At 34.1% G+C, this 141,831-nt stretch overlaps 13 protein-coding genes, 1 long non-coding RNA gene, 1 other non-coding gene and 3 pseudogenes across 27 annotated transcripts in view; 12 read left to right on the forward strand and 6 right to left on the reverse strand.

Annotated features, from left to right (window-relative positions):
• Positions 1-7,427: 7,427 nt before the first annotated feature.
• LOC145619289 (uncharacterized) lies at positions 7,428-8,513 on the reverse strand. Its single transcript, XR_014108114.1, has 2 exons — positions 8,089-8,513; positions 7,428-7,699 (listed from the first exon to the last, which is right to left on the reverse strand). It is a non-coding gene; the product is annotated as an uncharacterized LOC145619289 (long non-coding RNA).
• A 10,680-nt stretch (positions 8,514-19,193) lies between these two features.
• Positions 19,194-21,806, forward strand: LOC145619295 (peroxidase P7-like). Its single transcript, XM_081673965.1, has 4 exons — positions 19,194-19,559; positions 19,670-19,861; positions 20,360-20,525; positions 21,209-21,806. The coding sequence occupies exons 1-4, from the start codon at positions 19,353-19,355 to the stop codon at positions 21,592-21,594; spliced, it is 951 nt and encodes a 316-aa protein (XP_081530091.1). The 5' UTR covers positions 19,194-19,352; the 3' UTR covers positions 21,595-21,806.
• A 6,254-nt stretch (positions 21,807-28,060) lies between these two features.
• On the reverse strand, positions 28,061-39,116 carry LOC145624456 (protein HIRA-like). Of its 3 annotated transcripts, XM_081677486.1 has the most exons (10): positions 38,525-39,116; positions 37,657-37,932; positions 36,981-37,232; positions 36,457-36,854; positions 35,336-36,323; positions 34,634-34,844; positions 34,199-34,439; positions 33,357-33,479; positions 29,229-29,343; positions 28,061-28,912 (listed from the first exon to the last, which is right to left on the reverse strand). In XM_081677486.1, exons 1-10 carry the CDS (start codon positions 38,630-38,632, stop codon positions 28,388-28,390), a joined length of 3,237 nt encoding a protein of 1,078 aa, XP_081533612.1. In that variant the 5' UTR covers positions 38,633-39,116; the 3' UTR covers positions 28,061-28,387. The 3 variants fall into 3 exon arrangements, with proteins under 3 accessions (XP_081533612.1, XP_081533613.1, XP_081533614.1); XM_081677487.1 differs by lacking the exon at positions 38,525-39,116 and having other exon boundaries at positions 36,981-37,235; positions 37,657-37,762; XM_081677488.1 differs by lacking the exons at positions 37,657-37,932; positions 38,525-39,116 and having other exon boundaries at positions 36,457-36,897; positions 36,981-37,097.
• LOC145625584 (25S ribosomal RNA) lies at positions 29,705-31,036 on the forward strand (annotated as a pseudogene).
• Positions 39,117-40,609: 1,493 nt separating the features above from the next.
• LOC145619305 (pentatricopeptide repeat-containing protein At2g27610 pseudogene) lies at positions 40,610-43,708 on the forward strand (annotated as a pseudogene).
• Positions 43,709-45,364: 1,656 nt separating this feature from the next.
• On the reverse strand, positions 45,365-52,541 carry LOC145624457 (protein SUPPRESSOR OF K(+) TRANSPORT GROWTH DEFECT 1-like). The gene is made up of 8 exons (XM_081677490.1): positions 51,782-52,541; positions 50,153-50,258; positions 48,653-48,851; positions 47,264-47,332; positions 47,109-47,183; positions 46,876-46,974; positions 46,572-46,727; positions 45,365-45,835 (listed from the first exon to the last, which is right to left on the reverse strand). The coding sequence occupies exons 1-8, from the start codon at positions 52,257-52,259 to the stop codon at positions 45,710-45,712; spliced, it is 1,308 nt and encodes a 435-aa protein (XP_081533616.1). The 5' UTR covers positions 52,260-52,541; the 3' UTR covers positions 45,365-45,709.
• A 1,991-nt stretch (positions 52,542-54,532) lies between these two features.
• On the forward strand, positions 54,533-57,878 carry LOC145619313 (large ribosomal subunit protein bL21m-like). Its single transcript, XM_081673986.1, has 5 exons — positions 54,533-55,103; positions 55,196-55,276; positions 56,634-56,735; positions 57,253-57,327; positions 57,419-57,878. Exons 1-5 carry the CDS (start codon positions 54,648-54,650, stop codon positions 57,536-57,538), a joined length of 834 nt encoding a protein of 277 aa, XP_081530112.1. The 5' UTR covers positions 54,533-54,647; the 3' UTR covers positions 57,539-57,878.
• Positions 57,879-59,279: 1,401 nt separating this feature from the next.
• LOC145619322 (uncharacterized) lies at positions 59,280-63,540 on the forward strand. Of its 2 annotated transcripts, none has more exons than XM_081673998.1 (5): positions 59,280-59,553; positions 59,652-59,758; positions 60,992-61,493; positions 62,696-62,814; positions 62,907-63,540. In XM_081673998.1, the coding sequence occupies exons 1-5, from the start codon at positions 59,326-59,328 to the stop codon at positions 63,103-63,105; spliced, it is 1,155 nt and encodes a 384-aa protein (XP_081530124.1). In that variant the 5' UTR covers positions 59,280-59,325; the 3' UTR covers positions 63,106-63,540. The 2 variants fall into 2 exon arrangements, with proteins under 2 accessions (XP_081530124.1, XP_081530132.1); XM_081674006.1 differs by having other exon boundaries at positions 62,696-62,818; positions 62,907-63,034.
• Positions 63,541-67,151: 3,611 nt separating this feature from the next.
• Positions 67,152-69,063, forward strand: LOC145624458 (beta-1,6-galactosyltransferase GALT29A pseudogene; annotated as a pseudogene).
• A 1,142-nt stretch (positions 69,064-70,205) lies between these two features.
• On the reverse strand, positions 70,206-76,352 carry LOC145619338 (protein ADP-ribosyltransferase PARP3-like). The gene is made up of 17 exons (XM_081674017.1): positions 76,227-76,352; positions 75,088-75,365; positions 73,837-74,032; positions 73,568-73,684; positions 73,417-73,474; positions 73,252-73,321; positions 72,992-73,166; positions 72,757-72,890; positions 72,425-72,662; positions 72,213-72,340; positions 72,041-72,117; positions 71,790-71,950; positions 71,490-71,699; positions 71,303-71,405; positions 71,135-71,217; positions 70,718-71,050; positions 70,206-70,604 (listed from the first exon to the last, which is right to left on the reverse strand). The coding sequence occupies exons 1-17, from the start codon at positions 76,230-76,232 to the stop codon at positions 70,554-70,556; spliced, it is 2,418 nt and encodes an 805-aa protein (XP_081530143.1). The 5' UTR covers positions 76,233-76,352; the 3' UTR covers positions 70,206-70,553.
• A 268-nt stretch (positions 76,353-76,620) lies between these two features.
• Positions 76,621-76,692, forward strand: TRNAW-CCA (transfer RNA tryptophan (anticodon CCA)). Its single transcript has one exon. It is a non-coding gene; the product is annotated as a tRNA-Trp (tRNA).
• A 755-nt stretch (positions 76,693-77,447) lies between these two features.
• On the forward strand, positions 77,448-81,789 carry LOC145619347 (protein FAR1-RELATED SEQUENCE 4-like). 2 transcript variants are annotated; one of them, XM_081674026.1, is made up of 4 exons: positions 77,448-77,648; positions 78,841-81,014; positions 81,113-81,190; positions 81,351-81,789. In XM_081674026.1, exons 2-4 carry the CDS (start codon positions 78,972-78,974, stop codon positions 81,483-81,485), a joined length of 2,256 nt encoding a protein of 751 aa, XP_081530152.1. In that variant the 5' UTR covers positions 77,448-77,648; positions 78,841-78,971; the 3' UTR covers positions 81,486-81,789. The 2 variants fall into 2 exon arrangements, with proteins under 2 accessions (XP_081530152.1, XP_081530160.1); XM_081674034.1 differs by having other exon boundaries at positions 81,134-81,190.
• A 4,068-nt stretch (positions 81,790-85,857) lies between these two features.
• On the reverse strand, positions 85,858-89,132 carry LOC145619362 (zinc finger protein WIP3-like). Its single transcript, XM_081674044.1, has 2 exons — positions 88,440-89,132; positions 85,858-86,888 (listed from the first exon to the last, which is right to left on the reverse strand). Exons 1-2 carry the CDS (start codon positions 89,121-89,123, stop codon positions 86,442-86,444), a joined length of 1,131 nt encoding a protein of 376 aa, XP_081530170.1. The 5' UTR covers positions 89,124-89,132; the 3' UTR covers positions 85,858-86,441.
• An 8,963-nt stretch (positions 89,133-98,095) lies between these two features.
• Positions 98,096-111,173, forward strand: LOC145619373 (putative sodium/metabolite cotransporter BASS4, chloroplastic). Of its 2 annotated transcripts, XR_014108124.1 has the most exons (15): positions 98,096-98,359; positions 99,213-99,318; positions 100,102-100,209; positions 100,289-100,356; positions 101,443-101,521; positions 101,642-101,700; positions 101,792-101,860; positions 102,922-103,035; positions 103,333-103,354; positions 103,763-103,830; positions 104,168-104,253; positions 105,445-105,574; positions 105,847-105,948; positions 106,070-106,203; positions 111,028-111,173. XR_014108124.1 is itself a non-coding variant. In XM_081674055.1 (14 exons), the coding sequence occupies exons 1-14, from the start codon at positions 98,168-98,170 to the stop codon at positions 106,142-106,144; spliced, it is 1,278 nt and encodes a 425-aa protein (XP_081530181.1). In that variant the 5' UTR covers positions 98,097-98,167; the 3' UTR covers positions 106,145-106,298. The 2 variants fall into 2 exon arrangements, 1 of the variants encoding a protein (XP_081530181.1); XM_081674055.1 differs by lacking the exon at positions 111,028-111,173 and having other exon boundaries at positions 98,097-98,359; positions 106,070-106,298.
• Positions 111,174-118,627: 7,454 nt separating this feature from the next.
• LOC145624459 (uncharacterized) lies at positions 118,628-138,316 on the forward strand. 8 transcript variants are annotated; one of them, XM_081677492.1, is made up of 8 exons: positions 118,629-118,854; positions 120,773-121,024; positions 125,028-125,121; positions 133,115-133,423; positions 135,974-136,225; positions 136,610-136,821; positions 137,378-137,630; positions 137,850-138,316. In XM_081677492.1, exons 5-8 carry the CDS (start codon positions 135,974-135,976, stop codon positions 138,138-138,140), a joined length of 1,008 nt encoding a protein of 335 aa, XP_081533618.1. In that variant the 5' UTR covers positions 118,629-118,854; positions 120,773-121,024; positions 125,028-125,121; positions 133,115-133,423; the 3' UTR covers positions 138,141-138,316. The 8 variants fall into 8 exon arrangements, with proteins under 8 accessions (XP_081533617.1, XP_081533618.1, XP_081533622.1 ...); XM_081677496.1 differs by lacking the exon at positions 133,115-133,423; XM_081677495.1 differs by lacking the exon at positions 120,773-121,024.
• On the reverse strand, positions 120,471-122,282 carry LOC145624461 (CEN-like protein 2). The gene is made up of 4 exons (XM_081677499.1): positions 121,754-122,282; positions 121,306-121,367; positions 121,129-121,169; positions 120,471-121,002 (listed from the first exon to the last, which is right to left on the reverse strand). Exons 1-4 carry the CDS (start codon positions 121,937-121,939, stop codon positions 120,785-120,787), a joined length of 507 nt encoding a protein of 168 aa, XP_081533625.1. The 5' UTR covers positions 121,940-122,282; the 3' UTR covers positions 120,471-120,784.
• On the forward strand, positions 124,765-127,998 carry LOC145621482 (uncharacterized). The gene is made up of 5 exons (XM_081676218.1): positions 124,765-124,831; positions 125,391-125,394; positions 125,463-125,915; positions 126,130-127,543; positions 127,624-127,998. Exons 1-5 carry the CDS (start codon positions 124,765-124,767, stop codon positions 127,996-127,998), a joined length of 2,313 nt encoding a protein of 770 aa, XP_081532344.1.
• Positions 138,317-141,564: 3,248 nt separating the features above from the next.
• Positions 141,565-141,831, forward strand: part of LOC145619395 (uncharacterized) — a 2,249-nt gene continuing 1,982 nt past the window's right edge. Inside the window, exon 1 of the mRNA XM_081674082.1 lies at positions 141,565-141,831. This exon is cut by the window's right edge and continues 101 nt beyond it. Coding sequence (XP_081530208.1) covers positions 141,660-141,831 — 172 coding nt within the window. The 5' untranslated portion in view covers positions 141,565-141,659.

The following is a 141,831-nucleotide window of genomic DNA, read 5'->3' on the forward strand; positions in this document are numbered from 1 at the left end:
ACAGGAGAGGGTGAGGAATCCTCAAGTGTCATATAGCCTGTTCACATTTACTTAATTTCAGTTCAGTTCAGTTTAGCTCCAACCAGTTCGATCAGTTCAGTTCAATTCAGTTTAGCTCCTAATTTCCCTCTCTCATAAAATAGTATTCATTTCAGCTTAGTTCAGTTCAGTTCAGCTCATTTCAGTAAATCTCAAGACGGAACCCATTACGCGTGGTACCGTAAAAAAGAAAATAAAAAATTTATCGCGTGAATTTAATAGGAATAAAATACCACTTGGAAAAAATCTATTACTCATTTACTCTATACTAAAATTGGAATTATTTTTCAAGGGAATTTACCCTATCAAACTTTATTTTTTTATTTTTTTTTGAAGCATTAATATACTTTATTAATATAACTTTTTTGAATACTATATTATACTCCATCTATTCCTTTATTAAAAGCTTATTTTTTATATTTATTACTCATATAATAAGAAATAGAGTTTTAATAAAGGGACGAGAGAGTACTTCTATATTTTATTATCAATAATGATTTAAAAGGCGGTTTTTTCACCACATAATCCCGAGTTTTTTTTGTTTATTCACCATATACCCATGAAAATTTTCAAATTCACCATATACCCCTAAGTTGTTATTGAAATTCACTACATACCCCTAATAAGAATAAGATGAGTAGAATTTGATTAATTATACCTCGAAACCACCTTAGATCTCTCCCCCTCGTCACAAAACCACTCATATTCTTTTTCCACTCCTTAAAACCACTCCAAATCTCCATAATCATATCCGTATGATTGATTTTGAGGATGAGAAAATGAAATTTATGATGTTTTGGGGGTTGGAAAAGGAATGTAGGTGGTTGGGTAATATATTTAGAGCGGTTTCGGTTCAAAATTAACTAATGATTGACAAAATTAACAATCATTAGTCATGAAGATATATGGTGTATTTTTGTGAAAACTCGAATTTATATGATGAATTTTAAAAAGTTTAGGGTATATGATGAAACAAAAAAACTCAGGCCCATTTAAAAAATCGAGCAAAACTCAGGTACTAAAAAGTAAAATAAAAAATAAAACCCGTGTACCGCGAAACATTATAGAAAACGCGTGTACCGCGAAACATTCACCGCCATATAAACCATATAAAACCCGTGCTCAATTTTCTCTCTCCTCTCATTCCCCCTGAAAGAATTAGCATTTCCCGATCAAAACCCTAACCCTAGATTATAATTTCCAAATGAAATCGTCGATCAATTTTTTACGTTTTCGGGATTAATTTCAGATTAATTAGCAGGTTTTGGCAATGAATAACTGTTAATTTGATTTCGAGGTGTTATGTACCTGGTCGCCTCCTGCGAAACCCTCATTTTGGGGAGAAATTCTGTAATTGGCATGTTTTCATCTGGTTGAGGCGACGGAAATGTGTCAATTCGGTCTTTGTTACGAAAATGTTAGGGTTTCATTGGAGGCAAATTTGGTACAATTAGCCGATTTTGTGGAGTCGATGATGATGAAGAAGTATAAGTTCGAGGAGGTCACTAAAAGGTATTTGGAAGTTCTTTTTTATTTACATTTTAGGTTTTAATTTTTTTTTTTTTTTTTTTTTCGTTTCTATTGATTCATGATGAATGTGAATTCCAGAATTTTGTCTGAACTTGTGTGTTATTATGACTTTATTCTTAATTAGTTTCAATTTGTGTTGTCATTTTGGGTTTGGAATGATGACCAGAGTTTTGGGCTACAAAAATACTGTGAGGCATTATGTTGGGATGTTTTGGAATAGGAAGCTAGTTATGAAGTATCTGTTTTTATAGTCTACAATTAAATTAATCTTTGTTATGGGTAGTGATTTTGGGTAACTTCTGGGTGTAATTGGGGGAGTTGTTGATTTGAGGATGTAAAATTGCTACCTTTGCAGTTTTTGTTGGTTTGTAGCCTGCCATATATTTGTTATCTTTGGTGAATGAGTAATGTTGATGATTTTTTCCTGTTAAATATATAAGTTAAGGTTTGAGGGAGTAATTTTGTTTGAGAGCAAGGTATTTTAAGGCAAGTGATATTAAGTACAGCACCTCCCTATGAAAAAAAAACTCAATTTTGACCTGAATTTCGGGTCCAAGCAGAAGCCTTTGTTTACATTTTTTTGGATGTGTAGATTTTGTGGTTATTTATGTTATAAGAGTGGATGGGTCTTTTGAGGTTCTAGTGGCTATGTGTATAAGTGGTTTATAGAACACTTTTGAAAATACGCTTTGATCAATACTGTGAATAAGTTTGTATCTCGGGAAACTTTTTAGAATAACTTGTGAAGCCTAGTCCATAACGTCTTTATGGCTTTTATATTTTGTTGTTTGATAGTCTAAATAATAAGATGGGTTGACTAAATGTAGTTATGTTATGTTGTGATTGAATATGTCTTTTACTTCATGATTTTGATGTGGGAGTAATAACGGGTATTGAGTGCTACTTATAAAGTATAACATATTAATTATGCCAATTAACATGCTATTGTAAAGGTAGGAATGGATAGAGCTTGTAGATCAATTGTCTTTTGAAGGGAACACTTGTATTTGTTGAGGTTTGTGTTTTTTGGAGACCGTGCTTGTGTGCTGTTTTTTTGGTTTTAGTTGTTGAGGTGTTTTATTTCGAGAGAAATATGATGCTTGATAGTGTAATATTAATATTGTGAAGAATTATGTATATTGGGATACATCCAAGATAATCTTGGGAATCTAAGTTCATTATATTTTGATGGTTGCAATTTTGTGTAAATTGTGGGTCGAAATGATCAGATTTGTTAAGGGATTTTGTGATACTTTGATTGGGTGATGAGAATATTTGAATTGAACGTTTTGTCTGTGTGGATATCATTTGAAAATATAGATTTTCAAGTTGGAAGTTGCATAATAATGAATGATTATTTTTTCAAGTTGGAAGTTGTATAACAATTGACGAATGTTTCATATTGTGAATAAGTTTTATTTATTTATTAATGTGAATCTTACAGTAATGGCGAATGTTTATGGTATGTGTGCCAATAGTTTATATGATGATATTAGAGCTGTCAATTCGAGTAAACGGGTCGGGTTTGGGTCGGGTAAAAGTGGGTCTAGTCAACTCGAGTTGGGTCAATTTAGATTAATTCCATAATCTATGCGGGTCGGGTTTGGGTTGGGTTAGCTTGAGTCGGGTCATGTAAGGTCATACTTCTTTTCGGGTTTGGTTCGGGTTTAAGTTAGGTTAATAACAGGTCGGGTTACATTCGAGTCGGGTGAACAATAGGTTGGGTTTAATTCGGGTTTTCACGGTTAGGGTAATTCTCGGGTTCGAGTCGGGTTCGCAAGTCAATAATTTGCGGGTTAGAATGAGGTCGGGTCATTCTCGGGTTTGAGTTGGGTTCGGTTCAAGTCAATAATTTGTTGATTATAACCAGGTCGGGTCATTTTCAATTCGGGTCATTCTCGGGTTCAAGTCGGGTTCGGTTCAAGTCAATACTTTGCGGGTTATAATCAGGTTGGGTCATTTTCAAGTCGGGTCATTCTCGGATTCAAGTCGGTTTATGTTCAAGTCAATAATTTGCTAGTTATAATCACGTCGGGTCATTTTCAAGTCAGGTCATATTCGGGTTCAATTAACTATAAATAGATAATTATCATTTTTATCTTTCTTTTGACTATAATATATATGGCAATATGCAAGGGAACTGTAGTCTATAATTTAGGAAGATAATTATCTCCTTTGACAATACAACAAATATATACTATATTTAACTCTTAAATTTGAGGATGATGCTCTTTCTTTTGCTAGCATGGACCGACTTGGTCTCCCAAGACAAAATGCTTTGATTAACAATAATAATGTGGTCTAAATTTTATTTAAGGTGATTTGAAATCGAGTTAGGAACAATTTGGGTTGAATTTAGGCCGGGTCAATAACAAGTGTTAATTTCGAGTCGAGTTAGTAACATATCGGGTTGAATTTTTGGGTTGGGTAAGTAATAGGTAAGGTAAAATTCGGGCCACGTCAATAACAAGTCGGGTTGAATTTGGGTCCGGTCATAAACAAGTCGGGTTAATTTAAGGTCGGGTTTGTAACAGGTTGGGTTAAATTTGGGTTGGGTTAGGAACAGGTTGGGTTAAATTCACTCAGGTTAGTAACAAGTCGGGTTAAATTTGTGTTTTGATGGGTTAAAACGGGTTTGGGTCAATTTAGGATCAAGTCGGGTTCGGTGCAAGTTAATTAAACTGGCCGTTGTAAACCGGTAAATCGGTGCAAATTGTAAACCGTAAATTGGCTGTTTAAAAGCAAATTAAATGGTTCCTCACACCCAATTGGACTCCCGAAAGGTATTAAAGACCATGGTAAACATTTCGGCAATTTTTTATTTCCTGGAAAAAAAAAGTCATAAAATTCCAAAATTGAAGTCTAATAATATCCACGCTTTTTGAGAAATTTTTGAAGTTTCGAGACCCGATGTCGAAAAGTCTTGAAACTCTATCGGATACATCTCAGGATCATATAATGCCGTTTGGAACCATATATGATCATTATTTGTTGTTATAAATGTTCGTGGTAGGTTTGAATTTATGAAATCGGTGCAAGTTGTAAATCGGCAAATTGGTCGTTTAAAGGCAATTTCGATGGTTCCACCCACCCAATTAGACTCCCGGAGGGTATTAGAGACTATGGTAAACATTTCGACAATTTTTATTTTCAGGCGAAAAAAATAAAAAAATTTCAAAATTGAAGGTATCGCTTTTTGAGAAATTTTGGAGGTTTCGGGGCCCGGTGTAAAAAAGTATTATTATTTTAGGGGATATATCTCGGGGGTTATATAATTTCGTTTGGAACCATATATGATCATTATTTGTTATCATAAATGTTCGTGGTAGGCTTGAGTTAATGAAATCTATACAAGTTATAAACTGGTAAATAGGCCGTTTAAAGGCAATTTGGATGGTTCTACCATTGGATTCCCGAAGGGTATTAGGGACCATGTTTAACATATCGACAATTGTTACTTTCGGGCGAAAAAAAGTCTAAAAATTTGAAAATTAAAGGCATTCGCCGTTTGAGAAAATTTTGAGTTTTGGGACTCAGTATCGAAAAGCCTTGAGATATAGACAATACATCTTGGGGTCATATAATGTTGTTGGAACCATATATGATCACCATTTGTTGTCATAAATGTTTGTGGTAGGCTTGAGTTAATGTAATCGGTGCAAGTTGTAAACCGGTAAATTGGCCGTTTAAAGGCAAATTGGATGGTTCCACCCGCTCAATTGGACTATCGGAGGGTATTAGGGCTCATGGTAAACATTTTGGCAGTTTTTAATTTCTGGCGAAAAAATGTCAAAAATTTCCAAAATTGAAAAATAATATCCACGCTTTTTTAGAAATTTTGGAGGTTTTGGGGCATGTTGTCGCAAAGTCTTTGAGAATTTAGAGAATACATATGGGGTCATATAATGCCGTTTGGAACCATACATGATTATTATATGCTGTCATAGATGGTAGTGGCAGGCTCGAGTTAATGAAATCGGTGCAAGTTGTAAACCGGTAAATTAGCCGTTTAAAGGTAAGTTGGATAGTTTCACCCACCCAATTGTACTCCCGTAGGGTATTAGGGACCGTTAATTATCTCGGCATTTTTTTTATTTTTGAGCGAAAAAAAGTAAAAAAACTCCAAAATTGAAGGCTAAGATTCATGCTTTTTGAGAAATTATGGAGGTTTCGAGGCCTTGTGGCAAAAAGCCTTGAAATTTTAGGGGATACATCTCGGGGTCATTTAATGCTGTTTGGAACCATTTATAATCATTATATGTTGTCATAAATGTTCGTGGAAGGATTGATTTAATGAAATCGGTGCAAGTTGTAAACCGGTTAATTGGTCGTTTAAAGGTAAATTGGATAGGTACATTAAAAGAGTATAAAATATATTCTTGGGCCTCAACCATACCATGTTAAAGGATCAACTCAGCCGATGGTTGAGGCCCAGGAATATGTTTTATACTCTATCATACACCCACCCAATTGGACTCCCGGAGAGTATTAAGGACCATGGTAAAGATTAAAAAAAGTCTAAAAAAATCCAAAATTGAAGGCCTATTGTCCACGCTTTTTGAGAAAGATTAAAGGTTTCAGTGCCCGGTGTTGAAAAGATTTGTGATTTTAGGGGACACATCTCGGGGGTCATATAATTCTGTTTTAAACCGTAAAGGATCATTATATGTTGTCATAAATGTTCGTGGTAGGCTTAAGTTAATAAAATCGGTACAAGTCTTAATCTAGTAAATTCACCGGTTAAAGACATTGGATGGTTCCACTCACTTAATTGGACTCTCGAAGGGTATTAGGGAACATGGTAAACAGTTTGACAATTTTTATTCACAGGCGAAAAAAAGTAAAAAAATTCCAAAATTTAAGGCTAAAATCCACGCTGTTTGAGAAATTTTAGAGGTTCTGAGGCCCGATATCGAAAATCCTTGATATTTTAGAAGATATATCTCGGGGTCATAAAATGCCGTTTGGAACTATATATGATCATTATATGTTGTCATAAATGTTCGTGGTAGGCTTGAGTTAATGAAATCGGTGCAAGTTGTAAACCAGTAAATTGGTTGTTTAGAGGCAAATCGGTGGTTCCACCCACCCATTTGGACTACTGGAGGGTATTAGAGACCATCGTAAACATTTCGGCAATTTTTATTTTCGGGGGAAAAAAAGTTAAAAATTCCAAAATTGAAAGCTAATATTCACGTGTTTTGCGAAATTTTTTAGGTTTTGGGTGTTGAAATGATTTGAGATTTAAGGAGATACATCTCGGGGTCATATAATACTGTTTTAAACCATAAATGATCATTATATGTTGTCATAAATGTTCGTGGTAGGCTTGAGTTAATTAAATCGGTGCAAGTTGTAAACCGATAAATTCGCAATTTAATGGCAAGTTGGATGGATCCACCCACCTTATTGAACTTTCGGATTGTATTAGGGACTATAGTTAAAATTTCGGCAATTTTTTTTATAGGTGAAAAAAAGTCAAAAAAATTCCAAAATTTAAGGCTATATCCACGCTAGGGCTGGCAAACGGATCAGGTCGGGTCGGGTTCGTGTTCGGGTCACCTAATTTCGGGTCAGCTACCCCCCAACCCGAACCTGATCCGTTTAACTTTTCGGGTTGAAAACCTCAACCTGAACCTGATATTTTCAGGTTCGGGTCAACCCGAAATTGACCTTACTTGACCTGATTTTTTATTTGGATTAAAATCAGGTTTCTTTGACCTGAACTTGACCCGACCCAAACCTGATATATTCAGGTTCGGGTTAACCCAAAATTAACCTGAATTAACTTTTTTTTCATTTCAAACACAAGTTGTTCAGAGGTTGAGCGTTTTAATTCAAACCAAAATTAAATGGCATAGTCTAACAAAGTAACAATCCTAATTAACGATTATAAACCGATAAAAAGTGCAATTCACTAATTACAAACCAAGTTTCAAAAGATTTTTTAACACAAATTACAGTTCTCAAAAATAATAGAAGATGCAATAAGATTTTCATTTGAATTAAGATCGGGCGATGTTGAGACTGTCAATCTATCATGTTGTCATCCTTGTTCACCACCTCAAGCTTTAAAATTGATCCACAACATTTCCAATTGAACATGGGTGATTACTTCTTGCTGCCAAACCTATAAAGAAAAACAACACTAATATAATTAAAACATGATAATAATCTAAATCAGACTAGATTGTCTAGATCTAACTAGTAAGATCTAAATTAAAACATGCATGCTCATGAAAAACAAAAAATAACAAGAATCACCATTAAATAAACAACATTTAACAATAAAAATTAGCATTACATTCGAAAATTAGCAAAAACAACCGTATTATAACATAAACAACAACATTTAACATCATAAATTAGTAATAACACTCGAAAATTAGCATGTAAAAAAAACAAAATAAACGAAAGCAGGTAATTATAAAATTAACAACAAAAGAATACGAAAATAAACAAAAATAGCATGTAAAAACACGAAAAAAGAAACAGAAAATAAATTAAGAAGCAAGATACCTTGATTGATGAAGGAGAAGAATTAAGGAACGCGTCTTGTGAAGGAGTGAAGGAGATGACAAATTGACAATGGTAAACGACTGAAGGAAATTAAAGAGAAAATTCAACAATATAATGAGTTTTTGAGGAGAGAGAAAATTAAAGAGAGCGAAATGAGGGGAAAAACGGCTGAAGAGGTGAGGGGAAATGAGATTATTTTAGGGTTTTGAATTTATATAGGAAGCCTCTTTGTGCATTTGGGCTGGGCTAATAAAAGCTTTTTACGTTTTTTTTTTTTTAAACTTAAACTAATTCGGGTTATCAGGTCGGGTTCGGGTTGACCCGACCTGATTATGACCTGAAATTTATTTCGGGTTAAGTGGGTCGTCTTCGGGTTGAGATTTTCAACCTTAACCTAACCCATTTAATTTCGGGTTCGGGTTCGTGTCGACCCATTTAAGTTTTCGGGTCAAAATTCTCAACCCTAACCCGCTTTTTTCGGGTCGGGTTCGGGTCGGGTTTTCGGGTCGGGTCAGTTTTTGCCAGCCCTAATCCACGCTTTTTGGGAAATTTGGGATGTTTTGAGGCCCGGTGTCGAAAAGTTTTGAGAGTTAAGGGGATACGTCTCGGGGTCATTTAATGTCGTTTGGAACCATATGTGATTATTATATGTTGTTATAAATGTTTGTGGTAGGCTTGAGTTAGTGAAATCGGTGCAAGATGTAAACTGGTAAATTGGCCGTTTAAAGGCAAATTGGTTGGTTCCACCAAACCAATTGGACTTTTGGAGAGTATTAGGGACCATGGTAAACATATAGGCAATTTTTATTTCCGAGCGAAAAAATTTGTAAATTCTAAAATTGAAGACTAATATCCAAGCTTTTTGAGAAATTTTTGAGGTTTTGGGGCCTGTTGTCGAAAAGCCTTAAGATTTTAGGGTTTACATTTCAGGGTTACATAAATGTTCGTGGTAGGCTTGAATTAATGAAATCGGTGCAATTTGTAAGTCGGTAAATTGGTCGTTTGAAGGCAAATTGGGTAATTCCACCTACCCAATTGGACTCCGGGAGGGTATTATGGACCATGGTAAACATTTCGGCAATTTTTATTTTCATGCGAAAAAAAAGTCTAAAAATTTAAATATTGAAGGCGAATATCCACGTTTTTTTAGAAATTTGGAGTCTTCGGGGGCTTTGTGTCTAAAAGTTTTGAAATTCTAGGGAATATATCTCGGGGTCGTATAATGTCGTTTGGAACCATATATGATCGTTATTTTTTGTCTTAAATATTCGTGGTAGGCTTCAGTTAATGAAATCGGTGCAAGTTCTAAACCGGTAAATTGGTTGTTCAAAGGTAAATTGGATGGTTCCACCCACTCAATCGGACTCCTGGGCGTATTAGGGATCATGGTAAACATTTCGGCTATTTTTATTTCCGTGCAAAACAAAGTCAAAAAATTACAAAATTAAAGGCTAATATCCATGATTTTTTAGAAATTTTACAGGTTTCCGGGCTCGGTGTCGAAAGAAATGAGATTTTAGGGGATACATCTCGGGGTCTTATAATGCCGTTTAGAACCATAAATGATCATTATATGTTGTCATAAATGTTCGTGGTTGGCTTGATTTTATAAAATCTGTGCAAGTTGTAAACTAGTAAATTGTCGTTTGAAGGCAGATCGGTTGGTTCCACCCACTCAATTGGACTCCCAGATGGTATTAGGGATCATGGTAAACATTTCGGCATTTTTTATTTTCGGGCGAAAAAAAGTCAAAAAAATTCCAAAATTGAAGGCTAATATCCATGCTTTCTGAGAAATTTTAAAGGTTTCGGGACCCGGTGTCGAAAAGGCTTGAGATTTTAGGGGATACATCTCGGAGTCATATAATGTCGTTTGGAACAATAAATGATCATTATATGTTGTCATAAATGTTCGAGGTAAGCTTGAATTAATAAAATCGGTGCAAGTTGTAAACTAGTAAATTGCCGTTTAAAGGCAGATCGGTTGGTTCCACCCCACCCAATTGGACTCCCAGATGGTATTAGGGATCATGGTAAATATTTCGGCAATTTCCGGGCGAAAAAAAGTCAAAAAATTCCAAAATTGAAATCCACACTTTTTGAGAAATTTGGGATGTTTTGAGGCCCGGTGTTGAAAAGTTTTGAGACTTAAGGAGATACATATCGGGTTCAAATAATGTCATTTGGAATCATATAAGATCTTTATATGTTATCATAAATGTTTGTAGTAGGCTTGAATTAATTTAATCTGTGCAAGTTGTAATCCGGTAAATTGGCTGTTTTAAGGCTAATAGGATGGTTTCACCCATCCAATTGGACTCCCGGAGTGTATTAGGGACCATGGTAAACATTTCGCCAATTTTTATTTTCGGGCAAATAAAAGTAAAAAAAATTCAAAAAGTGAAGGCTAATATCCGCATTTTTAGAAATTTTTGAGGTTTCGGGGCACGGGGTCAAAAAGTCTTTAGATTTTAGGGGATAAATCTCGGGGTTATTTAATGCCGTTTGGAACCATATATGATCATTATATGTTGTCATTAATGTTTGTGTTAAACTTGAGTTAATGAAATCAGCGCAAGTTGTAAACCGATAAATTGGTCGGGGATGGTTTAACCCACCCAATTGGACTTCCGGAGGGTATTAGAGATTATGGTAAATATTTCGGCAATTTTTATTTCCGGGCGTAAAAAAGTCAAAAAATTCAAAAATTGAAGGTTTATATCTACGTTTTTTGAGAATTTTAGTTTTCAGGACCGGTGTCGAAAAGTCTTGAAATTTTAGGAAATACATCTCGGGGTTATATAATATCGTTTGGAACCATATATGATCATTATTTGTTGTCATAAATGTTCGTGATAGGCTTGAATTAATGAAATCGGTGTAAGTTGTAAACCGGTAAATTGGTCGTTTTAAGGCAAATTGGTCGTTTTAAGGCAAATTGGATGGTTTCACCCACCCAATTGGACTTCCGGAGAGTATTTGGTACCATGGTAAACATTTTGGCAATTTTTATATTCGGGCGAAAAAAAGTCAAAAAAATTCCAAAATTGAAGGCTAATATCTACGCTTTTTTAGAAATTTTGAATGTTCCGGAGCCCGGTATTGGGGATACATCTCGGGGTCAAATAATGCCGTTTGGATTTATTTATGATCATTATATGTTGTCATAAATGTTCGTGGTAAGCTTGAGTTAAAGAAATTGGTTCAAGTTGTAAACCGATAAAAGACAAGGGTATTAGGGACCATGGTAAACATTTCGGTAATTTTTATTTTTCCGGGTGAAAAACAGTAAAGAAATTCCTAAATTGAAGGCTAATATCCACGCTTTTTGAGAAATTTTTGAGGTTTCGGCTATGATATGCATGATCTATTACAGTAAGAGCAGATTGTTTTTGTCACAAAATGTGTTGGGTACTCTTGCATTTACAACTACTTGGCTTTGTCCGACATTTGCTGGTTTTGACTAGCTAGTATCGAGGAAAATTTGAGATGCTAAAGTCTTGTGTATGTTTGTTAGACAATTATAAATTATGTGTCTGTTTGTTACAGTTGTAAAATGTAGAGATGCAGAAGTCTTGTGTCGACTTAAATGTAAATGTTTGTCAAATATAGTTATAGTCATAGATGTTATGATATAGTCATATAGATTATAGTCGCTGAAATGTATTCCCATTTAGAATTATTTTTTAAAACTGATATTACGTTATGAAATATATCATACTATCCAACTACTATAGATAAAGGCATAAAGCTTATTGCAATGATTGAATATTCAAGTCTCCCATATATGAACTATGAAGTAGTTTTCTTGTTGATTTTTGGGTTTCTTTGATTCAGAGGTTTAAGTTTGAGAGGAATATGATGGTATGTTGCTTTTGAGTTTACTTATGATGTGATAGTGGATTGGTCCTTTAAGATTCTAGTGGCTATTTTTATGTGTGCAGTGAAAAATTTATTTTGAAAGCATACTTGGAGTAATTTTGTGAAGAAATTTGTATAGTAGGAAACATTTGAAAGGAAATGGGGTAGCCAAGTCCGTTATATTTTAATGGTTATTATTGTGTTTTATTTGAGGTTCTGAATGATCAATGATGGCATATTTTTACTTAAGGAGGTTGAGAACAATTTAAATTAGGGAGCTACTTATATGTAATTGGGTTTTCTGTTAGATCCTTTGAACAGAATGATTGAAATGAGTGACTATTAATTGTCAATATAGTTCATATGTTTGAATGATTAACTTTTTTCTGTCAAGTATTGTGCTATACAGTATACAAGGGATGAGTGTTGACAATTTGTTGTGGATCATTGGAGTTTTGAAGGGAATTTAGGCTGCAGAGTATGTGTGATTGTGTGATTAGAAAGTGGAGGTTTTGTGGGGATCTTTTGGTTTATTTGATGGAGGGGTTTCTTTTGACTCGAATTTGATGATATTTATGATATAGCAACTAATACTTGTAACAGTGGGAAAGCTGAATTTTTTTGTAACAAAATGTGTGGGGCTACTAGTTTAAAAGTGTAATTGAGATTATATTCTGGAAGGACTTACTGTTATTATGTTCTTCATATTGATTAACTTGTGTGCCAAGTCGTGTGCTTCTTTAGGTATGAGTGCAAAGCAGCTTGTTGTAGATTATCTGGCTTTGAAGGGAATCTTGTTTGTTAATTTTGTGTGGTCTAAGTGAAGGTTGCGTGTTGATCTTTTGGTTATTTTAACGAGGGGTTTCTTTTTGTATGATACGTGTTAAAATGCATGATATGTAACATTAAGCAGGCTGATTTAAAAAATATAAAATAAATAAATAAATAAATAAATAAATATGCGGCTTCACTTTTGCTAATAAAACTACATACTATATTTTGTCCATCATAACCTCTATTTAGACTTGGGTAATTATGCTAAGAATGTGAAATGCTGGAGAGTCTCATTTCGACTAAAGGAAAGTGTAAATTGTTGATGTTAAGTGTAGTTTTGTGGTTACCAGAAAAGGAAGCTTCTTTTTATTCTTATAGTTATAGTTGTAAACAAAGGATTGAGATCATAATTGTTAACTTGTATTTATATTTCTATTTTTTTTCGTTGTCTTTTGCTGATGTGTTTAGGAATATTTCCATGCTGTCTGATTATGATTGTTAAAGCTTATTACAATTTGGGGAATTCCTGATTGTCCTATATTTGAAATATTTTATCTGAATTGCCTATGGCTGTTTATATTATTGTTTGCTGGAAAGAATTTTGAACTTTGTATGGTTTAGAATTTCGAAAGTACATTTTGTTTTTTGTTAATAGTTCAAATCAAGTTTTTTAGGTCAAGTAGTGCTTATTGGAATGGAATGTTAGTAGTTATGTTTTGTGATAAGTTTTGTGTGCTCTTATCTTATGGTGATAATGGGTGTGTGATGATTATTGGGTTTCTGTTATTAGAGGTTGGGATCTGCTGTTTGTGGCTGTGTTTTTCATCTGGTATTTGGATTAAAACACATTAAGTCATCTTATGAAGAATTCTACATATAGGGAAACATCTGAGATGAAGTTTGGAAGCTAAATCTGTGATGTTTTGATGGTTGTTATCATGTATCTTTGTGAATAAGTGAAGATTGGAAGCACTTAAGAAGTCTGAATGGCGGCATGTGTAGACTTAAAGAGGTGATAATACATTGAGGACAAAATATTGATTAGGGAGTTTCTGATACCTTAATCCGTTATCTGTGAGATCATTTGAACAGAGCGGTTGAAATGTTTTGAGTTTTTGACAATTGTTTTAGTTTGTGACTTTTGGGTCATTATTACGAGAGGTGTTGATTTAAGGAGGGAATTATATGTTGAGAACCAAGTGTAATGTGCGAGTTTTTCTATGCTTTAATTGGTTATTTTTGAGATTATTTAAGCTGCATGATTGAGATTAGTGACTACCAATTGATGATATAGGTGCACAAGTTGGATATTGTATAGTTAATTGACAGTTTTATCCTGGAAAGATTAATTGGCATTAAGTGTTACATATAGTTAATTGACGGTTTTATCCTGGAAGGATTTATTGGCATTAAGTGTTACATATAGGCATATAGCATATAACATGTTATTTATACCAAGTAATGTACTACTTTTTTTTACTGCAAACAGCTGGTGTTGTAGATTATTAGATTATTTTTGTTGGGAATCTTGGTTGGTAAGTTTTAGGTTCTACAAAGGTGAAGATTGGTTGTCGGTCTGATCTGTTGTTTATTTGATGAAGGCTTATGTTTTTAGAGGAAAATGGTGAAATATTAAATAGAACTAGACAACTAGTAATACAGCCTTGGTATATATTCTTGAAACAAAATATGTATGGTGCATGTGTTGGAAGTTCTATAGTTAGCTGATGATTACATTTTGGAAGGATTTATTGGTATTATTCTTTATTGTTATATTGCGTAAAATAATATTCATGCCAAATGATGTGCTAGTTTTGAAGTTATGACTCTAATGAGTGGAAAAAGCTTGTAGATTTTGCTCACATTTGCTGGGAAACTTGTTCTGAAGGTGGTGGTTATGTTGGATTGTATGTTGAGGGGTCTTGTTTTTGGGGGAATAAGATGAGCAAAGTGATATGAATCAGGAAGCTGCATGTTGTAATTGCCAAATTTTTGGGGTATCGAGGGTTGTGGAATTACTTTCTAGGCTTATGTCCAAGTTAGAATAAAGTCTTGTCATTGTCTAAATAAGCTCTATGCAAACTTATGGTTTTGTGTACAAAGTACTATTTATATATCTTACAGTCGTCGTTACAGAGAATATTAAGTTGAAGCCAGAAAGTGTTGTTGATAATTGAAAAGAGTGGGGAAATATATTCAAATGTTTTGCTGCTAAGTGGATTGTTCCCTTCTTTCATATGCTTAATTTTATCAGATGTCACGTGAGAGATTGTTGCTTCTTTTTGGACTTTGTTATGGGAGCAAAATCTAAGGTTGCATGATAACAAATTAAAGATTTGAGTTCCTCCTTTTTTTTTTTCTTCTTCTTCTTCTTTTTTTTATTTATTTTTTATTTTTTTATTTTTATTTGGTAGCTTCCATTGCAGGCTGTATTGGTATATAGCTGCTAGTTTATTTCTCTTTAGTAAATGAGGAAAGGTCTAGTATGAATATACGCTTTCTAGTATTTGTAGTGCTAGGTACCAATTACCAAGTGTAGCCTTGCTATCTTTGAGTATTTCTTGCAAAACTGTGATTTTAAAATTGTAGAATGAGTGAAACTACGAGGCATTGCTTTAAAGTATCTAAGTTTTGAGAGAGTATGGGATGCTGTCTTTGTATTTTGATGGCTTTATGTATATTTGATTTGAGGGTTAATTTGACAAGAGCCGTTGATTTAAGGATGAGAGAGTGTAAATATTGTGGGAGTATGATGATCGTAACAGTACTGTATTAAAAATCCTAGCATCCAAAGTTACCCAAATAATGGTCAGAAGAATTTTGACTGACTGCATTAGGTATATACTACTGATACTTATCTTGAGCAGCTTATTGAAAAAGATGTTAGGAATTAGGATTAGATTTATGGAAGAATCTTATCCTGGGGCTAGGGTGGGTTCAAGGGGTATTTTTTTTCTTTTCTTTTTTTATTTTAATTTTTATGTTTAATTAATGTCTATAGATCACCAAGGGTAATGATGAAGATGAGATTTGACTTTACTTTCAAAGTCTATACCAACATTGTCAACTAGCTTGATGACATCTATATATTATTATTTATTCATGGAAATGATCAACCTCAAAGAGAAGTAAAGAAAACTCTCATATGCATATTAATAATTTAGCTTAATAGGTGAAGATTTTCAAGTTTCTTGAGGGTAAGATTTGGAATTTTTGCATTGCTTTATAGTTTATATATTGTACCATCCAAAGTGAGGATGTATTTTACAATTGTGCTATCCTCTGTGACTACTGTGTTCCTTGGATGTTTAGGACTAGTGAGATATTCCAACCAAAGGTATTATGATTCCTTTGTCAGTAGATATGTAAATTCTAAAGATTGAAGAGTGAAATCACATTGATAATTGGGAACTGAGTTATTGATATCTTTTCCTCTGATTGGTTTGTTGTGTGAATACTTAGGAAAATAGTTGACATAAAGGGGATGGCTAAGTTGCTCATAGTGTTGGCTAGCAGACATAAACTGGATAAAACTGTTGTTATGGGCTATCGTGGGTTTAGGTTCTTTCAGGATTTACAAGCATTTGAATTGGTTTGAGTCAAGTTGATTGATTCTAATGTGTGATTTTACTAGATTTAAGCCCATTCCATTCACTATTTTGTGCATGTGGGAGCATGATGTGTGTTAAGTTTGTAATTAATGATCTTTTTCTTATACTTACATGTTGCTTAATTGCATATTCTCTTATAATGAATTGTATGTGCTTTAATTTGCCTGTACTAAAAGCTTATCTCCTTGAACTTTCTTAACTAAAGTAACTCATCAATTTTCTCATTGGAGGGATGTCAATTTCATGCATTGAAAATGAAATTGATATTGAGACATCATATTGAAAATAAATAACTTTATATCTATTGTTTGTCCAAATTTTAAAGGCAAGGATGGCTTGTTTATTTAAGCATTTATTATGGTTAATTATTAGCCGTTTTGCCTAAGTTGGAGAGACTTATGAAGGTTCATACACATAACATCGGGTCGACCTTGTGTCAAAATCATAGGGAGTGATTTGAGATGATGATAATTTATTAAAAGAGGTCTTTGTAAAAGTTACTTCCTCCGTTATGTTAATATTGCAACAAGGAGGAAATTACGCATCCCAAAACACATTTTATATGCTAAATATCTATAATTGTGTAAGAGTAAAAATTACAAAAAGTTGATATTGTGAAAGTATTATATGAGACGAATCCAACAAGATCCCACTTGACTATATTTTGTTTAACGTATAACTCATATTATATGGTCAAACAAGATTGATGAATAGTGCAAAAAGTCCATTGTTGCAATATTAATAGAACGGATGAAGTATAACATTTCGGACCCTACAGTGTACTGCTTATGGGTGGGTGGAGACTTGTCTTAAAGATGGTGTCTTATCTTTTGTCTTTGTAATGTTGTCCCTTGCCTAATAATGTCTGTGTAGTTGGAATGTCTTGTTTTTTAGGAGGGCCTTAAATTTAATGCAGGGTAAATCAGTAGTTGCAAGTTATAATAAAACAGATGGATATTTTCCTCAAGATATTTCCTTTAGGATAGTATAGAATTTAGACCATCATGATGTCAATTTTGTTGTTTTTTATGACATTCTATTTCATTTGCATTGAAATTTTGAAATGGATATGCTTATATATAGATGTAATATTGATTTGAGCATGCAAGTGATTTCAAAAGCATGAGATGTAAACTTATTAAATAAAACTATACTCGTAGGAGCTAGTACGCATGAAATCTACGCTGCTGATAATCTAAGAATTGAATCTGATCTACACCTAACCGTATCAGGACCAACAACCCGTAATAGATTTAACCTGAATAGGACATTTCCTGCTATAAACCCTCTAGTTAACTATCTAAAATTCGTTGAACTTGACAAAACCAATAAGAAAAGTATGACATTAACTTGTGACCGTGGTCGCCACCATGGTGTTGTAGCATTTGATGATGAGCTGATTGCAATCCGTGTCATAGTTGCTGTAAAAGTTGATTAGTCTGTTAGGATTTAACAATGATTAAGGTATACTAATAGAATTCGTCAAAAAAAAAAAGAAAAAAAAAAAGTATACTATTAGAAGCTAATTGCTACACTTTAAAAAGTACTTGCATGATATGGTTACTTGATGCCAAAATTACCTAAAATCCAAATAATCAACTTTAATTCATTCACAACTTGGACTAGATTAACATAAACTCAATAGACCTGTTGACACAGCCCTATGCCCCTACCTGCCGAAGGTGTTCAAGCTAGGAAGGTCACTCTGCCTCTGTCTTGAACACGTTCACGAATGCACTGTCGGCCAAATTAGCACGGTGTCAATTTGATTCAATAAGTATTGTCTTGTCATAGGTTAACCCAAAACTGATTTGAGGACTCTTAACTCATGGTAAGGGTAACAAGGTGTTCCCTACAGTTTATAAAAGTAGAGCACTATAAAGTATCAAAGTCACAAAATTGCTAAAAGTAAAGCTTTATAAAGTAGCAAAGTAGTTATTGTAAACCGAGTTAGTTAATTGTAAACCGGTTTGTATGATCCACCCGACTTTATTCGGAATGTAATCTTGGAGGATAAACCTCCCTAACTCTCTTGTAACTTTTGATACTTCTCTAATCTAATTTCTGCAGTGAGGGATAGCTCAAGTGGTTAGAGCTCCCCTCCTGGTTCCAAGAGATCTTGGGATCGATTGTACTTGTATTAAGGAAAAAATAAACTGATTGTGTATTACAAAGTGTGTTTTAAAGTTTAACACCTAGTAAAAAAATAAGCTGATTTGTGTATTATGTTTTTTTTTTTTCAAGTATGAGAGACTTGATTTTAGAGAGAATCTCATTTGAACATAACCATAAGCTATTAGGGGCTTGATTATGAAAATGGCGTTGCCAGAGATAACATGATTTCTTAAATTGCCCAAATTAGATGCAATCAACTTTAACTGGTCTACAACTTGAATTGGACTAATCTAAATTCTAAACTCAACATGAGATTTCCGACTTGAACACAACCGGTCAAACTGGCCGGTGGCCAACTTAACTCATTTCAACTTGACTTGAAACCTATTTTTGGAATTCTGACTCGTCATAAGGGGTAGCTAATTACAAAGTAAGCCTTATAAAGTATCAAAGTCACAAATCTGCTAAAATTTAGATTTATTAAGTATCAAAGTCGCAAAGTTATTGTAAACTATTGAGTTATTTTACAGAGGAGATTCTAATAATTTGGTTTAAACTCTTCTTGCAATTCCTATAATAATTTTTTTTTAAGTAAATCTAGCAAACTATATATAATGAAGTGATGTATAAAAATTCAAATGAATAGATTATTTAACATTTTTATACCTCCAAATCATGTAACGTAGTTCCTTATCTAGTTATAGGAAAGTGACAATAGAACATGTATTCAAAACTAACTTGATTGTGACATGAATGGTTCTTGAACCCTGTATTGAACTTTATTAGCTTGTTCATGAGACACAAATAATGCACCATTAATTTGTTGACACAGTCAAGTTTAGATTGCTTATAAAGTAGCAAGCTCCTATATTATTTGTCGGTGTGATTTTGAAATAAACCAAAATGGCTTGTGGCAACTTTTACTTGTTACTTCTCATTGTTTTTGGTGTTGTTCATAGTGGACATGGCCAGCTTTCACCAAATTTCTATTCCTCTTCTTGCCCAAATGCTCTTAGTATTGTTAAGCAAGGAGTGGCAAAAGCTATAAAAAACGAGGCTCGAGTTGGAGCATCGTTGCTTAGGTTGCACTTTCATGATTGCTTTGTCAATGTAAGTGCTTAAGGCGGCCACACTATAAGGCAATATTTGCAATATTTTGATTCTAATATGTGTAGGTGATTGTTTAAGTGTTGATTATTCATGCCATGCTTGTTAATCAGGGTTGCGATGGATCAATTCTACTAGATGACACTTCAACATTCACAGGTGAGAAAACTGCTATACCTAATAATAACTCGGTTCGTGGATTTGAGGTTGTGGACCAGATTAAGGCCAATTTAGAGAAGGCATGCCCTGGAGTAGTCTCCTGTGCTGATATTCTTGCTCTTATAGCTCGTGATGCCGTTGTTTATGTAAGTTGTTTTTGAATGTTACTCTTTGCTCCCTGCATAATCCTTTTCCACTTAAAATGCCTAGTTGATTATCTTGTTTAATTTATTGTTCATGTACATTATGGAGGCAATTAATTATGGAATTAAAATGAAACTAAGGAGGAATATTTGATGGTTCAACGTAAATAGGGTTAAAGTAACTCAAATAGAACTATGATTTTTGATTTTAGCTCAGAGAGACCCGAAAGGACAATGATATAGACGGGATTTGATCCCTAGGTACCACCCTAACCCAAGACTTTAAGCTAGTTGATATCCACTAGGGTTAAACTAACTCAAATAGAACTATGATATTTGATTTTTTAGCGTAGAGAGACCCGCAAGGGCAATGATGTAGATGAGATTTGATCTCTAAGTACCACCCTACCCCAAGACTTTAAGCTAGTTGACATCCACAGAACATTAATGTGCACGTGTTTTATACAAACTATTTAGCTAACATGAAAATGGCAATTGCAGTATGGCGGTCCTACATGGAAAGTAGGATTGGGAAGAAGAGATTCTCTTACAGCAAACAGAAGTGCAGCCAATGCCTTTATACCTCAACCTTCTTTCAATCTCAGTAATCTCACTTCCAGTTTTGCCGCTGTGGGTTTATCATTCAAGGACATGGTGGTCCTCTCTGGTACGCCTAATGTCTATACTGTTTTCTTTGCCCTCGAGTAAACATCATTTCTCAAACATTATCAGCTCGTTTGATAGGCAGTAGTAAATGGTTGTTATAATAATGAGATATAATATAATGTATCTATATACAATTACTATCACCACCACTCATTTCCATTACAAAAATTTATTTGGCAAATGGGACTTGTAGGATTTTACCTCGATTATCTAATACTTACTCAGTTTTCTTTTAAATGCAAAACACCTTCTCGGCACGCACTTTGAGGAAGAGGTTTAGTAATGTAAACACATAAATTAATCTAAAAAATTTATACATGTAGTACCTAACCCTTCTATAATCTTGGTCCTGCAACTATTTTGATAAAGTAGCTCGTTTATCTAGTCTAATCATCTCCTAAAAAAGCGTGTTAGAAGGGCGTGTTGCATTTAAAAGAAAACAGAGAAAGTACTTCATATGTACAAGTACTTTATAATTTTATACTTCGTATGAATTATCAGGATGGTCAGAGAATTTATATTGAATGGACGTTAACATTTCATTATCTTTTTGAATATGAATTGAAAATGAAAGTTTTGACATGTATAATGCTGGTGACATGATGTTACATATGGATGGACGTGGTGTTTTATCCTTCAAATTGAACTCATTTGGTTGCTGCTTTGTTAATTTTGTGCATATAGGCGCGCACACAGTTGGATTTGCTAGGTGCACAAGTTTCCGGTCACATATCTACAATGACACCAATATTGATGCCGCTTTCGCTAAATCACTACAGAACAAGTGTCCTCGAAGTGGAAGCAACAACGTTTTGCAGCCCCTGGACTATCAAACAAAGTTTCAATTTGATGAAAAGTATTACCAGAATTTACTGGTAAAGAAGGGGTTGCTTCACTCAGACCAGCAACTTTACAATGGAAATAAGGCTGATTCCTATGTTAAAATGTATGCAATGAAGCAAGGCGAGTTCTTCAGCGATTTTGCTGCTGGCATGATTAGAATGGGGAACATCAAGCCACTTACTGGAAGTAATGGCGAAATCCGGCGTTCTTGCCATAAAACCAATTAAGAAAATACCATGGCATGGTTTTTTCAACTGTATATTGCCGTGAATCCAATTAAGAAAATACCAAGGCATGGTTAGTTTCAGTTATATACCTATGACGGCTATAAGTGTTGTTTATGATTGTGTAATTCAGTCGAGCAGACACTGTATTATAACCCACACTATACAGCAATATTATAATCTGTCAATATAAATAATGGTTATATATGTGTTTATTCTCTCTTTCAAAATAATTATTGTATATATATATATATATATTTTATTTTTATTTTTATTTTTTTTCGGTTTTTGAGTGATTTTCACCGGTGGTGGTTGGGATCACCTTATCTTTTTTCTGCCTTATGGTTGCGCATTTAGAACCAATAAATCTCTAGTTGGAAAAAATTAAAAATAACTCTGCTTTTGCTAATCTACTCAGCCATACTGATTTTCCAAGCATCGCGTCAAAACTGTAATTGTGTGCACACTTTAAAATCAAGTCATATCCATGAAAATGAAAGCTTACCAAGTGTTGGTCACTAAACGATACAAGAAGAGAAATAGTAAACAACATTCATGCATCTAGGACTGGGGAAACATTGTAACTATTAGCGACTAACAAGTTTCATAATTGAATCCAGAAAAAGTTTCAAAATATACCATTTAGTAGGTTAATAAGTTAAGTTTTACATTTTGTAATATCACCATACTCTGGAAAACATAATCAAGTGCGGAGATTCATGCTGTTGTGGAACTTGAAGCGCTGCTAATAGCTACCCCAAAAAAAAAAAAAAAAAAAAAAAAAAAAAACAGCTTGGCATCTGGAAGAAGTTTACTGCGGGATCTCTTGAAAACACATATGGTTCTATAGAAACACAAAACTAATCTGGTCTATTCAACACTTTATAAGATGGTAAAAACCCCTTGTTTTCTTTAAGCTAAATGTCATTTCTTAAAACTGTTCGACTATTATAGTTTTGACTAGAGTTGTCAAAAGTTGACCCGACTCGAAATATCGACTCAAACCCAATTATTAACCGACACATCTGAACCCGAAAAAATAGTGAACCAAACCCGACCTAAAACCAACCCTAGACCCGAGTTGACCCGAGTATGTGAGACCCAAACCTGAACATGAACTGACCTGGAGATGACATGACCTGAATGTAAACCGTAAATTATTGACCTGAATAGAAATTAACCCAAACCCATTTTAACCCGTCAAAATCCGAATTTAATCCGACTTGTTACTAACCTGACCTGAATTCACCCGACCCGTTCCTAACCCGAATCGAATTTAACCCAACCTGTTACAAACCCGACCCGTTCCTAACCCGAATCGAATTTAACCAAACCTGTTACAAACCCGACCCGAAATCAACCCGACTTGTTATTGACCTGACCCACATTCAACACGATTTGTTATTGACCTGACTCGAATTTCACCTGACCTATTACTAACCCGACCCAAAAACTCAACCCGATCTGTTACTCACTCGACTCGAAATAACACGTACGACTTGTTATTGACCTGACCTAAATTCAACCCAAATTGTTCCTGACCCGATTTCAAATCACCTTAAATGCAATTTAGACCACCTTATTATTGTTGATCAAAGCATTTTGTGAGGAAGACCAAGTCAGTTCCGGCCAGCAAAAGAAAGGAGCATCATCCTCAAATTTAAGAGTTAAATATAGTATATATTTGTCGTATGGTCAAAGGAGTTAATTATCTTCCTAAATTATAGACTATAAATCCCAAGTATATTGCCATATATATTACAGTAAAGGGAAATAATTAGCTTGATAAAAATGATAATTATCTATTTATAGTTAGTTCAACCCGAATATGACCTGACTTGGAAATGACCCGACCTGATTGTAACCTGCAAATTATTGACTTGAACATAACCCGACTTGAATCCGAGAATGACCCGACTTGGAAATGACCTAACCTGATTATAACCCGCAAATTATTGACTTGAATGACCAATTTATAGGTTTAAAACTTGCACCAATTTCATTAAGTCAAGCCTACCACGAACATTTATGACAACAAAATAATGATCATATATGGGTCAAAATGACATTATATGACCACGAGATGTATTCCCTAGAATTTAAAGACTTTTAGACACCGGGCCCCGAAGACTCCAAAATTTCTCTAAAAGCATGGATATTAGCCTTCAATTTTGAATTTTTTGACTTTTTTTCACCCGTAAATAAAAATTGGCGAAATGTTTACAATGATCCCTAATACCCTCTGGGAGCCCAATTGGGTGGATGGAATCATCCAACTTGCCATTAAACAGCCAATTTACCGGTTTACAACTTGCACCGATTTTATTAACTCAAGCTTACCACGAACGTTTATGACAACATATAATGATCATATATGGTTTCAAATGGCATTATATGACCCCGAGATGTATCACCAAAATTCTAAAGAATTTTCGACACCGGGCTCCAAAACCTCCAAAATTTCTCAAAAAAAGCGGATTTAGCCTTCAATTTTGGAATTTTCAACTTTTTTTCACCCATAAATAAAAATTGTCGAAATGTTACCATGGTCCCTTATATCCTCCGGGAGTCCAATTAGGTGGGTGGAACCATCCAATTTGCCTTTAAATGACCAATTTACCGGTTTACATCTTGCTGCGATTTCGTTAACTCAAGCTTATCACGAACATTTATGGCAACATATAATGATCATATATGGTTCCAAACGGCATTATATAACCCCTAAATTTATCCCCTAAAATCTCAAGCCTTTTCGACACCAGACCCCGAAACCTCCAAAATTTCTCAAAAAAGCGTGGATATTAGCCTTCAATTTTGGAATTTTTTGAGTTTTTTCGCCTGTAAATAAAAATTGTCGAAATGTTTACCATGATCCCTAATACCTTCCGGGTGTACTATTAGTTTGGTGGAATCATCCAATTTGCCTTTAAATGGCAAATTTACCGGTTTACAACTTGCACTGATTTCATTATCTCAAGCCTACCATGAACATTTATGACAAAGTATAATGATCATATATGATTCCAAACGGCATTATATGACCTCGAGATGTATTCCCTAAAATCTCAAGGATTTTCGACACCGGGACTTGAAACCTCCAAAATTTCTCAAAAAACGTGAATATTCGCCTTATATTTTAGAATTTTTTTGACTTTTTTTCGCCTGTAAATAAGAATTGCCAAAATGTTTACCATGTTCCCTAATATCCTTCCGGAGTCTAATTAGTTGAGTGGAACCATCCAATTTGCCTTTAAATGGCGAATTTACCAGTTTACAACTTGCACCGATTTCATAAAATCAAGCCTACCACGAACATTTATGATAACATATAATGCTCATTTATGGTTTAAAACAGTATAATATGACCTCGAGATGTATCCCCTAAAACCTCAAATCTTTTCAACATCGGGCCCCGAAAACTCAAAAATTTCTCAAACAGCGTGGATATTAGCCTTTAATTTCGGAATTTTTTGACTTTTTTTTCGCATGAAAATAAAAATTGCCGAAATGTTTACCATGGTCTCTAATACCCTCTAGTAGTCTAATTGGGTGGGTGGAACCATCCAATTTGCCGTTAAACGACCAAAATACCGGTTTACAATTTGCACCGATTTCATTAACTCAAGCCTATCACGAACATTTATGACAACAAATAATGATCACATATGGTTCCAAACGACATTATATGAACCACAGACGTATTCCCTAAAATCACAAGACTATTCTACACCGGGTCCCGAAACCTCCAAAATTTCTCAAAAATCGTGGATATTAGCCTTCAATTTTAAAAAAATTTTATTTTTTTCGCCTGAAAATAAAAATTGCCGAAATGTTTACCATGACCCCTAATACCCTCCGGGAGTCTAATTGGGTGGGTGGAACCATCCAATTTGCCTTTAAACGACCAATTTACCGGTTTACAACTTGCATTGATTTCATTAACTCAAGCCTACCACGAATATTTATGACAACATATAACGATCATTTATGGTTTCAAACGGCATTATATGACCCCGAGATGTATCCCATATAATTTCAAGACTTTTGGACACCGAGCCCTTAAACTTCAAAAATTTCTCAAAAATCGTGGATATTAGCCTTTAATTTTGGAATTTTTTGACTTTTTTTCGCCTGAAAATAAATAATGTCGAAATGTTTATCATGGTCATTAATACTCTCCGGGAGTCCAATTGGGTGGGCGGAACCATCCAATTTGCCTTTAAACGGCCAATTTACCGATTTCCAACTTGTACCGATTTCTTTAACTCAAGCCTACCACGAACATTTATGACAACATAAAATGATCATATACGGTTTCAAACGTCATTATAAGACTCCAAGATGTATTTCTTAAAATCTCAAGGCTTTTCGACACCTGTGCCCCGAAACCTCCAAAATTTCTCAAAAAGCGTGGATATTTCTATTTTGGAATTTTTTGACTTTTTTTCGCCCGAAAATAAAAATTGTCAAAATGATTACCATGACTCCTAATATTGTTCGGAAGTCCCATTTTGGGTGGGTGGAACCATCCAATTTGCCTTTAAATGACCAATTTACCGATTTACAATTTGCACCGATTTCATTAATTCAAGCCTACCACAAACATTTATGACAACAAATAATGATCCTATATGGTTCCAAACGGCATTATATGACCCCGAGTTGTATCCCCTAGAATTTCAAGATTTTTCGACACTGGGTCTCGAAACCTCCAAAATTTCTCAAAAAGCGTGGATATTAGTCTTCAATTTTGGAATTTTTTTACTTTCTTTCGCCCGGAAATAAAAATTGTCAAAATGTTTACCATGGCCTCTTATATCCTCTGAGCGTCTAATTGGATGGGAATAACCATCCAATTTGCCTTTAAACAACCAATTTACCGGTTTACAAGTTGCACCGATTTCATTTATTCAAGCCTACCACGAACATTTATGACAACAAATAATGATCATATATAGTTCCAAACGGCATTATATGTATCCCATAGAATTTCAACTTTTCGACACCGGGCCCTTAAACCTTCAAAATTTCTCAAAAAGTGTGGATATTAGCCTTCAATTTTGGAATTTTTTTTACTTTTTTTTGCTCGGAAATAAAAATTGCTGAAATGTTTACTATGGTCCCTATTCCCCTCCGGGAATCCAATTGGGTATGTGGAACCATCCAATTTGTTTTTAAACGGCCAATTTACCGGTTTACAACGACCAATTTAATTAACTTGCACCGAACCCGACTTGAACCGAAATTGACCCAAATCCGTTTTAATCTGTCAAAACCCGAATTTAAACCGACTTGTTACCAACTTGACCTGAATTCAACCCAACCCGTTCCTAACTCGACCCGAATTTAACCCAACCTGTCACAAACCCGACCCGAAATTAACCTGACTTGTTATTGACCTGACCCAAATTTAACCTGACTTGTTATTGGCCCGACCCGAATTTTACTAGACCTTTTACTTACCCGACCCATAATTCGACCCAATTTGTTACTAAACCGACTTGAAATTATCACGACTTGTTATTGACCTGACCTAAATTCAACCCAAATTGTTCCTGTTACGATTTCAAATTACCTATTGTTGATCAAAGCATTTTGTCTAAGAAGACCAAGTTGGTCCAGGCCAGCAAAAGAAAGGAGCATCATCCAAAAATTTAAGAATTAAATATAGTATATATTTGTTGTATGGTCAAAGGAGTTAATTATAGACTATAGTTCCCTAGTATATTATCATATATATTATAGTTAAAGGAAGTAATTAGCTAGATAAAAATGATAATTATCTATTTATAGTTAGTTGAACCCGAATATGACCTGACTTGGAAATGACTCGACCTGATTATAACCTGCAAATTATTCACTTGAACATAACCCGACTTGAATCCGAGAATGACACGATTTGGAAATGATCTATCCTGATTATATCCCGCAAATTATTAACTTGAACCGAACTCGACTTGAACCCGAGAATGACCTGACTTGAAAATGACCCGACCTGATTATAATCCGTAAAAATTATTGACTTTAACTGAAGCCCAACTCAAACCCGAGAATGACCCAACCTGATTCTAACCTGCAAATTATTGACTTGAACCGAACCCGACTCGAACCCGAGAATTACCCTAACCGGTTTTAATCCGTGAAAATCCGAATTAAACTCGACCTATTGTTCACCTGACCCGAATGTAACCCGACCTGTTATTAACCTGACCTAAACTCGACCCAAACCCAATAAGAAGTATGACCCGACATGACCCGACTCAAGCATGACCCAACCCAAACCCGACCCGCATAGGTTATGGAATAAATCCGAATTGACCCGACCCGAGTTAACCCGACCCACTCTTACCCGAATTAACAGCTCTACTTTGACAGTCTTTGTAACATACATATTACATACACAATGGAAAATGCTGCAAGATAATGTTGCACAAGCCGAGTGTATGAAAGATGGTAAGAGAATGGCTAGTAAAAATTCAAAACAACAATTTATAGCTGAACAATATTCCAGCTTCAGATGGTAAGATAATATATTTACACAGCTATTATCTAGATTCTAAAAAAAGCCTAAAAAGTGCAGGGACAATTGCCCATGTAAGGTAATCAACCTCGGCACCAACATTACACATAGTATAGACTGCTAGCAATCATTCAATTCCATCTCTATATACACTTTTGAGGCCAAGTCCCCTGCTTCCCTGCTAATATAACATGCCCAGAGACATTCTTATGAGTTATATCCAAATGTGTATAATCCTCGAAATTACATACCTCTTGAAGACCAAAACTACTGTGATTAAATCATGCCAAGAGTTGTACCTTTGGCAGGCAGAGCTACTACTACCTTCTCTGCCCTGGGCACGTCTGCATTCACTGGTTCCACAGAAGACGTTAACTGGTTTACCTGATCCTTCACCATCACTAAATTGACACCATCCTTTCCTGGGATTAAGGTCAGATCTTCCGCTTCTGTATTCTGATTTGTTTGATCTGTTGGATCAGTGGAGTGATCCATTTGGTGATCTCCAGTGGACGGTGTAATGTCCACTTGTTCTGGTTTTCGAGGGACCAAGTCTATTATTTGGTTTAATACAGGTGGATCAGCTTGTTGTATATCATTTAATGACGGAATCACATCTGCCCGGGCAGTAGCCTGGGTGGCTGTCATTGGAAAATTAGAGTTGTTTTGTTCCATGTGCGTTTCAGCACTTCCATATTCAGAAAGAAGATCCATGAATTCATTTAGAAGCCTCTGTACTTTCCTATTTGATGCCAGAGCTGGAAGGATGTCTTCTCTCAAGAGTTTGTGTTTCTTCAATCCCTGCAAGCAACCAGCCCATCAATGCACATAGAGTAAAGTACCACCTATAGAGTATAAAGTAGATATCCCCTCCATTTTGCAAATAAATATCACTTTTACCCAGGTTACTTGTACTGGACGCGGATAGGTGTCCGATATACAGTGTTTTTCAAGTGTCTAAACCATGTCAGACTCGACACATAGAACCCAAGTTAGGAGTAACAGAATTTACAATGTTTTGTTTAACCCTTTTTGGTGGTAAGATCTAGAGAAAATTTTAATACAAAATACACCTGACATTAAAATTATGTAGGCAATTAAAAAGTGAAAGCCTTACAAGAACACTAGGATCCCACGCGATGTTAGGGTCTGCTATTGCAGCGCCACCCATCCCAGTAGGAGGTCCAAGGAAACTCTCACATACTTCTCGTAGTCGAGACTCGTCAGCTTCTCTGTAAACCCACAAAAAAATGTCAATTGTGAATGATAGCAACAGCGCCAGGCAGTAACTAAAATGATGTAGATACATTTACAACAGAAAACAGATATGTGTGTAAAGACTAAATTTGCAACGGCCACTTCACCGTTAAAAATCATAATAAAAAGGTAAAATAAAAGTCAGCAAAGAGCCCAGTGGACAATTTACATTAAACAAGTCATCTCCCTAAAATAAATACAGCATAACCATTTTTTTTTTTTTTTTTTATAAGCTGATAAAAGAATGTCAACGTAAGAAAATCATGGAACTGTAAAAAAAATTGATATCCACTTTTACCTTTACTTAGCCGGCCAACCATTTTTTTTTAATAAGTTGATAAAAGAATGTCAACATAAGAAAATCATGGAGCTGTAAACAAATTGATATCCACTTTTACCTTTACTTAGCCGGCCGGCCGGGGGACGGACTGGGAACGGTCCCTTCAGAGGCCTTCCCCGGGCGTCGAACAGTCAACTCAGAATTGGTACGGACAAGGGGAATCCGACAGTTTAATTAAAACAAAGCATTGCAATACCTGCGGATGTTAACGCAATGTGATTTCTGCCAGAAATTTAACCAAGCGCAGGTTAACGGCAGGAGTCACTATGACTCTCTTAAGATAGCCGAATGCCTCGTCATCTAATTAGCGACGCGCATGAATGGATTAACGAGATTCCCATTGTCCTGCCTACTATCCAGCGAAACCACAACCAAGGGAAAGGGCTTGGCAGAATAGAAGAAGACCCTGTTGAGCTTAACTCTACTCCGACTTTGTGAAATGACTTGAGAGGTGTAGGATAAGTGGGAGCTTCGACGCAAGTGAAATACCACCACTTTTAACGTTATTTTACTTACTCCATGAGTCGAAACCGGGGCAATGCCCCTCCTTTTAGACCTAAGGTCCGCTTTGCGGGCCGATCCGGGCGGAAGACATTGTCTAGGGAGTTTGGCAGGGCGGCACATATGTAAAACCATAACGCAAGTGTCTTAAGATGAGCTCAACGAGAATGGAAATCTCGTATGGCACAAAAGGGTAAAAGCTCGTTTGATTTTGATTTTCAGTACTAATACGAACCGTGAAAGCATGGCTTAACGATCCTTTAGTCCTTTTGAATTTAAAGCTAGAGCTTGTGGCAGCCAAGCGTTCATAGCGACGTTGCTTTTTGATCTTTCGATGTCGGCTCTTCCTATCATTGTGAAGCAGAATTCAGCAAGTGTTGGATTGTTCACCCACCAATAGGGAACGTGAGCTAGGTTTAGATCGTCGTGAGACAGGTTAGTTTTACCCTATTGATGACAGTGTCGCAATGGTAATTCAACCTAGTACGAGAGGAACCGTTGATTCACACAATTAGTCATCGCGCTTGGTTGAAAAGCCAATGGCGCGAAGCTACCGTTTGCTGGATTATTATTGAACGCCTCTAAGTCAGAATCCGGGCCAGAAGCGACGCATGCGCACGCCGCTCGATTGTCGTCCTACAACAGGGGCTTCGGCCCCAAGGGCACGTGTCATTGGCTAAGCTCGCGCGGTGGATGTGTCGTGAGATTCGCCTTGATATACAATTCCTACCAAGCGGCGGGTTGAATCCTCTGCATACGACTTAAATATGCGACGGGGTATTGTAAGTGGCAGAGTGATCAGATTCAGTCTTATGTCACTTCGATTCGTCCCTCCCCCCACCCTATTCCCTAAAAACACTTACATTTTGGAAAATGAGGTTAGCGATTCTTCTTATATGCTAAAAAATGCTAAGTAGTGGATTTAGACAAGTGACAAAGCCAAAGTGATGGGGTTTGGGATGGTGCAAGGGGGCATGTGGCACGTGCACAAGACATGTGCACCCAAGGACAAGGCATACAAACAACTAGTTTTGTCGTTTGCGGGTATGCCATCGTTGCCTTAAGACATGGTGATTAAGAATGAAGGAGATGGTTTTGGGCATCAACCATGACTCCCAAAGCCCTTTGGGAACCCATGGAAGTATTGGGATGCATAATCTTGTCGGGTGAAAATAATGATGTATGGAAGCCAAATTTGAAGGCTATAATACACGAAATCGGAGCAATTTAGTAGGTGTCCGGACCCGGTGTCAGAAATTCACGGAATTTTACGGGATGCATCCCAGGGTCATATGATGTTGTTTGGACCTATATACAACCATAAGTCAACTACATAAAGCCCATTGAAAGCTTGTAACCAATACAAGTGGCGTGTACGAAAACTGGTAAATTGGATGCTTAAAGGCAAATTGGATGGTTTCACCCACCCAATTGGACTCCCGGAGGGTATTAGGGTCTATAGGTGGCTTCTCAGCAATTTATGTTTCCGGTTCAAAAAAGGTCAAAATTGGCAAAATCGATGGCTATATATAATACACGCTTTTTGGCCAATTTCAAAGGTTTCGGAACCCGATGTTGAAAAGTCTCAAGATACCAAGGGATACTCCCCAGGTTCATATAATGTCGTTTGGAACCATATTTGATCATTACATGTTGCCATAAATGTCCGTGGTAGCCTCGAGTTTTTGAAAACGGTGCAAATTGTAAACGGGTAAATTGACAGTTTGAAGGTATATTGGATGGTTTTACCCACCCAAATGGACTCCTAGGGTGTATTAGGGTCCATGGGAAGCATCTCGGCAAATTTTATTTTCGGGTCTAAAAAAGTGAAAAATTGTCCAAAATTAAAGGCTATAATGCACAATTTTAGGTCATTTTTTGACATTTTTTCGAAAACAAAACTGAATATGTGGGGTGACTCCCGGAGTCATATAAGGTGGTTTGAAACTATAACACACCTATAAAGATGTCTATAAAGTACCAAGAATGAGTTATGTTTCTACTTTGAAATATAATGATGTCACAACAGTATATTGAAGTGATATTACTTGACAATAATGATGTCATATGAATATAATTATGTCATATGAATATAAAAAAGTCATAAAAGTATATTGAAGTGATGTGACTTGACAATAATGATGTCATATAATAATGATGGAAGTAATACTACTTGACAATAATGATGTCATATGAATATAATGATATCATAAAAGTATATTGAAGTGATGTGACTTGACAATAATGATATCATATGAATCTAATGATGTCATATAAGTATAATGATGTCATATTATGTAAATATATTTATAATGATGTGATGTCATACTATATGATGGGACTACAATAATGATGTGACTTCACACTGTGATTTGGAATTGGAAAAGAACGCATGTTATATACGAAGTATGATGCAACTAAGGATAATCATACTACTTTTTGATTGATGTGTCGATTGATAGACTATGGATAGTAATAATATTTTTATGGAATCATCATACTAGTACTATTCATGTTTGTAATCCAAGTATCAAATCTCATCTCATATTCCATCATCAATTACACACAAACTGTCCCTCAATCACCATGTCCCAAGGTCAATTGGCACATTCCCGGTATAAAACAACCTCGAAAAACGAGCAGTAAGGGTAATGTGGGATGTACCAAAGTGTCAAAATTACATCCCCCGCCATTCTAAACCTTTTTCCCATGTTATGGGGCTGTTTCAGCAACTTTTCCGGTTTTTCCAATTACCGCCTTTTTTCCCGTATACCACAAAAAATATTTATTGGAAAAAAAAAAAGTGTCAAAATGAAGATTAATACCCATTCTTTGGATTTCATCAAAAAAAAAAAAAAAAAAAAAAAAAAAAAAAAAAAAAAGGTTGGGTGTTATTATCACATTTTCTCAAGGAGATGAAAGAACATATTGTGGATACGTAAGAAAATCATGTAACTGTAAAAAAAAAAATTGATATCCACTTTTACCTTTACTTAGCTCCACTTATGGGGTGAAGAAAGAGCATATCAATTAAAAATTTAAAAAAAAAATAATTAAAAAAAAAGAGAGCGAAATAATGTAAGAAACTTAAAACACTTACCTAGAACAAAATAATTTTTTTGTTTTAAAAAAAACAAGGCTACTAACCTGGCAAGGTATCGAACATATGACATAAGACATTGGCGATATTCATTTGGAGATTTCAATGCCAAAGCTGATGCTAATTGAGCCTCCAAGTGCGAACGGGTTTGCATACCATCATCAGCCACCCTATAAAGGCAGAAAATATACATATTTTTACTCTTGCGGGAAATATGAGAAATTTTGAATCAAATTACTTAAAGAAGCAATTTTAATTACAATTCCAAATTTGATCACACCCCTATAATTTCAACATCAATACATACATCCGTCGCAGGATGCTAATGCATGCATTGATATGTTAACCAACAGAAATTCTAGGTTTCCAAATCACAAAGAAAATCTACATAATAAGTTTAAGTGAAAAATCATACAATTGAAACAGAAAAGCATCTGCCAATGCACAAACTGTAAGACAGCCCAATGAGAATTTAAAGACCATGTTAATATGTTATGTTTAAAGACCATGTTAATATGTTATGTAATATGGTTACTCATGCTGTACCAAGAATAACCTCACTTCCATGTAATAAGTATTGTGTTACGTTATGGCAATTGGCCAATATACAGTTAAACAGGATTATGATATTTCATGTAATACAGTTATACAGAAAAGCATATGCCAATGCAACTAATTTTAAGACACCCCAATGAGATTTTAGGGACCATGTTATGTCACATGGTTACTCATGCAGTACCGAGAATAACCTCTCTTCCATGTAATAGCTATTGTGTTGCGTTATGGCCTATATACAGTTAAACAGGATATGATATTTCACGTGATAAAAAGCCTGAATTTTTTTTAATGAAAAGAGAACTTTTAAAATTAAATTTAATCAATGACTTACCGACTCCAACCTGGCTTTCTTGCCAAGAATTTTCTCACATCCACCTGTAATGTCGCAAGCTCGCCACTCTGAGAGGAGCCCAAATTCCAGGAACTTGCAAAGTTTGATGCAGGGAAGCAATCATCAGCTACTCGAAGCCAGCACTTCAGACTCATATCGAAGAGAAAAGCATGACGAGTGGCTAATACAACAAGAGGTGAACCAGACTTTGACAGCTTTGCGGAAATTATTTTTATAGCAGCTGAAAAGATCAAGCAAAAAGTCAGAATCTGCCATGCTATCTGCCAAGGTTAATTCAACCAAACTCAAAAAAACAAAAGGTTGTCACATAAATTTTCAAGAAGGATAGAACAAATTAGTACGGAGTATACTTCATAACTTCATTCATTTTCCCTTCATTATAGAAAACAACTGTGCAAACAATTTTGTACTTGCCTGCATCTTTAGAAGAAGCATTTGGATCAGCAGTAATCAAAGATGCCAATGAGTCTTGAAGAAGACAACTTCGGTTAAATAAGTCCCACAAATACAAAGACCCCTTCTTTGTGACAAGCAACAATTTCCAACATTCATCGCAATCAACAAACACTGCAGCAGAACCCATCATCATGGTTGGCATAGCACGCCTTCCACATTTTGTGTACACCTTTTGCAGCAAGAAAAGCAGAAAACCCCACAACCAAAGATTGCATTAGAATGTTGCTTTAACTTCAAAGAAAACGTTTAGCAAATATTCAGTTAGGATAAATGACAAAAGTTTTAGCTAGATACAGATCCCATCAATGTGAACAGATCTCATCAGGAGACACAGGCCAAAAGCAAAGACAAGAAAGTTCAGGGAAGGAACCAATGACAGCAAGGCCAACAACACCAATTAAGGATCAGATATTACAAAAACATCGATTTCCAGTTTACAATCAACCATGCTAAGGTGGATATCTAGAGTTTGCAGCAGCAGAAAGAAAGATAGATAAAACTTGCAGCAAGAAATGGTTAATTTTGAAGTTCGAAGCAGAAGAAGGTGGATATTTGGAGGCAAGTCAACTTTTGCAATTTAAATCAACATAGTTGACAACATAGTACATATTCATCAGAAGATAGGCAGAATAGACTGTATATCTTGAAAGGGTTGATTACCTGTAGACAACCGTCTTCGAACCCAACAGCCCAGAAGTTAGCATTTCCAGCCAAAACTGAGACCTTCCCTGTAATACGGTCAGACCACAAAGTTTGGGATCCTCTACTACAAACAATTTCTGTTTCCTTCACCAATGACATGTTACTCAAGCCAACGATGTCACTAACTGCATGCTCTCTAGGGCGAGCTTCCAATGTAAGTGGCATTGCATCTGTACCCTCCTTCTTATCTACAACCTTTATTGCAAGATTAGCATTACAAGCGGCTAAAGAACTTGAGGCCTTTGCAATGCTTGAAGATTCAACAAGAATACCATCATCTCTACTTGAAGCAACTGGAACTCTTTCAATGACCAAACTATCACTAAAGCAAGCCTTGGCCGTGACCCCACTACGTTCCTTAACATCAGAACCTGCTCCAAGGGTTCTCCTAACTTTAGCAACACTTGAGTCTATTCTTCCATCAGAAGAAGCTAGAGATAGATCAAGTGCTTGAGACTGGGGCGCAGCAGTTATGTTTTCTTGCTGCGGAGGCATACCCACAGGTTCAGGTATAATCCTTTTTCTACCATCAGGCCGCCTATATTCTTTCTGCTTCACAGGACTAGAAACACGAGCAGAAGAAGCCACTTTATTTAAACCCTCAGAGTTTATTCCTCCATTTTTCTTTCCATTGTCAAGATGTGATTCAGAGACCTTTGTCACAATCCCCAAATCAGACGAAGGCTTTGAAGCTACCTGCTCCTGCTGCACATCCATGGTAACTTTTTTACTTGGGGTTTGCTTCGCTGCAGCTGCTTCAAGTAACAGTTGTGCAGGGCTTTCAGCTAAGTTAGCTTGCCGGCCCCTAACATCGCCATAGCGGCTTTTCTTTAATTCATCTAATTCCTCGTCTGTTAGCCTCTGACCAATTTCTTTAACTTCAAAATGAAATGTTGCCACCGAGCCATCTAAGGAACAGGCAAAAAGTGAGTATCCGTCAGGGCTCCTGTTTCCAAAAGAAAATTGTATGTGAGATAGAGATGGGGTAATGACAATTAAACTAACAAAAGAAGATAGCAATAGACAATACGTGTCCAATGATTAAATTTGGGAGAGCTACAATAGACGCAAGATATTACCAAGATAAATCAACAACACTTTGAGTGAAAAAATGCTTTGCCACAAAGAGAGGACGTGGACTTGCAGTAGTCCAGACAGTTATAGTACGATCCTGACTACCAATGGCAATAACATTATATGGCTGTAAGTCTTTTCCTCCAGTTTTTGAAGTCCCATTAGCCCATCCAGCAGATGAAGATTTAACATCCTGAGGATTGGAGAAATTTCTTTTGAACATTGAATGATTGAATTTCACAACTATAATTGGGGCATTATGTCCCAAGAAGTCAAATGTAGCAGCCCATTCGCCTCTTTCTAACACAGGTGCTGAATGTCTGGGCTTTTGGAAACCATGAGTTGTTGTTATGAAATGGCCACAAGGAGACCACCCAAGCCGCCTAAAAAATGTTGACCCAAGCTGTAAAAAGATATGATTCCTCATAAATTACCGCACAAAGGAACTGCAAATTTATTTTGGACAATCAATGAAAACAGTTCTAGAAAAGACTTGAAAGAGAACTTCAAGAATGGTCAGATATCATACGGATTTAGCCCAATGGCCTTCGGTCTTGTGAGCAAGACTCCAATCAGTCGTTCTCCATACAATAACAGTCTTGTCGTCAGATTGGCTAGCTATAAAGGAGCCAATGGGATCCCAAGTGACACCTTTAACCAAACTAGCATGACCTCGGAGAACTGCCGTGCAAATTCCACTGCTCATATTCCAGATGTGGATTGTGTTATCGAGACTTCCACTAGCCAACATTGAGTCATCTGGAGACCAATTAAGATCCACCTACTTCATGCATGAAAAGATACTCAGGTCAAACAGTCTCATGTTAAAGCCAATTATGCTTCAGAAAACAAACATAGAACTATACCATTGGCAGTTCAGTAAGCTGAAATAGCATTTGTTAATATCAAGCATTATTTTAGTGTAGCAGAAAAGCACATGTCAGCCATGTGATTGATGTTTACTGATTTCACACCATATATGAAGTTTTGAAGGATATAGCTGTGCAAACGATAAGAACATAATTATGTGCCATGCAAACAAATCAAGGAGAAATCAAGAGTGAAAATAAAATCCAACTCAAACAAAAGTATACAATCTTGAACTGACTCTAAAGATGGGAATGTGAGTATGATTGAATTAGGTTCATGTCATGCACAAGTAATTACAATAAAAACCATGTTCTGGAGAGAGTATATATAATTACCACATCTGCAGTGTGTCCCCTTAGAGTCATGACAACTTTCCAATTTTCGATGTCTGGAGGCTCACCACTACCAAATTCAGTGGTTCCTGAACCAGGTCTCCTTTCATGAATCAAAATCACTTGATCATCAGACCCTGATGCAATGTGCCGACCATGTTTGGCCCATCTGACACAGTTAACTGAACCAAAGTGATCACGAAGAGTTGCAAGATTTCGGTGTGTCTGATCGTCCTTGTCAGAATCTCTAGCAACAGATTTCATATTCCATATTCTCACCTGGAAACAAATTTCGACATCGACTAAGATTATCCATCATATAATTCATATCAAACAACTAGACAATAACATCAAACATCAATTGCCAAATAATCTTTTTGAGACACTAAGACAAAGCCAGAAAGCCAAAGGAAAGAGCTGCTCCATATTACCACAACTGACTTCTTAAACAATACTCGGCAATAAGCTCCAAAATATTTAAATTGAAACGTTTAATGCAGTTCAAAGAAGCAATCATTCACATATCACAAAAAGACCATAGTGTGGCACAGTTAAACAAAAACTCGAAAGCAAACTATCCAACATTAAATCAAAACAGTAAGCCTAAAAGTTAAGAGCATTGAATTACAGGATAGAATTTAACAAGACAATAAAATAATTCACAAGTTTCCAAATTCTCAGTAGGCAACCTAGCAAAAGCCAGTAAATTTACTAAGTTTTTACATTTTTCCAGCTCAATAATACAGCATTTCAACCAATTTCTGACAACATTACTATACATTACCAAAAAGTAACAATGAGCATTAAGAAACCCTAAATTAATTAAAATTGTATAATTTACGAAATTAGAGGACAAAAATAGAGCTCTAACCTTGTGATCTCCACCACCAGTAGCAAACCTAAGACCACCAGGTTGAATATCAATGGAGAAAATCTGCATACCCTCATGCCTAATCCAACTGGGTTTTTCGGCAATCATCTTATTTTTCAAATAACTACTTGATTAATACCCAAAATCTACCAAATTTGCTACAAACCTCAAAAACCCATTAACTGGGTTTTAATGAAATGGGATATTACAAACTAAATTGACCCAAAAAAAACCCTAGACCTAGGAATGCAAAACCCTAGGTGGGTATGATAAAGGAAGAAGCTTGAGGCTGAAGTGTTCTTCCCCTTTCTTTCTCTTTTTTTTTTTTTTTTTTTTTTTTGTAACGGTCGAAGGTTGAGTTGAGGTTTTTTTTAGGGGGTGAAAAAGAAAGAACTTTGAAAGAAAAAGAAAGAAAGAAAAGAGTGACCTAAAAAACCTGAAATAATGAATCTGGGTTGATTGATTTGTAATTGCCAAAATTTGACAATGAAGAGAAAGATCGAAGGATGATGAAAGACAAGAGAAGAGTAAAAAGATCGAAAGAAGCAAACAAGGGTTACCAAAGAGTACAAACTTTTGCCGTCACAACTCACAATTCACAATGTCACATTAGTAAAATATGATTTGATGTTAGTTGAGGGTTTGTCTAATTGTCTTTTGCCTTTAATTATTAATGCAAAAAGACCTATGTGGAGTGATTTTTATGTGTTTTTGTAGAGATGTATTAGTATGATACTGGTATATTATTGTTAGCATTAGGAGTACGGAATCCCAAATTTAGTTTGGTCCTGAATTCGAATTTAAATGGAGCAAAAATGGATAGGATTGAGATATTCCAATTCGATCTTCCGTCTTTGGATATCTTTTACTTTATTTTGATACAAACGCGTTAATAGATAGTAGATACTCGTATACATATGCTGTAAGCCCAAAATTGGAATGCATAGTTTTATTACAAGTACTGTATAGTATTGAGATGTTGTTTGATTAACCTGCAAATTGAGTCCCTTAAAAAATACTGGCATGGTATAAGAATTTATTTCACTAATAAAATTCTTAAGAAGTTACTTAATATGTTTGATTAATAATATAAGAATTAGGGGTGCTTATGATGCGAGTCGAGTTCGAGTTTGGGGTATCTCAACTCGACTCGTTAACATATCGAGTCTAGTTTTGACCGAGTTGATCTCGACTAGCTTGTTAATTGATTTGGTCTTAGTAGAACCCGACTAGCTTGTTAATTGATTTGGTCTTAGTAGAACCCCATATAGTGTAACGTTTGTTCCTTATCTTTAATTTTGTATTATAAGAATTATACATGTGATGATATGAGTATGTAAATGTTATATATTTATTAATTACTATTGCAAAATAAAGTTTTTGAATCAAAATATCTTTAATTTTATTAAATATATTAATATACTCCCTCCGTCCCCTTTTAATAGTCCCTTATGGGCAAATTTTAGTCCCAAAATGTTTACCCCATTTGCTTTTTTCAACAACCATTAATATTAATTTTTTATCAAAATTCCCTCCAATCTGCAACAATACTTGTGCATATTTAAAATTCTCATGTTAATTTTGTTTTCCCATGTACTTTTATTACTTTCTCTCTCTACTTTTTTGCATACACAATGTCAATTTACTTTTTCAATGTACTTAAACTATTCTTATTTGTATTTATTAATTCCCGTGAAAAATGCCCATAAGGGACTATCAAAAGGGGACGGAGGGAGTATAAAAGAATTCGAGTTTCTCACGAGTTTTAGTTTTCTAGTCTCGACTCGATTCATTAACATTTCGAGTCAATCTTGAGCTTGAGTCGAGCTAACTCGAGTCGAGAGTTGTCTCGTCTCATAAACACCCCTAACGAGAATACTCGTATATAATTCTCATGTTTCGTGGGAAATTGAAATTTCCTTCAATTCTCACTTCATCATTTTGTGTGTCAAACTGTCATTCAACCCATCTAACTTTTCAATTCCCAACGAAAATCTACTTCCCACATTTTATGTTGTCAACCAATGAACCAATGCCCGAAAATATTTGCAACATATGTAGTGGAGTATTTGGTTAGAAACAGAGGAAGCTTGGAATATGCAAGTATGCTTCAATGAGCTCATTGGAGCTTGTTGCTTCTTGCTTGTAAGGTGTGTATTCTTTCTCCCTTTCGAATTCCAACTTTCCAAAGTCCATATCATTTCATGTACCAGAAAAATTATATCAAACAAAGTGCTAATCTGCTATAGAATTTGACATTATAACTGTAATCACCAATGCTTCTCTTTAGACCTCATTACAACAGACTTGCAGAAGTCAAATTTAGGCAAGCTTCAATTTTTTTAAGACACCCACAAATTCTGTTTGAAACCCAGAATTTATATCACTTCCATGGACTTGCTTATGATCCCCAAATTCCACCTAGTGATGCGAAATCTAAAGTGGGATACAATGCACACCAACTGTTCGATGAAAGGTCTGAGCGAAATGTTGATATGTACCATCAATTGCTCTTTGAATATTCTCGTAGTAACAAGAACGTGGAAGCTTTGAATTTATTCTTGGACATGCATAGGTTAGGTTTGGTCGAAAATGGATCGAGCCTTTCTTGTGCACTGAAGGTATCTGGTGTTTCGAACAATAAGATTGTTGGAAAACAATTGCATTGCCATTGTATTAAATCAGGCTTTGCAGTGGATGTTAGTGTGGGTACTTCTCTTGTTGATATGAATATGAAATTTGATAATGTGAAGGATGCAAAGCGTGCTTTTGATGAAATGGAGGTAAAGAATGTGGTTACATGGACTTCGTTGCTGTCCGGATATGTGCAACAGGGATTAGTAGAAGAAGCATTGGAGGTATTCACACGTATGGGAACGGAAGGGATTAAGCCTAATCCTTTTACTTATGCAGCTGTATTCGGGGCGTTGTCAGATTACGACATGATTGCCAAAGGAAGCCAAGTTCATGCAGAAGTAATAAAAAATGGTTCTAAATTTTATAATCCAGTGTCCAATTCCTTAATTAACATGTATGCGAAGTCTGGAATGGTACAAGAAGCTAGAGATATTTTTTCTGGCATGGAAAGCAAGGATGTTGTTTCTTGGAATGGTATGATTGCAGGTCTTGTGGCAAATGGGCTTGATAGGGAAGCTCTTGAACTGTTCCAGAATATGAGATTTGAAGGCATACTGCTTACACGGCTTATCTATGCTACCATCATTAAAGCGTGTGCTAGCATAAAGGAATTCTCTCTTGCGAGACAGCTCCAGTGTCAAGTATTAAAGAGTGGATTTGACTTTGATCTAAATATAAGGACTTCTCTTATGGTAGCTTACAGTAAGTGTGGTGACATGGATGGTTCTTTCAAGATGTTTGAGACAATGCGAAAAAGTCAAAATGTGATCTCCTGGACAGCCATGATTAGTGGGTACTTGCAGAATGGTAGAAAGGAAAAGGCAGCTTATATCTTTCTAGATATGAACAGGATGGGAATAAGACCAAACGATTTCACTTATTCTGCTATCCTTACTGCTCATCCTTGTGTATCTCCCCATCAGGTACATACGCATATAGTCAAAACAAATTATTTGGGCTCTCCAAATGTTGGGACTGCTCTCCTGGATGCTTATATCAAGGCTGGAAATGTAATTGAAGGCGCCAAGGTGTTTGAAAACATTAATCAGAAGGATATTGTGGCATGGTCTGCGATGTTAGCTGGGTATGCTCAAGAAGGGAACGCAGAGGGGGCTATTAATGTCTACCGCCAGTTATCAAAGGAAGGAATTTGTCCAAATGAGTACACTTTTAGTAGTGTCATCAATTCATGTGCAGCCCCTGAAGCAGCAGTAGAACAGGGCAAACAATTTCATGCATCCTCTATTAAATTTGCATACAACAACTTTTTGTGTGTTAGTAGTGCTCTTGTTACAATGTACTCAAAGAAGGGTAACATTGATAGTGCAAATAAGTTATTTAAAAGGCAAGAAGAAAGAGACTTAGTTTCATGGAACTCAATGATTTCTGGATATGCACAACATGGTTATGCACACAAAGCCCTTGAGGTATTTGAGGAAATGCGAAGAAAAAATATAGAAATGGATGGGATTACATTTATTGGTGTGATTTCTGCCTGTACTCATGCTGGACTGTTGGAAGAAGGTCAAAAGTACTTTGACCAAATGGTTAAGGAACATCATGTTTATCCGACCATGGAACACTATGCTTGTATGGTGGACCTTTATAGTCGAGCTGGTATGCTTGAAAAGGCCGTGAACTTCATAAATAAGATGCCATTTCCGGCTGGGGCAACAGTGTGGCGAAGTCTTTTGGGTGCTTGCCATGTTCGGAGAAATGCAGACGTGGGAAAGGTTGCTGCAGAAAACCTCATATCAATTGAACCAAAAGATTCTTCAGCCTATGTTCTGTTATCTAACATATATGCAGCTACTGGAAACTGGAAAGAGAGAGCTGAAGTCAGGAAGTTGATGGATCTGAGAAATGTGAAAAAGGAAGCAGGTTACAGCTGGATTGAAGTCAAGAACAAGACTTACTCTTTCTTAGCTGGTGATCTTTCTCATCCATTGTCAGACCATATATACGCAAAGCTTGAAGAGCTGTCTACTAGATTGAAGGATGCAGGACATAGTCCAGATACCACATATGTGCTTCATGATGTGGAAGATGAGCACAAGGAAACTATATTGTCTCAACACAGTGAAAGACTGGCCATAGCTTTTGGACTTATTGCAACTCCACCTGGCACTCCTATCCAAATTGTGAAGAATCTGCGAGTCTGTGGGGATTGCCATGCTGTTATTAAATTAATATCCAAAATTGAGGGACGGGAAATAACTGTTCGGGATTCAAATCGTTTTCATCACTTCAAAGGAGGATTGTGTTCATGTGGTGACTTTTGGTGACATTCAAGTTAGGCCAAAGCATGTAGGATGGAGGCTTTATGCGTTTTCCAGTTGAAGAACGAACTTCCAACAACTCAAGACTTGACTAGTATGAAATTGCATATCCATCACCTTCTCTTACAAATGTGAACTTTTTGCAGAAAAGTCATTTATTTAAGGGGTAAATATGCAAACACAACTCAATCTATATGATGTCTTCTAAATAGATGTTTGCAAAAACGCTTTGGCTTGCTTGTTATGCTTCTCTATTTCCATACTGAAAACGCAGTCAGATTTTACTATGCTTGTAATCCTGGATGATTGAGGTATTTGCAGGCTGCAGCTCAACCTATCAATCAAGGTTTGTCATATGTTTCTTCTGTATAAACTCTCTATTCCGTAAACCCTCAGATATATTTTTATTGATTATTGTCTATCCATAGGTGGGCAAGGAGAACTTTACACAGAGTGTAGAAGAGTTTCTTCTTTAGAAGTTCCAGCAAGGCAATTACTTGCAGAATGCCTGCTAAACTGTAAGAATCAATGTTTTGACTAATCGGGAATTCTTTTACTGACCGATTCCTGAAACAGAAAGTTTCCATGCAAGAATGACCTAGGGAAAGTTAAATGCCGCTTTCAGAGCATGACAGCATAGCTAACAAACCTGTTTTCAGAGTGCGTATGAGATTAGGAGCTGTTTTTAGCAACCTCAGGAGCTTGTCCAACAAAGACACTCATGGGTATGGATACAAGCAACTGAACATCAAAGCTCTATATCATCCTATGGAGGTATGAGAGTTCAAGGTTTGCGTACATTACAGTTTTACGAGTGATATGTATACATAAAACAATGAACTCTCTTTCAAGTAAATGGCTGATACTTCATGTTGTATCTAGTACTCCCTCTGTTCAACAGTTCAAATCAGTAGTCACAATTATATCTCCTACCATGCCGCTACATAAAATTTAATACGGGTATTATATTTAGCTATGTATAGCATATCGTGCCATATGGATCATGGGATGTATTCCAGGGGTGTAATTTATTCATAGCAACAGCTCAATGGAGGATTCAAGAATTGTATTAGAGACCAGAAATAACTTTAAGTCATATGTGCCATTCATTGAATGATTGGCCCGGTTGTCGCTCAAGTAATTGTAAGCAATTTGAATTTGTAGTTTTTTTTTTAACTTCACACAATTATCTACTATGTAATATCACACAATTAATATTAACTGATGATGTGCTAAACTTTCTTTAAGACAAATTTATTTGTTTTTTAGCTTTTACCTTTAGCTATTATTAAATAGGGATGTGATCAAATATTTACCAAAATGGTATATATCAACTAGCAAGTCATTCACATAATGCATGAGAGGTCGGAGGTGACAGAATTGTACCATCTAAGTCTTTTAAGTTTTAGAGAGAGCAGATGACAGTGAGATCTCTCAGCCCTTTTCTTGAAAGGGTTTGTCTTTCTCGAGACCGTCGGGAGGCAGGCAAGGGTCACAAAGATGATCAGGCATACGTATGTCCACCGAATGCGCTACTGATTGGACTCTTGAGTCCACTACAATGGTGATTGTAAGCAATAGATGCAAACAGGTTTAACCAAGTTCAATGAAACTACTCAACTATTGTATTCCTTCCATCTCGATTTATGGACCTAGTTAAACTAGGCAGGCTGCGTTTGATTGTTTTAACAAGGAAACATGTAAGTATGCTATAAAAAGTTTAAATTATAAACATATATTTAATACTAATTTAGCAACCATTAATATGAAAAAACAAAAAATGTGATTTGACAATACGGTTTAAGTTATTATATGAACAGTGCAAAGTCATGCAGAAGCAAATAAACTGCGAGGTATATTGATGAATAACAGACGCAGACTGATGCACTGTTTTGCAAATACGTATAAATGAAAGTGGAAAAAGGATCAAAACTTACAAAGTCTGTAATTAAAGATTGGATGTATCATGTACTGTATTACTTACAAAAGATTGTCAAACATCGAGTGCCAAGCAGGCTACTTCTTTTGATACACAAATTAATGAGCAACAACTTAATGCACAATTATAGGGCCTTGTTTCAACCGCAGACAAAACAATTTCTTCAGATATCAAATATCAGAGTAATCGAAATACAAGAGGAGAGTGAATTACACCATTGCTCTTTTACAAGGGGCAGGGAGAGTAATTCCTTTGAAAATAATACCAAGAATTAAATTACGAAGTTATGCAACCTCCTCGTGGTGACATGGCAACCTTCCTTCAGAAAAACTAACCTTCCTCTCCAAACTCTTTTGTAAATCTCTCATGAACCTCAAGGTCTGATTTGCTCACAGTTGGCCTCTGCCGGGCGAGAACTTTTTCAAAATCTGTTCTTGTAATCGGGGGCGGAACAATCTGTAACGAGGAATAAAATGCATTAAAATTCACACCATATATCAATAGACCGTTGTCTTGTGATTAGCAAAAGCAACCATAACAGCATAAAACCATGTCATGACTAGCAAATTGAGTGAAGATATCTTTTAAGTTCAGAAAAAGGAGGGAAAAAAACAGAAGAATAACCACAGAACTACAGCCTACAATTCAAAACTTTGAATAAAGTTCAAATCAGCTTGAGAAACTGTTTTTTATAAGCAATTGCACTCAAATTTGTTATTTCATGCTCTAGAGCATCACATGCTTTCCTTAAACATTCAGTACCCAATAGATTTGAGGAGGGACAAACTATCTGTTTAATCATTCAGTCGGAAAACCTTTATCAATAGCAAAATTGATACTATTAAATGCTACCTCCGTTTCTTTTTAGTTGACGCGTATTCCTTTTTAGGAAGTTTTTTTTAGTTGACACGTTTCCTTTTGGGATAAATTTTTTACCTTGCATTTACAAGCTACCTTGCTTGCTTTTTCATTCTCTCTCACTCTCTCTCCTTTCCTTAATATATGTGCCTAAATCAAACGCGTCAACTAAATAGAAACGGAGGAAGTATACAGGATTGAACACCAATTTGGAAGTCTAATTGCTTGAGTATATTTATAGCCAATATAGAGTAAGCCTCAATAATCAGCTTGTCCTACAGAGTATAAGCAATAAATGATGATAGCTTTCTCGATGTTTGAATTCAGCGCATACCTTAGCAGCAAGTCCTTCTGCTGCAAGATCCTGCATGGTAGTTTGGACAGCACCTGGCTGCCTAGGTCCACAGGGAACCCACACATCATCTTTTGTCTTAAAGAAGAACATTGCATCTTGGGTTTTACGAACAGGTTCAAAAAGTACATCCTTGACCTGTGAACAGGCATAAATATAATGGACAATAAGACAATCTTTTAAGAAAATAGGAAAGAATATGATACAAACAAATATAAATTAATAAATACATATAAATTTAAAAAGAGACACTAATTTTAGTATTTCCAGTCTTTGTAGCACTTACACAAACAGCTATATCTGAACCAGAGAAGCCCTCTGTTTTACGAGCTAAGAATTCAAAATCACTCTCATTCAGGTTGTGAGGGGTATCCCCAAGATGAACCTGAGTTCACAAAAGACACAAAATACATTTAATGAGCAGAATTTTATTTTAGCATGTAAAACAGAGCATGTCTCCAAATATAGAAATGGCTAAGAAACTACAAGGCAGCTAGAAGAATAAAAACATTTAAGAACCTTAAACATATGCTGCCGAGCCTTTTGATCTGGTAGGGGGATATAAATACGCTTGTCAAAACGTCGCCTAATAGCCTGCAGATATAATCCATTTAGATATATAGGTACAGAAATCCCTCGGTGCAAAGTAGAAAGGGATGTGGATGTAGAGGTACCTGATCTAGAGCATACGGTGTGTTTGTTGCAGCAAGAACAAGAACTTTTTCATCGTTGTGTCCAACACCCTAAGGAATATTGCATCAGAAACTTTAGGTATAACATCTCAAAGTTAAAGAGCAGAAATCAACAAGCAAAAACAATCAATGGTGTGTTACAAATTAACAGTACAAGTCAAAGCCAATACATCCAGCTCATCCAAATTTAAAGGCAGGGGAGGGTGAGAATCAAAAGAACTGAAGGATGATAGAAGGATTAATTATCAGATAGTTTTTCATCACAGTAATTTCACTACACCCTACCACGTGAAAGCCTAAATGCTTGTTTAATTAACAGCAAAATTATCTTTGATTATCCTATCTTCAACAAACAGAACTATATTTTCGAACTCAATGCTAGTAGAAATTGTAAAAATATGGGAGAAACACCTTCCTAATGCCTAGACATATTACTTCCCATGTTAAACCAAACAAACACTCAACATAATTTTCTAGTAAGGTTTCCCCTTATTCAATGATCTCTTATAATTCTCTCTCTATTCTTGATTAAGATCACGTTTGCAAAGCTTAATTCAATAAAAAAATATCTTTAATTATACTTTTTGTAAAAAAAAATACTAAAAATTGAATTTTAATTAAGAACACACTGAAACAAATCTAACAAGATCCTACACCAATGTGTTTTTTCATATCTACAAATCACAAATGGATGTCAAAGCAAAGTTTATGAATAGTGTCATAAGTAAAACGTGTCAATTAATTGGAAAGGAGGAAGTATGTCAGAAATTGACAGGCCGCAAGTTGGTACAGATAATCTAAAAAATTATATGTCCTCCGTTTTTTTTAGTTGCATCACTTTCCTAAAAAGGGGTTTTACATTAGTTGCATCTCTTTCAATTTTAACTAATAAATTCTCTCTATCTCTCTCCTACCACATGGGGCCCCATTTATATTTTCTCTACCTCTCTCTACTCCAAAAATTGCAAAGGAGTCTGTGAAAATAAAAGTGATGCAACTAAAAAAAAGGAGGAAGTAATAAAGGTATAAAAATTTGATAAATATGGCTCAGATCAAAATACATCATTTGCAAATTAATTTCTCATCACAAGAATTTTTCTAAGCACAAAATGACATTGCCCAAAATGACAAGTTAGCAGATGAAAATTAACCAACACAAAGACAAGTGAGTCATTTAATCTCAAAAGAGTCAGAACAGGATATTTGATTAGCTACTTCTCATGTCATGAGGGAAAAATGGTTGGGGAATGGGAAAAGGAGACCAGGCTAGCGTAGCAAAACAGAGTTATCACGAATATAGCAAATCAGCACAGCTTACAACATGAAAGAACTATCTAAATGTCAAACCAAGTGATCGTAAAGCAAAATAACCTGCATTTGCACAAGGAGTTCTGTCTTGATACGTCTGGAAGCTTCGCTTTCATTTCCTTCTCCTCGTTGACCACATAATGAGTCTATTTCATCAACAAAGATAATCGAAGGAGCACTCTCACGGGCCATTTGGAAAAGATTGGAAACTAATTTTTCACTTTCACCCATCCATTTGGATACAAGATCTGAAGATGATACACTATACAAAAGAAAAAGGAAAAAAAAGGGAGTTGAAACTTAATTCATAATTTTCATTTGAGTAGAACCAATGTGTCACTAGATTCTAGTTGATACCACATAACAAAATACAGAATGGGTGATGCAGCTGTAGCCAAAAAGCTAACAGACAGCAATTAAAATAAAATAGTGGCACAAAGAGACAAGCATTAAGCCAGAGGGAAACATTAACGATGAGAACAAGAAGATAGAAAATAGATAATATGCAATAAATGAGCAGATAAAACTGAGATCCTCCCCATCTTTTACTTTGTTATCTAGTGAACCAAAGCTACAAGATGGAAGGTGCTGCATCAGCTCTTAAATTGCACCTGGAGAGGCTATATACATGCCATTTTAATTATAGAGGGAGAACCATTACTTGTTGAAAAAACTATACTTGTTTTCAATAGGAGGAACTAGATCTTGAGAAGAAGTACAATGAACAACGATGATAAAAAGCACCCAGTATCAATCCCAAATAGCAAGGTTGAGGAAACAACTTATTCTAGTAGTTAAAGACTACTTAAGAGGGTTATTTCTTACGTGCCTATTTACCATAGAGGAGCTAGTACAGTAATCAAGTCAACGCTTTACAAACTATAACTAAATTCAGTATAAGGGTAAGTTTATCCCTAGTCTTAAGGTGAGTCTTTAGACAAGTCTTGAGTAAGATTCTAGCAATAATCTCTACCAAGACTACATATAGTCTTGAGATGAGTTTTGGATTCCAAAACCCATCTTGAGACTATACAAATGGACAAAAATAATTATGTTGTCCAATAGTGAGTTGCCAACTCACCATACTAAAATAATTAATAAATATATAAATAAATTAATGTTATAAATATTAATTGGATAAGTAAATCTGAAGTGGGTCTTGGAATAATGTGTGAAATTGGAGAAAGTCTTGTATGAGTCTGAATAATAAAAAAGTAATTAAAAATTAGTGGAAATCTAATGTGGCAGAGTCTGAAGTATAAATCTCAGTCTTGGGATAAACTTACCCTAACCTCTTCAGTTTGGCCACATTAACAACACAACCCCCATAGGCCGTCGTTTGTGATTTGAACATAAGGAAAATATCAACTTATTATAATTTTTACTTATTGATACAAAGATATTAATGGTCTAAAGTTGCACATTGACAAATGTGAAAGTCATACTAAGTAAACAAAAAGCTAAACATGCCTGACTCCACCAAAAAGTAGTCAAGTTCTCCAAAGGACATAAAACAACTTAAAAATACATCATAATGAGATAAAATCAGAGCACACTGTATACCTATAAAATGTTGAGTCAGCTTCAGTTGCAACAGCCTTGGCCAAGTATGATTTTCCTGTTCCAGGTGGTCCATATAGAAGAAAAGCTCTCCATGGCCGTCTTTTACCTAAAAAGGTTAATACCATGAGCTATCAAAAATTGATTTGTGAATAGTTTATGCCAACATGCAACACAGTGTGAATGATAATCTCATAACATCAGCTGGGAAACACCAAAAATTAACATAAAAAGTACACCTCGGCACTCTTTATGAGGAGCACCAGCTAAAAAGGCAAGCACTCTTTAAGTTATGGTCTCATATTCTAAAAAGAGCAAGCACCCTATATAAATGCTGATAAGACGAATATTCACACATAATAGTTAATTTAGCAAGTAAAAATCAATCAACAACCATTGACAAGGCATAAGCTAACACCGGAGAACCAACGCAAACTTATTGCACACATGGCACTTCTAACGGGCTTCCGATCTCCATGTAGAGGTATAAAACTTTGAATTTGTATAAACTGAAGAATCAAGTATAACTAAAGGGCTATTTGGCAAAAGTAATCCTTATTAGTTAAATTAAACAATGAGTGTTCAATGAATTAGCTGTTGGGTAAGTAAAAAAAATTCCATATATTCCCAACTATAGCTACTTCTACCTCCAAATCTGCATGTTTCAGCAGCTCCAAAAAAAACCTCAACAACTAACAGCTAACTTAAGACACTACTTCGATAAACACAAATTTTCACCTTAAGTAGGGTCAAAAGACACAAAACTAAAGAAGCTAGTTGAAAAGCTGTTCAACATGGCCAAAATCCCTAAACTTGAAAGGATGAAAATCTGTGTCCAGTGAACCGCCACCTCAAATGAAAAAAAAGTTTTCTTTGACCAATAAGCTACATCTTGTTAACAAATTCCTTGTCTCATTCTTCTCTAACGATGATATAATAAACCATACCCATCAAATAGTCAAACACAAGAAGTGAGCCTCATATAAGGGTTTCCAAGTTTGACTCAAAATTAAAATAAGTACAATTAAAGGCTAAAAGTTTAGTATGATTTATATAAGGTCTAATGAGTTCGAATGAGGAGTTTTAATGTAAAATAGGACAAAGACCTTATAATACCCAAACCAAAACAACAAAAGGAACTACCAATAGCCAAATATAAACCATAATTTGAATTTATTCTCAAGCAACTATCAATAGTTACAATTAAAATCAATCTTGCATTCCCCAAATCAAGGAGCAAAATGCCCCACAATGTGACCAGTGATCATTAGTAAAACCAATTAACACAAATACTACTAAAGCATAAAAAGATCAAACTCTCATTCATACCACTTAAAACTTCAAATCATACCCAAAACCAGCATATCTAAACTACCCAAACAACAAAATTATACAATAGCCTCAAATCTTATACAAAACTTACAAGACAAGAAAATCCCAGCCATCAAATTCTAACTTCTACAGTATCATACTTTGTCGAAATTCATCAATCATTAAAATAATAGAGAATCAACCCCAAATTATCATACTTTCCGAATCATCAAACACCAAAAATTCAATACCAAAACCAACAATTCTCAAACAAATTGCAAAATCAAATTATGAAGATAAAATAAAAAGTGCCAAACTAACCGGTGAAAAACTGAGGGAATTTAACAGGCAATATCACAGCCTCTTGCAAAGCTTGCTTAGCACTCTCCAATCCAGCAACATCACTCCACTTTACATTAGGCTTTTCTCTGATGATCGCCGAATTAAGCCCGGAGCGCAGCTTAGCCTGCTCAGCATCCTCCCCATCCTTATTCTCCCCGTCCTTGGATTTCGCCTTCGGCCGGGCCGCAACAGCCGCATCGACGCCATTAGAAGCAGGTCCAGCACCTCCTCCTTCGTCGAGAACCGTCCGAATCTCCTCAGCTCGACGGAGATACTCAGTGAATTTTTGAGTAATTGCTTCACGAATTTTAGGGTTTTTCTCGTACTTCAAGTGAGTCTTAAAATACTCCAATGCATTCATGTAAAGAGGGAAAGCTTTGGCGTAATTTCCAGCATTGTCTTCTTGTACTGCTTGTTTAACGTACTCGATCGCTTGTTCTTTGAAATTGCTGTACATAATTGACGAATTTGATTAAATTGGATTGGGTAAATTAGGGTTAGGGATGCATAAAGGCGATGGTCCGATTCGATTGAATTTGATTTGTGATTGATCGAATTGTGCAAAAGAAAACCTAGGAGAGAGAAATCGGAGGTTGATGATGAAATTGAAGAAGAAGATTCAAAAGAAGGTGACGCGTGAGAAAGACGAGGAATTTGGAAATTGATGGAAGGAAAAGGGTGCAACGCGCACCCTTGTGGTGGTGGATTAGATAGCCTATGAGTTGAATGACAGATTTAGGAAGGTTCTTTCCTTTGATGCTTTCATTGGGTTTTTATTTTTTTGGATTTTGTACACCTTGGAAAAAAAAATAGAAAAGTATCATGATTACGGATGTATTCTAATTGACTGGATTGACTGAATTAAATTTATTAGAGCTGAACTCAAATGAATTGAATATTTTATGAAAGAAAAAAAATTAAAAACTCTACTGAACTTGTTGGAGCTGAAGTGAACTGAACTGAAAATAATTTGAAGAGAACAGACTCTTAGAGTTTGTTCCGATTTATTGAACTGAACTAAATTGAACTGAATGGAGATGAACTGAACTGAATAGAGCTAATTGTTTATGAGAGAAGGAAATTGGAAACTAAATTGAATTGAACTAAACTGAAATTAAGATGAACATAACAAGCTTTAGCTTAAGTATCTCAATCATGATTGGCATTTAACTAATTTTTTTGGATTTCCTACCATGATATTTCATTCGGTTCAATTTAGGTTAAAACAAGTCTTGGGTCATACTGAGTCAATCTTGCCCCCCAAGTTGGGTTTGGTTTGAATCAGGTTAAGCTTATGTGTTATGTTGAGTGATCATTTTCTCAATTATGTCAAGTTTGTTCATGATAAATTCAAATTTGGTTTGGGGTTGTGTCATTTCAAGTTTATAGCAAGTTTACGATGGATGATTCAAGTTTGAGGCATATTGGGTCGAATAATTATAAGGTTATATAATATTCAAGTTGAGTCACTTTTTAGGTCAATTAAGTTTCGGCTTAATTAACATGTATATATTAAGTCTGATCAAGTCAAATCAATATAAATACACTTTCCATTTTAAGACCAAACTTTGATAACATGTTATTAACTATTAAGCTTATTTAATTGCAAACAGAAACTATATGATTGGAACAACATGTTTTAATAGGTTTTTAAACCAGAAAACCGAGCTTATATTAATAATATGGAGTAGTAAAGTATTTTTTAATATATAAGTTTACCATTGCAATTAAATTAAACTCGAGATTAAGTTAAACTTGTTTAATATGTTTTAGGTTGAGTACATAATACATATGGGTTGTGTGCTTGTGTCTACTTTGTGATTTCATATATGTTTTATGTTAAGTTGACAACGAGTGAGATAAAATGAGCAACAAGTTAAGTCACCACAAGTTAGTAACAAACTGTAGTAATAACTTGTGTTGGGAAAATTGGTTTATTTTATTTTATTCTAAATCAAGTGCCAATTTAGATGAATATCATTGTTGGGTGAGTCAAATCTATTGTCATTTAAAATCATATCAACTACAAGTATCTCTCACTGGTTAAATCAATCTAACAATGCAAGTCAACACCTAAGAGTAAAGGGAGAGGTTCGTGAATCCCAATTCTCAAGCAAATTTAGTAGGTATGCTTCAAACTTGTGGCCTCAAAGTCATAGCTCGAAAGGTAAAATCCCCACCAAGTCCACTAAACTTGCTCGGTATTGACTTTTGATAAAAGTGATGCATTTGTTCGTTGTCAATAAATCTAAGAAGATAACTAATATGTATTGTTAATTTTGTGATAATTGTGCCATGCAGGTGATCAAGTATGACTTAGACTCAAAAAAGGTGGTTTTGGGGCCTTTGGGCAAGCATATAACCATTCTGTTAGTTAAACACCCAATCCGATCCAAAAAATCCCTAAAAGTTAGTTTTAACCAGAGGTGTCAATTTGGATGTTCGGATCGGGTCTGATGAGGTCGAGTCGAGTTAATTTTCAAAGTTGAGTCATACTAAATTATAAGTCGAAATTTAAATCGGATATTTTTCGGATCGGGTGTAAATTTGACACCTCTAGGACTTTTAATTCGACAAGTCCACCACTTTTTGCAAATTTAGACATGAAATTTGATGTTAATGTCCGGACTCGCCCGAATTTATTATCACCCTAGCCATGGGGCTGATTACGAACCTTGAACCCTCCGTACTTGGTATTTGGCATGAGCTCCAATCCTTCAATTTGGCCCAATGGCTCAAACAGCCTAAACCCTAGAGTACCAATTTCCCTCTCTTCCTGTCGAGCAAAACCCCCCAACATTTCCAGCAACAACAAATACTGCAACTTAGCTTCAACCCATCAACAATGGCGTCTAGACGATGTTTCTCCACTCTCACCCGCCATTCTTTCAACCCTCTTTTCTTCTCCAAATCTCCTTCTCTTCACTCCCTCAAATCCCTAACTTCTCACCTTCCTTCTCTTCAACGCCTCCCTCACTCTCTCTCTCCTCAATTCAGCCCTCATTCATTCCTCCCTCGCAGCTTTTCTTCCCGCACCCAAAACCCTAAAATCATCGAAAATGACGATGATGAAGATGATGAAGACGATGAAGAAGATGATAATGATGATGAGGAAGAGGAGGATTATTCGAGCGAAGAAGAGGTAGAAAGATCAAATGAACCATCTAATCTTGCTGATAGATCGTATTTCGTTGAGGATAAACTCGAAGAAGCTGCTCATATTGGGTACAAGGTTGTCGGGCCGCTTCTACCCACTGATCGGGTTTTTAAGCCCTATGAACCCGCTTTCGCAGTTGTTCAGGTTTGATTTTTATTTTTATAAGTTTTGTTTGAAAATTTCTGTGGTTTGATTTTAGGGTTTAATTGGGGTTTTTGATTTGTTTTGGGGTGTAGGTGGGATCACATCAATTTAAGGTGAGTAATGGGGATTGCATCTATGTTGAGAAGCTCAAGTACTGTGAGGTCAATGATAAGGTAATTCGTTTTTCTACTTGATTTTATGTTCAGTGATTGATGATTCTATCAATAATAGATTATAAATTGGTGTTGCATTTTCGGGTTTCGGTTTCCGGGGAGTTGATGTGATATGCTATGATGATGTAGAGAAATTCCAGGCGTTGAAATTCACTGGTTTTATTGGCTAGACATGAACATTGCCTATCATAGTAGGTGTGCTGACTTGTTTGGATTTTGAAAGATTTATGCTGGTTTTTACTTTGATCTGTATGTTGATCTTCATCATTGGTATTTAGAATTGCTTACTAGCTACTCTATAATTCATAATGATCGTGTTGAACTTGAAACTTTGAAATTATGCTACTTCTTGGGAGTGGAACAACTGCGAAGCAATTAGAGACAACTATGATTATATAGTCTACTCTGCATTTTTAGGTTGGGGTGGGAACTCCCTTTTGGATAAGTATGGTGTCGTCATTTAGCTGTTAATTGAGCGGATATCAATATCCCTCCTATGGTGAAGCAATGAATGTTTAGTACATGGGAGCTGCTTTTCCAACTAGGAACTGTGAGAGTGAGTGAGCAAAAAGAAACTGAAAAAAATAATGGTTGATAGTTCAATATTATCAACAGAAACAGAAAACCAAAACTAGATTAGCTTAGATGGGTTGAATTAGTATTGGGTTAATGAGTTGATCTCGGTCCTTTTGCTCTGAAGAGAATTTTTGCTTGATTAAAGTATGAAGGCATAGGGACTTGACAAGGGTGCTACATCTTATTTACCCTGCATTTGTTGTTTTTGTGGAAGATCTTTAAGGTCCATCCTTTATCAATTATGATAAAGTCCTTATTTTGCTGCACATAAAAGAGCAATATATAATTGTGCTAGCTAAGCAGACCGCCTAATTATGGTTGGTTTGTTACATTGGTGGTGAACTTGACTTGTTAGTACCATAAGCAATCAGTGTCTTCCTGACTACCTATTCCTACTGTGTCTCGAAAATCCTAGTTTCATGCTTTCTGTTACGTCTTGATAGTGCTCTACAAATTGGTGATCCTTACTTTTCAAATCAGTTGAACATATACTGAAAGAGGAGACTGAGTAAGTGTATACTTGGCAGCAAGCTTCTTCTAACATTGAAGTGATGTTGAGTTTGACAAGTGTCACATATGTCCTCAGACTTTAAACTTTCACAACTTATGCTTGAAAATGATTGTTGTAGGTTTCTCTTTTCTTACCTGCATGCCCTGATTTTAGTGTCTGTGCAAAATAACTTTTATTTCCCTACTTTATCAAATTGTTCCTCACAGCTACTTTCCTCATATCATACCAAGAATTCAGATTGGTTGAGCTCATCATTTCGGTGTTTTGCAGTTGATCTTAAATAAGGTCTTGATGGCGGGTACACCAACCCAAACCATGATTGGGAGGCCTATATTACCAGAGATTGCAGTTCACGCTGTTGTAGAGGAACATGTAAGAAATCTTTGGAACTTAATTTTTTTATATGTTAATCAGTTATTTCTGGCCTTATATTGCCACTTAATGTTTGATCATCTCTATCTCATTTATCTGAACAAAAGGTGGTTTCTGGTTCTCATTGTAATCAGTTAATTTTGGCGTGGTTATTAGTGAATTTTAGCATGATAAACCACAATGCTGTCTGCATATGATCTCATGTTTCTGTAGTATAATAGTTGAAAGCGAGGTTTGAACACCTGTAGAAATAAGTGAACTTATGATCCCTGGACGTAGAGTCTAAGGTCTATTTAAGAGAACCTCTAATTCAAAAGAAACTGCATTATACAGTAAAATATATCATCAGGTTGTTGATTACTCGGATCTGTTGAGTTTACTATTTTACTGTTTGTAAAAGAAATGTATTTGCAAGGCAATTAATATTTGACATGAAAGTTGAATTTGGATGAGTTGCAGGAATATCTGATTTTATTGTGAATTTGGAGTTATTATAAGTTAACGTTCTCATTTTCAGGCTTTAGATGCCAAGGTTATCATCTTTAAAAAGAAGCGGAGAAAGAACTACAGGAGGACCAAAGGTCACCGACAGGTAATGCAAAACTGAGATTCATGAAATCATGACATTACTCAACCTCCCTCATGCAAAACTGACAGTTGCTAATGTTTAAATGGACTTGCAGGAGCTCACTAGGTTGAGAATAACTGACGTAGAAGGAATTGAGAAACCAGAAGCACCACCAGTAGGGAAAACACCAAAAACTTCTGCTAAGAAAGTAGAAAAAGTAGCAGTGGCTGCATAATTGGAGTCTCATGTAGTCAATGTGACAACTGGTCTGATAAGCTGATGGTTTGAGGCTCAACTCTTGCAAACTGATACAGGATTTCCATGCCATGTTTTATGAATTAATGTTACATGAGTCATATAAGCAGAAAGTTTTGGTTCTTGACCATATGTTAGCATTTGATTATATCAAATCTTGTAGGCTTGTAGGTGTATAATTTGTTCAATTCATAAAACCATCTTGTAACGCGTGCAATTCTTCTACCCTGAATGAAAGGAGCAGGAGTTTTGCTGAAAAGGCTCAAACGAGTTCAATATTGTAGTCTTTTTGATAAAGTTGCTGTTAGATTTATGGATCATTTGTTTGCCTGTGGCCAGTTGTTCATAGATTAATTTCAATAATGTGAGAAATTAAGGAAGTGATATTTCCGACCTTGTTGCATATCATTTTATTTACACAAGTATTAACTAGGCGACTGTTGTTCCAATCCTCTTCATCTTCTCTTTTTGTTCTTGCAAGATTGTGGCTATGAAATAAAACTCTAATTTTCTGCAAGATTGAGATTATTTTAGGTGTATATCTACTCTTGATATTCACAAAATGTCTTTAAACAAGCTAGGAAAAAGAGTAATAAGAAATAACATTATTTATTCCTCTAAATTTCAAACTCCTACACTGTTATCAAACTAGGATTCTAATTGAACGAGATGATTGCAAGCTGATAGTTGTTAGGATCTGCTCAAAATCTTCGCTTGACTTGGGCTCACAATAAAAATTATTGACTTATTCATAAGCTTAGCTTATCAAGTCGAGTGAAAGTTTGCTCAACTCATCCGTGTTAAATTGAATTTTGAGCAACAATCGCCTGAGTTGAGCTGCTTGTGGCTTATGAGCTACTTACGGTCTCATTCCTTTTGTCTTAGAGCATCAATAATGCACTAGTTCTTAAAATGTAGTTCTTATTCTCTCTCTTATTCCATATCATCAAGAATTCCAATTAAGATTCACCCTCTATGTAACCTAAGAAATGCAATAGTTCTTAATATATCTTAACCACTGCCAAAGCTAGCTTTTACTTTTTAAAAAAATTCAAGCCATGCAAAACGCACACATTTCGGTAGTAGCAAATGTCGTTTTGAGCCTAGTCAGCAATATTTCTTATTTTTAAAATCCATTGCTTATTTCAGAACCCAAAAACACAATCGCTAAATAAAAAACTCTCATTTCTTACATAAAAAGTAGCTGTTAGATTTTATCTCTCCTTAAGAACCATTCATTATTGATGCTCCTACCCGGACACAACTTTGTAAAGATTAAAAGTTTTTTACGCACGGTGACTGTCTAACTGAGAGAACAAAACCGCATTGGATGAGTAGAAAGGCATTTACGTTATTTTTTTGCCAAATCTGAGCTCAATTTGGATCTCTAAGGGCCAAAATAGCCCCCTAAACCTTTGACGGAGTATTTTTCAACGCGCAAATCGATAAAAAAAACTAATAATGGAGAGTGGGCCCCACTAACGAAATTTTTTAACAGCAGGATAACAGGAAGGTTACCGTATGGAAACAAAAAATATATTGGGGTTACAGTGTAGAAAGTGATATATATTAGGGCAGAAAAGTGTAAAAAACAGGGTTACTATATAGAAAACCCCAAAAAAAAATCCTTAATCAGTAGAATATTACTCCGTAGAAAAGATCGGTAAAAATTGAATTTAAATCCAACCATCCATTTGCATTTCACAATTCACAAAACCCCTTTAAACCCAGACAGAAAACCTCTGTAATTTCAACCTAGCGCCAAAAATGGGGAAGAACAGCAAGAAGCAAAAGCATCAACAGAAACCTTCATCTCGTCAAAGACACTCTCATTTTCCTCCAGAAGATGAACATTACCCTCCTCTTTCTCTTTCCAACAGCGATGAAGAGACCTCAGAAGAGGAAGAAGAAGAATCTGAACCAGAAATTCAGCAAAACCCTTTTTCTGATGAGTCAATTCCTTCAAAGTTCTCTCTTTATCAACAATCTGTTCAGGTATCATTCTTAATTTAAAGAAATTTGTGTTAATTGAATTGGGTATTTTGTTAGAATTTTAATTGGGTATTTATTTGTTTGTTTCTTTGTTAATGTAGTCACCAAAAGGGGATATAAGCTATTTGCAGAAGTTCTTCTTGATGTATGTTGGTGGGAGAGCTCCTCTTCATCTACAGGAGGATTTTTGTGGCACTGCTCTTCTTAGGTAAAATTTATTTTTGCTTTATTTAAGTATGATTTTCTTGAAGGGAAGAACTTAAAAGTTGTCTGAAATTCTGAATAACAAATGAAAACCACTTTGAAGAACTATGATGTATAGATTTTGGGAAGTTGTTTGATTACATTGAGATACACTAATATGGTTTTCAAAAAAAAAAAAAGATACACTAATATACACATGAACAAATATTGTCCGAACACTTCATAATTAAGCATTTGACACAAGTTGATTATAAACCCTTACAATAGTTTGGAATGTGAAATTTTAAAGGGCATCGTAAAAGCGTAAAAGAGTACTGGGAGTATATAGTGCGAAGTGTATCATTTTGGTATCTTGCTTTCCTTTTCCCTTTATGTCCGAGCATTTTAGGGCTATGTTGCTTAGAACAAGTTTAGAGTGTTAAAGATCATGTGGGAATTGAGAAGTGAGACATATGGTTAAGGTGTTTTCTTTTTTCGTTTTAAATTCGTGTTTCTTCCTTCCTTATAGGGTACCTATTTATTCAATTCTTTGAAGTAGCTCTCATGTTCTGCTTTCTTTTACTCTTCTGACTGGAATGATTTTAGCTTCTTTTAGGATTGTATCTAAATTAATTAGTTGACATGGAAAGCTATGAAGTTCTTAGTGCTCATCTAATCATTAACAAGAGTGTAAGAATATGGTCTTGATAACTCATGTAATTTGATTCTTGATTCTTCATCGATCTAGATTAGAGTGTATAGTATTGCACTACTTAGGTTGCATTCATTCTAGGACTGGGGAAACTATAATGTTGTATCTCCTCAATTATACTGATAATAGTTTTCTCACACAAGCAGCTGTGATAATGTAATATCATGTCACCGAATTGCTTATAATGTTAAATGTAATCAGGTATGAATGGATATGATCTATGATCATCGTGGCTGCTGTTATTCTTGTTATCTCTCGTTAATTGTGTTTATATGGTTTCCCTTTATATGGCGTGCTAAACAAAAAATGACTTTTGTGAATGAAAATCCATCCCCTTAGTTTTTTTACATCATACCAAACCAGTTACATCACTTGTTTTCTTGCTAAAAAATGTTTAATTGCATTGTATTGTGATGTGCTGATGTGGAAAAAAAAATCTCAGTAGTCTAAGTACAGTGATATGTGACCGAGTTTGCTCAAGTGCTATCAAATGTTTCATATTATCATCCAGTCTAACTGTCTAAGTGTTCTGCAATGTGTTGACAGTACAGAGTGGCTTCGAACTGATCCTCGGAGGACTGCTATAGGTGTAGATTTTGACCTTGATTCACTCATGTGGTGCATGGAGAACAATGTTGACAAAGTTGGCAGTGACATCCGTTCCGGAATCTCTCTTTTTCATGGAAATGTTTTGCAGCCTCTTGAGGCTAGAATTGTCAAATTGAATTCTGAGGATCTGATTCAGAAAGTAACTATCCAAGAGAGTCAAGATGCCACGCTTAAAAATCCATCAGAAAACTCTCTGGGATCGGCAGCTTCAGTTAGTGGTGGAAATTTGAAAAAGGATTTCTCATTGCCTGCAAGGGATATTGTGTGTGCTTTCAATTACAGTTGCTGCTGCCTGCATAAGCGGAAAGAGCTTGTTGCATATTTCAAGTATTCCCTTGATGCTTTGTCTAAGAAGGGTGGTATATTTGTCATGGATTTATATGGTGGTACTTCATCTGAGCACGAATTAAAGCTCCAGAGGAAATTTCCCAATTTTACGGTACGCGTATAACACTTGCTAGATCTAGATTTTGGTGGATCAATATAACTATGTGATTTGGTTTATAGCCTTGGGAGTTTGGGATGCAATTAAAATGAAAGGGAGAATTTGTGATTTACTTTGTAGTTGCTAAGTGTTATTATACTTCTATGACATGATCTTTTTTTTTTTGTTTTTTTTTGTTTTTTTTGTAAAGCTATATGATTAACATATTTCCATATAATTCTAGCTACTTTCAGGTATGCTGAATCTTCCTAGAGATTGAAATAGTGAGTTATGAGACATGACTGAAAAGTGATAAGACTGATAACTAGTAAATTGAGGATTATTTTGTGCTACTTGTTAAACATAGTAAACTTTTGTTTCACTTATCATTTTTGTTGGAATTTAGACCAGTACCTTACTACCTTCAATGTGGACTGTTGAGGTTGGTTATCTACATATCAGCTGTTCATGGACTAGTAGCATGCTATATATGTTATTAGGATAATAGGATCATACAGGGAAAAGATAATATTGAGCCTTTTGGTTTCTACAAATTAAAGCCTGTATGTCAATTCATGAAGATGTGTAATTGAATATGATGATAGTTACCATAGCAGATCATGTAATATAAAACTAGTCCATAATTATCTTTTGGCTGTGATTAGTATTAACATTGGTGGAGATTGCTTCTCAGTTATTCTTGCTGCTTGGCTCTGCTATTCAGGGGAGTGTAATCTCCGTGATGTGCTTGAATATGCAGAACAAAATCTACGACATTTTTTTTTTGCACGGGTGCTTATAAGAAGGGTGCAGAATCAATTTTTGATGGCTCTTATGGCTCATAAGACATGACATTGCCTGTCCACTCCCAAAACATCTGTTTTTCCCATCATTTGTGACCACTTTAGAGATGTTATTGAGTGACAATTAAAGTCTATATTGAAAAGCACATGTTTGCGGATAAAGTTGCATAATCATGAATATTAACATGAGACTTTTCTAACAAAATTACATTTTAATTCATGAACATAAATCCCAATTATTATTGGCTTTATTGCCTACCAAACGGGTTGTAAATGTGTTTCTGATGACTGAAAATCCTCTCTTATTTGTACTTATCTGTAATAGCCCATATATGTTCTTCTATAGCTAACCATCTGAGTATCTTTTGTATGCAAAGTGAGGTGTAGTAATATAATTTGGCTACTTTTCTGTAGTATACATGGGAGCAAGCAGAATTTGATGTTATCCAGCGGAAGACCAGAATTAGTCTTCACTATCAGCTCCACAAGCCACAGAAAAAAATTCGCAATGCCTTTTCTTATAGCTGGAGGCTGTAAGTAATTTCTTCCCTCCTGAATTTGCTCTTCATATAATGTGATAACAGTGAAAAAGTTGCTTATGGCTTACACTTCTAATTAAATCCAGGTGGTCATTGCCTGAGATAAGAGACTGTTTGGAAGAGGCTGGTTTTCGATCTATTCATTTTTGGATAAGAGAGATGCCTGACACTGAGAGAAACAGAAGCAGTCGGGGATTTGGTTCCTCAAGAGATGATAAATACGAAGAGGTCTCAAGTTTCCAGCAGCAAGATGCTTGGAATGCCTATGTCGTAGCAGTTGCTTAAGTATATCTTCAATTCCCTACAACACATTGGTAAAGGCTGCAATGAGGAAAGTTAATGTCATGAGAAATAGTGGTATGCTATCTTCCCTGCAAAACTTGTTGAAAAAGCATTATGTTTTTGTCTCTGATTCTAACCTAGATTTAGGATTCTTGGACTTTCAGTTTAGTGGATATTTGATGTGTTTCTTCTTGTGACCGAAAATAGATTTGTATGTCTAGAAGCTCATTGTCTCACTGAAAAAGTCGTAAACATGCTTTGGACACTTGGACCCTAGTATTCTTAATTTTTTTTTTAATAAATTTGAGTAGGCAGGTTATAAGCAAACCGGTGTAGGGGCTTGCATTGGACAATTTATATTTGTACTGTTGCTCACTTACTCTGTACCCTAATACTCATTTATTCATATGTAGATCAAATGAAAAAAAATTTGGTTTTCTTTAAGAGTTTAGCTAGGGTTGAACATTTATTTATATTTGAATTATCATCTCACGTTCCATGAGAACAAGCGATCTCCATTACAGTATTCAATGTGTATTGTGTTTAAACTTATTGCTAATTTGCTAAACATTCCAGTTTCAAGGTAACTAATCAATACTCTTATACTGAGTGTAAACTTATTACTCCATTTAGTGATTATTGTCCAAGGCGCAAGCCAATTTAGTTAGTAGAGCTGCAGAGGTAATGCTCCTTGAACCACACTTGGAATTTAGACAGCAGGGGAGTGCTGTGACTCCATGACATTTTAAGTAGATTGTTATTCTTAGTTCTTCCAAATAAGTTCAGTAGTAGTTTCTCAGAATTTTTATATTATCCCAAGTGTCTGTGCCAGGGCCAGTGCCAGATCCTTGATGCTTAGCGGCTTAGGTATGGGTATTGGCCTATCGGGTAGGACACTTCAACCTTTCATTTTGGGCCAAAATCATGGATAGATTTCACAAAATAGCCTTGGACATGTACCTGACTACCCGTATTGAACAAGAGTACCCAAGTTTTAGCAACATAGGCTGCTGCCCTTGCCACAATGCTACCTCCATTCTCCCTGCTGTTGCCACAAGACGTAGACTGGTCAAAAGATGGATAAATTTTTTTTATTTTTTTTTTCTAGAAGCATAAATATTGAGTAGTATAAATTGAAAAGTAAGTTGAAAGAGAGAAAAATAGAAAAAGGCAGCAAAATACAAACTTAACAAGCAAGTTGAGGGAGGTTAGTATTGAGATGATCACCTTTTAATCAGTCAATTACATTCCATGCAAGTTTCACCATGTGTTGATTGTGCTCCCCTTCCCCACATGACCACATGCCTATATTCCCTGTACTCTTGGGACACACAATCATGCTCTAAACCTCTTTCCTTTATAAGCCGCCTCCCTGTTTTGGGAAAGTTTTCCACAAATTTTGGACCTTTTTTCAGTCAAGCAAGCTACTAAGTGTTCATGTATACTTCTCCTCTATGCGCGATTTCAAAATAGCAGTCGTATTGTCCTAACTTTTCATAATTGATGTAAATGATCTATTTCAAACCTCTTCATAATTCCAATTAAGCTAATTATATCTTTTTCTATCCGTTGTTGATAAGTTATCAAAGCTCGTAGTATAGTGTTAGTAAACCAACTCGAACACATATCAGTTTCTTTTTTATTTCCAATTTTCCATATTATCCATGATCTTGGTCATCTTCCCACCTATGACAGGTGAGAATATAAGATGAAATGAGGGACCCTTAAAAAGAATGATAATGGGCTGAAAGTAATCCAAAAGACCAAACTTTAAAGGCCGGCTTGGAGTAAGCAAGGGCCCCTCATTATTTACAAGCAATGTCCGTTATAATAGAGTGGAAGGCAGCATGTTCCACGATTAGCTGATTGCCCTGAAAAATTGACTGGGAATATTAATTAATAATTACGCCACTTAACTAAATCTTCAATAATGATGCTCATCTTTCTCAACTTGATCATTTATTTATTGATTTAGGTCATGTTAATAATGAGTGGGACATTGGAGGAGCACGTATTTTATGTCTCACCTTCCTCACATATAGAGATATTTAATTATAAACTAAGGATTTGTTATCATCATAGTATTTTTAGTTTTCTAAAGCTCTAATAAGTTCAGTTCCGTTCAATTCAGCTTATAATTTCCTTCTCTCATAAAATATTCAATTCAATTCAGTGTAGCTTAGCTCATTTCAATCAATGAGAACAGACCCTCAGTCTTTTACTCCATATAATTAGAAATTAACAACTGGGGTACTAGCAAAATAGCAAATATGCCAACAAACTGTTTGTCTATTTCTGACTCTCTTTCTTTGTTATGTCATGTTAAGTATAATTGCATAATTTGACCTCTCTTTATTAATCTTAAAAGAAGAAAAAGTGGTCACTTTTTTAAATAAATGAAATTATATTATTAAGTATGATCCATGCCATGCCATGTTTGTTTGTTTGTTTTTTTTTTTTTTAATTTTTTTTTTTTAATTTATTTTTTTCTCGATATTTTTTTCTCATTGGGACGGTTTGGCTCACCAGTTCACTATTAGGTTTATGAAATCATGTATAATGAGAAGATGAAATTAGAGTAGTCACATTTTCCTTAAAAAGTAGATAAAACCAATGTATTCTTTGCTTCTCAACTTTGTTAATGTTGCACCATTTGAATTCTTAACCTATCTAGTTAGAGTTCAACTAAATATTGTAGACAATCTTTCATCTTCCAATATTTGTTTTATACGGAGTAATTTTTATTCCAAATTTTTTCAGGGACCACTAAATTAATTCAGAAATAATGAATGATGTTGATTTTTTGTAAAAAAAAAAAAAATAAAATAATAAGGGAAGACATAGTAAATGTTCACCATTTTCTTTTTCTTAAACAACAATAATTGTTGATATATGGTTAGTTGGTCATGGACAACGACTAGATCACAAATTTGTTGAAACTTACTAATCTTGGATCCTTTAGAAAAATTAAGTTTGCTCTTGCAGACTGTTATTGGCTGCACTTTATATCTGTTTAACCAAATGAAGCAAGGAGGAATTGCTATTTATGGGCTAACTTATTTCCTTCATTATCCTACAAAATCACTAAAATTAATTTATTCACCCATATATAGAATGAAACTATACTTTTGATATGAGCATTCTTTTCCTCTTTCACCTTTTTTGTGCCATGTTTTATGGGAATGAAAAACTTTTAATAAGTCTCATCAATCCTACGTGACATAAAGTTTGGTAAAACTCTTAATAATGCTAAAACTTTGTTAAAATTACAAAAACACACATTAAATTAAGGGGTCATAAGGATTATGGTTTCATAAATTATTAGTGAATTTCTAAGCAATTTTGAGTATATCAATTATTAATACGGAGTATAAGTACTTTGTAGAATTTTATAGGACGACTTTTTAGAAATTCAAATGAATAAGTCTTCTTAAGAATCCATTCTCAAGGAGTGAAATAAATGTTCTTATATGTGAAAGTACAAGTAATATTCCTTGACATAAATTTAGCTAATTAAATCAAGCAAATTGTCAAAGACTCAAATATTTATGGAGAAATCATGGAGTTATGATTTAATTTTTAAATTGAACCCTTCTTAGATGCCCATAATTATTCCTTCATTTTATCAAATAAAAAAATTATAAAAAAATGTCAACTCGTAATTCTTCTAAGTTTATTTTTAATCAAAAGGCGCTTGTACCTTATCAAGCAAGGATGCTTAGGTTCGTGTTTATGTAGTTATATTAACTAATTATTATTATTATTATTATTTTGAGGAAAATTGACTAATTATTTTTCGTTACCTTTTTTTTTTTTTATGGGAATTATTTTTCGTTACCTTGTCATTATGTCAAAAACAAAGAACCAATAAAAAATCTGGGTGATTTTTTCTTTGCTCTCTTAATCTCTTTTAGTTATCCTCTTTCTCTTAAGTCTTAAGCCAGTCTTCTTTTTTATACTTTTACTCGTGGAATCTTCCGTTATAATGCATTAATACTACCCCATATGAACTACCGTGTAATTAGGATTTAGGACTATATTATATAAATAAATTCCCTCAAAATCATATTCTTGCTTTCAAAACACAAACCCACCCATTAATTCCTCTCAAAATCCCATCTTCCACCCTTTCTCTCTCCTCTCAGCAGCCTCCAAAATCCATTCTTGCTCAACACTTTTGCTGTAAATCTGTATGTAGCAACCCCCTTTTTTTTCTGCAAGTTTCAATCTTTATTTCTATAGTTTCTTAATTTTGCTACATTTTTTTAGTTTTAGCAGTACAAAATTCCTGCTTTAATATTAGTGAATATAAAGTTTGAATCTTGCTGCTTGATTTCAATTTATCTATAATTTATAGTACATAATAAGTTAATTATTTTGAGGATTAGCTGAATGTTAGAAAGTGTAGAAGATGAAGATTATATTTCAAAGCCAAAATCCAAAATTTGGGAGATCTATTCTAATGATTCACCAAAAACTCTAGCACATAATCTTATTAGGTCCACCGCCTTTTCATCACAACCCATGAAAAGGTCGGTTAGACCCGTTTTTAGTTTGTTGTTGTTCATAGTTGTTGCTGCAACTTTTGGTTGCAGAATTGCAATTAGAAATGGGTTTGGATCCATTTATGGTGAAGGGGATTATTCAGTTGGTAATGTTAGTGTAGATTCACCATTGGATTTGCATGTTTTTAACTCTACATTGCTTAGATTGGCTCAAATTGAGGTTGGTGAGGGTAAATTGAGGAAGGAGGTTGATGACTTGATGGATGGTAATTTTGGAAATGTTGCTCGGCTTCGGACTTTCGCCTCGTGGCGGAGGTTCTTTAGGAGTGGGGATATTCGTGCTAGGACGTCGAGGGGGGTACCGGTTAATATCCGATCACCGGAGTTTTCTAAGGTTTGGACCACATTTAGGAGGTCTTTGGGTGATTGGTTTAGGAAGAAGAGGTTTAGTCCTGATATTATGGAGGAATTGATTGAGCTTGTGAAAGTTCCTATTGATAAGCATAATGGAGTGTTTGAGGGTGTAAAGAAGAAGTATTCATCTTGTGCTGTTGTGGGAAATAGTGGGATTTTGTTGAGTAAAGAGTATGGGAAGTTGATTGATAGTCATGAAGCCGTGATTCGGTTGAATAATGCTAGGATTGAAGCATATCGAAAGAATGTGGGTTCTAAGACGAGTTTATCATTCGTAAATAGTAACATTTTGCATCTTTGTGCAAGGAGGGATGATTGTTTTTGCCACCCATATGGGGTTAATACCCCCATTGTTATGTATATGTGCCAACCTGCTCAATTTCTAGACTATGTAGTGTGCAACTCGTCTCATAAGTCGCCCTTGATTGTCACCGATCCTAGGTTTGATATGTTGTGTGCTCGGATTGTGAAGTATTACTCACTAAAACGGTTTGCAGATCATCCGAACAAGACTCTAGAGCAATGGAACTCCGCCCATGATGGGTCTATGTTCCATTACTCTTCAGGTATGCAGGCTGTGATGCTGTCATTGGGAGTTTGTGATAGAGTTAGTCTTTTCGGGTTTGGGAAATCGACTGCTGCAAAGCATCATTACCATACCAATCAAAAGGCGGAGCTCACCTTACACGATTACTTGGCCGAGTATGATTTTTACAACGATTTAGTGGAGAAGTCTCGTGCTGTACCATTCATCTCCAACAAGTTCAAGTTCCCTCCTGTGGAAATTCATCGTTGACAAGTCTTTTGAAAGCTTCCGTCTTTTTTGTGGATTTTATTAATTGTAGTTTTAGTTTTTTTCTTCATATACCCAAATCAATTAGGAACAGAAACAAATTCAGAACCCCAAGAGAAGTTTCTTGTGGTGATACTTTGTGTAATTTTGATTTAGTTTTGAGTCCACACTTCCATGAGAGTGTCCAAGTGTATTTAGCTCATGATTTAAACAGTTGAAAAAAAAAATAACCAGTCTTTAAATCTCGAATGTGTGCCATCTTGTTTTTTGATTCACTATGTTATGTTTATTCAGCTTTACCAATTGTTGCACATAATATGAAATGAAAGAAGTTTGAATATTCGATCCTTAGGGCCTGTTCACATTTCTCGAAGTGAGCTGAACTGAACTGAAATAAATATTTTATGAGAGAAGGAAATTAGAAGCTTAACTGAACTGATTGGATATTATTAATGGTTAATCCTCCACTTACACAAGTATTGTATATGAGAGAAGGAAATTAGAAGCTTAACTGACTGAATTAAGCTGAAGTGAACAGCTCTTAACCAAGTATTGTATATGACATCTTTGGATATTATTAATGGTTAATCCTCCACTTACACAACTCATATCGAGATGAAGAGAATATAATACGTTCAATTGATTGCCACTTGAACAAATGACATGTGATCCTCACAGGAGGGGAAAAAATTGGATTCCAGGTAGATACACTCAGCAGCACGCCGTTGCGGACCCTAGGCAATGACCAATAAACCCTTAGTCGTCAATTTTTCAACTTTCCTTTATACGAGTAATGAAAGTCCCAACTTAGATCTACACCCACAAATTTCATATTTGACCATCTATATCTATAATTTACAGGTATTGATTATTTTACACATCATTTTCAGTCGTGTAAGCAAAGGTACATGCTTTTAAGTTTTGACTTGATGATATATTTCCTTATATATCTAAAAATTATTATGTTCCGAATTCAGGATCAGTTCTGGGCGGTTAATTTCCAATCCCCTCCCGATTGTTATTGCGGGAGATCGAACACGAATCCTCCTATCAAGTGTAGTCCCAATCAACACTACACCAACAACCAATTGGTTCTAAAAATTACTATGTACCAGTATATGTTTTTTGATAGTGTAATTCTTGGCAAAAAGATTTGTACATACAAGCACAGTTAATCATGTTCCTTCTAGCATATGGGTCGATACTGGCTCGAGAAATGGCTATTTTATCAAGAAAACTGACCAAATGTAAGGGTCGATAACTGGAATTCTATAACTACTTTTGCAACATACTAACATCTTAAAAGTTAGAACATATCAGGCAAAGATTTAATAAAACATCAAGCAAATTAATTAGTGGATGAAAAAAACCGAGCTGAATTTCCAGCAAAAGATCACCAAAATGGGTCTGTTTCCATTATATACCAGAACTACAAAAGAAACATTCATACAGTTCCATTCTACTGATTCTGTTACAACAAAAGATAGACTACTTTACTAGTGTAGTGTCTTTTGAACCCTTAGGAGAATTAAACATAGCATATAACTAGTTAACTATCTACAAAATAGCAAAATATTATCCATCCATATAAACCATCCTCGGTAGTGGAACAACCTGAGGGAACCGCAACAAGGGGGGATGCAGCATGTTCGTGCCCTTGTATCGTTGGCTCGTTGCTTCTGCACCCACTTGATCCCCCTCCAAAAAACTGGTTTTGAATTCAAGCCATCACTCCCTTCTCACTCTGCCTTTTCTATGTACTTCACAGCCACCAAAAAGCTTATCTTAACCTGTAACAACATATTCTCATTAGACGCCAAATACTTCACTTGTTACAAAACACTTGCACATATTACAACCGATAAATCAAAATGTAGGTTGAGTTAAGGCACTATCTGGTTACCTGGTTAGGATCATAAACAGCATACTCATTGAAATCCAAAATACTTTCTTTTGGTTCAGGTGATGCTGTGACTAATTTTCCACAGGGTACCTTGATATCATCCTTCCAAACAAAATGCTCCGACTCATCAGTTTTATTCCTCCCTAACCCTTTCACTCCTACCTTCCTCTCCTCCAAGGACTTTGTATCCTCTGGAGGGCTCTTAACTTCAATTACTTCGTCCCCTAGAGATGCTACTGCTAGTACTAGGAATCCTTCTGGCCTGTCGATTGCTGTGAATCCATACCTTGCAGCTTCAGCAGCGGCATCAGAACATACAATTGCCCTTCCAAACTGTTACAAGTTGACAGAAAAGAGAGAAATAAGATTTACTGCAAATGATAGATTATATTCTGTTCATTCATAATGTTTTTATACCATGTAGCCTGCAACAGGAAGAGAACAGATTGCAGGGAGAAACCCCTTCTGCAGATGTCTTAACAGATTCGAACTTCGAGTTCCTACACAAATTAATCGATTTTGTACCTTAAACAAAGTCATCAATGTAATTTCTGTGAATAAGAAGAAGGTGCAAAACTTCCATACCACACCATAGCAGAACTTTGTTTGGCAACTTCTTTATCTCATTATAAGATGGTCCAGCACTCAAATCAACAGCAAGAATGTTCTCAACAGAAACGTCATAACTCTGAATAAATTGGATTACAATCAGCTATGAGGACTTATAATATCAATCTAACAGTGCTAAACTAAAGAGGGTTTTGCTACTTACAACTTCACCAACTTTGATTGGTTCATAAGTTTTTTCCAAGTAGTTAAGGATCATCTTATAATCATCAGATTCTTTGTCTAGAGCAGTTATCTTGCATCCGAGCTTCTTGTAACGTTCATACATTGGGTCATCCAATGTCGAGCCACTCATGTCGCCAATTAGTCGTGAAGCTGCATTTATGTCCCTAACAGTTTCAAGAGGAGATGCAGCCTGCAGAGATTTGCCCCAACATATTAATCAAAGAAAAAGAAAACTTGGGAGTATTTGTAAAATAATTCATATAAGCATGAAGTTAGTTACATGATCCGCGAGTTCCTCAAAATCCTTGAAGATGAAAGGCCTAGTAGAATGCAGGAGCGTAAACCATTTTGAACTAAATTCAGACCAGAGTGCTTCAGCTTTTGGTCCTCCTTGCTCCTGTGACTTTACATCCTCTATAAATTGCAGGAGAGCATCCTCACCTGAGGAAATATAAGCTTGATGTAAATCTATAACAAGGCAACATATAAGTTAAATAAATCTATTAATTAAGACTAGAAGATTGTAATTACATCTTTTCAAGTGCAAATCAGTGACCATTCCTATTGGCATGTCAGGCGAATCCAAACCCAACTCCATCAAAGCGTATCTGTTAAAAAATATATATATAGGCTCAGAATATGGACATGAAAATGTTAAATCTTTGAAAGTTTAGTAGAAACAAGAAAACGGAAATAGAAGTACCTATAGATCTCTTGACTGCATAAAACCTTCATAAAATTTGCAGCCACAGGATCAAGTTTACAATGTGCAGCTGCTGTTCCTAGTTGCCGAAGAGCCAACCCACCATATCTCACCTCAACTCCATCGTCCTGCAGGAGTACAGTTATAAAGATATCAACAAAAACCTGAAATCCTCTATAAATATCCATAATGAATTGTAATATAACTTGTACCATATCTATAACATGGAACTTTTGTGGTTTCTTCTGGAACTTCTTTTCAGTTTCCCATGGAAAAAACTCATTTCCTGTCAATTCCTCGAAAAGCCGTGCAAATTCCTTTATTGCATCATCCACACTATCCCATTCTTCCATCTTCTCCTCTGCCTTAGGATCATCCCCTACCTTACCCTTCTTGTAATAGAGGTGTAGCTTTTTCTCAGGTACGGTGACCAGTTGGGTTATAGCGATCCTAACAGAACAGAACAGAAAAGAAAAGATTTACAAACAAGGGAATATTGATAAATCGAGTCTAACGTAATCAATGTATTTGGAAGGCCTGTTACTCATTTATGTTGCGGCCTTGGTCACAAAGAGAGAAACCACAATTGTAAAGTAAACCGTCTTTCTCCAAGATCTTCCCTCCTTGTTGCTGCAGCATGGTGTCCTTGTAGACCCCTCTCTTTCCATACATTTTAAGCTGGAAATGCAAATCAAAAGCAAATTATAAAAACTGACCTCAAAATTCGACTAACAGATTTACAGTTGTAAATCAGAAGACTGCAAACAGGAGGAAATTACCTCGGCAACAAGGGACTCAATGGCTTCCTCACTTGAATCCTGTTTGTCCCATGCAATACCCTTGCCATAAGCAGATCGATCTGAAACACATTCATACGCTTCTAAAGGCAGCAGCTCTTCTTTCTCGATGCAGTCCTTTAACCATGCTTCTCGTACCACCGGTATTCCCCTCTCTCTACCCAAAAGAAGATAGTGTATCAATTACAGAAATTTCACTTTCTAATAATTGCATCATATAGGGTGTTTTAGCTAATACTTACACTGCTTCAGACACTTTCGATGAGCCACCGCGTTCTCTTTCCATGGGAGGAACAACTAGACAAGTCACACCTGCAATACCATAATGTATACATCAGTACAATACTCAAGACAATGTTAGTATTGGCTACAAAACAACATGATGAAGTATTGCTGTGAAAATTTACCAATAGCTGTGTTGGCTACTTTGCCTCCATGTTTCTCAATTACTTGCTTCCAGTATTGCTGCAACATCACCAATAAACAGCAGAATTTTATCAATTTATTCACTAAGTTCCATCTATGAACCCACCTTGTGAAAAGAAATTATGTACATACATGAGTTCGAGAAAGCCGGCCAGACAAACATATGACCATGCCTGTAAATGGCTTGTCAGCATGGTGAGGTATTTCCTTCTGATGGCGCTGACTCGGGTCTTGATATTTCTTCAGCAACTATAATCCACCCAAAAACCCAAATATAAGAGATCATTGAAAAAGAATACTTTCAAGGGTTGCTTAATCCCTCCATTTCAAAAACTTATTTTATGTCCTACTAATAAGTACAATATAAATTGAAAATGAAGATTATGGAGTATATTTCTTACATCAGAAACCGGGGAATCAAGGACCGATTCCGGCAGCTTGATAGGGTCCTGTTTCCTGGGAGGATTTTTGGTCTTGTAGGTGCAAGTGGCCCATTCACTTAATTCCCCAGTGCAAGAGTAGCTATTACCAATGAACTCCAAATTGCCTCCACATACTTTACATTCCAACAATGCTCCATAATATAACAGGTCTTGGCTGAAGTAAATTTTAGCAATATTCATGTCAAATTTTCGAGTTTTGTACAAAACCTTATACCCAAACAACAAATGACAGATAATAAGATGATTAAGCTACTTCTCGATGAAATGGTGCAACCCAAGTCGGTTTCACCATGTTCATACTGGCCTAGTCTCGTAAGTTTAATTATAATGTGTAAGCTCAAATCATTTGGGTCAATGGATTTCGCTTCCTATATATGAACCAAAAATGAACTATCTATTGAGCTCGTTGTAGGGGCTTAATTATACTTCCTACAGTTCCTAGGTCTTAAATTAAGTGTTTCCAAAAGCATTTAGTGAAGTGTGCATAATTGATACTAGTATCTCCTATGTCCGAAATTGATTCACGTAAAAACATAGCACAATCGAGGATTCTTTATAATTTAACACTCACTTTTCAATAATTTTTTAAATCCAATGCCTTGTGAACACTACTTACTCCCTCCATCTTACTATCTAGTTAACTTTCGGTGTATGTTATCAAAGATGTCAAAAAAAGTTTCAACCAAAGTTTATGATCAAATTAATTTAGTGATATATATATTCTGTGATATTTAACAGCCAAATAAACACACTAGCTTATGACTTCCCACCAATATATGAGAGCTATAGATTATAGAACTACCTAGTTATAGTAAAACACAGGTCTAGCCGTATAGTACAATTTGTGGGAGGTTAATAGCCACGTACTACCGATATAGTATGTTTGTGTTACATTGAAAAGTTCGAATTTTGTGACTAAACCATTATCGCTACAAAGTTCATCTGAATTAGATTGTCACATTGCTACTTAAAATCACGCTAAATGTTTGATCTCTTTCAGATCAGCTTATTGAGTTCAATTCAATTCAGCTCCAATCAGTTCAGTTCCTAAGTTCCTTCACTAATAAACAATTTATTTCAGCTTTATTTAATTCAGTAAATCAAAACAGCCCTAAATATGCTTGAAAACCAAGAAAAGTACAACTAATTTGAAAGACAACATGATAAATAGAGTTCAAGTTAAAATAAAATTAAGGTAACAAAACATACCATCTAGAAACGACGGAGTCATCGAAACCAGTAGGGTCTTGGCCATTCAACTGAAGAATGGCCTTCATATGATCAGGAGATAGATTCTCCCTGGTGGCATTACAAAAGTCTTCATACTCCTTAGAACTCGCTGATGTTACTGCTTTTCCATTTGTCTTCCCATTAGTTTCATTCTCATCCTCTTGCTTCGTCTTCTTCGCGGTCCGATGATCCGTATGCTCATGCGTCTTATGTTTCCTTGTCCCGTGATCGTGCGCTACGTGAGATCTCGTTTCAACCTATTCATATTCAATTTCATTTTCCACAGTATTAGAGCATTAAATTAAAACTAATCCCAAATTTAGTATATGTATTATACATCTGAACTACTACCTCCGTTACACGTTACAGGTTATGTGCAACGATTAGACATTTTCCCACTCTGCTTTATGTCAAAAAATCGTTGCACATAACCTGTAACGGAGGTAGTAATATAAAATCTAAACAAATACTACTATGCGTGCAACTCTTGTTATTCTTTGTTTCGTTATGCATTGTCAAATAAGAAAAACACAGAGTCGGAGGGAGTATTTTAACAGGCTGCACGTATAAGTAGTACTTGTGCAGCCGTGCTAGTATTGCCTTGGTTACGAGTTAAAAGGTACAAACATAGGACAAGTTATTGGCCAATTTCATACGGATTACTAATTTCTCACCTCTTATATTCCTTCCAATTATTAATAATCATTTATAAGCAACACAATTTTTTTTTGTTTTTTAAAAAAAGTTCTAACTTAACTTTGTACCCTAAGAGGCATTAAGCCATAAGTGATGTAAAAATCCCCAACACATATCCCAAAGGGAAATTCCTTGTTTCTCAGGTGAGAAACGGCTGGTCATTATTGCGGGCTTTTCAATTGAATAAAGTTATTCGTTTATTTATAAAAATGCCATGTGAGAAACAGATTTTGTTTATCATGAGAAACTGGGGCATCCTCTAACGCAAAAAAGCTACTTCATTTACACCCTCACATGCAAAAAGAGGTAAATAAAATCAAAAGAGATACAAACTCAGCTCTTAATACATACATACACACATTATATTCATGCATGTATAACAAAAAAAAAAAAAGAAAAAAGTTTATTAACTAAAACAATACCTTCATCTTGCTTCCAAATCTTGTAGAAAAAAGCTGTAGAAACTAGAAATTTAAGATTTTCTGATTTTTAATACTAGTAGCTAAATAGTTAAGCATAATAAGAATGGTATGCATAAAGAGAAGCGGAAAAATGAAGGAGATAGTATTTGTAAACATGAAAAGGTACAAGAATAGAAGAGACACGTACGTAAGTACTTCCAATGTTGTTGCTCTTGTGTCGTATCAATTTGACAACATGTGTTTTAGAGTAGCTGTGACTTTGCCAAGTGTCATCCTCGCTGATATTTAGACCCTCCCTTTTTAGACATCTGGTTTTTATGTCTAGGATAAGATTTTTTACAATTAGCATGATAATAATGGTATTGTATAATTTTACAAGTGAATTATACAATGAGGATCCGTGGCGCAATGGTAGCGCGTCTGACTCCAGATCAGAAGGTTGCGTGTTCGATTCACGTCGGGTTCAATTTCCCGATCCTCGCACGGATAATTTTTTTTTTTTTTTTTTTTTTTTTTAAGGCCTCAAAGTTTCAAGTTTATGGGTTTAGAATTAAAGTGGTCACACTCACCTTATTGATTTGATCAATTTTAATGTGTTCCATGATCTAATTATAGATATTTGATAGAAGATTTAAATTTACACTAGTATAAGTTTTATATTTACTCCACCCACACTGCATACATCACCCATGTAAGGTATGTCGTATTATCACATACTCGTTTTTTAGATTTGTTGAACTTAATTGTTACAGACTTATAAAGTACGAGTACAATCTTTACTCTTTAGCTCTAGTTAAATTATCTTGAATCAGACACCAGTAATCCACAACCAGTTTAAATAAACATTATTGTAACACTATTCACGCTTGCCAATGCAATGTATATATAACTAATATCTTTAATTACCAATTTTAACAAGATTTCACGTGATTACTTATTTCATTTAGCTACGAATTAAGAAATCATCTCAAATTGAAAGTACGTTTAAAGTAAAAAAAATTATAAAAAAAAAAAAAAAAAAAACTCAAATGTTGCTTATTAAAACAAAAGGGGAATTATATATTGATAATCAAACTATTTATTGACAAAGACATCAAGTTTAAACGTGTCAATTATTTAAACCAAACAAATACCACCAGTTTTAAGAATGTAAGTGTGACTGTGTGACCTCCAGATACAGGCAGTCATAGTTCATACAGCAAAGCATGGGAGAGTAGGATGACTAAATTGGGATTTTGGGCGTATATCATGTATATGTGTATTATGTACCCAAAGGCCAAAAACCCTTTTAGACTAAAATCAAGCAAAAGCCCAACATTTCATCTCCTTTCCTAATTTGGAATTAACACAGATTTAATCTCACCTCCCCTTCTCTCTCTTTCTTTGATTTCTCCGGCAATTCTTCCTCCCAGAGTGTCCCAGGTATACTTATATATTCCCATTCCAAAGTTCTCATCTTTATGCATAATATCATGATTTTAGATACAAATGTAGTAATTTCTTCATAATTTCTTCATTACCAGATTTGAATTGTATTATCATGTTCTGGGTTTGCATTAATTAGTTTTTGCTATTTGTATGATTGAGTTTATTATTAGTTGAAGTGCTGTTTTCTGAAAATTTTTATACTGTATGCTCCTCTAAGTCTCTTGAATTTGATTTCTTCTATTTCCAATAAGGTGGTAGTTGACGAAAATTCCCAAATTTTTAATCCAGGAGGTTCTTCCCCATTTTATGAACCCTAGATTTCAAAGTTGCAACATTGATTTTGTGGGTTTTTTTGTTCTTTTCAAAACTGTACGTTTAGAAGAAGAAGTATTATCAGAATTTAGGAGACTTTGTTCTAATTGATTTTTCTTGTGTTAATGTATGAATATGTATTGTAAGCTGGTGCAAATTTATCTGGAATTGCCCAACGGTAGATTTTAATAAGGAAGTTTATATGTAGTATAGAATTCAGGTGAAAGGAACGGCGCCTAAATGTGCAAGCTAAACTTTGAACTTTCCCTATTACCATCCCATTAGAGCTTCTAACCTACTCAGTGGGTAAATACTAAATACTCCTTACTATAGAGGAACTTGACTGATGAATAACTAACAATAGTAGTTCTACCGTGTTTCATTAAAGTGAGCCTTATGGTATGTTTGGATAGAGAAAGGGAAGGAAAGAAGGGGAGGAGAGGGAAGAATGACGAGTTTTCCTCCAAAATCTCTCCATTGTTGGAGAGATCAATTTCTTCAATTTAATCCCTCCAATTCTTTTCTTCCCTCATTTGTTATCCAAATAAAAGATAATTCATCCCTCCATTTCCCTCATTTAGAGGGAGTACAATTATTCTTTGTTGCAGATGGCCGGATTTATGAAAAGGGGTGGTTTTCAGATAAATTAGCTATTTAGAGATTCTGTTTTGTTTGCTAGGTCCGTAAGAGTGCGGAAAATGTTAGTAATTAGTTAGAATTTCACGTGGTAGACAGATTCTCAGAACTAAATTTCTCCTGTTTTAATTTCTGTGAAATTTGTCCCTGATATTGGTAGTTTGTTTTGATAGTTTTACACCCTTTTTTCTTTAGAACTCTCGATGTGAAACATGTTCTTTTTCTTTATCCATTGCAGGCTCGTCAAGGAATAATGTACTTTATGGAAACTCCATTTGGCAAGATAATGGCTGTAAATGGGTGACTGTTATCTGATTCTCATATTGAGCTGCATGGTAGATGTGGGAGTATTGGGAGTTTGATTGCTAAATGGAACCTAACGCTACCATGGCTACCTCAGATGTGGAGCCTCATGAGGACATGGAGTTTGATTCGCACGAGGCAGCATATGAATTTTATAAAGAATATGCCAAGTCTTTGGGATTTGGAACTGCTAAGCTGAGCAGTCGCCGTTCAAGGGCTTCAAAGGAATTTATTGACGCGAAATTTTCATGCATAAGGTATGGGAACAAGCAGCAGTCTGATGATGCTATTAATCCTCGGCCTTCTCCCAAGATAGGCTGTAAGGCTAGCTTGCATGTGAAAAGAAAGCCGGATGGAAAGTGGTATGTGTATAATTTCGTAAAGGAGCATAATCATGAACTTCTACCTGCACAAGCGCATTTCTTCCGAAGCCATAGGGATTTGGACCCACTGAAGAATGATGTTCGATTGCGCAGACGCAAAATCTTAGCTTCTGTGTCCAAAAGATTCAGTGCGTATCAGAATGTTGGGTGTTTGGACAATCTTAAAAGAAGCCAACATGCCAAGGGGCGGAGTCTGTCTTTAGAAGCTGGAGATTCACAAATGCTGCTTGATCTTTTCATGCAAATGCAAGAAGAGGATCCCAAATTCTTTTATGCTGTGGATTTGAATGAAGAGAATCGATTGAGAAATGTTTTTTGGGTTGATAAAAAAGGCTTAACTGATTATAGTTACTTTAGTGACGTAGTATCTTTTGACAGTACATATGTTAAAAACAACTACAAGATTCCATTGGTTTTGTTTGTTGGAGTCAATCACCATATCCAACCATTGTTACTGGGTTGTGCACTGATTGCTGATGAATCGGTGCATACTTTTCTTTGGTTGATACAGACTTGGCTCATGGCAGTGGGTGGACAACCTCCTCTAGTTGTACTTACTGGTGAGAATAATGCTCTCCAAACAGCTATTGCAGAACTTCTCCCTGATACTCGCCATTATTTTTCCTTGTGGCATATATTTGAAAAAATCCCTAAGCAGTTAGAATATATCAATATTTGGCTCGAAGATTTTGTCGAAAAGTTCAATCAATGCATCTATAGATCATGGACAGCAGAACAGTTTGACAAGATATGGTTGGAGTTGCTTGAAAAGTTTGAACTTCAAGATGACGAATGGTTAAGATCAATGTACGATAATCGTATCCGCTGGGTGCCACTATTTATGACAGGTGTGTCGTTTGCTGGGTTGTCCACCAGATCACGATCTGAATGTTTGAACTCTTTCTTCGATAAGTATATTAATGCAGAATCTTCTTTGAGAGATTTTTTAGAACAATATAAACTTCTATTATGTGATAGATTTGAAGAGGAGGCCAAGGCAGAGTTTGATGCATGGCATGAAACTCCTGACTTGAAGTCTCCATCTCCTTTTGAGAAGCAGATGTCCTGGGTTTATACGCATGAAATTTTTAAGAGGTTTCAGGTAGAGGTTCTGGGAGCTGCTGCATGCCATTTAAAAAAGGAAAAAGAAGATGAAACTGGCATAACATATACTGTTAAAGACTTTGAGAATAACCAGGACTTCATTGTAGAATGGAATGAATCAAGGTCTGAGATCTGTTGTTTGTGCCGTATGTTTGAGCACCATGGTTACCTTTGCCGACATGCTATCGTTGTTCTGCAGATGTCTGGTGTCTTTAGCATCCCTTCTAAATATGTATTGCAACGCTGGACAAGTGCTGCATTAAGTAGGCACTCCATCAGTGGAAAGCTGGATGAGGTGCAGGCTAAAGTTCGTAGGTACAATGATCTTTGTCGGAGAGCCTTAATCTTGGCTGAAGAAGGTTCTCTATCTATTGAGAGCTATAATGTTGCAGTATCTTCTATAAGAGATGGATTTCAGCAGTGTGGCCATGTGAATGGGTCTCTTGAAAAGGATTTGAGACCCAATTCTTGTTTAGATTATTCAACTAATTGCCATGAGGATGGTAATCAAGGTATCCATTCAAGATTATGTGACGCTGAGCCAGATATAAGATTGATTGAGACAATTGCAGTTCCTGAGATTGAAAGTGGCAACATCAATGTGAACAACACCAGAGGAAGGGTTAGTTTTATGGATACTACTTTTTAACACACACTGACATTCTTAGTATCAATGTTTGATACTGTTTTTAATAGACAACTTATCTCGATTTCTGATAGGGTGATTCATGCATTTTCCAGGATCCACTGGACCAAAATATTGCAGCAGTTGGACCTGAACATGGCTTTACTCAAATGGTATGTCAGATTTCTGCTCAAAATGTATCTTCTTAAAATTTCTCTCTTCAATCCTGATGTGTTGAAATAGGCATGCGTATCTAATTTTTGTAGTCTTATTGCCAAAGTGAATAGTTGTTGTTCTAAACCCTCATCACATCGGTTTACTTGTGCATGACAGGAAACTCCAAATACAAGGTCTGCACATTTACACAATATGTTTCCCGTACCCTTTAATAATGGAATGCCGAATATGTATCAAGGACCAGCACCAGGGCAGTTTCATCATGCACCATGGCAAGAAAAACACCTTTAACATTAGCTATTGAATGGAAAACAACACTGATTTCTGACATGAGCTGAAGGATGTAAAGCATCCTGATTTGGCTTCCATTTTCGTTTCGTAGTTCTGACCAAAATTTAGCCTTCAGAAAAGTTCAGGTATTACTAACTTAAGTAGGATTTCTGCACAATGTAAATCAAACTTTGTCCTCTCCGCAATTGTATAGTTACTTTACTGACTTCTTGTGCAACAGTGTTTTATGTAAGAGTAGGCAGAATGAGCTAGGTCATATATCTACAGATTTATACGGATAAGTGTACGAGTATAATAAATGATTATGTTAGCAATCAAATGTTTCTTGCTAGTAATTCTGCCATTTTAAAAAAAAAAAGAGGTAGTATGTCGTGCGAATTTTAGTGTTGGTAATTAATAGTTTGTTGTAAGTTGTCTTTGTTAACGTAATTAGACCCTAATAGTTTTCACTGGAACACTTGTTATTCCAGCCTGCATATTTGAACAATTCTAACTAAGCATTTGATGCTCAAAATCTTAATCAGTTGTCGTTGAGAGACCTAATATTCCAACACTAACTACAAATTTGTATGACTTTTATGACGCATGATAATTAGCAAGAATAACAAATTTAGAAACTAGACTTATCTTGGACTTGGAGGCTTGGAGCATGTAGTAAGATTATTGTGTCATAAGAATATTAGATTTGCCACATTAATTTCCTAAATTGTTGGTTAAGATTAGACCTTTTAGCCTGTAATCAAGGTAGTTGGCTAATTTCCAACAAAAGAATGAAAAAAGTATGTTATTGAAAAAAAAAAAAGGTTTGCTATGTTTTACTCTTTTTTTTTTCTTCTTCTTTATATTAACTTAAACTTATGTCTAATTTCTCACTCCAACCTTTAATTTTAAGGTTTTTTTCCTCTATCAATTCCGACAATATTTAGTGGCGGATCCCGCCTATTTGACTCTTTCTTTCAAATTCTCACTAATTTTTTTTAACCTTACTTTCCTCTATTTTTTCTCCCTTAGCTCGTTTGATGGTGAGCCCTAACTCATACACCAAATACACGTTAATTTGAACTTTGAAGTCTTGTTTTCATAATACATTTTCTGACCCTTTCCTTATTGCTTATAGTAGCAAATAGCAATGAGAATAAGCTGCAAAGTAACGCTAGTAATCTCCAATTTGATATAGCACGGAGTATAATCTCTATTCGGATTTGTAGGAAATTAATAAGTAGAGAAACTCGAGATAGATTGATACGTACACATCAATGTAAAAAAAGGAGGAGATGGAGGATGATTTCCCCAATTGATGACCATTCAATTCCTTATAGCCCCCATTCATTTGATAGGGTGTGGGGCCTTCCCCCGTAATTTATTGAAAAAAAAAAACAATGCAAAAGTAACATGTATATATACTGTAATTTAACTGGTCTATTTGCTAACCCTTGTAAAAACCTAGTTGAAGCATAGAACTTTAATTATTGCATGTTTTTGTGCAGCTAGGAGAACATTAAGGTATAGAAAATACACTACACGAGATCACTTAATCTGAAGTGTATATAGTACCAAAGTTGTTCTTTACTAAGGTGCTAGTACATATATTACAAATGGAAGTTAGGGAGCTTAAGTTAAGCATAGGATAGGGATAGGAAGGCTAGGAACTGAGGATCGTAGATTCATGGAAATGTTGCTAAGTCCATTATTAGAAGAGATGTAGTAAAATTACCCAAACACCATTCTATCTAACGCATTTTACACCCAACTAAACGGAGCCTGCCTAAATGTAAACAACGACAACTTAACCCGTGGTAGTGGAAATATCTTCTACTTCCGGATAGCGGTCTATTAATTTTAACAAATTGGAATTAGAAATTTCAATCATGAATCCTCTATTTTCTCACAATACAAAACAAACACCCCAATGTGACGAGTGTGTAGAAATGGGAAAAAGCATATAAAGAATAAAGTAAAAAGGTCCGTATGTATGTATTAGACAATCATTCTCTCAAGCTATTGCTATATTTAGGTCCGATTACTCTGAATTAAGAGTTGTTGGAGCCTCCTTTTTGGACTTTTTTCAACAACTCCTCGGGTACCTTTCTTTTGTACCAAAGTATGTTGTTAATTAGATTGCCTTTAATTAGTGAAACACTATTTCATTCTTTCTTTATCACCTTAAAGTGGGATTGTGCGTCGGACGGACTTTTTGTGTGTGTGTGAGTGTGAGAGAGACTGTGTGTTAGAGGGGTAATTAAAGGATGATTAGATGTAGAAATTTTAATTATAAGAAAATGTTAATGACATCATTATTACATGTAAATGGAGTATAGACTAATTACAAATTCTAATGACAAATCAACGAGGATTTGACAATTAAATGAATATCATGCCGTATACACATTATTTTGCCAATATTTTGTAAGTTTGGTTTGTATGTTTTGATTTAAGCCTTGTTCTCTTCACCTTAATTTTGCTGAACTGAAATTATTTTTACTGAACTAAAATTATTTTTGCTGAACTTAAACTATTTTTACTGAACTTAAATTAATTTTACTGAACTAGAATTATTTTTGCTGAACTGAAATTATTTTTACTAATTTTCTATTATAATTCTTCTTTAAGAAAACTGAATTTTAATGAACTGAACTTATTTTTACTGAACTGAAATTATTTTTACTGAACTGAAATTAATTTTACTGAATTAAAATTATTTTTAGTTAATATTTTTTTTTAAGGTGAATAGAACAGGACCTTAGTTTAGCATGCAATTTGATTTGGGTTAGAAAAACATACGACTACGTTATCGCGATTTGGTTGGAGTATTCACATACCGTAACAAATTAGACAGCAAACACTCATACTATCGTATTGGTACACGTACATCTCAAATCCAAAATGTTAGTCAATCCATTGTGGCCGTGTATCAGTCTTAGCTCATTCGTTCACACTAGATTTTCAACAATCTCATGAGATTGACACTCAATTTTGCTTATAAAATTAGATCCTTATTACTTACCTAAGCATACAAAGCACTAAGATCATGATGAAAATCAACATGTTCGTCACATATTCTTACTTTTAACAATTGACTTGATTTTCAAGTCAACCAAATGAAACTAAATTGACGCACTTGGTTTAAAATTTTAGTGGCTCAGTGCAAAATTTCCGATTTTTTTTTTCTTGCCGTATATTTAAATGCAATTGGTGAGACATCAACAATGTGATAATTTTTTCTTGAAAATAAGCTTTGTGGGAGGGAAAAAAAATTTAAAGCGCGTTTAGATCTTTGCAATTTTGACTTACCCCTTTATAAATCTTTTGGAAAAGGGTTTTGAATTGGGACTTTGGGAGCATTATTATTAGAGTATTTTGTAATCATTACATAAATTTATTTTCTCAATCTTGGACAGTTGAAATTTAAACCCTCAAATTCCAAATATTGAAATGTTATTAGTTGGAAGTTTTATTAGTTGGACAGTTGAAATTTAAACACTCATCCTCCAAGAATCAAAATGTTCATAATTTTTACAGAGTATTATTTGGGTTATTTTTATTTTTTATTATGAATTTCAATTTTCTATGGCTAATTTTTTTGAAGTTGGAAATTTATTTTCAAAGGCCAAATGACAATATTTTGTGGTAGATGCACTTTTTTGAAGCTAAATCATGCATGAGAAATTGATGATAATAAAAAAATCATCCTTTCTCAATATAGTAATAGTAGAATTAAGAATCGACATGCATAGTCCATAATAACGTTTTACAAATTCTATTATCAATTCCTTTCTAAAGAAAGTAATTAGCAAGAATTGTATAAACATATAAGTTCTTTTATTGCAAATAATAACAAACGGAGGTAGTATGTAATTAATCAATACTAGAATAAAAATAAAAAGAATTCCTTACGATTTTTCCCCAAATTTAATCGATATATGATTACCCTAAAAATATAACTTTGTAATTTCGTATAACTTTTATGAATGAATGTATCTTAATTTTAAAAATAAAATATTTACAAGTTCAAGAAACTTTAGATTAGATAATTTGCACAAATTAATTAAATACAGTACTTTGTAAGTAAAATTTGTCATAACTTGAGAAAGACTTGATAGAAATCAGGTTTGATGATGAGGTCATACATAGAATTGGTCTTCAATTTTGTCATCCAAAAGTTTATTTTAATACTCCGTATATGAAGATTAGGATGCACTAATCACTAATGATTAGGGTGAAATGATTAAACTAATGCACGCTAATCAAGAATATATATATATATATATATATATATATATATATATATATATATATATATATATATATATATATATATATATATATATATATATATATATATATATATATATATATATAAATCTAACCAATCACGGATTTTAATGTAAGATACAAAAGCTAGGGTTTCAGTTAATACAACTACTCCATATATGGGAGTATGTAGAAATTGCAATTAAAAAATTCATGAAAATTTTCAAGAAACTAAAATTGTTCATTGAAAGATACAAGATACAAGATACAAACCATAATGTTACATCAATTTTTGTTCGCGCTATCTAGGATGAATACAAAGTAATGATGAAGCTGATAAATTTTCTCCATTGGAGGAAAATTATAGCAAAGTTAGGCATCATGACCTAATTTCACTCATCTTTTATCCTAAGTTAGGAGAAAATTCTTCAGCTTCATCACTTTGTATTGATCCCTAACTTTATTCTAAGCAACAAGCAATGAAAACCATTAATAAACTTCTAATAATGCAATGCAAGTAATTGTACTATTATCTTGCTTATCCATCTAGCATGTGCTCCAAAACAAACCTCTCCTCATTCTTGAGAAATTTTTTGTTGTAGAGCACAAGCTTTGATAAGCTTAATAACCCGACATCATAAGCCTAAAAAAAATGAAGCCTTCTCGATGAAACATTAATTTTTGGTTAGTATATATGCGCGCGCACTAGTAACTAACTAGCTCCTCGTCTTCAGAGGAACCAGTAGTGATGCATTCTTTCTCTTCCTCGAAACCTTCAAGGGATGGATGAGGGGAATGTCCCTTACCAAAAGACCTTATATGGTCTTTGAGGGATCTCTTGTGCTTGAAATCGGAGCCACAAGTACAATACCAAAGTTTGCCACAATTCTTCTCATGAGTTCTCCAATCACCTTTAACCGCGAATGCTTTGCTACATTTCCTACACATGAAACCTTTGATGCCATGTTTTCTCTTGAAGTGAGTTTGGAGAGTCCTAAAATCCTTCAAGGGTTTTGCTCTTGGGTGGTTGATGTTGTTCTTGCACCCTTGCGCACAACAGTAGCATGGTAGCCTTAGCATTGCTGCTGGTTGTGTTCCTCTAAGTGATTCAGGTCCCTTTCTATACTCCGAACCATGTCCCCACATATGCATCTATAGCAACCACAAAAAGAGATGGACAAACATTATTTCTTTACTTTAGATTAAATCTTATTTATAAAATCAAAATTTTAATTTTAATTGTTTTAAGGTACTTAAAAATTAAAGACGTACAACGATAAATATACTCGTATATATAATGTCAATTTGAACAATGGATTTAATGATATGAAGAAAATATATTGCTTTTTATTCCTAGGTAAGGAACATGTGTCCTATTGACCTGAACCTCTTAATTACAGGTCAAACCAGCCAGTGGATATTGATTTTATTGTTAGACCAAGTACTACATGACAATGAAGAGAAAATTAACTATAGTCTTAGAGAGTAACATTTCGTATAGCAGCCGAAAAATAGGTTTTTGTACTACTAGTTCAGCAATGTAATTTAACTCGTCAAAATCTTTAAGAAAAAAAGTACGGAGTATAATGCAAGCTCATGATTATGTCCCACAAATAATACCCCTTTGTTGCAACTAAAAAGAAATTATTTAAGTATGTGAAAGCAACTATATATACATGCTAGAGAGTTGAGTGTGAACTTGTTGACATATATAAGTAGTACCTAGAGATATATTCTTACTCTAGCTACTATCTTGTAATTAGTCACTTGATATTAATAATTTCAGCTTACATCATTTTCATATTTCGAAGATATGTGCAGTGTTTTGTAATTATTATACATCACTTTATTTTGTGGCTGACTGTTCTTTTTATGTGAATGATTATCTATCAGATATGCTATTTTAAAAATAAAATTTTTAATATATAAAAAAAAAAAATCAAATTATGCACCAAATAAGAAGACTTTAATCTTATAATTATACCTAATGCCAATATCATCTATCTAAAGAAAAGCAATTTGATTAACATAATTTCAACGCATCATGAGAACACAAAACCCAACTAATGTGTGGAAAGCTACTAATGTTTTCTTCAATCTTTGTCTCATCTCTTTTAAGTCATATTATAAAATTCAAATATGACACAAATTAAGTTGCACCACGTACAATTAGAAAAGGATGTATAGTTCTCAAATCACCAAAAAAAGAAAAGGGTTCATAGTTATTAATTTCACTTTTAATTTTTTAAGCTTTGATGTATTCCAAATCAGTACTATTATGAAAACTATGTTTATATTCCAACTTGTTAATTATCAATTAACATATTCACAACCTTCATAATAATTATTGTTATGCGAAAAATAAATTGTTATGCAAAAAATAAAGAAACTAACTGTTGATAAAAAAAATATATACATAATTTTTTTTTCAACAAAAGTCACGACACATTGAATCAACCCTTAAAGTTGTGATGTATATAGACATCAAATACTATTTTGAAATTGATATTAATTTAGATTGCACAAAAAAGTATACATAAGTGGGTATGATTTATATTATATATACCTAACATTTTATATTCAAATTTAACTCCTTTGATTACTTATATGTAACCCTAAAAATTGGCGAACTTAGTAGTATATCATTTAAAAAAAAAATAAATAAATAAATAAATAAAAAAAAAAGGACATATATAAACAAACCTGCATGTTATTGTAGCGGTTGAAACTCTTGTTACAAATGGAGCAAGAAAATTGCATGGGTCCGATCAAGATTTGAGCTGGGGTAGGGATCCAAAACCTACTCTCAGTGTTAAATGATGATGAATAATCATGATCATTATTCATGCTAATTTTCTCTTTATGATCATCATTAATCATCATCATCATCATACTTTGATCATCTTCTTTTTGCTCTTCCTCTAATTTCAAACTCTTTCCCTCAACCACTTCATAATCATCATCAATAGACAAATCTTCATGATCATTAGTATTATTATTTGTAGTAAAAATACTACTATTACTATTATTATTATTATTACTATTAGGCAACCCAATGTGCAAGGCAACTGTAACCTTCTCCTCCTCATCATAATAATGACCACCCTCTTCTTCCTTCATGGCCTTTGCCTCACTAAGCCTACTCAAGAGGGGCAAAGTGATGTCTCGATCGAGATCGATATCACCTTCATCTTCTTCTTCAACTTGGTGTTGTTTGTAGAACAAAGGCAATTTCATCATCAACATCATGGGGTTAGTCATGAGCTTGTTATTATTATGAGTTTTTTGTTGTTGAATTGTGGAAGAAGAAGAGAAAGATGAGATAGTTGTTGGTGAAGGCTTAAGCCATTCAATGAAGTTTGGAGGAGATTGAAAGCACAAATCCATGTGTTTTACATGGTAGAAGCATAAGCTCCTTAATTATTAGTTTGTATCTTAGATCTCCACACTTAGGTAGGTATATATGGGGAGGTATAAATTCACCTTTTTGTGTGGGAAAAGGGCTTTTTTTAAAAAAAAATTAATTGATAGATGTCACTAATTATTAATGTCAATGGGAAGTTTTTTTCTTTTCTAATTTTATGTTTATTTTATTTAATCTCTTTTTTTCTTTGGAGTTTTCCTCTCTTTTTTTCTACCTTGAAGAGAGGGATATTAGTGGTGGGGTTAAGGATAATGACATGCAAAATCAAAGCTTTGGCTTGATAAAGAGAATCCTAGAACAAGCTGACCTTTTGCTACGCAAGATCTTTTTTATTTATTTATTTTATTTTATTTTTTTGTTGTTGGCCAATATCCATACATATACAATATGTATACACATTAAGAATGTTTTTATGCTTTATCTCACAAGTTAGATTGATGATCCAAAAACAGTACTCGTACAATAGTCAGGTTGATAGTGTAATTTGATTTGGACTTGACAATTAAATTGAACGGGGTAGTTAATGAGTTGATTTCTATAGAGATGATTTATTTGATTTTAGCCTTAAAAAAAGGGGTGCATGTGTATTGTGTAGTATCTAAAATTATAATGTTATTTGGCAGTTAGTGGACAAACTAAAATTAATATTTTGAAATTATTGTAAACAAAATAGGAAACAAAGGTGGTCTAGTCAATACCTGAAAGGATGTAGTAGCAACCTCAAAAATACTTAATTTATTATTCCAAAAATTAAATAATTAAAAAGGCAAATATATCAGCGTGCAAACAATATTAAATTTCACAAGTTTGTATTATAAAATTGCATGATGAAGATCTGGATTCTCCATATCAAAGAAAGGAAGAGGTGCACCTAGAAGTTATGGATTCTGATCCATACATTCAATATAAGCAGCTTGATTAAGAAGCATTAAATGACAAATTAGTCTTCTAATTAACTTATCCTTAAAGACCTTAATTATATGACCACAATAATTTAACATAAATGTCGTTATGCAAATGTTTGTTGGAGAATATTTTAATTTGTTTTGGAAATTCTGGTACATTTTCACATGAACCACATTCCATGTATGATTAAATATAAAAGCATAAGTATTATATATGGAGTACAAATATTCATATAATATGAACACATTTTATAGGTTATGCATTATATATATTCAGTAACAGTACAACCGTAAGTACATTACTGTCTCATTTTATTTCATGCATATACTCTGTAGTTCTCAACTGAACACTATGTAGCACTTGCTATATTTCGTAAGGTACTTTTTTTTTTCCAGTATTAGTAAGTTATATTTAATGATCTTCTAATAGATGTATCAGGACTCATCTATATTGAAATGGTAGGTCGGTATAAATAATATATGTACTCCTTAAAACCTTACCTGACGCTAAATTTAATTGTCACAATAATCAATATATATGTAGGGCATACATTCTAATATAATTTGTATTACACTGTTGCATGATTCATGTAAAGATTTAATATAGAGGTAATACCATAATTTTACCTCAAACCAACATTCAAAATTTTTAAAGTAATTTAAAACATCAAATTCAGATTGTGTTTCAAATTAAAACAATTGATTTTTTTTTTTTTTTTTTTTTTATTTTTTTTTTTGAAAGGCAAAACAATTGATTTCTTAAATCTAGGCCATTATTGTTTATAGTAGGATTCCATGCAAAAAAAAACTGATCATTATTATATTTAGACTCATAACCTTGTACTAAAAGTGGCCATTAAGGTTTGTCTCAGCATACCTAAACATGAATGATTGTTTATGATGATTAAGGTTTAATATGAGTACAAGGGTAAATTATCTGACAACTACAAAAATAAATTAACAAAGGTTGGAAATTGGATGACAAAAATAGAAAGGAGCAAAATACAAAATATCTTAGACCCTGTTTTGTTCACCTTATTTCCACTTATTTCAGGGTTGATAAGGGCCCTATTTTGTTTACCTTATTTTCACTTATTCCAGGGTTGATAAGTTCATATAAGATAAGTTCAGATAAAATAAGTTCATGAAAAATAAATTCAGATAAGTTGTGATAAGGGTTAACCAGGGCTACCCAAGTTTTCAGGTGAATAGAATACACCCTTAGTATTACATTGATGTTAGCTATCACTCAATAGTTAATACTCAAGATAAATGCATGTTTTGTATTAATTGTATACACCATTACCCATTCCTTGTTAATTTCGTTCTCAATACAAGTTTTTGTCTATGTCAAATTACTTGTAACATTACAATCAAATAAAAATTTGGGAATAACTAATGACTACTCAACAATCGACATCACAAAGCTTGGTAATGTACTAATGTTACTTGTCAAACTATATATACAATATACTCGATCAAATACTTGTTACTTGTAATACTCCCTCCGTTTTTAAATACTTGCTCCATTTCTCCATACGCAGAGTTTTAGGAGAAATTGGAAAAAGTAATTAAATATGGAGGTAGTGGGGTAGTTGAGAAGATAAAAAATTGTAAAAAATAAAAGCAGTGGAAGAATAGGAGGAGAGGGAGTATTATGTTGGGTCCACTAAGTGTGATAAATGAATTAAATATTGTAAAAGTTTTCCATTAAAGGAAATGAAGCAAATATTTAAAAACGACCGGAAAAGGAAGTGGAGCAAGTTTTTAAAAACGGAGGGAGTATTAGATAAAAATCATAAAATAAAAAATTGGTATACTCGATCAAGTATGTTGTATATGTTTTAACGTGCGTGTAGAGAGCCTTAAGGAAATAACTTCGACATATTTGATCAAGAATTTTAGATAATGCTCCGAAACTTTGAACTTAGTCGTCTTTGAGACCATAAAAATACTTCAATCTTTATCCTTTATCAGGAGCAAGATTGCGAAAATATTCACGAGAACAAGAATAAAATAAAAGTGAAACTCCATTATTAAATCATGTACAAAATGTAAAATACCTAAAGGCTTACAAAACGAATCGACTATATCAAGCCTTGTGAATCTTTACGGTGTTCATCAGAAAAAGGAGCAATGAAGAGATTACCGACAGGATATCAATTTGGCGGATTTTCAGGGTATAAAAACAAAATTTCAACCCTTTTTTTTTTTTTTTTTTTTTTTCCTTCTTCTTCTTCCTTTTTCCCTTTAACATTTTGGAATTTCCTTTTGTAAAATTGCATTTTTATGATAACTATTTTTGATTCTCCTCCAACCAAAAGCCCCCACCATGGCACCACTCCACTTTGTTATTACTCTTTTTTTACTTATCTTATTTTTTCAAATTTTCATATTGTATTTTATTTTATAAGTTTATTTACTTGTTTTTTTTTAAGTAATCAATGATTCTTGTAACAAAAGTAGCATAACCTGAAATGCTCTTGTCTACAAACAAGGAATTACACGGTTATTTGACTTATTTCCAATCAATTTGGGCGGTGGTTGAGTATAATTCATGTTTTAAATAAGAAACTAAAGGGTGGAATGTATGTTTTATTGAATACTTTGTCTGTTAAATAAACTTTGACTAATTTGAATATGAGACATATAGATTTATTATAATATTTCTACATTAAATGAAGAAACACTCTCAATAAATGTTGAGACGTATGTTTTTAGGGTGCACTTACTGCTTTAAATTCCTAAACCTCAAGTTAAGCAGTTATACGCTTATACCGAATGATCTAAGTATACTTGTTAATTACTCAGACCAGTAAATTCCAGGCTAGTTTTGTGTGATCTATGAGTGTGGAGTGCATCACATATTACATATTCACATATGGCGTAGTAATAAGTATCCTCTTTTTTTTTCACCTTTTATGTATGATTGACAAGTTACCTAACTCCAACGTTAAAGTTAAAACTACTACCATCATACATGCTAGATATTATAGGAGAACCCTAAAGTAATTAAGTAAAGATTAAAGAAGGCAACCTACCTTAAAGTTGCGCCCAATTATTGTATAAAGTATGATATAAATGCACTCTTTTGATGCCACTTTTAAACTACTCGTAATACAGTATATTTTTTTCTACTTTCAATTATTCATTTTACAGTCGTCATATTCTTAGGCTAAATTTACGTAAATTACTCATTTTGTTTATTTGTTTATTTAGTTATGCTACATCGTACATCCTAGCTTCATGAGGAAATTGCTAAGCATAGTAAAATTTCCTCCCTCAGACGGCTCTGAGTCCCTTGTAAGAGGATATTTCTTTTATGAGTATAGGTGTGTTATGTTTTTGTATCCAAAACTAATACTCCGTATTTTTATTTTTATTTTACACATAAGTGACATAACGCATTATCTGATTAAAAAATATAAGTGCAGGTGTATCGAACCTTTTACTACTTGGTACATTTATACATACACATTATACATGGAGTAATTAAATACCAAGCTATACATACCAACTTCGAAATTTTACGAGTTTGCACCTAATTGGAATAGCCGTCTTGATACGAAGTTACACGCTTATAATGTCAGCTTTGACAAGCCTCACAAAGTCACAAACTGACCTTACTAAGACTCTAGAATGAGGGGTTTAAAATTTCTCATTCCGAGTCCTTTTTATGACTTAAGTGGTAATATACCCACCCAAATGTTTAAGGATGACTCTCTTGACGAAATGACGAGTCTACGCATGGTAGAAACACCAAATTATTAAATAACTAACATTATAATCTAATATATATATCATATCATATAACTAATATATAAAGCTAAACTTTTAGACAGGCCACGAGGCAACGACACTTGGCGTTCCAACTTTTCGTCAAGTGTCGCGCCACGTTGGATATACTTAGATAGACTTCATAAGATAAATTAATTAGTCTAGATTTCTATTTTCAATCAAATTTGGATAGGATTTTAGAATAAAATTGTTAGTTGAGTGTTTTATTTTCAATAAAATACCAATATTTCATATGCATAAATTGAATTTTATAAGTTTATTCAAAAAAAAAAAAAAAAGATTATAACTCTATTTCATATGTATAAATTGAATTATAATTTTATTCAAAAAAAATATTAAATTATAACTCTAAAAAAATACCAATATTATTATTATTAGTCATTTACATGCCTACTACATATATAGTTTAAATTGTTACAAAAGTAAATCAATTCCTAAGTAATTTTGTATTAGAGATATATTTTGAAATTTGAATATAGATTTAGGGCCTATTCTCATAGGCTGAACTCAGCTGAACTGAAATGAATATTTTACAAGAGAAGGAAATTAGGAGCTGAACTGAAATGAACTGAACTGGGCTGAACTGAAATGAACTTAACTGAACTGAGCTGAACTGAACTGAAAATAAACGTATAAGAATAGACCCTTAGCTTAAAATTTAATTTATCTCAAAATTTAATAAACAACCCGGGCATCGCACGGGGCACAAAACTAGTATATATATAAAGGAGAGTTTTCCCCCGAGTTTTTAGAGAGCGGCGTAGGATTTAATTTTCTTAGCGCGCCATGTAGGATTATAAATTTAAGTTGTAGCCAATTAAATAAAAAATTATTAATTTCTTTTACAATTAAATAATTCAAATGCCATAAGAAAAATTGACGAATGAGATTTTAAAGTTTAAATTAATTAAATACAAAATATTATCTTTAGAGATTAGGAATTTTATCTAATATTTTAAAACTTATATAATAACAATTTAATCACATAAATATGAAAATATTTTTTAAAAAAATACTAACAAACCGTGCATCGCACGGGTTTCATCTAGTAATATATAAGTAGAAATAATCAAGGGGAATGAAAGAAAAAAGGACTAGTTTGTATGGTAGTCTATAAAATAGTATGTTCTTTTTGACAAACTATTAAATGTTTGAATTGGTAGTATGTTAGCTTAGTATCTACCTTTCCAAAGAGTAATGAAAGGGATAATATAACTAGTGCTAGTGGAAGTCATGTTATTAATATAAGTCTATGTTTTCATAATTAACCCCCTTAATTGTTTCCTAACTGCTCATTTACGGTTGAACTATAAATGATTTACTTTCTCACTTCTTGGATTTGGTAGGTTGAATAAATCAAAGATGATACGAAGATATTGAGCTGAGATAAGTTGATTATCCAATGAGATTGATACATTTGTTAGGCACTATATATATAATTGAAGTTAAAAAGAAAAATATGTAATAATTATGAGTCGTACGATAAGTGTTAATGTCAATAAACGATGGTAATAATATTGAATATACGTGTGAATAACGTCATAATGAAACTCACTTTATGTAAATCACAGATAATTTAGGCATAAGGTATGAGTATAGAATATTTTATTAAACGCATTCTTTATGTTTGATAGGCAGAAGGTGGATTTAACTCATTCCCATACTTTAGGTATTAAATAATTGAAAAAAAATCATTCCATAATCATACCAAACATATATAATATTAATAGTCAATTAAGTTCCAAACTCATACCACTACGGTTTCATTTTTGATTTAACTTTGTACCGGTTTGCGAACCAAATGTCTCTTAAGTAAGTTTCCATTAAAATTAAAGGTCTTGTTATTCTCACTTTTACATATTAATATACTCCCTCCGTCTCCGAAAGAACGACCCATTTGGCCTAATTTTAGTCCCAAAAAGAATGACCCATTTGCATTAAAACACCCACCAATTTGCAACAATATTTGTGCAAAATTAGCTTCCCCATATAAAAATATGATTTTCCATGTAATTTTATTACTTTCTCTCTCTATTTTTTTACAACCCCCATGTAAATTTATCTTTTCAATATACTTTTACTTCTTTTTATTTAACTTTCTTAATACCCGCGTAATCAACCCAAATGGGTCGTTCTTTCGGGGACGGAGGGAGTACAATTTAAATACTCCCTCCGTTCCACAATGATGTCCCTGCTTGAAATCTTTGACTTTTTTGAGAAAGAGAGAATCTTCTAAATTTCTCTTAATCTATAAGAATAAATATAATCACGTGGGATCTAGTTTTATTCGTCTTGATGAGTAGATTATTAATATCTAACTTTTATAATTTTTGCTAGTGTGAGATTAAAGATATTTGCGGTCAAAGTTGGGTAAAAATTTGCATCGATTTACGAAACAGGAACATCACTCTGAAACGGAGGGACTACTTTTAATTTGGTAAGGACAAGTTAATTATATCTAGAAACAAGAAGTTAAATTTAGTAAAGATAAGTTTTAGTTAGTTTTAGTTTTAAAGAACATGAAGTTTGGAAAGACTAGAATAAAACCCGGTCTACAATAACTTATTGTACACTCAACCTTCTAGTATACCATACGAATGTGATTATATCATACAAAATGTGATTATATTACTACAAAAGTGATTATATCATCCTGAAACTGTTATGTAAATGTATCCCTCAAAAAGTGAATTTATCATTATAAAAAGTATCAAATAGTAAATTACATTATTCAAAAGATGATTTTTAAATATTTTTCATCCTAAAGATAATTATATAATCACATTCTGGATGATATAAACACTTTTTTAAATTTTATAATCTCACAAAAAGATAATTATATCGTTTAAAAAAGTGTTTATATCATCCAGAATGTGATTATATTATTTTAAAGTGTCAAATTTTGGGTCTACAATAATTTATTGTAGACCGGGTCCATACAAGACCAATTAGAAATAAAAAATTGAAATATTTGAATTTGTTGCTTAACAATGGTAGATGATGTGATGGAAAAAAAAAATCTATTTTGAAGATTGTTACCCTTCAAATAATATGAAAATAAGCAACCCAATGAACAAAATGAGAGTTATGCCATACTAAGGGCGTGTTCGGCGTTAGCTTTTGAGTAGCTTTTAGGTATCTTTTAGTGGTTTGACCCAGTTAAACCACTACTTAACAAAAAAATGTGAGTATTTGGCAAAGTAGTGGTTATGGTAGCTTTTAGTGGTGGAGGTAGCTTTTGTGAAAAGTTAGAAATATTAGCTTTTGAAATTAGAGGTACCTTTTCAGGTAGCTGTTGAAAATTTAATCCATAGTTTTAAAAATAAAATATTGATTTTTATATATAACAGCTAGTCAACCACACTTTACCAAACACTCATATCTAAATTATTTATCTTCACAGCTAACATCTTGTTGTCAGCTAACAGCTACCTCCACAGCTACAGCTACCTTCACAGCCGAACACGCCCTTAAAACTAATTGGTGATGGGAGTAGCTCTATAAAAAATGTGTTATTTCTCCAATTCAAGATAACTCACATGTGGATAATAAGAGGGTTTCAAAAGTGAGCATTGTCATGTTGCCCATAATTTTGAAAAGCTAAGAGTCTAAGAAATGAACCATTGTGATTTGGGTCTTTGCGCAGCGAACGGTGGCGGATACAAGAGAGGTTCATGTGAATTCATTGAACCTACAGAGTTTTTGTAAAAAAAAGTTTAGAAGATATACTTGTTTGTATTAGTACGACTCAATGGTAATTTTAGCTTACATCTCAACTGCTAGAAGACACGAGTTCAATTCCTTACAACCTCGCTGTTTTTTCCCTTTCTTTTTTAATGTATCATCACGGACATTAACATTAAAAGTTTATTGCATTTCAATTTTGATGTAAATAAATTCAAATTAATCTAAATAATTGAAAATCAGGTGAATCGAAAGAACTCACTTTCATAGACATTTCTTTTCACAAATATAGTTTGGATTTTCCTCTCATTGAAGATTTGAAGGTTCCTCATCCTCACATCTCCCTTACCCAAACTTACCAAAATCTCATGGGCCGCTAAATCCAAAAACAACTTGTCCATTTTTCCACTACAAATATGGACCACCAGGCCTGTCCCCCAACTTTAGAGCTTGAAGTCCAATTCCAATCATTTATTTTTATTTTAATCAATGCCTTTATTTTCACACAATTTCCAAACATCAACCAAATTACGAAAAGACTAAAATACCCTCCACCTCACTATTTGGCATAACATTTGAGTGACCTCTCCTTTATTTTACTCTCTCTCCTCAATCTGACAATGGCGGTATCAATGGAGGCGGGAACTGCCGTTATCCTCTCTCTCTCTCCTCCTCCTCCTCCTCCCGTCGCCGCCTTTCTCCGTCGTCGATTTCCGATTTATCTCGGAAAATCGTCGCTATTTTCCGGCGTTTCTCTCTCTACTCGTTCTTCGATTTTTCGCAATGCTAACTTCTCTCGAAGGTGTAGTCAGGTATTTTGTGATTTTTTTTTCGATTTTTGAATTTCGTTGTTTATTGTTGTTGCTTAATTCTATGAATTTTGAGGTAATTTTATGATTTTAGGGTTTCGATTTCTTATTTTCGCTTATAATTGAAGAATGTGGGTTATAATGTGTTCATAATTGTTTGCGGTGCTAGAAATTTGATTTTGTAAGCACAAAATTTCAAAATCTTATGATAATTACATAATTCTGTAGTTCTATGTGATAACTTGAGTGAAAATTGTGAAAACTCTGTTTGATATTGCTATTTGAAGGATTAAGTATTGTAGCAGTTGTAATATTAGCTTAAGAATTTAAGATCAGCTAACTTTGTGAAAGTGATGTTAGTTATACTACCTAAACAACTTCCATTAGACGTTTCACAATAGGTTTCGATGCCGTATTTATAGGCTTCATTATTCAAATTGAGTTCATTAGGATCCTTAGAAATCATATTTTCATCTATGATTATTATGAGCTAATGGAACATATTGTTAATTTGAAATGAGTGTGTGACATTGGTGCTGAGTGTACAACTGGTGCCGAACGAGGATCTAAAATTTAACTAGGTAGATTTTAATTTAGAGTTGGTGAATATTTTCGATGTTTGTTGCCATTAGATTGGTGTATGGCGAGATGCTATATTATGCAGCATGATTGTCATTCTTGTTTTGAAGGTTTCCGAGGAAGTTAGGAGTACAGTGCTGATATTGTTATGATAACGTTGTTTATTACTTGGAATTGTCCAGATTTTAAGTGTCTTTTCTCTTTTTTTTTTTTTTTTTTTTTTTTTTTTTTTTTTGAAATGGTGGCGTATGGTTATAATGTATTGGTTTTGTTTCAGGGTGATGTTTATGGCAACAGCAATAACATAATTTTGACTCCTGCGCCTGTTCTAACTTTCATGAAAGGATTGTTGAAATTTGTGCTTTCTAACTTTCTGCCGCTAGGTAAGTTAATTTGTATGCGTGAAGTATAAAGTTATTGAGAATTTGGGAGTGTTCTCTTCAATTGCATTTGACATGTTTGATCTTGTGTCTGAACTCATCTGAAATCATCTAGAACTCAATGTTGTTAATTAAAATTGTGCAGTTTATCTAAACTTGTATGAATCACTCTGAATATTTTTTTTTTTGGAAAACAACTTATAGCTCACATTTATGAATTTGGATCGTTTGAATGAGTGAAATTTGATTTATGATGGTTGATTGTAGATCTTCTGTACTGTTGTGTTTGTTGAATAATTCGTTATACATGTAAGTATGAACACTAATTACGAAGTACTAACAAACCTGTCTGCTAATTAACAAGTTTTGAGACGACAAGCTTAAGGGATTGGTCGCCCATGAGGCCATGACGGCATTTTCTAGTCTTTATGCTAGTCGTATGCTTACTATTCAGCTGGTTTTCATCATCAAAAGACAAAGCTGGAAACATCCTTAACTGTTATTGCTTTCTATGAGATATTTTGGAATGTTGGCAAGATATAAATTACAAATTTACAAGTTTGAAATATTACTGGCCTTATTCTGGCACATAACTTGTTTTATGATTGCAAGTTGCAACTTGCAACATGCATGGGCTTCTACTCAGTTTGTCTCAACCGAGAAAACAGATAATAATCTTGCTGCATGTTTCCCGATACTTCTAGCTCCTCAGTGTTTGAGTCCCTAGTAGTATCTTCCTCTAATAGTTTGTTGTTAGTAATTACCCTGCAAACCAAATATATGCAGCTCTTGTTGGTGGAGTAGCACTTGGGTTCTACAGTCCTGCATTGGGTTGTCTAGCACACAAATATTCCTTTTCAAAATTCATCACCTGCTGGCTTTTCTTTTTATCTGGTAAGCTTTTGAAAGTTCTGTTTTATCACTTTATGGTTTTGGGCAAAGCTGTCTAACTCTGAAGTGCTTCTTATTTCAGGACTGAAATCGCAAGATGGTGATCTTAAAGAAGTTGTTGAGGCTTGGCCTGCTTTTTTGTATGGGCTTGTATGATCTCAATTTTCTGAATTTATACTGTATGTTGAAAGTTCTAACTCTTTAGATTTATTGTTCAGTCCAGATATGATATGTCATTGGCTTGCACACTTGGCATTTCTTTTATGGTTTGAAATATATCAATATACGAAGTATGTATTTTCTTAATAATTTTGAAGTGGTAGAATATATTCTTGGTCATGAAAATTTTCTGATTTAGTAGCACTCTCTCTGAAGTTCTGGTTGTGGTTTATTGAGCTTATTTTTAACAAAACATGAGGAGAGCATATGATTGTAAGAAAGTAAACAAAAGATGCAAGTAGGATCCCTCTTACCAATTGAGTGAAATAGCATTATGAGCTAATTATATTACGCTTACATGTTTGACTAATAAGCATGAAATTACACTAAGTGAATTAATGAATTACAACACAAAGACAAATTATTAAAAGTTGTTTTTATTTTTTAGGGCGTCTTATATAGATATTTTATTTGCACAGCTGCGTGTATATTCTATTTTTGTCTTCCCCATAGCTGCTTTGTTCTGGCCAAAATTTGGCTCCTTGTGCATCTCAATTTCCACGTGTTGAAAATGACGCTTAAACCTGAAAGTAAATTTGATCGTGTTTCAAATAGAATGTCTTAAATATTTGGAGTCAAGTGAACTGTTACAGATGACATACCCTTCCAAAACCATGGTTTATTGGATGTGCTCTAAATTTATGCTTCAATTGCATAGTACCACTTGTGTCTGATGACTAGAAGTAGGGATTGAGAGAAAGTATTTCAAAATCATAAAGATTACAGAAAATCTGTAACAAGTTTGTATACAAAAACCTTTTGATCTTTTTTTAAATAAAAATAAAAATATATTTTTATAGTTTTATGTGATGCTGGTGCCAAAATTGCTTGTCGTTATAATGTGGTCTTGTTGCTAAGAGGCTTGTTTAAGGATCATCTCAAAGTAATTGTATACGGTTCATTTCTTTCACATTTTGGCTTCAATTTTCCGTCATATGTTCTCTAACTTGTTAAAATTGTTGATGACAAAGGTTTGGGGAAATGATGTTTATTACTGTTTTCTTTGTTATCTTCTAGGCTTCCATCCTGCTGATCTGCCCTATCTATTCAAAGCTGATTCTCAAAGTTCCAATGGTACCTCAGGAGTTTATTACAGGCATGTATTGGCAGAAACATAAAGTGCAGATGCAGTGTATAAGTGCTTATTTTAGTCAATGCAATTGTGCGATGCATCTAACTTTTTTATTTTTTTTATTTTTTATGACTCATGGGACAGGCTTGGCGATTTTTAGCTGTATGCCTACGACATTGAACGGAGGAGTAGCACTTACACAAGTATCTGATTGAGACATTGAGTTTGATTCTATGAGCTATAATCAAGTATCTGCTAGTTATTTTAACTCTCTATCTATTTTTGTGACACCAGCTTGTACGTGGGAATTCTGCTTTGGCTCTTGCTCTGACAGTAGTATCTGTTCTTTTAGGCATTTTGACTGTAAGATACATTATCCCTTAGTCTCCCCTTTAAAATAATTTAAACTCTCTGCTGTCGTTCTGGCTGTCATTCTATCAATTAGTATCTGTATATTCACTCATCCCCTGTCTTAATCTGAATTACCTGACTCTTGAGAAAGCCTGTGTAGAGTAGTAGACTAGTAGTCTCATGCATCAACACACATCATCTTTGTCTTTTTGAGTTTTTTTTTTTTATTGTTTTCTTCCTTACCTCTGTCTCCTTCTCTCTCTTTTCGTTTTCTTTCTTCTTTTTTTTTGGGTGGTTGGGGGGGGGGGGGGGGGAGGGGGTTGGGAATAGGAGCAGGCTTGTGACATTGAGCAAGGGTTTGGAGTTGCTGACCTAGCTGATTACCTGTCAATGGATAGGAGAGAGACCTGTGAGTATGTGCTTTTGCTATAAGAATATCAACTATGTGATAGTAACAGTAACCTTGTTAAGTGACTAAATTGAGTTATATTGTTAAGTGAAATAATTTTATAAGGTAATTTCTATGTTCCATTTTTGCACTCAAAACACAAAGTATCACTTTAAAAATTAAATTGAGATTTGGATTGAAGAAACTTGATTTGAGTTCTATGTGTAAGTAGCTCTTGCCTCTTGCACTTTACGAAAAACCTGGTTACAATCTATAATGCTACCATAGTAATGCAGGCTGATAAAACCAAACAATTGTCTTTATTTAGTTACAAACTACACAGATCCTTTTTCTCAAGTTTGACTCAAAGGATTCATAAATTCATATGCTCTCATCCATACCTATAACTTATGTTAGATAGTCAAATGGCTTCAGCTTTTTTGACATTAACATAAATGTTAATCCAATTCCTTTACAAAATGGTTCTGCATGGCAGGGTAAGTTGGTGTCAAATACTCAAATGTATGCAATTTTACTTTTGCTGTGACAAGGAGGATGTTTCTGGTTGACTCATGATCTGAAACCAGCAAGTGATAGTTATTTCACATTGATTGACATTTTAATGCATTAGGTTGATAAATACATTGTATTCAATTTTTTTTTTAAACCAGCTTTTATATTGTAGGTGCCTCTCTGGATCACAAAATTATTTGCTGATGGATTTGGTGTAACAATTCCGACTTGGCAGCTTTTCCAGAGTCTTCTTGTTACCCTTATAGTCCCTCTCATTCTGGGAAAGGTTATTTCTGCTTCAGATTATGGTTCTGTTAAAATTTTGAAAATTCTGTACACTTGATAGTGAGAAAGATTATTTGATGATAAAGACTACCGTTAATTTCTATTTTGATGATTAGCTATCCTATAATACCTACTTGCTTGCTTCAAATTTTCTTTATAATGCCTTTTTTTCATGCTTGATGTAGTTACCATCTTGTTTAATTTATCTGAGAAACTTCAAGGTTTCTTTCCCGGTAGTAGTATAGATATTTTGTTTAATGGTGCTTTAAGCATCTGAAGTTGACTTTTTTCTTTTCAGGTTTTGCGGAATTCATTCCCTGGTAAGATTTTCTCTGACCTTAGGCTGGGTTCAGCATGACTTTTTGGGTTGAATTTAATTAGAAAAGGCTATCTTTTGTTTTTTCTTCCTTTGGATTTGGGATTCTGGGATGGGATCATGGAATATTGCTGATGAGATACTGATTTTTGATTGAAAATTGTTCATGCAAGAGTGAAAGGTTACGTTTCTCTGACTCTTAATTTGAATTCATGAAAGATTCTGACCTATGCAAGTTTTGAGGGTGAGGTGAGGTTCTGCAACATTTAGCTTTGGTTTAGGAGGAAATTTAGGGAACTAGGCCTCGTTAAAGTGCTAAATGGTAGATAGAGAGAGGTCAAAGGTGTTTACATAATTATCTGTGGATGGTTCTTTTCCATTCTGTTTCTTTCATACTTTGTTGTTTTAACAGGTATGGCAAGATGTGTTGAACAGAATGACAGGATTTTATCGTTCACCACTTCAATTCTCCTTGCTTTTGTAAGTCCTGAATTGTTGTTTTTGTGGTGCTTAATAGTTTATTTGACGTGGGAATGCATGTGATTGGCTTTTCTAGGAACATAAAATGAGTCAAATAGCATATGAAGTCTTTTCCATGAGAATCTGAGACATTAATGTACAAAAGTTGGGGATCTATGTGTTTTACAGGGATGTCTTGAGCTTCATATGGAAATGTTTTAACATCATGGTTTCAAAGTGTAAAGTTTTAATTCTTGAACTTAGGTTACCTTTTATATGAAAAAATTGTGGGCAAGTTTGTGTCTGGTTTTTTGAGTTTGTAGTTCATATATTAAGCTCTCTTTTTACCATGATTCAGTTTCCATGGATGCAAGTCGGCAAGTCACGACAATTGCTTCTGATGGTTAAGCCTGCAACCTTTGTTTGTGCTATTGTGCTTGGAATGTGAGTACATTTTTTTTTTAAAATGCGCTTGCTCTTATATTTCATATTCCGTAATATGTAAAATTGTATTTGACTGTAATTTAGCATTACTGGATTGAAGTATCTTCTGGGCACCACTATCCTTGTGTTATGGTTTTTCTCTTATCTACATTAGCACGAACACTTTTTTTTTAGAGGTCTGATGTCCTAAATATGATCATATATATTCAAAGGTGCAATTATGGAGAAAATGCTCTGTACACCCTTAACATCAAGTGTCAATCCTCTATGTTGTTATTAATTTGAAACTAATGAAATACATAAGCTCATCCATTTAGAATAGAATCAATAGTTATTTGAGGTGTTGGACATAAAACCATTTGATTACTATCTAGTATCATTGACTATTTGACTGTCTTCCAATGCCTACATTTCCCCAATGCAGTTGGCACTTGGCAGTAGCTTTTCCATTCTGAAGGTTTTGGGAAAAAAATTGCAAATTTTCTGGAACATATTTAATCTTTTTCATTCAAAAACAATTTTTCTTGGACAGGTAATTAAAGACATAACAACTGTTTTCTTCTCTTTTTCCTTCAAGTCATGAATCTCATTGTTACTCCTCAAGAAGTCAAGATCATTGAATAGGGGGACCTTTTTTCATTGCCTTCTCCAATCTACCTTATTAAGTTATTATGTTGCTTTGTCATCATCTCTGTTTTTTCGCAAGCTGGGTAATTTTGGAGGAATTACAGTTAAATAACAAAAAGGTTATGAAACAGCCACAGCTTCAATCTCTATCAGTTGGTATCAAGTTTATTTCACTACATTTTTTTGGATTTGTTCAGCCATCTAATAGTCTATCACTGACTCCAGGCCCCAACCAATGATTCTACATTGTTTCTGTGTAGGCCATGACCCATCTAACATATTATCAAAGAATTGTAATCAGTCTGAACAGGAATTGAACAAATTAGAGGTCATGGAACTAGTAAATTTTTTAGCAATTACTTTAATTTCAAACAACGGATATTAATTACTTTTGTGAAGTTTCAACCTTGTACCTATGCTTTTAGCATTTGGTGCTCGTAAACTTTCATTATATTTGTTCCTTGACACTTTTCTGACTGAGGGCTCATTCATGTGTGTATACTTACTCTGTTGTCCCGAGGCTAAATTGTTGAATATTAGGTTAATTAATTTTCTTTGCTGCAGACTTATACATCTGAGCTTTATAGTTTTTAATGCCACCTTGGTGAGAAGTTTATCTGTTGGATCAACTTCCTGGAAACCAGTATTTGAGAAGCAAGCAAATAGAAGGGCTTTAACGCTGGTTTGCAGTCAGGTTGGTTGATATCTTTGCTGTTAACTGTTTTATTGGTTTCCATCTCTATGGTGTACTTGGATTTAGGAGAAATTTGTATCAGCATTTCTCTAACTATTTGCTCCTCATGCATCATTTTTTTTTTCCTAACATTAATTATTAATTGTATATGTAAAAAGTTGGTGGAGGGGTATAGACTCTGTTGATTGTAAAGATATGCAAGTGGATGATTATTTCCATAATCCATTTTGCTTGGTGTATGCTGATTTCTTAAGTGATATGTTTTGTTATAGAGATCCTTGCTCATTGCAACAGCTGTGGTGGAGCAGCTTGGAGGCGTGTTAGGTGAAACTGGCTTACTGCTTCTGCCTTGTGTAGCTGCTGATGTGAACCAGGTACTTTGCCCAAACTGATACCTTTATTTAATGTAGTAATTGATGCTTCCTATTTCTTGTTTGCGAGCTGAATAATTATTGAAGGTGTAATTTTATAGTCATTTTTGTACCATGTGTGTAGATCATAATTGATTCACTTCTAGTTAACTTCTGGCTTCGAAAGGATGAGCCATGCGACATTGGGAAGAATACGTGAAGCTTGCTTGACAGAGTATATCGTTTGCTAAGTTCCCTTCCATCTTATTTTTTGAAAAAGTAAATAAATGTATACAAGAAATTTTTTTTAGATCTTCAAATTCATATATTCTTAATTCTTTTCATTATTATACGCAGTATTATTCCTTCTATTAGTTACAAGGACCCTTTAATGAGTTTAGTTAAGCCTCTTACCCTCAGTTGGCATTATCAGTTAGTCAAGCTCACCAAGGGTATATTTTGGCTTTAATAGAATGTTAGTGTGAGCTTGTAAACTAGACTCTTTGATCACAGACTTTGACTGGATGTCTCAAAGGACTGAAATTTGAAATCTGCACTGAGGAAGTCAAGTCACTTATTAAGGATAGGTAGTGTGATGTCAGAGTTTATTCTTAACTCTTAAGAACCCATTTCTCTTATAGTTGAACTCCCTCACCTGAAATTAAAAGTCATGTTTATAGTGTAGTTTGAACAAGTAATTTGTCAACCAAATTCAGATGAAGAAAGTAGTTATTATCAGTGACTATTTCCAATGTGAGTGACCACTTATCAGGATTGCTCAAAATTATAAGAATATTAAAGTCGAAGAGTATGAATTTAGCATGGCATTGAATAAATGAGACACTCTAGGACATAGCATAGCACCATGTTGTAGACATTGAATCATTGATGACTAAGTTCAAACTTTAGGGTGGGTCTTGATGGCTACCACACACTAGGATTGATGTTGAACATTTGAAGACTGAGCTTTTAATACTCTAGTCTTTTGATTACAGATTATAATTTTTAAGAGTGTGAGTTTGATTATGTTTTGGTCTCTGAGTCAAGTCAGTGAAGTTTGGGCTTAACTGATTGTTAGAATTGTTTTACACGTGGGCTGTAATGCATAATTAAGGTCGTTTTATTCATTTAAAATCAGTTTTGTGTGCTTAACATCTTGAGTTCATATCAATAAAGTGTTGAATGCATCTTTTCCAGATTTTTTTTTGTGCTAGGTGACACACTTTGGGGAGTGAAACCTGGTTTTTAGCTAGACTTGGAACTCTTAGGCTTAAAACAGAGTAGAGATTTTAATTTTAATTTTTATAAACGTATTAAGAATTTTTTAAATACTGATATAGTTTAGACGATGACTTGGCCTCTTAAGCTTTGAGTAGACGAGTATTCCAGGCAATAATTAGATGGAGATGCCATGGCCCACTTGTGGTTAGTTATATTAAAAGATAATAAGAGAACATGGTTAGATTGATTCAGTGCGAAATTAATACCCTCTTGTGTTTGAAAGAAGGGAGAACATGATTTATTAATGTAGTCTAGATTTATTAGAAGATTAGGGCTAAAGTAGCCTAGAATGCTATTTTTGCGCTAGATTTAGGGGCTTGTAAAACATAGTACTGCTTTTGTGCTTGCCAATTTTTTCAGGATTACTTTACTGCTATGTAGAAATATTGTATTTGAAGTTGGCCGGGAAGGAGATCCAGGGCCAGTTTTATTTTATTTTATTTTTTATTTTAAAAAAAGAAGTTCGGGGTGTAGCAATGTTTCATGCACTGGTTGTCATTAAGGTTACCCATCTACCATAGGCAGATAGTACTTCATTATGTTAAGTTTTGCTGAGTTTATCTCCATATATGTTGTCAAAATATACTTTCTTTTAAAATAACCTTTTATGAAAACACAATTAAAGATACTAATGGTCAAAGTATGTGTTAGCAAACATGTCTAGTAACTAATAGAAAAACGAATTAAGTATTATATATACTTAGGATGATTATATTGGATAATTAGGAACTATCTTATCCTTAACCTCATTGATTAAAGAAGATGAAGGAAGTTAGCGTATAACATTCTTCTATTGCAAAAATACTGAAGTATAAAAAACTTGTTCATAATAACTGATCTCTGTGGTTAGTTTTGCTTCCTAAGTTGTAAAAGAAGCAACAGTTTGATATGATGGAACATGGAATAAGCTGGTCAAGGTTCTGGCTGATATGTTCCTATTTAGTAATATTTTAAGCCAGTACTTTTAGAATTGAAAGTGGCATTCCAAGTAGGTGTTTAAACTATGGCAGATATGGGTAGATTATGTTTTTTTTTAGCACTCTATGATATCTTGTATTTAGAAGGAAAGGAGTGGACGATACTGTACGAAGATCATTTATTTATCTCCTAGGAATCTCACTATGCTTGCTTTTCTTTCCTGGAATTTGTGGCTTTGATGTGTAGTTTATTTTAAGAATTCGCATGATCAGCATGACTTTGGAGGACGGATCCTTATAGGAAGAGCCACTTTGCTTTTAGAATGTCTTTATGTTATTATTTTTCCTTAAGTAGATGATTTTGGAATTATAAGCCTATGAAACATTGAAACATAAGTTGCAGATTTCTCATGTTGTAGATTACAACTTGAGACACAACATTTTTACTTTACCTTTTCTCACATTCCAATGGCGGTGACCACATAATGACTTTGTTTTAATTAGGTTATTTTCTACCCATTGCCTTTTGCTTTAGTGTTCATGCATTTAGGCATCTCAACTTCATAGACACCCCAATAAACTCATTGTGCTTGATTTGGCTAACTGGGAGGTCACAAGTCCCAAAAACCCTCGTGCCCAATTTGTTACCAATAGATTAGATGTTCACTTGTAATTGCCATTGTTGCAACGTGTTCCCAAGAACCTTTTTTGCTTTAGGGTGACGCTTTTGCCAGATAGGCAATAGTGCACCGCACAATTCAGTGCTAAATCACTTGAACAGTGGTTGTTGGTATAGTAGTGACATACTAGTAAAACTAATAATAAATCATTCTTACTAGAAAATGTGACACTTATTTTTTTTTTTTAATTTCCTAGAATAGCGTACTGTAAGAAAACAACTTTTGATTCCAAACAAGAATAGGTTTTGTTGTCCACTTGAACAACAATATAGTATGGTGACTACGGTCTTAGTTGGCCGCTAGTTATGTGTTGTTTATTGTGTGTTATCACTTAAAATAGTATGATTATGTAAGTGAAAGTGTTGGACTGAGAGTGTAGCTTCATGTCAGGAAGAAATGCTTACTTTTTGATAGCATAAATTCGAGTTTAGTTGGTCAGGGAATTTAGAAACCTTCGGTGTTGTTGCCGTAGTGCTGTATACATTGGTTTAGTGGACATATTTGCAGTCATGCCACTTTCCTTGCTTTGTCCTGAATTTCAGCTTAAAGTATATTATATTGGTAGTACAATGAATCTTTCCAATAGCTCCAAATGAAGTTAGAACTATACTAAATTGCGAATTTTATGGCTGAAATAAAGAATTTCTTAATAGTAAGATTTGGCTTTTTTGGGTGTTTTTTGGGCTCCTTTATTTCCTCCCTAACGATAGCTTCTACTCCTATTGTGAAATTTTATTTCCTAGTTTGATATAAAAATTAACCTATCTTTGAATAAGAATAAGACTTCTACGGATGTGAAGTCCCTCTAGTAGTCTCATGTTTTGCTCACCTCTTAGTCTAGTCCAATAATAGACATAGACCATAGGGAATATTATTGCATGATCATTATTAGGCAATATAAAGGACCCTATGTTTAATGATGATTGATGAAGTCTTATAATAAGAGATCATATTAGCTATTATTTAATCCTTTGTTTAACAATCATTGTCATTTTTTTTTTCTTTTGAACAAGTATGACGCTTATCTTAGTTTAGTAGCTCCACCCATTTTAAGTCCTTCCTCAAACACCCTCCCCCTTGGAATCAAACCCCTATCACTTGAGTGGGAGATGAGAGAATCTGTATTGAATTCATTTAGTTTATGAAAAGAGTCATTTTTGTTAACAAACTCTTCTTATCTTCTACCCCTTGGATTTTAAATAATATTCACATCACTCACATGTGTTGCTTATTTTCCTAAAATACTCGCTCCGTCCCATAATACTTTGGACGTTGGGGTGGACATGTAGTTTAAGAAAATTACAGGTGAGTCCATTTACAACATTTCTCTATTATATAAAGGATTCTCTTTTGTAATTTAATATTGTAAGAAAACAAAAGGTGAGGGTAGTGAGGAGAGAGAAAATGTTGGATTTAATTGGTTATGGTGTTTGTGGTCCCAAATAGAGTATAGATAAATATTTTTTTATTAGTGGTCTCATTCCATATTTGGTAACGTATCAAGTATTTTGGGATGAACGAAAATGGAAACTGTGTTAGTTATGAACTAACACGGTTTGACCCAACGTACTATCCTAGTCTTTAGAATGGGAAGAGGGAGGTTAAAGTTATGACCTTTAAATTACATGGTGAGAAGTGGGAACTGATCTTCTATACTAACTAAGTCACATGTATTATTTTGATTAAAAGCATTTTTTTTTTATACTACTATAACACACTTTTGAAGTTAACATATGAGTAATAATAGTGACCTGTATTTCCTTTACCAATATATCTTGTAGCTTTAATTTTGTTTATAACTTTTTGTAAGTTTGGGAAACACTAATCAAAGTGCCTTCTCATTGACCACCAAAGGTATAATAATATTTAGAGTTTCAACTATGAGAGAACTAATTTTCAATTAGATGTTAATATTAATATACTTTCGTTTAACGGATTGTCAGTAAAACTATTGCGTATCTTTATACAAAAGTTGTGATAGATTCACTATTATTTATGAAAAATTAGTGATAAACATTATGGCTAAGTTTATTAGTCCGTACTTCATAGATGATAGAGTAGAACTTGATAGGAGTTTTCCACCTCTTTTAAAGGAAAATATTATAGATATTCTTATCATAGTACATGTATTTATTCTCTTCTTTTTAGGTGGTATCTTGAAGTATATAACACATGCTTTTGCCGAAAGATTGTAAAGGTCTAACTGAAAGATTATGCATGGACAGGATTAAATGAGTTCAAGTACTTTGTTGGCGACTGCTAATATGTTATGAGAGGTACTCATGTCAACTTGTATTTGCAATTTGCAAATTGTGAATGACGCTAGAAGTGTACTATAGAAGAACCTATCAAGAATCTCAAGCTAACATGTCTCATCTAACTTTAAGAAAATTATGTTCCTATCACTTGATTATTATGTGCTGTGTGCTATGTGGTCCCTACTCCCTATGTCTTGCCAAGGGGAAGGGGAATGGGAGGGGATGCTGGGGTTACTGGGATAGCATTCACAACAATGTATAATTGTCAACTTCTGAATTTCTCTTTATGTTAGTAGTTGCAATGTGGTTGAATACTTGAATTGGACCAAACATACGGAGTATATGCTTAACAATTGACTCTTCTGTGTGTAATTTATTAGCATTTTGAACATTCAAAATAGCTTGCAGGGCTGGTCTGGGCTAGGCTAGGTCACCGCGTTAGGCTGGGCTATGGTATATTTGGCAGGTTGCTAGGTGGGTCTGGGGTGCCATGGTCTGCTGTGTCGAGTGTTGGGAGGGATGGGTTGAAATGGGGACCTTTGATGAACCCATAAAAAATGGTGGTTGTTTGGGTTGTGTTACTGGTCAGGTTAGCTCTGTAACGCGCAGTTAGGCTTTTTCAGGGTGGATCGTGCCAAGGGCAGTCTAATGGTCTTCTTTAATTAGAACTTAGTTTAATTTGCTTTCAAAAAAAAAAAAAAACTTAGTTTAATTTATGCTCCATATTATTTATTAATCTTATGCAACCTCTTAGGGATAAGTGTTTTTATTTTAGACTCTGTTTTGGTTGAAAATAATTTCCATGAAAATGATTTTCCTCCATTTCTCTGTGTTTGTTTTGTTTTGTTTGGTGTGGAAAATAATTTTGTCATAGGTGGATTTTACTTTTTAGATGAGGAATTCCGTTTTCCTTTTGAACAAGGTATGCCACATTTTCCTATACTTCTTGCTTCTCTATTCTCTTCTCTATCCTTCCCCTTCCCTATCTTCCATATTTTCTTTTCTCCATGTGTTTTTCTATAATCAAACAAACAAGAGAATTTTTTATTTATTTATTTTTTCACAATCATTTTTCTATTAAAAAATATTTTTTGTGAAATATATTTTCCATTAAATCTAACATAGCCTTAAAGTGTTATTGCTTTATAGTATAGACCCTTCCTTTAGAAAATCAAATTAGTTTAGATAAGTTCAAACAGGAGCTATTCAAGTTCAATTATATACTACGTATGATCGAAAATTAGAAATGTAAGTTGTTGGAGTAAAGAGAGGAAAGGTACTGACCTCTCGTTCAACCGGGCGCAAGAACAAGTATTTTTTATACGCCCGGCTGCCTAGCCGGGCAGTGACCGCCCGACCGGGTATGAGAGTAAAGATGATTTTCATCATTTGTTGGGGTGGCACGCTCAGACGGGCGCGAGAGCAAAGTTGATATTACATATCACTTTCACCCGATTGGGCAAATCTCGTCGACCGGATGCGGAAATAAGTCAGATTACCTATGACTCTTTCACTTCCTCTTCTTTTGTAACTCCCCCTTAACACCCATAATTAATGGGATGTTTTAAGGGATTGGTTACTTTTATTTCTGATTAAGAGCTTTGTCCCTTTGGATTCTTCAGCTCTTGGTTATCCCATCTTTCATTATATATTTTCATGATTAGAAAAATCAGAATATACAATCATCAAACACATTGAGCTAAACACAATTATTCTCTCTTTGGGCATAAGTTTACTAGTCTCCAACCTCCCACCCAAAAGTATCTTTGTGTGGGAGTGATGTGTGTTACTTTAAGAAACGTACCGGCGAATACAATTTTGTGCACCCGGTTACGCTAAATTTCGTTTTTAAGTCGGTGACCACGTTTGAGTAGTATTTTCTCTTCCCTTGTTCATTTTTTTAACTATTTGTTGTAGACCCTCTTTATTTGACAACATAAGTTAGTCTAATAAAATTTATTTTTGACATATAAAACACACCAAAGTGGAAGAAAGTTCATCATTTGAACTAATAAGGGCTGTTAAAGCTTGCCTAAAGAGTTCGTTTATGTAGTTACCACTTGCTGTAAAGTGTTGAACTAGGTAGAGGTCAGCCAATTAATATGATGCTTCCCTTGTAAAAAGGTTGAAAGAAGACATGCAACTTTTGTGCTTTGGAGATTTTCTTGTCAGGTTTGGAAAATTCAATTGTGGCAAATTGATCTTTTTTGTCTGTTTTTTTCAAGTCTGCGACTTTGGTTCTAGTTTTAGCTCACGGAAGATTACAGTATCACCTTTGACTAGTAAATTGTGTTTGTATTTGAAAGTCTCGGAAAAAGGGTGTTTTAGCTGCTTCAACTATTCCTTCCGTTATTATTATTATTTTTTTTTTTTTTTTTTGACAATAGCAACCTTCCGTTATTTGATGTATTCAATAATTGTAATTTACGGGCTGTTGTTTCAAGGAGAGGTGATCAAACTTGTTTATTAAGGAAGAGAATGTGAAAAAGGGATATATGTGAGAGAGAGAAAAAAAAAAAAAAAAAAAAAAAAAAAAAAAGATAATATAGCAAGACAAGAGGTTAAATGATAAATTTATAGAAAAATTGTCAAAAATAATACAAACTCTAAGCGTTGTGTCCAAAACAAGTTAAACTTTTGATTAATTCTAAATAATACAAGACTAGTTTTGTGCCCTGTGCGATGCCCGAGTTATTTATTGAATTTTATAATAAATTTATAATCTATATGTTAATATTTAAAATATATAATTGATATAAAATTAGTTAGGAATTGATGTGCTTTTATGACGGTTTTCTATCTAGTAGGCATGTAATGACTAATAATAATGTTGGTGAAAATGTTTAATTTAATACATTAAAAAATAGCAAAAAAAAAACTAAATAAATAAAATGTTTAAAGCACGTTGGATTGACCCGAACCCATAACTTTGGGCAAGGGTTGAACATTGCTTGGCTCGTAACTTAAAGTGGCCCAATCTAAGATGACTTATGACCCAACCCTAATCGACAGATTGCGTTTATTTATTTATTTATTTATTTTTTTGAAATAGATTTCGATTATATTATATTGTAAAGTACATAATTTTAACCAATTAGTATATATTATAAATAGATGTTTTACGCTTTGAACTATTTTCTTCGCTCCAAAAATTATGATATAAAAATAAATTTATATGATAATTTATTAGAATTATAATCTAATAATTTTTTTGAAAAAAATTATAATTCAATTTGTACATTTGAAATATTGGTATTTTATCGATAATAAAATTCTAAAATAACAATTTTATTCTAAAATTCTATCCAAATCTATATGTTAATATTGGTATTTAGATCTATCCAACGTTAACGCTTAGTGTCGCAATCTCGTGACCTGACCAAAAGTTTAGCTTTATATATTAGTTATATGATTTAGGGGATTATCCTTTAAAGTAGACATTTTATCTACAACTTAAATGACTGGTACACTTTTTTTTGACAAATTCATTTAACAATTTAATTACCAACAAATTAACATTTAAACCCACTCCTCCTCACCACTAGCCTGCCGTCTCTTCGGCCACCACCAGCCACTCCTCCCTCACCCACTGTCTCCCCCACCGGCACCAGCCCTGTACTTGGTGACTGGGCGAAAGAGGGAAGGGGGGCGACTCCTGCATGGGGAGGGGGGTCGGCGTCGGAGGGCAGGGAAGGGTGGAGCGGTGGTTGGGTTGGGTGGGGAATGAGATTTTAAAATAAAATAAAATATAATAATAATAATAATAATTAATATAATTTTTTAAAAATAAATAAAAAAGCACATTAAATTGCGAAACCAATAAAATTTTAACACATGTCTCATATAACCTGTTAATTAAGTCAATAACTGGTATAACTTGTTTTAAGCAGAAACCCCCTAAAGTTTGTATTATTTAGAAATAATCAAAAGTTTGACTTGTTTACAACGGACTGCTCAAAGTTTGTATTATTTTTAATAATTTTTTTTAATTTATTTGTGAAAAATAGAATAAAACAGAATTAGGTAACATAAAAAAAAAATATAGTAAGAGTCATTCAGCAAATAGTAGGCATATATGTTAATATGTTACTGAATACGGAGTCATTTAGCAAATACTCCGTAGTGTGCATTTTTGTATACGGAGTATCAGTATAACACAAGTTGTACAGTTGCAAAGGCTTCTAAAATGTCGACTTTTCCATATGTGGGGGACTGGGTGTAATCCTCCTTCCATTTGAGAACATGATGCTCTTAATTCTACTTTTTTTTTTTTCCTATTTGTCTGTCTTTTATAACCAACAGTCACTTTCTAACTTTGGAGTAACCAATAATCTTCAAGATTTTCTTATCCAGAAGACACAAGTATAGCATAGTATTTAGTCAAAAATGTACTCGTACTATGGTACAGTACAGTAGTCAGAAATTCTTCCCCCTGTTACATGTACTGTTTTGTCCCTGGAAAAATGTGTGTTAAAAAGGTGATTATAATTTATAAACCATCGGTTATAAACCTTCGGTCAAATATCCTGTGTTTAAACTCAGTGCCCATCGGTCAGTTTCTTGAACAATCTCATTCTCAAGTTCTCTCTCTCTCTCTCTCTCTCTCACAGATAAGAGGGGTTGGTGGTCCATTACCTCCACGTGTTAGAATTCTTTTTTTTTTTTTTTTTTTTTTTTTAGAATTTTCAAATTTATTTGGATGGATGATTGTGAATGCATAAGTGAGCAAATATGTGGAATGTAGAACGTGTATGATTGACAGATTATACGTTTGGTTACTTCTTGAAAACTGATTTATGCACATCAAATATTGTTTATGTACACCTGTATACAAGTGATTTTGAAGTTTATACATATTGTACTAAACATGTACTCGTAGTTCATAACATAAGTCCGTTTAAAAAAAAGAAAAAAAAAAAATTCATAACATAAGTGATTTTAATACTGAACGTGAAAGATTCTCATGTCACCTCCTACATAAGTGATTTTAATACCGAACGTGAAAGATTCTCATGTCACCTCCTACATAAGTTCATAACATAAGTGATTTTAATACCGAACGTGAAAGATTCTAATGTCACCTCCTACATAAGTTCATTCATGTCACCCCCTACATAAGTTCATAACATTTGTAAGTTATAATACTTAACATTATGTTATTTTTATTTAATTTTTAGCGATTAGGTCTAATTCTCAACATTTTATGTGCCCCTTGGTGTTGTTGATTGACAACCAATCAGGCTTGACATTCATGATTGTCTTTGGAATGAATATGTATTATTGGTGACCAAGACAATTTTAACTAATCTATTGATGAAATTACTGAGTAAGGTTTGGCTCAGTTTATGAGTGTGTTACTCTAGATCGTAGAAGCGTAAGCTTTAAATCTTAATAAATGAGGGTACTTGGAGGTGGGATTGTCAACTTTTCAAGTATTTGGCCCTAGATCAAGAAATTTGAGGGTTGGGGATTGGAATCGGTGAAAATGTAATATTTATTCCTGGTTATGTAAAATACAAGTAAATTATTACGTGTTTATTAATATATTTCCTCTATTTTCTTCTACTTGCAACACAACCTTTAAACATGTATTTTAAGGAGGTGATTAGTAAAGATAAACGAATGATTTTGTCAAAATAATTGTAACCTTGGGAATAGGGAAGGATTAGGTACCAAACAAGCCCGTAGTTAATAAATACGTAATAATTTACTGAAAATAAAAAATTAAAAATGATGTTAAACAAGCCCAACGTATATCATTTAGAGTGGTTTGCCTTTTTGGCTTGCAAATCAGTTTTAAAAAAAAAAACACTTTTGGACGAATGTTGTTGTTGTTAATGTTGTTTTGGGGTGTGATTATTTAAATGTTGCCTTGGAATTGTGCAACAATCAGGATTTAGGGAACTCTAATTGGCTTGTTTTGGATAACAAATTCAATATTGTCCTTATCAAATTATGGGGATGCCTCTTTAGAAATGCCAATTATTTGGGAGTAAATTTTTTGAATGTATGGTTAGTGATTTCCAGGTACTATTCCCCACTAAATCTCTGGGGGATACTTGAGCTGCTTTCAACTTGTAATTGTACCTTCTATTACTTTTTTTTTCCCTCCAGGTTTCCTTCACTCTGTATTGTCCCTTTTTGCCTTTGTCATAATCTTCTTTCGTTTATTATGTTACCTTTATGCTAATTTTTATTTTTTGGATTATGAATGGACATGTGAACTTCACATAAAAACTTAGCCCTTGAAGTTTTGAAAGGTCATACTATGATCTTTGGTATTGATTGCTCTCCTCCAATGAATAAGGGGGACTACTGATTAAGTAGTGTTATATTCATCAAAATAATAAAAGAGTCTTTATCCGTTTCTTTAAGATTGTCTTATTTTTTAAATTATGATTATTTTTGTCAGATTTTGTTGGGTGTTTTAGATTAGTGAGAAAATTAATGGACTAAGGTTTCTAATTAGATAAAATTATAAAGATAATAACCTATGCTAGACCAAAAAAAATTCAAGACCCAAACACTTAAATTGTTTACTGTATTTTCTTAAAGTAAAATACATGTAGACAGTTAGACACATCTTCTTTTAAGACTATGTCCCTTGGTGAAGAGAATATATACGTAGCGCATGTGAGTGAGTTGAGGCCACCCATGACCATTGATGATATAGGGGATACTTAAAGAGACAAGCTATTTAAGAAATTAGGGCAATATTAGAGATCCAAGGGAGTGAATCAAACTTTATTATTTGAGGGCCTATTCTGATTTACTGATTGGAGCTGAACTGAAATGAACTGATTGGAGTTGAATTGAACTGAGCAGAACTGAATTGTTTATGAGAGAAGGAAATTAGGTACTAAACTGAATTAAAATTAAGCTGAACAGAACATGCCCTGAGATTTGACCCAATGTCAAAAGTTATTATTCCAAATATACCCCTATCAATTTACACCAATATTTTGTAATTCACATACCTTGTACATGAATTAAAAGAAGGAAAAAAAAACATTATTTCACCCTAGTCTAGGAACACCCAACCACCCAAAGCTATCTTTAGCTCATTTGTTCGTCAAAAGATGCAAATAAACCTTTTTTTTTTTGGGGGGGGGGGGGGGGAAGGGTTAGAGAGGTAAGGATTAAACCTAAATGAAAAACTTTACAACACGAAAAGAGACTTAATAGTTTAATAAGAACTTAGTAATCCCTTTATATTATTACCTTTTTATGGAAAATGTGAATATAAGCATGTAAGGGTGAAATAAATGTGAGGTCGAAAGGGTAAGAAAGTAAAAACAATTTACCAAAATAGAGAGAAAAAAAAAAAGTGAGTGGATTAAAAAAGAATAGATAAAAAAAGAGTAGATTAAAAAAAAAAGCCTAAAATGAAAAGTGAATAGATAAAAAAAGAACGAAGGGAATATTTGCTACTCTGGTAAAAAGCTATATGTGCAAGAAAAAAAGAGAAAAATTAAGATAAAGTAAAAATGAGTAGAACTTAAAATGAAAAGGGAGTAAAACAAAAAATATAACAATAAATAGTACTTGTATAATAGACAAATGTAAAAAAGATTTCATTTAATTCTGAACTATGTACAAATATGTTGCTTTTGTGAATTTCTTGAGAACATCATCGGTTCATGCTTGATTGCAGCAGTGCAGCCTCAGTGTGGTGCTATAGTTCTGGAGCACATTCATCTTTTCCACTATAAGATGATCCCCATTTGTGTCAATACTCTGCTTTAGTAGTACTACTTCTCCTGTATGTACTTGGCTCATCATTTGTCCTATCAGGTATGTATGTGGGTTCTGTCAATTTGTTGCTTTTATTTCAAATAGGCTTGGTTAAGAATGAAGGATCTTGAAAATTCTGGAACCATGCATCTATGAGTAGAAACTTTTTTTTTTTTGAATGATTCAGTGCTATTACATGAGATTTATCACTCATGTCATTAATAGAGCTAGGAAATTTTTTGGGGGGCAATAAATATGCTGTCTCGTATTAAAAATATGTAACATTCTACAATTTGAAAAGAGAATGAAGTTTAAAGTGAATCTATTTTGTTAAAAATATGCTTTCTAGTATTAGAATTTACTTCTAAATTACTTTATTAATTCTTTTTTCCATGTCAACACATCATGTATAATAAATACGAAGTACTAACTATTGGGTGAAGTTTACATGATAGTATAGGGGTCATGTTATTAGCTTATTGCTCGTTTTCCTTTGCTTTTAGTGTAAGGATATTTGAGTTATTTCAGTTTCTCTTATATATAATTGTGTTATGCAGTGCTTACTATTTAATTTGGCTTTCATTTCTGAACTAGTGTATGTGCAATATTCATGGAATAGAACACATATCCGGAGTAACATTTCAACATAGCATTTTTGAACTTATAAACTGATATTGCTTGAATTTGTCTTATTTAAACATATTTTGTTAGAGAGAAATCATTAAGTTGAAAAGAAATTTTTTTTACTTTTGCTTACTTTTACTATGTTGCTGGTAGATTGGAATAATTAAAAAAGTTCTCTAATAGTTGGAATGAAGGTACCATTGCATGCTTTTAGACCTACCTAAACCCTGAGACCCTCTTAGATAATGAAGGCCATACTTCTTGTCCTAGTTAATGGTAGCTTAGTATAATCCGGTATTAATGAAAAGGGGTAAATAAAGTGAAATGAAAGAAAATATAATAGGGCAGCAAAATATAGAGAAAAGTGCAAGGATTAAGGAAGTAATCAAATGAGGGGTCTAAGCTAGTGTATTGTCCACCTGACGTAGCCTTACTGAGGTAAGAGTGTGGGTCCTATTATACATTAGCTTTGAGGGAATTAAGATTGTTAGAGAATAGAAAAAGATTGTAACATTGTAACAGTGATTGTTATGGGTAAAAAGATTTCCTTATAAAAACCAAAAATAGAAGGTCAAATATGGTCTCATATCGCTTTAGTTATTAGTCACATTGTGCTTAAGCATAAATTAAAATGTGTGTTTTGATCTTTTCTCCTAGGTAAGTGATTTGTAGGGAGGTTTTTTTTTTTATGTAATATACGGTATAGGATATATCAAGAATAAGTGTACATGAAATCAACTAATTTGATGGTTAAGTTTTTTAGAGAGCGGTGTTATGTCTATAATTTTAGAATTAAAGTAGGTTAAATAAGCTTCGTTATTTGCAAAGAAATGTATATGTCTTTTATTTTTCTAAGAATAGTCAAGGATTTCAAAGATTTAAGTTGTCTTAGCATTTTGTTGTCATCATCTAAAATTCTTTTTTTTTTTTTTTGTTGTCATAAAAAGTGAAAAACATGTCAATTTTATAATCTTGAGACCAATGGGATGCATTTGATGGATAGGTTTAATGATGAATAGATCTAATTTTATAATTTTGATCCAAGACAGCTCAAGTACTGCTCAGTATATACTTCGTATTAATATGGAAATATCATACGATATGAAATTAGTACACATAGATATCAAGGACATGCATAAAACAAATTAAAGCTACATAAACTAATATGCAACCAGAAGCTAATAACTAACATAAACCACTTCCTTCTTCTAGCTAGTTAGGTCACTCATATATCATATCATAAACATTACACTCCTCCCCCTAACCAAGTAAAGAGAAATCTTATTTTAAACCAAATTATTGCATAATTGGTACATTAGAATACGAGATAATATCATTGGCTTGGTGTCCAAAGATGAATATTCAGCTAGCGCCTTCGAGCAGCGGTTTCCCTTTGGCAGTTGAAGTAGACAGCAGCAACAGGAAGGCCAAGTTGGTTGTCTTCAGCAAATTTTTTGGTGCAGAATCGATCTCGACTGCACGGTGGGACGACAGTACCCCTACGGTTCTGCCTGAACAAGATGAACGCAAACCTGTGGATGCCTATGTTCGGCCTCGGCAACTCATAGGTCACCATCTCTTTCCCTATCACATATCATATAATGGAGTAAGTATATACCATGAAATTATTAGTTTACTTGTTTGTTTAATTAATCTTAAAGTAGTGGTCAAAGTCCCCTTAATTATGATATAAGTTGAGAGCTTGCTTACCAAAAGTAGCATCTGTTGTGCCTGGAATATCTGTGACTATCCTGTAACACAGGCACATAAATTTGAGTAAGCTATTAGTTTCTACTTGATAAAAGATAACAATAAAAATTACATTTACATGAATATAAACATATAAATGTATTAAACTTTGGTTTGGATTTTAAGTTAAGAGTATACCAGTGAAGGTGCTCTTTAAGGTAAGGATCACTGGGTCCTGGAACATCTGGATCTGTCATAATCTATCACATATAAGAGAAAAGAGAACATAAGCCCCAGTTGGAGTGGAAATATGTATGTGTGTAGATGCTATCATGCAATAAGATCAAATGTAAAAACTTTACTATAGTAAATATTAGAAACAAAGAAAAAACTTTTAAAATATTACTGTCACTTATACTAATTCTTATGAAGTATGATATACTTCATATTTATATTTATTACAGTATTTGATATTAGACTTATATGTACTCGCGTGGTACATAACTCTTTTATCATCATTAAGTTATATGAAGAAGCTTTTAAGAGTTTTTTTTTCGTTTTTCTTAAGGTTATCTTCTTTTATAAACTGAAGGGGCGGGAGAAATCGAATTGAAGTAAAAAGTATAGATAGAAATTATAAATGTACCAAGGTAAAAAATGATTTCAAGTCACCATCAAGAACTTGAACCCTAGGCTTAAGGGTGACAGAAGAAGGGAAGAATTCATGACCATTGTAAACTTGCTTATTATTGTAAGTGACACACATTCTCACACTTGGGTTGAAATTGTCTATGACATCCCCAACTACTCTTCCAATGATGAGAGGATCCATCTTTGCCGTTTTCTAGAGAAAAAAAAAGAGAGAAGAAATATTATTATGGGGTTTAATTTTGGAAGAGACAATTATATGTAAGGTCTCTTGAAGGGGTGTCTTGATGGTATTGGTGGGGAGATGATCTCATTATATATATACTGGTAAGGGGAAGCTATAATTAATCAATTTACACAATAAAAAAGAATAAATAGAAGAAAAAAAAATTGTAAAAGAGGAGGTGGTGGGGCCAAGGATTTTAGTGTACATAGGTTTGAAAAATTGGCAATTTAAAGTGTACCTTATTATTATTGTTTCAAAATCTTGGTGTCTTATGGTATATTGGTATCTTCCATAGTTCCAGCATCTTTCTCTAGGGTCTTTATTGGTAATTATTTGTGCAAGTATTTTGTTAACCACTCATATTCATTCATAGTGAAATTTAGGTAGTAGGTTAGTCAATTGGCTTGGTTACATTTGGCTTTTTTTTTTTTTTTTGAAAAAAAAAATGGATATAAGATGATGTACAAAAATATAAGTATTTCAAGTAAATACTTCGACAATATTTAAAGTCAATTCATATATAATAAGTTTAAGTGAATATAAATTTAACGCATAGACCTAGCTAGCTAGTGTCTTTTGTATTTCATATGGGACATGGGACTAACTATATAAAACTTACTCTTTACTAGCTACCTTAATATTTTCTCTTTAAATAAGACGGATTGAGAAGTGGTATGTAGTACCAAACCAGCATCTTCTGATTGATGCAATTAAGCTTCCAATTGAATGGTCCATTTAGCTTCTAATTGAGATTGGATTTGAATGCTTTCAACTTAACACTGATAACAATATGACTATATATTTTCTTTGAGATCTAATTATTTCAAATAACACTTTGAAGAGCTACTTAGAAATAAACCACTTCTTAAGGCCTAAATTATGTTTCTCTTCCCTGTTAACTAGCAATGAATCTCTAACATCCTCTTAATTTTTGCTATAAAAGCAAAATAAGATAATCCTTGTTTGGCAAGGGTGCCAAAAATCTGGAATAAACCTTTAAAGAGTAAGGACATTGCTGATATAGTACAAGAACAGTATCTGGTGACATTACTGATATAGTACAATCATACAAATATTATTGATCATAGTGTAGAATAATTATACAAGTACATGAGAATAACATCAAGATATATTGGAAACATATTCCTAAACACTTGCAACTTCTATAAAATAAATATTTCTAATACAAAACATGATGACTCTTAATGTTATGAATACTTTGTAATATATTCCTATACAGTTTTACCACGAATTATAAAATTTGTGAATGATTTGATAGTTTAGGATTTTCATGAACTAAACTATGAATGCTTGGTGGGTATTTTTTTTTTTTTTTTTTTTTTTTTTTTTCCTAGACCAAAATCATGCTTAGAGCATGAAGCCCTTGTCTCGAGCTAATTACCATACATGGCCAATTTGATGTAAAAGGTATTGCGAATATTTAGGAATGAAAGTAGTATATGTCTCTAGACAGGAAGAATTTGATTAGAAGTTGCTTCACATTCGGAAGCTACTAAAGGCCCTAAGATCTTTAGCAGAAGAGGCTAAACTTGAAACAAAAATAGCAATAATTATGAAGTGTTTATCAATAGAATCTGCTTAATTATTCAACCAATACAATCAAGCTAAGCAATCATTAGACAAGCATACACACACCACCTTGATAAATACGGAGTATAAATTTGGAGTATAAAGTAATTCCACCATTAATCAATTAAATACCTATATAATTATATAAAAGAAGAATATGTAACTAAATGGAATTAATCACTTAGTGGTGAGTCGTCATTCATATACTTCAATCTTTCACTTTTTTTCCTACTTAAACTAGTAAATGAGAACATTAAGAAGAGTGGATTACTATATATAGAAGATCGAAGCATTCTGCCTACCTCTACTAATGTCACAAATCTAACAATTTGACGTTTTTAATTAATCTTACATTAATATAGCTTAGTTGCCACACGTATGATTCTGATTCAATTAATTTGTTTATGAATTTTTGCTTGTTTTCTTTAGTATATATGCTAATTCCATCACTTGAATTAAACTATATTATGATCCAAATATTTACCTAACTGGGAAAATTCTTATTTTATATTCTGTTAACTAATACTCTCACCGTACCTTTTTGAAAATTCTTGCAATTTTTTTTTTTTTTTTTTTTTTTGAATTGAAATAATGTTGTGCACAAGCAATTGCCTAGAATTTGTTATATACACCCGGGTGCACCCTACAACTAAGGTTAGTTTTTCTCTTCATGTACGGTAAACCCGGGTGTATATATATAACAAGTTCTCGCAATTGCCTATCATGTCACATGTAGCTTTTCCTTTTCTTTTTTTATTTTTTTATTTCAATTTGTGTTTTTATAATACTGTATCAATTTTTCATATTTTTTACTAATACGTATCGGCAAATATATATTAATGATTAAAATAATACATTAAAGATTGTATTTTATGCAGATGGAATGATCTTTAATCTAAAGAATAAATCAGAAAACTTAATATTTAAAGAACAAATAAAGTATATAAATACGGATGAAGATACATATTGGCATATTGCTTAATGACTAAAAGGCTAAAATGGTCCTGGTTGGCCTATATGATGTATTTCAGATAATTAGTAGTACGGCTATTTCACCAAATGCCACTGAGCACTTTGGAAATTCACCAAATGCCATCCAACTTTTCAAAATTCACCAAATGCCACTCACAAACAGTATAATGACATGACGTGCCATTAATGAGGTTTGGACGTTAACAGTCCGTTATTGTGAAATGACGAGTATGCCCTTTGTTGGACTTAATGGCGTGTTGAACCTCATTGACTCTCTGACTTGTTCAAGTTAGATAAAAAAAAAAAAAAAAAAAAAAAAAAAAAAAAAAAAAAAAAAACCCAAAAGTCATCTCATTCTTCTTCTCTGTTCTTCGAGCGTTCACCCTTATTCAAATCCTAAATCCATAATCAATCAAGAAGCTTTCTTCAACACCTGTACCAGACATTCCCAAAAATTGAAGCTTTTTTTTTATTTCTGTTGAAGTTGGGCGAACCAGAACAGCGCTGACAAGTAGGGGAGGAAGTTGAAGCTTAAAGCACTTGAATTCGACTTTGGGGTGTTGGAGATAGCAAACAAGGTAATATTTTCACTTTCGATCTTGCTTTCGTGTTTTGAATCTGACATTTTTTGCGAGAATTGAGTTAGGGTTAGGGTTTTTTGCAATGTTCTTGTTAAATGTGATGACTTGACTTGACTGTGTGAAATAATCTTAAATTTCAAGTTAAAAATGTTAGTTATTGTGTATTGATTTGGTATTGTTATGGTTTTTGAATGTGAAGCATTTGAGTTACATTTTTTGCGATTTTTGTAGTGGCATTGTTGGTAATGATTGGGTCTGTTATGCAGTGTGGTGTGTTCATATGAATCTTGTGTGTTGTTGTTTAGTGAAGTAATATGTCTGTAATTTGTTGTTGATAGGATGAGTAGAGTGTGGCTTGATGTCCATTACAGAGATCAGGGGTTTGATGTCCTGGTTGATGATACTGACAGAACTAGTCTAATGGACTTGTATGAGTTCATGTTTGAGGACTCTGTTAAGAAAAATGTGATCCTTCCTAAATACTTTAGTTTGTATGTAATGCCACCTAGGACTAAGAGGAAATTGGAGTTGTGTGGGGATAGGGACATGTTGAGAATGTGGGATTGGTTTCAAGGTAAGGAAACAGTAGTAATTTTGTTAGAGGAAAAAGAAAGTCTTGGGCAGGTGTTTAAGGATGCTCTGGCTAATTGGGATAAAAGGGTAAAGGCCATGGCTGAGAAGGCTAGATTGGAACAGGAGAAGGCCCAGGCTGAGAGAGAGTTGAAGGAACAGGAAGCCTTTAAGGTTGCAGTTGAGGTTCCTGTGTCTAATCTTGATGATGGTGATTTTGAGTATATAAGAGTGTTTGACACTCCAGTTGCATGATGAAGTATTCCCTGGGCCATCTCAGCCTGTGGCTGAAGAAAGTACTCAACCCTCAACTCCACCTAAACACTCCCACCCAGCTTCACCTCTGAACTAGCCCAAAACAACACCAAAAAAAAGGGCAAGGAAAACAACCCCCAAAAAAAGGGCAAGGAAAACAACCCCTAAAAAAACAACCAGTCAATCCTCTATCCAACCACAAACAACACCACCACCTCAACACCCAGCTTCAAATCAACCAGAAACAACCCCACCACCACAACAACCACCTCAACCTCCAGTTTCACCTGAACCTCATGTAAGTCCACCACCAGTTTCACCTGAACCACAAACTGCAACAGTACCACCAAACACCTCAACTCAACAACCAGAATCAACAGCAGCTCAATGTTCCAAACCTAAAAAGGGAGGCAGATCAAGACCTGAGGGATTTAGGTCCAAGAAGAGTGCAGCAAAAAAGGTTAATTTTGAGGGGCAATCTGTTACTGTGAGGAGATCAGAAAGAAATAAGGGTACAAACACAGTACCTGATGAGTTGAGTGAGCAGAGGTCAGCTGAGTCTAGTAGTGATAGTGAAGATGATGATTATATGCAATCAGATAGTGAAGATGACTCTGAATCAGATATTGGTGATTTCATAGAGGATGAGACAGAGATAGATTGTCTATATGATGACATTCAGGATAAGCAATTTGAGGATTATCTAGATGGTAGTTCAACCATGGATAAGACCTACAAGAATGGAAAGATTTGGGCACATCAGGAGTTTGGAGCAATCAAATTAGAGCCATGGTTGATATTTGGGGACATAGAGTCATTTATGGAAGTTTTCAAAGACTACTGCATACAAGAAGGATTTGGTGTTTATGTTGAGAAGAGTGACAAAACAAGATATATAGCAAGGTGTGCAGTAGATGGTTGCAACTGGAGAATCCATGCTTCCACCATGACAGACAAGGTGAGCTGGGCAATCAAAACTTTAACAGGGGAGCATAGAAGTTGTGGAAGGCTGGAGCTTAACCCAGTTGTAACTTCTGAGTGGCTGTGTAGACATCTACAGTCAGACATTCAAGCAAATCCTGACATCCCAGTTGAGTCTTTACAAAGACTTTGTATGGAAAGGTACAGGATTGAAGTTAAAAAGAGGCTCTTTTACAAGGTGAAGGCAATGTGTAAGGAGAGGATTTATGGGGGGTTTGGAGAGGCATACTCACTACTGCCTAAGTATGCTGAAATGGTAAAAGAGACTAACCCAGGGAGCTATGCTCTGGTCAGTTGGGGTGAATCAACTGCAAATCAGCCACCAAGATTCAAGGCTTGTTTTTTTTCATTTGCTGCCCAATGTAGGGGATTCTTGAGGGGCTGCAGACCCATAATTGGCATTGATGGAGCTCACTTAAGTGGGCATTTCAAGGGAATCTTGCTGACTGCACTTGGGATTGATGGGAACAATGAGATTTTTCTCATAGCTTATGGAGTGGTTGAGACTGAAAGCATTGACAGTTGGGGTTATTTCCTAAGGAACTTGAAAATCCTATTTGACAAGGAAGGCTGCAGTAGAGATGATTGGACTTTCATCTCTGATAGGATGAAGGTAAGCCACCTTTCAGAAGTTTTTTTTTTTTTAAATGATGATATATTGTCTTAGGTATTAACTGATAGCTTTGCATGCAGGGTGTTGACACAGCAATCCATGAAACATTCCCCAGAGCAACAAGAAGAGTGTGTTGCCAGCACTTGTACACAAACTGCAAGGCCAAAGGATTCAGTGGTTCAGCATTCCATAAGCTTTTCTGGATTGCAGCAGATGCATATAATGAGTATGTATTCAACAAAGCAATGAAGAAAATACATGAGTACAATCCTAAGGCTGTTGAATACCTAGAGAGCTGCACTGAGGTTTGGTCTAGGCATAAGTTTGATCCTACATTGTGTTGTGATCATAACACTACAAATTTTGTAGAATCATTCAACTCATGCACACAACCCTACAGAGATCTCCCTGTTCTGAGATTACTTGAAGGTAACCACACAGCACAGAAATATTAGCTTTAACACAAATGAATTCTTTGTATTGACAGTGCTGTGTCAATGTTGTATTGCAGCAATAAGGCAATGGGCAATGAAGAGGATTGGCTCAAGGTTTGACAAAGCTATGGGAATGGGGGATATGGACCTAACTGAGTATGCCACAAAGATTCTGCAAGCAAGATCAGATGAGTCTAGGCTATGCTATGCAACCCCTTGTGGTGGTGATGAATTTGAGGTTAGAGACCAACATGTGCATTTTCCCATAAAGCTAAGCAGAGGCACTTGTGGATGTGGGAAGTGGCAGCATTCAGGGATCCCTTGAAAACATGTGCTAAGGGTTATATATCACCAGAGGCTACAACCTATAGACTTTGTAGCTCCTTGCTTCAAAGGGAAGGCATACAAGCTTACTTATGCAGAGCATATGCACCCAATGCCTGACCCAAGTCATTGGCCATCAGTCAACCTTCCTGAGATATTACCACCAATGGTAAAAAGATCTGCAGGAAGACCAAAAAAGCAAAGAAAAAGAGGGCCAAATGAAGCTAGAAAAGGGAAGAGGTACTCTACAGTTAAGTGCAGCTTATGTGGTGAATTGGGGCACAACATGTTGACTTGTGCATCTAGGAAAAAAACCTCAACAGCTGAAGCAACCACATCAAAGGTCACCTCTCATCCCAAGAAGAAATCAAAGAAAGCAGCAGCATGAATGGACAACAACTTCCCTTCTTAATGCACCCACAGCCTGAACATTCAATGTAATTTTTTGAACATAATGACTGTAGTGTGTGGTGTGTTGTTTATTTTGACATGTCCATGTTATATTTTTGGTAAACTTATGCAAACAGTTAGCTATGTTTTGAACAGGAAGCTTTTTTTGTATAAACAGGAAGCTATTTTATAGTATGGACATAATTAAATTTCCCTCTTTATTAAATTTCATTGCAAATTACATTAATCCATTTCATTTCAACGTTACAATCACAATTACAACACACATCAGTGCCCCTAATTTCATTATACAATTCAAATCTTTTTGTTGTTGCTTGATTTTCTTCTTCAATTGTTTCACTTCTTCATACAAGTTGCTTTGTGCTGAGTCATCCCTTACAAATGAGCTTCCCCTACTTTGACCTGCTTCGTGCATTTGAGCTTTACACCATTTGAAGCTATTACATGAGTCACACTTATAATACAACCTTTGTGGATTACATGTTGACTCCGAGCTTCTAATTGCGTATTTCTTACCACACTTGCAAAATTTGTTTAAAACTCTAACATATGCACACTCATTTATTGAGGAAGATGTGTTTGATAGCAAACTCATGATTAGATAACAAAGGACTGCCTTTGTGTGTTCTTAGGGACAAATTTATACAAAAAAAGGGTTGCAACGGCTAGTTTTCCCCCCAAAAAATTAAAATATGTTACAAAAATAACTAGTCGTTGCAACTCATTAAATCAGAGGGGTTTTGTGTTAAACCTGATAAAGTAATGGCATTTGGTGAAATATAAAAACTCTTCAGTGGCATTTCATGAAATAAGTTTTGCAATAACGGACTGTTAACGTCCAAACCTCATTAATGGCACGTCATGTCATTATACTGTTTGTGAATGGCATTTGGTGAATTTTGAAAAGTTGGATGGCATTTGGTGAATTTTCAAAGTACTCAGTGGCATTTGGTGAAATAGCCGTTTAATTTATCCCAAAATTTGGGTTAAAGTGATTAGTGAATTTATGCTAAAGCTTCTTAAGAAACTATTTTTATGCATTTCAAACTAATAATTTATTCTTGTATGTTCCTTTATTTTCTGTAATTCTTGTGAAACTTATTCAACCTATAATATAAAGCGAAAGGCTAGGTTATAATTGACTTATTTGAATTTGTTTTAATAGATTTTAGGGTGGATTCTATGGACTATTTACCTGATTTTCATTTATCTGAACTTATTAGACCATGTTAAAACTTGTATTAGTTATTTAGTTGTAATCAGAATTTGAATAACTCTTCTCAGAACCTATTTAACTCAAACTAAATTTATCTAAACTTATTTAAATTTAACTGAATTTATCAAACCTTATCAAATCTGAAATAAGTGAATAAGGTGAAAAGAACATACTCTTATAGTAAATTATCCCCTTTTTTATTTTAAAGAGATCCTTGGTCTTAACAAGTTAGGGAAAAAAAAAGGGGGGATTTTAGGGCTTGTTCTCTTCAGCTTAATTTTAGTTCAGTTCAGCTCCAATCAATTCAATTCAGTTCAATTCAGTTTCTAATTTCCTTCTCTCATAAACAGTTCAATTCGGCTGATTAGCTCCAATCAGTTCAGTTCCTAATTTCCTTTTCTCATAAAATTCAGTTCAGTTCAACTCAATTCAGTAAATCAGAATAGACCTTAATGTGTCACGAGTGAGATTTGGTCCTAAGACCTCTAGTTGAACTGGCAAGGTAGGGACTTTAACCAATAAATTATCCTATTAAGTTTATTCTAAGTATGAAATTATTTACAGAGTATAACATATCACTCGTGTTATCAAGAAATATACAAGACTTACTACCAAATTCGATTAATATAAGATACATTTTTTTTTAAAATGTAGATGCCGATGCCAAATGCTATATATGATATAATAAAATATGCATGATAGGAGTATATTTCTTTGTTTTTTCTTATTTAATTTTTTGTGATTGTATATTTGTATATGCTGAATTGAATGCTTTTATATTTGAATATACTTCTCACCTTACAATAATCATGCATAGCATAACGATTGAGAAAGATAAGTTCATTCGTTACTTTTAAGATTAGGTTCATTGTAATTTAAAAGTTGGCTTCATTTTTTCGATCCTTAAGCTTTAAATTTCTCCACCAAGTCTATATATATATATATATATATATATATATATATATATATATATATATATATATATATATATATATAGTTATAACTTGAAAATGACTAAATCTATAATTGAAAGGCAACCAATGAACTTACAACGCAAAAAGTAAACCTTAAGCATAGTAATGGTGGACTACAAAGTAACTCAAAGTTATTGGTTCTCTCTTTTTCTCTCACACTCTTTAACTGGTCTATGTGCGCAAACGATATAATATAGTGTGTACACATTTATACAAACCTTTTATGAATGCAAGCTAGCCATTATTTAACATTATCAATTTAGTAAACAAACTTATATTAACAAAAAAGAACGACTTAAAATATATAGATGCCATGCATGATAAGGATTAACTAGACACTTCCAATATTCTCACCTATATATACTCCACAAAAGTTAGTTTGAAGTGACAATTATGCATAATCCATAATCCTATCCCACCCCAAAGCATACGTAAATTTTGGCTTATTATGTGAAGTTTCTATAGAACGTTTAGTTTGCATTTGAGAATCTAAACACTTAATGATGTTGGTGATAAAATGAAAATAAATATGTTTAATTTTATCAATGCTCTTTAACTTGATTCTTAATGTTTCCTTTTGTTCTTATCATTGACTTCGAAGATTAATAAAATTATAGAAATGCAAATACTTGTCTCAAAATTATAGGTTCATTAATAGAATCAAATTTTGTGTTGACAAAACAAAATTAGCAATCGATTTGCTAACAATAAAATGTGGGAACAGCTAGCCCTTTTGACTTGAGAAATGATAGAAGTAAATTGTTACATTACTTAGAATACTTACATGAAACAAGTGCATACATAAAATAGCTAGAAATTAATCGGGCATGTTCACATTTACTGAGTTGAACTGAATTGAATTGAACTAAACTGAATAGAGCTGAAATGAATATTTTATAAGTTTCAAACGTAACAGAAAAAATAAGTTCGTATCGAATTAGAAAAAAATAAGGGCCTGAACTGAGCTGAACTGAAGTGAAGTGAACTGAATTAAATATTTTATAAGAGAAGAAAATTAAGAGCTGAACTGAACTTATTAGAGCTAAACTGAACTAAACTTATTTAAGAACAGAACTTAAATTATGGTTTTACAGGTGTTTAACCAAACAACTCATAAATTCACTTCCTATAAATTCTTATTTTTCTCATTACAAATGTGCAACAAAACAAAGGCTTAGCGGTTTTTCCTTACGTGTACGTGGAGGGCAAAAGTCAGTCATTTAACTATAGGAATTAGGAAGACAAAACTTGTATGTAGTATTTTGTATTTTCACCAAATCTTATCTTCACAACTATTCTTTAAAAAAAAAAAAAGTTTCTTCATCAATTATACTTCGTACTTCGTATGTATTAAAGGGTTTCTCTTCTCATAATATAACCATCGTTGGTTCTAATATTTCATTTTTCACTTAACTAAAATGCAGCAGAATATCAATTGAAGGACAACAATTTTTGGGCATATCTGAAAACCCATTTTGAGTTTGATCATTATGTGTCAAATGTGTTCTAAACATGGGAAGAATTGGGTGTGCACTGCAGGTGTTTGATGAATTGCCTGACAGAGATGCTACTAATTAGTTGAAATTCGATGATCTTAGGTTTCTTAAAGGTGGAATAGATCAGTTTGGTACGTGTGATTTTCGATAAATTGCCCGAAAAAGACTAGTTGTCCAGTGTCCTGTAATTTGATTGATGCTTATTGGAAATATGAAAAGTGAGGTTTCTCAGTTTCTCTAGTGTTATTTGATATGAAGTGTATAAAGATTTGTGTATATATGTTCATAAGTAGCCAATCTTGTGCTAAGAAAGACTTGGGTTTATTTAGGAAGGTACTTAGTTCTAATGATCAACATGATGCTACTGCATTTCTGCACCTGATTATGTTTTTAAATCGAAACCGGTTGGGTTTCGTAGAGAAAGGCTTGCAACTAGAATGAATTATTTCAATACAGATTAGAGAATGCTAAAGTTGTCAGAATTTCTTTTAGAATGAATATGGGTGATCAGAATTCTATGATATCTAGCCGTCTGGTCTTACAAGTCATGGCCTCGGACAAGAAGCTATTGTTGCATTACCTGTGGAAAAGATTGTTGTCGTAGCTGTGGCTTATAGGGCAATGTTATTTAAAAAATAATGCAAGAAAAGTATGACATCATTCCTAAATTGAACATTATGGTTGCATAATTGACTTTAATCGTGCATGGTACTTAGAGGAAGAAGCCCTTGAGATATGCCTACTGTCAGCATGGTTGTAGACCTGTAGTTTGGTTCGCGAATTCCTTGTAGGGAAGCAATGGGTGCTTACTGCTTAGACCAACAATATGGCTCTCTAAGAAGAAGTCTAAAAGATATGATTCACAAGCTGAATATAGAGGCTTTAAGCCTAATGTTGCTTTTGGACTTTCTTATACGTGACATGAAGACAAAGGGTATTCCAGTTCATCTCAGGTCTGCAATCGTCAGATTCGTGAGGGAGACAAAGCAAGGCCGGAATGCTTCCTGATCTTGTAACGATTTCTGGTGAGTCTCTTGGTTATCTGATGTTGATTTGTTAAGATACTATTAGTAGTCATAGTCTAAGAAGTATGAGTGATCACAATGAAGTAGGCTTAGTAACCGAAATCTTAGTTTGTGGTTCATGGATATTATCATTTGTCCATGTCCTGCATTTAATTGAAAGTTAAATGTATGAGCGGATTTGATGAACTAACTACATTAACTGACCTTATCAATACGGAATTGTATTTAGTTCGAAATAGTTGATTACATTAGTTGATTTAGCAAGTATTGTAGTATTCTTGCTCAGAGGCCATTCTATTCATTTATGTGGAAATTGGAAAGGCTTTCTATGGCTTCAATGATAGATTTAGAGTATTAGATTATCTACAATCTCTATGCAAACTTACTCAAAAGTTTCCTTTTTTGGGGGTTTTTGTGGTTGTCATTGGTGGTGTTGTCATGGTTGACCGAGTGTCATTATCAATGTTATTACTATTATTATACGTTTTATCTTTATTCTTGAAATCAAAACGTTGCGTGTAGCTCTTTTAAATTCACCTATTATTTTTTATGTCAGATTTAATCAAATTAGAAAAAGTTAGTTTATATCTTATCAATAGAATTAAGTTGAACGCTTTAAAATTCATAAACCTTCACATATTATGATATTAGAGTAAATTGAACTAATTTTTAGAACAGTTATCAGTCAATTGACCAAATTTTATTACAAATATATTTTAAAGCAACCATAGTACTATATGAAATAGAAAGGTTGGTTGAAAATGATGCTCCTAGCCTCAAAGTTTGAAATGAAGAATAACATATACTACTTCCTCTATAAATAATGAAATTCTATGTTGATCCCTTCTTAAGAAGGCAGTGTAACATTTTTATCAAAAAATGAATTGCAGTCGGTTTCTACTTGATCTTTCTATTTTTCTGTTCTTGAAGAATTCTGTGCCCTGTCAACAGAAATTTCAGACACGTTAGTCTTCACTAAAATAGTCACTTTCTCACTTGTCAGTTGTCTCTTAAAAAAAATAAAAAATAAAAAAGATTAATTAAACAATTGCTTTGATAATATTTATAAAATGGCTTATCATATGGCATTATTGGGCACGTATATAAATGTTATGTAATAAATTAATCATAAACTAATGCTCTTTTTACTAGAAATTCAGTAAACATATGTAGTGTACTAGTGTGGTCTCAGCAAAGTATCTGGGATTCAGGGTCATTTTCTACTGACAGCCGATCTACTACTGTTGGTTCATTTTCTGGAGTTTCTTCTTCTTGTTCTTGTTCTTCTTCTTCTTCAACATAAAAGTAAACTTTTGTTTGCTCATTTCTCTATCAAATCTTACTTTAAGGTAATCTGCTTTTATCTTTTGGGTTTTTGGTTTTTTCTTGAATTGAATGGGGTGTTGAATTTATTTGTCATCTTTATTTTGTATGTTTGTTTTTTTAGGAAGGGAGAAATTAGTGTGAAAATTGGTTTTTTTAGCAGTCATCTAGAAACTTGAGTGATCTACATAATGGGAATGATAAGATTCAAGAAAAGAAAGAAGATTAAAGTAACTTGCTTATCCATGACCATGTTTTTCTAGTGGTTGAAAATGGTTGTGAGCGGATTAATTTTGTTTTTAGATTTACAAGTTTTCAGTGAAGATTAACCCAATCTTAGACATTCACCTTGAAAATTGAAATTGAACATGCTGTTTACTAAATATCCAGGTAGATAAAGTGTTAATTAAGTATCTAAACATCCTGTAAAAAAAAATAATAATAATAATATCTAAACTTCTACTCCATATGTTATAAATCTGGCTTATCAATTTATCACTGTAATATGTTATTAAATTTGGCTTATCATTGCGATATGTTATAAATTGGCTGATATGTTATCATTATATTCTCCTCGATATGTTGTTAAGGTGGAAATATAGTTTAATAATGTATCCAAACCTCTGCTTTTTGTGAGAGTTATGGAGTTTTTTTTTTTTAATCACTTTTATTGGTGCATCTGTTACGTTTTAGATTGTGTATCTATATTTAGGTAAAGGATCATGGGCATATACTTTAGCAATACAGGAAGGGGTATGTAAGAACAATTTGATATCTGATTTTCAGTATTTTGGCCGTATACATTATAACTGCCAGTGGAAATTTGAAAAAAAAAAAAATGATTCATTGGTTTCTTATAAGCTAATTTTGAAACTCTAAAAAGTGATGATAACATTCAGAAAAATGAGATTATAAGAATATTTGGCCTTACTGTCTTAATGTTAAGTATTGTTTTAACATGAACTGATTTAAGATGATCTGAATTATAAATCATACCCCTTTACTCAAGAAAAATCATCAACATCATGGAAAATTCACAGTAAGTTTTAATTTTTCTAGTGTTTTTTAATACTGATCTCTTTACTGAAATTCTCAGAGCAGGTTAAGGTGCCTTCAATTGAATGAAATATGATGTATCTGATATTGATAGAAGTATCTGGTTCTGTGTCCAGATTTTCTTTTCTTTTATCCTATAAACGAGATGAATTTTTTTTCCTTTTTCTTCAGATGTTCGTACAGATAGCTGTATCCGTTGTTACTGTTATTCTGGGTTTTGTTTACAAGGCGATACAACCTCCCCCTCCAAAAGTATGCGGTTCACCTGGTGGTCCTCCCGTGACTTCACCAAGGATCAAACTCAGTGATGGCAGGCATTTGTCATATAGAGAGGCAGGAGTCAACAAAGATGAGGCTAAGCACAAGATCATAGTTATTCATGGCTTTGCTAGCTCCAAGGATCAAAGTCTACCCATCTCTCAAGTATGAATCAACACTATACGAAGTATTTCATCGCCCTCCCTTTAGAGGACAGGGATAAAAAGAAAAAATATACGAAGTATTTTCTTTGCTTTTAATGTGTTCTGTTTTTCATAAAATGCATAGAAGCACTTTTTTTTTAGCTCAAATATGCCTAAATTAAATAAACATTTATATCCTAATTGGTAGGAGTGAGTTGTCTGCTTTTATGAGGAGAATTGTTAAATCACCATGTCCAACATTTTAGACGAGTGATAACTTCAGTCTTAATTTTGTAGTGAAAGATGGTTCCTGTGAAAGTATAGGAAGACCTGTGCTCCAAACATTGCCTAGTTTTAATTTTTCTTTGACATTGATGCCTTTCTTGCACAATCTATTGGTTTCCAGGAACTTGCGGAGGAGCTAAAACTATACTTTCTGTTTTTTGATAGAGCTGGCTATGGAGAAAGTGATCCCTATCCAAGTCGCTCTGTGAAAAGTGAAGCATATGATATACAAGAACTTGCTGATGCATTGCAGCTAGGATCCAAGTTTTATGTCATTGGAATCTCCATGGGAGCTTACCCTGCATACAGCTGTATGAAATACATCCCACACAGGCAAGAAACACACATTTTACTACGTCCTACAATAATTGGATGTTGGAGGCATATACACAATGATTGATTGATTGTTTGATTGATTGGAGGCATATACACAATGCATCAAGCTAAGCCTAACTTCAAAGAACATGAAAACTAACTCCAATGAACATATACGCTACTGAACATAAACTCCAATGAACATAACATCATCATCTTAGTTATAGCTCATATGTTCACTGGAGTTTATGTTCATTGAAGTTAGTCTTGATGTTCAATGTATTGCACAATGAGCACCGTGCATACGCCTCCACCATCATATTTAAACCTCCCATACATCATTCTAAGCTGTCATAGAGCTAAGTTAACATGTCCTTTTCTTACTTTATGTTTTACCTAAAGTTGGGTCCCACACACACCCATCCAATTAGCGATGTTCTCCATAAACTGTGACCTCAATGTCAACTTAGCTCTATGACAGAGGAGTACTTTAATATGTAAATGATTCCCCTCTGAAAAACCCTGCTTTTTATGCTTTTATGGATAGCACTGTAATTTTTAACCATATCAACAGATTGGCGGGGATCTCCTTGGTTGTTCCATTTGTCAACTACTGGTGGCCTGGTTTTCCTTGTTCCAGGGAATGTTTGAGGGGGCTTCGTCTGCAAGATCAATGTACCTTTGGAGTGGCACGCTATGCTCCTTGGTTGTTCTACTGGTGGATGACTCAAAAATGGTTTCCTTCATTAAGCCTCTTGTCTGGTGATCCATCTGTTTTCAGTCGACAAGATTTGGAAATTATGAAGAACATGCCACAAGCTCCCCAGGTAGCTTAGATAATATGTTTTTTTTTTCCTTTATTACTGTATCAATTCTTCTTTTTCTTTTTTTTTTTTTTTTTTTTTTTGTTGGGGGGGTCACAATGTGTGTCTGGCTATTACTTGATTTTGGTACATTATTTGTGCTTTTATTTATATGAGAACACAGGCAATAGAACAATTTTTCCAAATGAAGAACAATCTAATGTTTCAACTTGTAAACCTCAGGATAAAAGCCGTCAACAAGGTGATTTTGAATCTCTTCATCGAGATATTATGGTCGGTTTTGGGACATGGGAATTTGATATCCTGGATTTAAAAAATCCTTTCCCTGGCTATGAAGGTTCAGCTCACATCTGGCAAGGCTATGAGGACAAAATAATTCCTTTTCAAATGAATCGCTATATCTCGAAAAAGCTTCCGTGGATTAAGTATCATGAAGTTCCTGATGGTGGACATATGTTCATCAGTGATCAGCACAGTTTTGAATCTATCTTAAGAGCGCTTCTGTTTGAATAGTTTCCATCCTACATGCCTTTAATTTGTATGCAAATTGTCAAAAACAAAATTTGTATGCAAATTGTCTTTGGTCTGGACTTCCTAATAATTGAGAATAACATTTTTAATTATTTATACCCCCTTCTGGTGTGATATTTGATCTGAGTGTTTCCTATTCAATAAACATGTTTTATGCATATCTGTTCTACTTTTTACATTTCGCATGAGAATGTTTTGAAATGCTGATGTAGGGTTTATATGAAGTTTTAACTACTGAGAAGATTTGCCAGTTGCCACAGGTGTGTTTAAATTTGGTATACCAGGAGGTTAAGGGGGCATGCATGTTTTTTTTTTTTTTTTTTTTTTTTTTTTTTTACATTTCATTTAAATTTGGAATTCACTCCTTTTTTGTTTTAAAATCTATTATCCAATGTTATAACTTAAAAATGCCAAAAGAAGAATGCACAACTTTACAGAAAACTGGAGTACTATCAGACAGAAGCAAGGCAAATTCAGGTAGTTGTAGAAGTGAAGAAAGGTGTGGAAATTTTATGCGTAATTTCTTACATCTAACATTTATTCATTTTTGCTCTAGAGACCATATTTTATTTATTTTTAACCATGTCTAAGTATGCATCTGCTCGTTTACTCAGCTAAAAGGAATAGCAACCAGAGAAAAACATTTTGCAGTTACATAGTTTCAATATTGAGGCATACCATGCATATATTAGGATGTTGCTTGTCATGACTTCTGAGCTTCTGTTACTTGAAGAATGCAAACAACTCGCCAACCTGTGTCTCTGGAGTCTGGACAGGTAGGACAGGTATGTGCCAAAACATTTTAGCTTTCCTACATGGATTTGTACAATTATATGATATTGTTCATGCTTGTTCTGTTGCTTCATATTTCCTTTTTTCTAGCATTTTCATTGCAGGTATCTTCTGCTGCTCTGCCTGATTATATAATCTGGGTATTGCAGAAATGTGGATGGCTGCAATTTTCACTCTGCTTGTTGCTGGGGGAATATAATATATCAGATGGTAAAACCACCACCTCCAAAAAAATGTGGTTTAGCTAATGGTCCCCCTGTTACATCCCCTGAAATCAAAATTGAGTGATGGAAAGTACTTGGCATACAAAATCCGAGGAGCTGCGAAAGAAACTGCTAAAGACGAATTCTTAATGAATTTTGGTTTTCTTGCTCAAAGGACATTTATGTACCTATGTTGGATGTAAGAACTGATTTGCCTAAATTTCACTCAATTTTTGCATGCATTTGCATGGGAGTATACTTATGTTTTAAGAAACCCTGTTATCTTTTTCTCTATGTCCTGTGAAGTGTGAACAGAATCATCTGACTTCTGACATATCCAGTTTTGTTGAATATATATTTGTTCCCATAATCTTATTTGATTATTTTGGTTCACTAGTATAATTAAGCTTTGATTTCCTGTATGCAGGAATGGTTGCAAGATTTGGGCATATAAGTATATAACTATATAAGGCAAAACTGCACCGTCTTACCCCCACAATATTTACACTTATCAACTCACTCTTTTCTATCCTATTTTTTCTTACACACACACACAACTCTTCTCGAAACAAAATTTGACAACTATAATTGTAACAAGGAGAAGAAATAGTCAATGTGCTGTGCATACAAAATTTAACTTTTGGGTGGGAAAGTGGTGGTTGGGTCTTCATCGGTGCTGTTGTCATGGTCAACCTGGTTGTCATTGTTTTAGTTTACCTCTTATTGCTAATTCCAGTTTATAGAAAAAAATAGTTTATACTGAGACACGGAGTATCACATTAGTATGATTAAGGTGAACTAATCAAGGCTAAGTCCATAACTCTTCATAAATCATAATATTAGGGTAAATTAAAGTATCTTTTTGAATAAATTAATGTAAAATTTCTAAATTGTGTTGAATAGAATATTTGAAGTGACCAATAATATGAGATGGGGGGTAGTATTGATTTTATTTTACTTTTACTTTCCTCCTCTTTCTAGATAACAGAACAACAATTTGGAATGCAGTGTGCTTTTTTAATGGAAACTTCAATTGCAGTTGGTTTCTAGATATTCAACTCCTCTATTCCTAGAGATTAATAATATTATATGCCCTGTCTATGGAAAATTTAGACACGTTTCTACGTTAGTCTTCAAAAAACGTAATTTATTATCTCAAAAGGCGAACACTTGCCGTGGTAAAATTAAGAATTGCTTGTCATTTGGCAATAATATAAATATTAGCACTAGAATTAGTTTTTCCTTAAATGAATGCTTCTCCTACTAGAAATTCAGTTAAAATTTGGAAAGTGACTTTCAGAAAAGTACCTGGGATCCTGAGTCATCTTCCACTGACAGCAGATCTCCTGCTCTTGGTTCATTTTCTGGGTTTTTAGCATAAAGGTAATTTTTTTTGTTCATTTCTCCATAAAATCTTACTGTTGTTAATCTGCTTTTATCTTTTGGGCTGTTTTTGTCCTTGAATAAGACTTTGATTACTGTCGTCTTTGCTCTATATGTTTGTTATTCCTATCAATCATCTCAGACTCTTGAGCTATCTGCCAGGGAAGGATAAAACACTGGAAAAGAAAAAAGACCCTGGTGGATTTTAAACTATGATCATGTAATACTATTTGTTGAAAGCAGTGATGAACACATAGTTTATAGTTTTTTTGAGTGAAGATTAGCCCACAAGTTGATTTACTTCTACCCTGAAAATTGAAATTGAGCATGATGTTTAGTAGAGAATCTATCTGGCTCTAATGTTAGTTTCTTTTTCAAGTAATATAGAATGAGCATATATGAGTAGTTTATTTGGCTTATCACTATGTAATTAAATTCTATTTGGTTTATTAGTGCAATAGATACTAATGTAGTTAGAGACAGAGTTTTGCTTGTGCTCCTAATAAATCAAGTGCTACAACTTTCAGTTCTTGGGCCTTCCATGTATATAAGTGATTTGTGTGTACAGACCTTGATTTTAAATTTTAAAACTATACGGAATATTATATATAACTGTCTTTTTTCTCAACTTAATATCATAATAATGTGTCCAAATGTCTGCTTTTGTGAGAGATATGGAGTACTTTTTATCACTTTTGTTGGTCCATTTATTAATCTTTGGGTTTTACCTTGTGAAATTATCTCCCTTAAAATCCATATACTAAGGTAAAAGGGTCATGGGCAGATAAATAAACTAGAATGGCAATAACAGTCTGCTATCTGATTTTTGAGTATTCTGGCATAGTGTGTTTGTGGTGCCATTGAAAATTGATTCATTGGTTCTTTATAATCAAGCTAAAGTGATTATTAGTTTTGGAAAATCAGACCGTGATTACATGGCCTTAGCCTTAGCTTAATGTATCAATATTTAGTATTGTTCTACCATGACCTTGAATTAAGATGATTAGAATCATAGTCATACCCTTTACTCTTGAGAAAATGTCCAGCATTCTGTATGGTTTACAGTTGATTATACTTTTCCTAATAATTTTGGATGACTTATGGTTTATCTGACATTGAGTGAATGTCTGGTTCTTTTCTTCAGATGATTATACAGATATCTGTAGCCGTTGTTACTGTTCTTTTGGGTTGTATTTACAAGGCGATTAAGCCTCCCCCTCCAAAAATATGTGGTTCACCTGGTGGTCCTCCTGTGACTTCACCAAGGATCAAACTCAGTGATGGCAGGCATTTGT

This window comes from Chenopodium album, chromosome 3, assembly GCF_948465745.1.
Source record: "Chenopodium album chromosome 3, dcCheAlbu1.1, whole genome shotgun sequence".
Taxonomy (NCBI): Eukaryota; Viridiplantae; Streptophyta; class Magnoliopsida; order Caryophyllales; family Amaranthaceae; genus Chenopodium; species Chenopodium album.

Coding starts and splice junctions, on each gene's coding strand:
- LOC145621482 (XM_081676218.1), top strand. CDS start 124,765: ATGACGAGTATGCCCTTTGTTGGACTTAATGGCGTGTTGAACCTCATT. Junction 125,916..126,129: donor CTTGATGATGGTGATTTTGA/GTATATAAGAGT, acceptor AAAAACAACCAG/TCAATCCTCTATCCAACCAC. Junction 127,544..127,623: donor TCATCTCTGATAGGATGAAG/GTAAGCCACCTT, acceptor CTTTGCATGCAG/GGTGTTGACACAGCAATCCA.
- LOC145619313 (XM_081673986.1), top strand. CDS start 54,648: ATGGCGTCTAGACGATGTTTCTCCACTCTCACCCGCCATTCTTTCAAC. Junction 55,104..55,195: donor CCGCTTTCGCAGTTGTTCAG/GTTTGATTTTTA, acceptor TTTGGGGTGTAG/GTGGGATCACATCAATTTAA. Junction 57,328..57,418: donor GGACCAAAGGTCACCGACAG/GTAATGCAAAAC, acceptor ATGGACTTGCAG/GAGCTCACTAGGTTGAGAAT.
- LOC145624459 (XM_081677491.1), top strand. CDS start 118,825: ATGTACTTGGCTCATCATTTGTCCTATCAG. Junction 118,855..135,973: donor CTCATCATTTGTCCTATCAG/GTATGTATGTGG, acceptor CTTTTTCTTCAG/ATGTTCGTACAGATAGCTGT. Junction 136,226..136,609: donor AAAGTCTACCCATCTCTCAA/GTATGAATCAAC, acceptor ATTGGTTTCCAG/GAACTTGCGGAGGAGCTAAA.
- LOC145624457 (XM_081677490.1), bottom strand. CDS start 52,259: ATGTACAGCAATTTCAAAGAACAAGCGATCGAGTACGTTAAACAAGCA. Junction 48,852..50,152: donor GCTGACTCAACATTTTATAG/GTATACAGTGTG, acceptor TCTTTTGTATAG/TGTATCATCTTCAGATCTTG. Junction 46,975..47,108: donor CTCGGCAGCATATGTTTAAG/GTTCTTAAATGT, acceptor TTGTGAACTCAG/GTTCATCTTGGGGATACCCC.
- LOC145619322 (XM_081673998.1), top strand. CDS start 59,326: ATGGGGAAGAACAGCAAGAAGCAAAAGCATCAACAGAAACCTTCATCT. Junction 59,554..59,651: donor TTTATCAACAATCTGTTCAG/GTATCATTCTTA, acceptor TTGTTAATGTAG/TCACCAAAAGGGGATATAAG. Junction 59,759..60,991: donor TGTGGCACTGCTCTTCTTAG/GTAAAATTTATT, acceptor ATGTGTTGACAG/TACAGAGTGGCTTCGAACTG.
- LOC145619347 (XM_081674026.1), top strand. CDS start 78,972: ATGGAACCTAACGCTACCATGGCTACCTCAGATGTGGAGCCTCATGAG. Junction 81,015..81,112: donor TGAACAACACCAGAGGAAGG/GTTAGTTTTATG, acceptor GATTTCTGATAG/GGTGATTCATGCATTTTCCA. Junction 81,191..81,350: donor AACATGGCTTTACTCAAATG/GTATGTCAGATT, acceptor TGTGCATGACAG/GAAACTCCAAATACAAGGTC.
- LOC145624456 (XM_081677486.1), bottom strand. CDS start 38,632: ATGATTGCCGAAAAACCCAGTTGGATTAGGCATGAGGGTATGCAGATT. Junction 37,233..37,656: donor GGGGACACACTGCAGATGTG/GTAATTATATAT, acceptor TGCATGAAGTAG/GTGGATCTTAATTGGTCTCC. Junction 34,845..35,335: donor TCGAAGACGGTTGTCTACAG/GTAATCAACCCT, acceptor TTGCTGCAAAAG/GTGTACACAAAATGTGGAAG.
- LOC145619373 (XM_081674055.1), top strand. CDS start 98,168: ATGGCGGTATCAATGGAGGCGGGAACTGCCGTTATCCTCTCTCTCTCT. Junction 101,701..101,791: donor GAGGAGTAGCACTTACACAA/GTATCTGATTGA, acceptor TTGTGACACCAG/CTTGTACGTGGGAATTCTGC. Junction 105,575..105,846: donor TAACGCTGGTTTGCAGTCAG/GTTGGTTGATAT, acceptor GTTTTGTTATAG/AGATCCTTGCTCATTGCAAC.
- LOC145619362 (XM_081674044.1), bottom strand. CDS start 89,123: ATGGATTTGTGCTTTCAATCTCCTCCAAACTTCATTGAATGGCTTAAG. Junction 86,889..88,439: donor ACCGCTACAATAACATGCAG/GTTTGTTTATAT, acceptor TGGTTGCTATAG/ATGCATATGTGGGGACATGG.
- LOC145619295 (XM_081673965.1), top strand. CDS start 19,353: ATGGCTTGTGGCAACTTTTACTTGTTACTTCTCATTGTTTTTGGTGTT. Junction 19,862..20,359: donor CTCGTGATGCCGTTGTTTAT/GTAAGTTGTTTT, acceptor TGGCAATTGCAG/TATGGCGGTCCTACATGGAA. Junction 20,526..21,208: donor GGACATGGTGGTCCTCTCTG/GTACGCCTAATG, acceptor TTGTGCATATAG/GCGCGCACACAGTTGGATTT.
- LOC145619338 (XM_081674017.1), bottom strand. Junction 71,951..72,040: donor TGATTTGCACTTGAAAAGAT/GTAATTACAATC, acceptor ATATTTCCTCAG/GTGAGGATGCTCTCCTGCAA. Junction 70,605..70,717: donor CTGTTTATGATCCTAACCAG/GTAACCAGATAG, acceptor ATGTTGTTACAG/GTTAAGATAAGCTTTTTGGT.
- LOC145624461 (XM_081677499.1), bottom strand. CDS start 121,939: ATGGATCCTCTCATCATTGGAAGAGTAGTTGGGGATGTCATAGACAAT. Junction 121,368..121,753: donor TGAAATCATTTTTTACCTTG/GTACATTTATAA, acceptor TATATGTGATAG/ATTATGACAGATCCAGATGT. Junction 121,170..121,305: donor CTTAAAGAGCACCTTCACTG/GTATACTCTTAA, acceptor CCTGTGTTACAG/GATAGTCACAGATATTCCAG.